Below are 144179 nucleotides of genomic sequence, written 5' to 3'. Positions count from 1 at the left end.
GTTTTCATCCATGGCTGAGGTGGATGTTGCCATGGCTGCCAGACCTCATTCCATTGATGGGAAAACGGTTGCGCCCAAACGTGCAGTCCCGAGAGGATTCTGGACAGCGGGGCGCTTTCTTGACTGTGAAGAAGCTGTTTGTTGGTGGAATTGAAGAAGATCCTGAGGCGCATCACCTTAGAGGTTACTTTGAGAAATACGGAAAAATCGATGCCATTGAGATAATTACCGATAGGGAGTCTGGAAAGAAAAGAGGCTTTGGATTTGTTACTTTTAATGACCATGATCCCGTGGATAAGCTTGTGCTGCAGAAATACCATAGCATCAATGGTCATCATGCAGAAGTAAGAAAGGCCTTGTCTCGACCTAAAATGCAGGAAATCCACAGTTCTAGAGGTGGAAGAGGAGGCAACGTCGGTTTTGGAGACTCTCCTGGTGGTGGTGGAAATGTTGGAGCAGGACCAGGACGAGGAAGGAAATCTGGAGGACGATCTGACGGATTCAGGAGTGGTCGGTGGACTTGGTCATGGCTCTAATAGGTGTGGAGGAGGACCTGGAGGTGACAATTTTGGAGGTGGCCCTGGTTATGGAGGAGGAGGAAGATATGGTGGTGGAGGACCTGGATCTGGCAACCAGGGTGGAGGCTCCGGGGGTGGGTGTGGCATCTATGGAGGAGGAAAGTGCGAGTGGAAACGACAATGCTTTTCAGAAATCATAACCAGCAACCTTCTAACTGAGCTTAGTGAAGAGTGGAAACTTTGGCTGCAGGAACAAGGATTACACCGTGGAGGAAAGTATGGTCCAGGAGGCAGTGGAGGAAGTGGGCATTATGGAGGGACCATCCGATACTGAGCTTCTATTTGCTGTGGGCAAGCGGGAAAGCCCAGAGGCAGCAGAACATCTTCAGGTCGTGGAAACTCTTACCTCAGTCATGCAGAAATATGCAGTGATATGGCAGAAGACATCAGAGCAGATGAGGAGAGCCATTTGTGAATGGATTGGATTATTTAAGAACATTACCTGGACTGCTTTCTGCTCCTCCATCTTCGTGGGCTTCCTAGAATCATTGCAACGCCGCCGGCATGTCTCAGGCTGAGTTTGAGAAAGCTGCTGAGGAAGTTAAGCACCTCAAGTCCAAGCCAGCAGACGATGAGATGCTGTTCATCTACAGCCCCTACAAACAAGCAACCGTGGGTGACATAAATACAGAATGGCCTGGAATGTTGGACCTCAAAGGCAAGGCCAAGTGGGATGCCTGGAATGAGCTGAAAGGGACTTCCAGGGAAGATGCCATGAAAGCTTATGTCGACAAAGTAGAAGAACTAAAGAAAAAATATGGAATGTAAGGGACTGGGTTTGGCTGCCAGCCACACATTTCACCTAAACTGATCTAATACCTTGTTTTTCTAATACTGTGGATGAAGTTAATAAATAACTAGTTAACCCAGTTGCTCAAAATAGCCCAGGATATGACACTAACAGACTAGGGGCTGAAATGGTTACTGATCCTCGCTGAGTAGTTTTTATCAATAGATCAATTAAAAGTACGTTTGTTACTTAAAAAAAAAAAAAAAAAGAACATTACCTTACTATGGAGGAAAGATTGTGGAAAAAAATACTTTTGAGACAGTTTCTTAGCTTTCTAATTGTTTCTTTCTACTGGTCTTTGTAAGAGTGTAGAAGCATACCTCCTTTGATCATGTTGAAATTTGTAAGTGTTGGGTGACATATGAAACCATTTTCAAGAATTTTCTCACAGTTTTGAAAAGCTGTTATCCAGGACCATGGTGTAATGAGACATAATGTTACATGTATTCCTTTAAAAAACCGAAGTGTCTGAAAAGACTTAAGAAGCTATTGTACATTTATGATCTAATAAAGACTTCTAAAGGAAAAACAACTGTTGGTTGTCCTCTTTCATTGATCATTTTTTGCATTTTTATTTTTTATCTTTTAAATAAATATTTCTTAGTTTTATGAGACCACTGACATACAGCTCCGTATAATGTGCAGCTTAATGATATGACTTTCATATATTGTGAACTGATTACCACAAAACTTTAACATTCATCTCATACTTAAACAATTTTTTCTTATGATGAGAATTCTTAATTTTCACTATCATACAGCAGTGTTAAGTATGGTCCTCATGTACATTACATCTTTTGTATTTCTCTTATAACTGGAAGTTTGTACCTTTTGACAACCTTCATCCTCTTTCTCCTCGCGCCAATTCTCCACCTCTGGTAATCACAGATACATTTGTCTTGTTACTAATGTGTCCTAAAGCAGCAGTTCGCCTGAGTCCACCAAGCTGTAGCCCTGGGGATGGCTGTGTTCTTTTCTACTGCCTTCAGCTGTGCTTAATGAGGGGAGGGCCTGAAATTTTCCTGGTGGGGGTTTGAAAGATAAACCTTGAGAAGGGGGGGTTTTGAGAGGTCCAGAAGTAGATGTCACCAAACTGATGATGCATGGACATGCATGGGCACCGGCTTTACCAATTAAAATCCTGAAATGTTTCCAATCAGAGCAGTAAACAGTCGCTGAGCTGGGGTCACCGCAAGTACCCATGCCATGACCAGGAGCTAAAGGGTTTTTATCTGGCATTTTGAACTTCATCCCCTGGAAAGATAGATAACTTGACACTTCTGAGTTAAAAGCCTCCTTTTTTAAATTTTTTATTTATTTTTTATATTTATTTTATTATTTTTTAAAAAACTTTATTTATTATTTATTATTTTTTTATTTATGGCTGTGCAGACACGCAGGCTCAGTAGTTGTGGCTCACGGGCTTAGCTGCTCCGCGGCATGTAGGATCTTCCCAGACCAGGGCTCGAACCCGTGTCCCCTACATTGGCAGGCGGATTCTCAACCACTGCGCCACCAGGGAAGCCCTCACCCACTCTTTGAGTGAATCAATAGCTGGTTCCTTTGTGTCCCTGAATCGTAGTCCGTTTCACGGAATTCCACGGTTTTTCCATTCCCTCTTTGAAAATCATCTTGGTTGCTTCCAGTTGTTAACGATCATGAGCAAAGCAGAGAAGACTGCATGCAGGTTTTATGTGGATGTATGTTTTCAAGTCCTCTGGGTAAATCCGAAGGAGCATGATTGCTGAGCACGTGGTGAGGGTGTGTGCGGTTTTGTAAGGAACCGGCAAGCTGTCTCCCACGGTGGCTGCGACATATGCATCCCCACCGGTGCTGGACGAGAGTTCCTGTTGCTCCACATCCTCGCCAGCACTTTGGTTCTTATTCTGCGCCAGTCTTTCATTAGATATACGATTGGCAAATCTTTTCTCCCACTCTGTAGCTTTTTCATTCTCTTAACTGTGTCTTTTGCAGAATGACAGTTTTCCATTTACATACGGTTGTACTTGTCGCTGCTTTCCATCATGATTTTATTAAAGTTCCTTACTGATGGGCACTCATGTTTTTCTGATCTGGCAAATGCACAAGGGCCAACGGAGGGCTCCAAGCTCGTGCTCTTCCCACCTGTAGAGGATGCTGTCTGTCACCTCCGCGCTCTTAGCTTTAACAGTGTGTTCATGGTACCCGATGACCCCCAACCAGAACCTTCTGAGATACCTCGACCTTCCCTCATAGCTGTGACCTCGCTGCTGAGGTGAGACGGACACGGTGACATTGATTTGGTGTCAATGTGCACATCTCTTAGAAGCGAGGTGAGCAAGCATATTTTATCATTCCTTCCTTTTTTGTGTGAACTATCCCTTCTTATCATTGCTCATATTTTTGCCTTGTAAGAAACTGATTTGTAGAAAGTCCTCACCCATTAAGGGCATTAGAACTGTAAATATTTTCCCCCGGTTTCATAGTTTCTTTGAGTTTGATTAGGGATTTTTCCCCCATGCAGATACTTGATTTTCATGTGGTTGAATCAGCCACTTTTTACAGTGGAATCTAGGATTTTGTCTGACTTAGAAAGGCTTTTGGTAATTACGGTAGCATTAGTGTAACCTTTATCTATGTCTTGTAGCTGGTGTGCCTACTCCCTCATTCACACTTTTAAAGGGTTTTCCCAGCTGTTCTTGCTTAGTTACTCTGCATGTGAACTTTCGAGTCAGCTCCTCTAAGTCCTGAAACAGCTAACACGACATCTTCCTGGGGCTCCTCCATGTCGTCGACTCAGGTCGCGCACGTCCTCAGGGCGCGGCACCCAGTGTGGTCTCTGACTCCCCCACTGGCCGTGGGGAGGGGTCGGCAGGCTGGGCACGTGGTCAAGTTGCTGCAAGGAGGGCGTTCGGGGGTCTCTGTAACTTCTCAGAACTAAGACCCCACTAAAGCAGAGCAACGTGAATAAGGCCCTGCGTGGGCACCACACCAGCCTCCCTGTGCTGTCGGCCTGGTTCCACCACGTCACCTGGCGCAGATGTCCCCCTCCAGCTCTGGCTCCCGAGGAGGCCTGTGCATGCCTGTGGCGGGGGGGGGGGGGGGGCGTCCCGCTCTTCCTCTGCACCCAGAGGGGCTGGAGCAGATGGGTGCTCCCAGATTTGCCCCCCGACTCCGTCTAGGAGTGGCTGGGGGTACAGACTGAGGGGCGGGGGCACGGGCTCCAGGACTGCCCAGAAGGGCAGGAATCAGCAGACTTTCGCATCCCTCACCCCTGCCTTCCGTCCTCATGACAGGAAGGGCCGGAGCCCAAGCCGGAGGCACTGGGTGGACCCTCCGTGCCAGGCGCCCCTGACCAGTTCCTGACCAGGGGTCGAGGTGGCTGGGGACCCAGGACGTGAACTCACCGCTCGCTGTCAGCTTCTGCCCCGCAGTCAGGGTGTCACGTGGGGCCCCATAGGACAGGAAACAGCAGAGAACTGGAAATGACTGTGGCCTCGGCCAGTTCTGCGCCCACTGCCCTCCCCCTGCGCAGCCCCCGACCCTCGGAGACGGGTCAGGCAGCGACAGCCCAGGTCCTCACTCCCCAGGGGCAGGGACGAGGGGCGGCACCCCCAGGGCCCGGACCCTGCTCAGCCAGCGCCCTCCTGCCTCCTGCTCCCGCCCTTGAACCCTGGCCCCAGCACAGCAGCTACCCTGGCCTGGAGACCCCACAGGCCGCGCCCCATCCATCCTGTCCCACCCCTGGGCGTCTAAGCCTCCTCCCCAGAGGGAAGGATGGACAGCCCCGCCCACCTGCCCCGCCCCCACTCCCCTGCTCCAGTTTTCTCTTGAGCACTTAGCACAGTGAAGCACCTGAAAACATTTTACTGATTCCCACTGTTTCCTGAAGTTCACGTGGGCAGGGTGGCATCTGTTCTAGTCTCTGTGCCCTGCACAGCTCCTGGACACACAGCAGAAGCTCCAGAATGAAAATCAGTTTAAAAATGCGTGACAGGTAACTTTTAAAAATTGTGAATCACTATGCTGTACACCTGAAACGAACATAATAATGTGAATCAACTATACCTCAATAAAAAAGAAAGTTCAAACTAAAAATAAAGACATAAGTATGTATGACTGGAAAACATCCGTTCTAGAGGTGCCTGTGGTTACCAACACTGCACTGTGCACTTCAAATGTTCCGAGGGCAGAGTTCATGTGTTCATATTACAAAGAAAAGGAAAAGCAAGGTGAACACAACGCAATGATTGTAAGTGAAATGAAATAAGTTCTCTCTAAAAGCAGTTATGAGCAGCAACCCTAAGTGTGAGGACGGGAGTACGGTAGGGGTGGAGGAGGGTGTGCAGGTGGGGAATCTGGGGGCAGCCTTGGGGGCTGACAGCATCAGGGACACTCTGTCTGGAGACGCGGTTCCCAGGGAAGGGACGGGACCCAGACTGTGTTCCTCTCACAGCCTCAAAAGACAGACACGGGGCTTCCCTGGTGGCGCAGTGGTTGAGAGTCTGCCTGCCAATGCAGGGCACACGGGTTCGAGCCCTGGTCTGGGAAGATCCCACATGCCGCGGAGCAACTGGGCCCGTGAGCCACAACTACTGAGCCTGCGCGTCTGGAGCCTGTGCTCTGCAACAAGAGAGGCGGCGATAGTGAGAGGCCCGCACACCGCGATGAAGAGTGGCCCCCGCTCGCCGCAACTAGAGAAAGCCCTCGCACAGAAACGAAGACCCAACACAACCATAAATAAATTAATTAATTAATTAAAATAGCCATCTAAAAACAGTTATTTAAAAAAAAAAAAAAAGACAGACACGAAAACTGATGGGACCTGAGAGGGACAAGATGCCTGGATGACCTGCGTGTCGTAACCAACGAGTCTTATAGAGATGAGCAAATTCACAGAAGCCTCGATGAACAGCTGCTGGGCTTGATCAAGGGGACACACATGGAACTAGGGGCTGCCTGTGCTTCTGGAGCGTATGTGCAAAGGTTAGGAAGACTGATCATATACCAGGGAGAAAGCAAATCTCAACAAGTACCAAAGAAGCTGTATTGGGACTTCCCTGGTGGCGCAGTGGTTAAGAATCTGCCTGCCAATGCAGGGGACATGGGTTCAAGCCCTGGTCCAGGAAGATCCCACATGCCGTGGAGCAATGAATCTTGTGCGCCACAACTACTGAGCCTGCGTGCCACAACTAATGAAGCCCCCACCCCTAGAGCCCGTACTCCACACCAAGAGAAGCCACAGCAAGAAGCCAGCGCACCACAATGAAGTGTAGCCCCTGCTTGACACTAGAGAGAGCCTGTGCACAGCAACGAAGATGCAACACAGCCAAAAATAAAAAATCGAAAGAAAAAGAAAAAAGAAGCAGTATCATAAGGAACATTTTCTAAACACAATGCCATTGTCAGGAATCAACAATGAAAAGATCATTTTAAACCCAGGGATCTGTTCCCGTTCTCCCACTCTGGCCGCATCTAGGAATGGACCTAGAAGCCCACCATGGCCTGTCCCTGCAGGGGCCTCAGGGGGCCAGGTGTGGTGTTGATACCGACCAGGGTTCTTGGCCCCCTTAATCAATAGAAATTGATCAGCGGTCAGACAGGAAATTCAGGCAGGTCTTTATTGGGGCCCCTGTTGCAGCAGGGGGGAAGGAGAAGAAACAACAGGTACCCTTGCTTGCTAGCTCCCTGAAGGGGGAGGGGGCCGAGCTTGTTCCTTATATGGGGTGAGGGTAGGGGTGTGTCCAGGGGTCGGGCTGGAGGGGCGGCTGAGGTGGTTTGCCCACCCCTTTGGTGGTGTTGTGTGCAGGGCGCATGCGCAGTACCCTGCTTTTGCTCCCAACCCCCTGCTTTTGCTCCAGGCTCTTCAAAAGTAGGAACTGGGGGTTTTGGTCTCTTTGTATCTTTTGTCCAGAATTTGTCCCAACTGCTCATGCATGCAGTTATTTTTAGTCCCATACAGATACTTTGTATTTTGTTGCTCCAGGAGAGGTGTGTCTAGGTAGGTGCAAGCCTGCAGCCCTACAGCGAAGAGTCCCAGGTCCCAGCCTGTCTCAGCGTGAGGAGGGGGCACGGGCTTTGGGAGGCTAACGTCCTGGGAGAGCAGGGTCTGCCCTGGGGGCAGCAGGAGATGCGAGGTGGAGCAAGGAGCCCGGAGCCTGGAGCCCGGAGCACGAGCCTGCAATTCAGCCCCGTTCTGTGAATGCTGGTGCACCCGGGGCTGAGGGATAGCACCTGTCCCAGGTAGCACCTACACAGAGCTGTGCCCTGCATTGTTCTGCACGTTGGCACAGAGACTGGGCACTCAGACCTGCAGTGAAAACCCCTACTGGGCCCCAGGCTCAGCTCGAGGTTTCTGAAGCCCGGAGACACGTGCAGCCTGGTGGCCAGGCTGCCCAGGGACCAGGAGGAGCAGCTCCTCCTACGTGAACCCTGTGGAGTCCTGCAAGGGGTGGGAGCGAGGGGCTCAATGCAGGCACCCCGCTGTTATCCCGGGCAGGAGAGGATCAGGAGGTGGTTCTCCTAGGGTGTCTCAGCCGCCCTCCCTCCCATCCCAGGAAGTAGCTGGACGGGGTGGAGGAAGGCACTGTCTGTATGGACCCTTCCCTGCTAAGGGGGTAGGGCTGGGTGGTGCCCTCGTCCAGCCCCATGTATGGTCTGAAAAAACTCCGAGGGCTTCCTGGAGGAGGTGGCCTGTGGTGCTGGGCAACAGGGCTGTTGTAGCCATGAGGCACCCGCTTCATGGGCCTGTGATCTTAAGAAAGGGTTATGGAAATGTGTGTGTGTGTGTGTTCTGATATTTGAGAAAAAACATGCAGAATCAAAACTTTAGAGTGTTTCAAAAACACATGTGTAGCCAACAATACACATTTAATGGGGAGTGCTCTTTTGGGTACCTCCAGCACCCAGAACACAGTGATTGCTACGAGGGGCCATCAATAAATCCTTGTTGATGATTAAAAAAAAAAACAAAACCCATACATTTGAAAACATCTCTAAATAGTTCATGGGTCTAAGAAGAAATCATAATGGAAATTAGAAATACTTAGACCTGACAATACCGACAGGCACGGGAAGGCAGCTAAAGTGTATTTCAGGAGAAATGTGGAGTCTTAATGTGTTTTAACCGAGTCACAGGAGACACTGGAAATCAGTGAGCTGTTCAAGGATTCGGGAGGCTGGACGCAGAGCGGGACAGAGACTCAGGGCAGAGAGAAGAGGATGAAGGAACACACAGGAGGGCCCAGGAGCTGGTCCATCAAAGGCCTGGAGCCCGTGAGCACGTCCACCAGTGAGCACACAGCTTGGGGACCCGCACAGTGGGGACAGACCCTGAGAAGTAATGCCAAAATCTTGGCTCTCTGTGCACTGATGCTAAAAAGCAATACGGAGACAGAGTTTTGGAGGAACGAGAAAAATAGCTTAAACTTTCCTGGCAAAGGGGTAGCACAGCAGGCTAGTGCACGAGAACTGTGCCCCCACCTTCCCTGGGGAATAGGGAAAGGTTATATAGCCCAGGGCTCGTGGTCTGGGGTATGTGATAAGGCTCAAAGTAATAAAGGTCTTGCATTTCTTTTCTTGTGCAAATTTATGGCTGAAGCTGGGGTCAGGCGGCTCAGCAAATGGGTCTGTTGTCCCTGAGGTTATTAGCCCGTGACCTTCTTCCTGAAATGAAGAGTGCTGCAAGGGAGTATAGGGGGAGAAGAAATGCCAGGTGCAAAGGGTAATTCATATGGAGTCAGAGAGTAATCATCTTTGTGAAGGACAAGTCTAACGACAAGTGTTTGTTAGTAGTTAACAACTAAGAATGACAAAGATTGCTTAACTCTTTCAGGCCTGCTTATGTTAGTTGCCAGCCTGTTCATTGTTTCCTTATTTCCTTGTTTATCAGGAAAAAAAGTCTCATTTCTATTTTTGTTGCAACACAAGCACGGGATGCATGACGCCTGGTGGGCTGAGGTACGAGCTGTACCTGGGCGTCCAGGGACAAGGCCTGTCCAGAGCTCCTCGGCGCCTCTGGGCAGCCTGTCTTCACCGTTGGTTTCCGCTGAGCTCATCTGAACGCGGTCGGAACCTTGTCATTATGCCCACCGGGTGGCTGGACACTGGGATTCTGGAGAGGGCTGGGTGGGGAGTTGTGGGAGGCTTTGCAAAGGAGGTTATTTTTTTTTAAACACTGTGGCACTAAGATGGAGAAACACCCTTTCCATTTTATTATACTTATTTATTTATTTCTTTAAAGTAACTATTTCTTTTTTTTTTTTTAATTTTATTTATTTATTTATTTATGGCTGTGTTGGGTCTCCGTTTCTGTGCGAGGGCTTTCTCTAGTTGTGGCAAGCGGGGGCCACTCTTCATCGCGGTGCGCGGGCCTCTCACTATCGCGGCCTACCCTGTTGCGGAGCACAGGCTCCAGACGCGCAGGCTCAGTAATTGTGGCTCACGGGCCCAGCCGCTCCGCGGCATGTGGGATCTTCCCAGACCAGGGCTCGAACCCGTGTCCCCTGCATTGGCAGGCAGATTCTCAACCACTGTGCCACCAGGGAAGCCCTAACTTTACTATTTTTTACTTTATAATGAAGTGAAAGCGATTAGCATTCAGTAGAAACCGTACTATAAATTATGATTCTTGCTCTTTTCCCCGGCTCGTGACGTGTGGTAGATACTCTCTCATGATGCTGGACAGTGGCAGCCACGGCAGCTCCCAGTCAGCCAGGCAATCAGGAGAGTAAACAACCGATGCACTCACAACCATTCTGTACCCATACAACCATTCTGTTGTTCACTTCCAGTACAGTATTCCATAAATTGCATGAGTGAGTCAACATTTTATTATAAAACAGGCTTTGTGGGAACTATACTCAATATCTCGTAATATCCTCTAATGGAAAAGAATATATTCTTTACATTATATATATATAACTGAATCACTTTGCTGTACACTTGAAACTAACGCAACATTGTAAATTAACTATACTTCAATTTAAAAATGAGTTTTGTGTTAGATGATTTTGCCCAACTGTAGGCTAATGTAAGTGTTCTGAGCATGTTTAACGTAGGCTAGGCTGAGCTATGATGTTGGGTAGGCTAGGTGTATTAAATGCGTTTTCAGCTTAATGATATTTTCAATTTACAATGGGTTTATCAGGACATAACCCCTTTACAAGTCAAGGAAGATCTGTACTCTAACAGTAATGTTCTATAAACATTATACAAGGCCGACCCCTGAGATATTGCGAGTTTGGTTCCAGACCACCACAACAAAGCGAATAGCACAATAGTGAGTCACACGAATTTTTTTTGGTTTCCCAGTGCATATAAAAGTTGTTTACGCTAGACTGTAGTCTATTAAGTGTGCAATAGCATTATGACTAAAATAACAATGTGTATAACCTTAACTAAAAAATACTTTATTGCTAAAAAATGCTAACCGTCATCTGAGCCTTCAGTGAGTAATAGTAGTAACATCAAAGATCACTGATAATAAACAAGTATAATATAAGTAAAGTATAATATAATAAGTATAATAAAGAAAAAGTTTGAGACGTGAGAATTATCAAAATGTGACAGAGACATGAAGTGAGCAAATATTGTTGGTAATACGGCGTCAATAGACTTAGTTAACAATTTGTAAAAAATGCAGTATCTGTGAAGCACAATAAAGTGAAGCACAATAAAATGAGGTATGCCTGTACTGTAACAGCAATACTCCACAGTACATTCTAAAATACCATAATGGATTTCCCTGGTGGTCTAGTGGTTAAGACTCCACACTCCCAATGCAGGGGGCATGGGTTCAATTCCTGGTTGGGGAACTAAGATCCCACATGCCACACGGCATGGCCAAAAAGAAAATCATTCATTCATCCATTCTGTTCAATAAAATAAAATAAAAGTACCATAACATTAGAAGTAATGTTGCAACAGTCTCACACCTAAATCTTTTTTTTTTTTTTAAATAAATTTATTTATTTATTTATTTCTGGCTGCTTTGGGTCTTCGTTTCTGTGTGAGGGCTTTCTCTAGTTGCGGCAAGCGGGGCCCACTCTTCATCGCGGTGCGCGGGCCTCTCACTATCGCGGCCTCTCTTGTTGCGGAGCACAGGCTCCAAACGCGCAGGCTCAGTAGTTGTGGCTCACGGGCCTAGTTGCTCCCCGGCATGTGGGATCTTCCCAGACCAGGGCTCGAACCCGTGTCCCCTGCATTGGCAGGCAGACTCTCAGCCACTGCGCCACTAGGGAAGCCTCATACCTAAATCTTTTGGGACCAATCTGATAACCTATTTTCTTAGAATTAAAATAGAGGGCTCCCAGTGTATATATACATTTGGAGGGTTCCAAATACTTACTAACTTGATCTCTAGAATAGCTTAGCCGAAAGGCGTCTTTTCAAACACAGTCATGCCAATTTCACCGATTATGACCAACATTTGATAGTCTCATTAAATTTGGTACTGGTTTTGTTTTGTTTTGTTTGCTATTTCCTTAAATGGAAACATAGTCTTGCCATATTACCCAGAAGTTGTGTTCCTAGTATTGACCCAAGTGAGTTGTAAACTTATGTCCACACAAAAACTTCTACAAATTTTATGTAGCTTTATTCATAAGTGACCAAAATTGGAAGGAACCAAGATGTTCTTCAGTAAGCAAACTGTGGTTACATCCAGACAATTAAATATTATTTAGGAATAGTAGGGAGTGAGCTATCAAGCCATCAAAGGACATGGAAGAACTGTAAATGCATATGTAAGTAAAAGAAATCAGTCTTAAAAGGTTACACGATTCAAACCACATGCCGTTCTAGAAAAGGCAAAACTATAGAGACAGTAAGAAGATCAGTGGTTGCCGGCGGTTGGAGAGGGGAAAGATTACATGGAGCACAGGGGATTTTTAGCGTAGTCTGTATGATACTATAATGGTGGATAAATAATATTATGCATTTGACAAAACCCATAAAACAATACAACACCGAGTTAACTCTAAAGTAAACTATGGACTTTAGTTAATAATAATATATGAATAATGGTTCATTAATGATAACAAATGTATCACAGCAATGCAAAATGTTAATAATAGGTAAAACCAAGGACCAGCAGGGAGAGGGGTAATAAATGGGAACTCCACTTTCTGCTCAATTTTTCTGTAAACTAAAACTACTCTAAAAAATAAAGTCTACAAAAATAGCATCTAATTGTTCCTTTACTTTGGTTTTCATTGATATATTTATGGAACTTGAGCATTTTTTCATGTTTTTATCCACTTGTATTTAGCCTTTTATTTTTTTCTATTTTTTTCTTACTGTTTATACGAGCTTTCTAATATATTGTTATTGCACTTTTATATTTTCTTATAAATCCTCCCTACCTCATGTCACTTGGTATTATTGATAAACACATGATTTATTGAATGTATTTTATTTATTTATTTATTTATTTATTTATTTATTTATTTATTTGGCTGCATCAGGTCTTAGTTGCAGCACGTGCGATCTTCGTTGCAGCATTTGGGATCTTTCGTTGTGGCGCGCAGGCTTAGTTGCCCCATGGCATGTGGGATCTTAGTTCCCAGACCAGGGATCAAACCCGTGTCCCCTGCATTGGAAGGTGGATTCTTAACCTCTGGACCACCAGGGAAGTCCCTACTGAATGTTTTTTAAACTACTGATCTAATCCTTTGTGATTCCTTTCACTGCTCTTCTATTTAGGAAGCTTGCACACTTCATGAAGTCATATAAATACATTATTTGTATTCATTTCTAATTGTGTTCTGATTTCAGTTTTGCCAGTCACTCTCTTTTCTGTTAGGTATTTATTTTGAGGTATTTTTCAAATGTTTTCTAGTTTTCTAAACACCATTTATTACATCATTTATCTTTTATGGGTTAATTTGTGATATATCTATATTACAAACTAAATTCTCATATTGGCTAATATCTGTTTCATGACTGTCCAGTCTGTCCCATTGATATTTCTGTATTTATGTCCATTGCACTGTTTTAAAAGTTGCCTGTCCTCATTCATCTCCTTTTACAAACTTTCTTGAATTTTCAACTAAGTTAATATTCCTTAAGTATGACCAGTTAATACTCCTACTAATCACTTTCCTTGAGTGGATGGATCATAAGAGTCTTAATCAGAATAATTACCTCAGAGGAGTCAAAGGCAGCGACATTTCCATAACACTCAACGCTACAGGAAAGCAGAGCCCATGCCTCTTACCTTTCTATACTTAGTTCTAACCCACTGCCTGGCATACAGTAGGCACTCAAATAATTGTGGAATAAATAGAAGATGAGGAGATGCAGAGAACCATTTAGATGTCTACAAATATCTAAATATTATCATGACAAAGAGAAATGATCTTCCGAGAGAGGAACTAAAACCATGTAAGTTATAAAAAGACACATTTCAACTCAAAGGAAGGAACTTTTTCTTAAATGTATATGAAATTGAGGATAACTGTCTCTTAGTTTAGAAATTCCCTCCTGTGGTAGAGACGTAATATTCAAACAGAAATTAAGACTTTTTTTTTAATTTTAAGGAGGGACATAAAAGGTAGAAGGCTCTCATTCTCTTTATTTTCAGTTGAAAAGGCTTCATGATAAATGGTCTCTTTGTTCTTGGTTAAAAGATTTTATGATAGGGACTTCCCTGGTGGTGCAGTGGTTAAGAATCCGCCTGCCAATGCAGGGGACATGGTTCGATCCCTGGTCTGGGAAGATCCCACATGCCGCGGAGCAACTAAGCCCATGAGCCATAACTACTGAGCCCACGTGCCACAACTACTGAAGCCTGTGCGCCTAGAGCCTGTGCTCTGCAACAAGAGAAGCCACCACAATGAGAAGAACACGCACCACAACGAAGAGCAGCCCCCGCTCGCCGCAACTAGAGAAAGCCCGTGTGCAGAAACGAAGACCCAATGCAGCCAAAAATTAATTAATTAATTTTAAAAAAAGATTTTATGATAGGGAATTGCCTCTACACATCCTGACAATTTCTGTCATTCATTCAACAAATATTTACAGAGCACCTATTATATACCAAGTACTGTACTAAGTGCTCAGGTTACAAAATTAACATGAAACAGAAAAGGCATAGTCCTCTCAACCTAAAGAAATTTAAAGAACTGCAACACGAGCATGCAGGGCACAATTAGAATGTATGGTGGGAGTTCTGATTTGGTCTTTGGAATTGGGGTGTATTATGCTACATTGATCATTACGACAACGATAGAGGGACAAATTGGGAGAGTAATGGAGAAGTTACTGTATGATAATGGAGGAATTATCTATAAAATCTTCGCACAATATCCTTCTCCGAGTCAAACTTGAGACAGAGAATGGTGTGCTTCAAGATATTATTTCAAGGCAAATGGCATGAGGGTAATAAAACGTTATTAAATTCTGCAGCTCCCAATGATCACTTTCTCTCTACGTTTCCCTGGAACTTGAAGAGACCACAATGGCAAGGCAGAAAGGAGATGTTACCGAGGCTGGTAGTTTCGCAGGAATTATACAGCAAGGGAATAGTGAGTGAGGCAGGGAAGATGCAAGACACCCCTGCATGGTGTGGGACATTCATTTTTAAAGAGGTGTTCCTGGTAGTAGTGGTCGAAGCAGGGAAGGGAGGGTATTATTGAGGAGATCTTGGTCTAGAAAACGCTAGATAAAACATAAGACTTCATGAGTGAATGAGTTTCAAATGTATGGCACATTCCTGTATTGTCATTGTTTGAACATTACTCTTGCCTCTTTCCAGGCAATTTCCATAAGTTATATGGAAACGGAGAACCAAACAGCTATTTCAAAATTCATCCTTCTGAGCCTTTCGGAAGATATGGACCTGCAGCCCCTCCTCTTTGGGCTGTTCCTGTCCATGTACCTGGTCTGTGTTATAGGGAACCTGCTCATCATCCTGGCCGTCATCTCAGACTCCCACCTCTACTCCCCCATGTACTTCTTCCTCTCCAGCCTGTCCTTCACTGACATCTGTTTCAGCACCACCACAGTCCCCAAGATGTTAGTGAACATCCAGATGCAGAACAAAGGCATCACGTGTGAAGCCTGCCTTACCCAGTTGTATTTTTTCATGATCTTTGCTGGGCTAGATAATTTGCTACTGACAGTGATGGCCTATGACCGGTTCGTGGCCATCTGTCACTGCCTATACTACACGGTCATCATGAACCCTCGCCTTTGTGGTCTCCTGCTTTTGCTTTCTTGGTTGACCTGCCTGATATATTCTTTGTTGCAAAGCTTGGTTTTGAGGGTGTCCTTCTGCAAAGAGACAGAAATCCCCCACTTTTTCTCTGAACTTGCTCAGATTCTCAAGCTCACCTGCTCTGACGCCCTTGTTAGTGACATCCTGCTGTATTTTGTAACTGGCCTGCTGGGTGTTATTCCCCTGACTGGGATCCTTTTCTCTTATTCTTATCTCTTCCATAATGGGCATTTCATCTACTGGTGGGAAGTATAAAGTCTTTTCCACCTGTGGGTCTCACCTCTCAGTCATCTCCTTGTTCTATGGAGCAGGGCTTGGGGTCTCCCTCACTTCTGGAACAGCCCATCCCTCCAGAAAGGGTTCAGTAGCCTCGGTGATGTACACAGTAGTTACCCCCATGCTGAATCCCTTCATCTACAGTCTGAGGAACTGAAGGGGGCTCTGAGGAGACTTTTCACTAGAGGAACGTACTCTCAGTGAGATAATGGAAGTTAAGGGCAGGCAACAGAGATCCCAAGTGCTGATAACTGGTGTTTCTGAATATGTTACCTGAAGACATAGAAAAGTAGTACCATTTATGATATACTAGAAGAAAACATTCCTGAGCCAAAGACAAACTTGAAGCAGCACACCAGAATGTTCACCATCCACCAAGAAAGAATGGCCAACTCTATATAGGAAAAAAATCTAAAAAAGAGTGGATATATGGATAACTAATTCACTTTGCCGTACACCTGAAACCAACACAACATTGTAAATCAACTATACTCCAAGAAAAAGTTTTTTTAAAAAATGGCCAACCAATAACAAAACTTCTCATGAAAACAAACTATTTCAAGGATATAGATTCCTACAAGCATCATGGGAGGAGAAATCAAGTCAAGGAATGCAGATGGGGAGAAGAGAGGACAAGAGTGACAACAAAAGTTTACACACTGGCTCATCTTTTAACCCTCTCGGTTATTCTAGCACCATGCCTACTGGACCATGTTTTTCCCTGGTCTTGGTCTGAAAACCATTACTTGGACCATCTCATACCAACCTCCCTCACGCCATAAGATTTTACTTACTGATTCTTGCTTTGGTGTTGGCTGTTGACCTATACTGAGGATAATACGAAACTTAATAAGAAACTTCTTTAGGAAAATCGTTGTAGTGTCTACTTTAAGAGAAGGGAAATTCTGGTCTTTGTCAATCCATTTGATCTGGAATAAAGGTCCAAAGCAATCTACTCGCTGTCTTCCTTGGCTGGCCCATGCTTCCCCAAATCTTCACACACCTGTTTCCTTTTCACAAGTTGGGCTTCAAATCAAAACTGTCAGCTCTTCCGAGAGCCCCACCCTGACCACCATCCCCCTATTCATTCGTTTCCATAGCACTTATCATATTTTGAGGGGTGGCAGAACATAAAGGCTAAGAGGGCTCTGGGTTAATATCGCCATCATTCACTACGAGTGCAATCTCATGCAAGTTATTTAACTTCTCTGTGCCTCTATGCCCCATAATATATTTCCTGAAGAGTTCTGGTGGCGATTAAATGGTACACATAAGAGAGCCCAGAACAGTGTCTGGTATAAGCACTCAATAATTGTTAGCCATCAGAAGATCCATGAGAGCTGTCTGGGTCCATGTTCACCATGTGAAGGTACAAAGGGATCCATTATCAGCAGAACAGGTAGAAAAGCTGACTAGAGAGGGTTGATCAGGCTATGGATTTAGATGAGCCTGAATGAATCCCCAGAGCTCTGACTTAGGGCACTAAGGATATCATGTAGGAGGGGGCCCTGTGCAAGGCTCAGCCCTCTGAATCTCCCCGGGAGCACCATGTGCTGGAGACCAGATCTGTAGAGTCCAGGAGAGAACTTTCCTGGATCTAGAGACTAAGGATTGGACCAGGAAATGGCCCCAAACAAGGACTCCCTACAACAGGGAACTGGGAGGGCAGAGCATCCTTTATACTGGTTCAGCTCCATGGGGAGATTCTCTTGAAATGAGAGCAAAGAATTAAAACCTGTCTTGGGTTGACTTGAGGAACGATGAACCCTCTTGGTGAATACCAGATTTGGACGCAGGCAGATTCCAATGTTTGAATCCTAACTTTATCATTTACTCTCTGTCTCTAAGCAGCCTCAGATTCTTCATTTATAAATAATTGCTGGGGTGATTATAGAAAATCAGTGTTAAGTATCAAATGTACACATTTTGAAAAAGCAGTGAATACCATATTCATGAACACAATATTTATTTGCACCCCCATCTTGTGCCAAAAAGAGGTATATCTATTGGCAGGATCCTGCACCCCACAAAGCTCTGCCCAGCTGCATTCTTCTCCAGGAGAGGTCTGAGGGTGAGATAAAAACTGATTGCTACTGGAAAAAAAAAATCACTTTATTCAGTGCAATGTCTTAGCTTCCAACCATTCTATGGAACCTCTGGCCCTGGTGACCTGGGACACTGAACTAAGATGAAGCCAAGATAGGACCATCCTAATAAGCCTGAACAGTATCTGATTGTCCTCCATCTTTCACTTAGTTGCAGGTATAGAAATTATTATTCTACCACAGGGTTTTTCAACCTGGGTACTGTTAAAATTTGGGGCCAGGTAATTCTTGGAGTGGGGGATGGGTACTGCCCTATGCATTGTAGGATGTTTAGCAGCATCTGTGGCCTTATCCACTAGATGCCAGCAGTTTCCGCCACTCTCACATCCCATTCAAAAAAGTAAAAAGGGCTTCCCTGGTGGTGCAGTGGTTAAGAATCTGCCTGCCAATGCAGGGGACAAGGGTTCGAACCCTGGTCCGGGAAGATCCCACATGCCGCGGAGCAACTAAGCCGGTGTGCCACAACTACTGAGCCTGTACTCTAGAGCCCGCTAGCCACAGCTACTGAGCCTGCCCTCTAGAGCCCGCATGCCACAGCTACTGAAGCCCGCATGCCTAGAGCCCATGCTCTGCAACAAGAGAAGCCACTGCAATGAGAAGCCCGCACACCGCAACGAAGAGTAGCCCCTGCTCACCACAACTAGAGAAAGCCTGCGCGCAGCAAAGAAGACCCAACACAGCCAAAAATAAATAAATAAATTAAGAAAGAAAAAAAAAAGCAAAAAAATAGGGAATTCCCTGGCGGTCCAGTGGTTAGGACTCGACCCCTGGTCAAGGAACTAAGATCCTGAAAACTGCGCAGTGCAGCCAAGGAAAAAAAAAAAAAAAACTCCAGATATTGCCAAATATCCCTTAGGGACAAAATCACTCCTGAATGAGAACCACTGATTTACCACGACTCAGAACAATCAATGAAAGGAAAATGAAAAGAAAAAAAAAGTAAGGGTTAGACCCTAGTTTTCCTAAGGCCCCAAACAGAACGGACCTAAAATACTAGTCTCTAGACAGAAGAGTCCTTGCATGGAGAAGGAGGCCATAAGTCTGGAACAGAGCATCAACGGACATTTGTTGAATAAACAGATGAACAAATCGTAGTGACTGAAGTGCCAGAGAACAAGAACCTTATCTGTTCTTTGGTTGCCTGGGTAATGATGGGGAAGGATTACAAGGGGACATGAGGAAACTTTTGGGGGTTCACCACCTTGACTGTGACAATGGTTTCACAAGTGTAAACATAGGTCAAAACTTATCAAATTGTATATTTTAAGAATGTGCAGCTTCTTATATGTCAATTGTATCTATATAAAGCTATTCTCGGGGCTTCCCTGGTGGCGCAGTGGTTGAGAATCTGCCTGCCAATGCAGGGGACACGGGTTCGAGCCCTGGTCTGGGTAGATCCCACATGCCGCGGAGCAACTAGGCCCGTGAGCCACAACTACTAAGCCTGCGCGTCTGGAGCCTGTGCTCTGCAACAAGAGAGGCCGCGATAGTGAGAGGCCCGCGCACTGCGATGAAGAGTGGCCCCCGCTTGCCGCAACTGGAGAAAGCCCTCGCACAGAAACGAAGACCCAACACAGCCAAAAATAAATAAATAAATAAACTTAAAAAAAGCTATTCTCCCTCATTTGAAATTCTTGCAATATAAACACTGGCCTTGTGGCAACTGTAAAAATAGGTACCATTTCTTCCCTTTCCTGTACCCATGTCCCTTCTGTGTAATTCTGAGGACCCTTCCACACTGGGCTCACTCATGTGACTGCACTGGGCAATGGGGTGCAGGCAAACATGACACATGAAGGGGCTTGAAAAGCACCCTGCAGGGTGGAGCTTGCGCTCTTCTGGAACCCTCTGGCATCATGGGTACAGGCCCCATCTAGACTACTGGAGGATGAGACCGGAGTGAAGCACAAGTAACCAAACCAGCAGCCAACTGCAAGCACATGGTAAGCCCAGCTAAGAACAGCCCAAATTGTCAAGCAACAGAATTGTAAACGAAATAAGTGGTGGTTGTTTTAAACCACGGTGTTTGGATTAGTTTATTATGCAGCAAATATGAACAGGCCACCTTCATTCCATTCTACTAAGGAGCATGCACAGGCTACCTTTCTTCCTACACAGCAAATCTCATCAGATGCCAATGGATTTCCATCAACTTCAACTAACATTTTTTTTTTTTCAACTAACATTTAAACTGAGACTGATAAAGTCCTGATGTACATGTGTATGTGTTAAATAATGTCCCATGTTATCCCTTCAGCTTTCTCTCCTACTTCAAAGATTGTCCTTTTACTTGTCAAAGTTATATGTGTTTTTCTGTGCCTTTGCACTCAGGATTGACATGCTTATTCAAATCTGATCCTGAGCACTATAAATAAGCCTTCTAAACATAGCTTGCATCATCTCTTCAATATGGCTTTCCTTGAACTCCCAAAGTTCAACATCCTTCCTCGGGGCCTCGTTAATGGATTACCAGGCCATACTAACTATCTTATTTGTTGTTTATATCTGTCTCTCCTCCTAGACCTTTACTCCTTTAAGGACAGCACCATGTCTTTCTTCCCAAAGCCTAGTCCGGTGTAAGGCACTTAACTGATATTCACTGGTTCCCTAGAGAGGAAAAAATCCTGAGTGGAGTGGAATTACCCAAACATTACACAAGATAGAGCTGCTCCTGCTGGAGAGGCCCCAAGAACTGAAAGCCACAGTGAGACAAGAAGACCGGGTAGGAGTATAATTACAAGTCCTCTCCAGAGAGACTGTGTAAGGTATCACGTCTGTCCCAAGAACTGGCAGAACAGTGCAATGAGATGCAAGAGCTCTGAGCCACTTAGGTGGCGATGGGAATTCAGTTTCCTTCTGCCCTGTTAATTGACATGATGGAGGAACTGGGTTGAGGGAGTAGCTGTGCTGGATTACCAGGGCTCCTAATTAAAGAAATAGTCATATTTTACTCAATGCTGAGAGAAAGTACTCTTCTCCCCTTGGGCTTGGCCTCTAGGGTATATTTTTTTTCAAATGTAGGCAAGAGCCAGTCAATAATTGCTATTTCTTCACTAATGAGCTGAGGAAAACTTTTCATCTGCAGAACACTCACCACCTTCGCTCACAGATGTGCAACTGCCCCCCACCAAGCACCCAAAGACCTGCATGGAGCACTGCAAGTGGAAAGGGTGCAGGGACTTCAGGAAGACAAACGGAAGATGGAAGCCCTGTGACCCTGCCCTCCTGACATAATGCACTATAAGCCCAACTGATCTATCAGGTGGTGCCAGCATGAAAGGTACCGCAGTTGAGAGGACATGAAGTGAGGTTGAACAGACAGCACTCGATAAATGGTCCCAGTTTCCAGCTGATAAGTTGACTTATTTCACCTGTCTTCTCAGGTGAATGACTAACTTACAGTGGTGTGTAGAAGACGGCAGTTAATCTATGTTACAGTATTCAAATCTGCCTTCTTCTTGTGTAAGGTAGAGAAACTTTTTTTTTTTAGTTATCACAAATATTAAGTCAGAAGGATTGTCAAAGGCCTGAGGCTGGAACTTGTCTTTAGGAAGCAGATTTATTTATCTACTTAGATTCTCAAGGCATAACTGAGTACTTTTTTAAAAAATCAGCTTTTATTCTGAATTCATAAGAGTAGCAGTGGGCTAAAGACAAATATAAAGGAACGCATGTAGCTTAAACTGAAGGGAAAGGATTTTCCTGGGCTCATGTAGAACAAAGGACTACAGTTTAAAGAATTGCTAGTCTTAAGCGCCTATTTAAAGAGTCTCTAGGGAGTTCCCTGGTGGCCTAGTGGTTAGGATTCCAGGCTTTCACTGCTGCAGCCCGGGGTTCAATCCCTGGTCGGGGAACTGAGATCCCACAAGCCACACAGCATGGCCAAAAGATAAAAATAAAAATTAAGCAAACCCAAATAAATTTGAGAGGCTGCAAAAATAAGTAAATAAATAAAAATTTAAAAAAAGAGTCTCTAGAAGAACCCAAGAACAGGGAAGATAAAAATAAGGACACTGGAGGATACTTTAGCCTCTGACACAATAGCTACAGCAACCAGCAAACATAGGCTAACTTCTAGCTAGAAAAATATAAAGCACATTAAAGGACTATCTACTGCGGTTCACTTTACCCAACACATCATGTCAAGATTTCAACAAAAAAAACTGCAAGGCGTATTAAAAGGCAAGGAAAAAAGAAAAGAAACAGTCTAAAACAAGAAAGCAAGCATCAGAACCAGACTCAGTTATGGCAGAGATTTTGGAATTACCAGACTGGGAATTTTAATTAACTGTGGTTAATATGGTATGGGTTCTAATGGATAAAGGGAATACGTAAGAACAAATGGATAATGTAAGCAGAGAAATGGCAACTTTAAGAAAGAATCAAGGACTTCCCTGATGGCGCAGTGGTTAAGAATCCGCCTGCCAATGCAGGGGACACGGGTTCGAGCCCTGGTCCGGGAAGATCCCACATGCCGCGGAACAACTAAGCCCATGCACCACAACTACTGAGCCTGCGCTCTAGAGCCTGCGCAACTACTGAGCCTGTGTGCCACAACTACAGAAGCCCGCAGGCCTAGAGCCTGTGCTCCGCAGCAAGAGAAGCCACCGCAATGAGAAGCCCACGCACTGCAACGAAGAGTAGCCCCTGCTTGCCGCAACTAGAGAAAGCCCGCACACAGCAATGAAGACCCAACACAGCCAAAAATAAATAAATAAAAATTAAAACTAAAACTAAAAAAAAGAAAGAATCAATGGAAATGTTAAAAATAAAAAACACTATATCAGAAATGAAGGGTGCTATCAAAGGATGGGCTCAGTAAACTGGACGTGGCTGAAGAAAGAATCAATGATCAGTGAGCTTGAAGATACAGCAGTGAAACTTTCAAAACTGAAATGCAAAGAAAAATATGAAAAGAAAAACAGTATCCAAGAACTGTAGGACGATTTACAAAAGGTGTAAATGCATATAATGGGAATACCAGGAGAAGAATGAGAGAAAAGAACAGAATATTTGAAGTAATAACGGATGAGAATTTTCCAAAATTAATGAGACAGCAAACCACCACAGATACAGGAAACTAAGAGATCATCAATACAAAATGGGATCAATACAAAAAAGAAAAAAGGAAAAAAAAAAGCCTAGATCTAGGCATATTATATTCAAATTGCAGAATAATCAACATAAAATAAACCTAGACTTTACTAACAAAAACAAAAAGGGCTCTTGTACCTGGATATTTAAAAACCTTATTAACTCCTAAGTGAAAAGAAAAATACAAACTGAAATTACAGAACTGTAAAGAAATGATGATAATCAAAACTACATATTAGAATCTATGGGATGCATTCAAAGCAGTGAGCAGAGGAAAATTCACTGCACAAAACACTTGTGAATGAAATGAAAGATTAAGAATAAATTAATTACTAGTTAAGAAAAAAAAAACCTAGAAAAAGAAAAATAAACCAAAAGAAAGCATAAGGAAGTAGTGGAGATAAAAGCAGAAATTAATGAGGAAGGGACTTCCCTGGTGGTCCAGTGGGTAAGATTCCACGCTCCCAATGCAGGGAGCCCAGGTTTGATCCCTGGTCGGGGAACTAAGATCCCACCTGCAAGCCGCAACTAAGAAGTCCGCATGTCACAACTAAAGATCCTGCATGCTGCAACTAAGACCCGGTACAGCCTAAAGAAATAAATAAAAAGAAATTAATTCCATTTTTTTCAAAAAACAAATAAACCACTAGCTTATTTGATGCACGAAATGAGAAAGCAAATATACAAAAAATAAGAGGTGATGACCACTGAATCAAAAAATATTTTTAAAGTCACGTAACCACTTTGCTGACCTCTATGTTAGATGAAATGAACAATTTCCTAGTAAAATACAGATTACCAGTGCTGACTCCATTCAGGTTAGAAAGCTTAAAACAGACTAATTCCATTAAAGAAATAAAGTTCCTAAGAAAACAAACCACTAAAAAGCACTCCACCCAGATGGTTTCACAAAGAATTCTACCAAATCTTCTAAAAACCACTTAGTCTTAATGCTGTACAAATTATTCCAGAGCACTGAAAAGGAGGCAAAAATTCCTAATTCCTCTCATGAAGCAGCCATAATACTAATACCCAAACCAGACAGATGGTACTAAGAAACCACACATCAATTATTCATGAATACCAATGCAAAATTCTAAAAATACTAGCAAACAGAATCCAACAAAACATTACGAAAATAATATACCATGGCCAATAAAATTCATTCTAGGGACACAAAATCTGTTGAGTATTGAGAAATTTATTAATATCATATACTATATTGATAAATCAGAGGAAGAGAATCACAATCCTCCTCATAGATGTTCAGAAAAACTTGCACAAGATACAATACCCATTCATGGTAAAACATTCAAGAACACAGGATACCTTCTCAATATGATAAAATATACAGTTGACCCCTGAACAACATAGGTTTGAACTGCATGGGTCCACTTATACATGGATTTTTTTTTTTCAAACAATATGTACTACAATACTATACAATCTGCAACTGAATCCTTGGATGTGGAACCATGGGTATGGAGGGCAAACAGTAAAGTTATACATGGATTTTCTGTGTGGAGGGTCGGTGTCCCTAACCCCCACGTTGTTCAAGGGTCAACTGTACACCTTCGTTCTAAAGAACATTTATCTTAATGAATGGAAAAACAATAGGGGCATTACCTCTAGAACGAGGCAAGAATGCCCTCTATTATCATACTAGAGGTACAAGCCAATGCAATCAGACAATCAAAAACAATAAGAGGCATAAGAGTTGATAAACAAGCAAAGCTCACTCAGTTTGCAAATGATATGGTAGTATGCCTGGAAAATCCCAGAAAATAAATAATAAAATGAACTCAAAAAATGAAAGGATTCAGTGAAGTATCAAATTATAAAATCAAGATACAAAATTAGTAGCTCTCATATACAGAAACTGTGAAGAGAAGACGTAATGGTAGAGAAAATTTAATTTACAATGTAAGATTAAATACTTAGGAAAAACCTAACAAGAATGTAGAAAACTTTTACAAAGCAAATTCTTAAACATTCCTGACATACACTAAAGTAGACTTGAACTAATCAGAAGACATCCCCTGTTCTTGGATAAGATGACTTAACATTATAGAGACGTTAATTCACCCAAGTTAATTTATAAGTTATAAATTCAAGGCAATGCCAATAAAAATACCAACAAGCTACTTTTATGGAGTTGGACAAGATAACAGACAAGTACATATACCTCCCTCCCCGCACACACACACATACATACAAGAATACCTAGAAAAACACTTAAAAAGAAAAACCATGAGGGGGAACTAGTCCATCCAGACACTGAAACTTATTATAAAGCCTCTGATTTATAATTTAAACACTGTGGCATGGTGTGTGAACAAATAGACCAACAGAATAGAATAAAGTCCAAATTTAGACCCAACACATATGGAATTCAGTATATGATAAAGGTGAAAAATCCCTGGGGTAAAGATGTACTTTTAAAATAAATGATGCTGGGTTAATATGGAAAAAAATAAAACTTAATCCTACCTCACACAATAACACAAAAAATCAATTCCAAGGTGTAGATCTAAATGTGCATACTAAAACAATAAAACCTATAGAAAAAAATGTGAAGCATCTTCTTCCCTTCAGGGTAGGTAAATGCTTCTTACACAGGAACAGAAGAATGATGCCCATAAAGATTAGATGACATTCGATATGTCTGGTGTTGTGTTGTGCATTTGCTTTGTGTCTGTGTGGGAAATGGTGCGGTATTATTAACATTATGGTTCCCTACCTCCAAGATCCATTCCAAAAATAATTTTATTAATCCTAAGAATGTAACTGTGGAAATAAAATGGCTTTTCAGTCCTGTGTTGACAAAAAAAAAAAAAAAAAGATTATGTGACATTAAAATTAAGAACTCATTTCATCAGAAGACACCAATTAAAACACTGAAGAGACAAGCCAGAGTGGGAAAAATTACTTGCAAAACGTATCCAGCCATAGGGCCCACATCTGGAATATATAAATCAGTAAGAAAAAGGCAGGCAACTTTAGTATCATCTGATCCAACTCCATAAAATAGCCTGTTGAAAAACAAATTTGTACAACCACTTTGGAAAATTGGCATCATCTATGAAATATGCATCCCATGTGATCCAGTGATTTCAGTCCAGGGTATACACCCAAGAGAAATATATGCACTTATCCACTATCAGAAATACTAAAATATGCTCACAGCAGCATTATTTACAATAGCCCCAAGCTGAAAAGACAAATGTCCATCAACACGAACTGCTTAAATAAACGGAATAGTCAAACAATGGAACCCAATAAAACGTATTACTATCTAGAGGTCCTCACAAAAATACTGGGCAAATTAAGACAGACACTAAAGAATGTATACTGTGTGGCTCCATTTGCATAGGGTTCAAAAACAAAAAGCCAAGCCATGTTGTCAGAGTTCGAATATTAGTCACTTGTGAGGGGTAAGGAAAGGTTTGTTATGTGGACGAAGTGAGAAGGGGTTATCAGGAATGCGAGTAAAACATTTTTCTTGCCTGTTTACACGGATGTGTTCATGTGATAATTTAGCTGTACATATGTATGAGTTAAGCACTTTTCTGCATTTCAGTAAAACCTGTTTTAAATGTTACCACACAGGTATCATTACACAAACACTGCAGAAACAACTGTGGCATTAAGATAAAATGAACGTGCACAGACTTTACAACCCAGCAATTTCATACTCCTGGAATAACTCAGCAACGCTCCAGAAGGCATGTACACAATTTCTTAAAGCAGCATTGTTCCTAACTGGGAAAAGTGGAAATAGTCCAGCAACTAACTGTACATCAGCAGTAGTTAAACGAATTGTGGGATGAAAATACAAAAGAAACTACAGCCACATTCAACGTGACTCTCAAAACACCCCTGCTACTAATAATCTGGACCCTGTACATTTAACTTGAACTTTGCAATGACGTTCTAACAGGTTTCTGTTTGCATCTTGTCCCTCTATTTAGCCTATCAACCCATAAGCCACTATGTTCCTCTAAAAACAGAAATTGAATGGTTGTCACTTCTCTATCCAAAATCCTCCACTGACTTTCCACACTGAGAAAGAAAGGCAAAGTCCTTCCAGTTAACCCACAAGATGCTGCAGTGAACAGGACCTCAATCCAGCTCTGACCTCAACACCTTCTGCAACTCCCAAGCTTGCCTGACTCCAGTCACACTGGCCCCTCTGTCCCAAGCAAAATTCTTTTTCATGACCTTTGAACTGCCGAGGGTGCTCTTCCCCACATTACAACACGGTGCACACTGGCAGTGAATTTACATCTCTGCTCAAATGCCCCCTTAAACGAAAGGCTTTCCCTATCCATCCAACAGTTCCACTGAACCCCCGCATCCCTCTCATCATCACCATGCTTAAATTTCCCAGCACTGAACTGACCACCATCTGATATACAATATATTTACTCATTTGTTTATCACGTGCCTTAATCCCAAGTAGAATGTGATCACCATGAAGGCAAAAATCCTGACTCACTGCTATAGATTCAGGGCACCAAACAGGGCCTGACATAAGAGAGTATGGACTCAAAACACAAGCACTACTACTTGTTAATGAGCTGACCTCACACAAGCACCCTTAAACTTCCTTGCCTCAGACTGCCCATATGCAAAAGAGAGTTACTGGTGGTACCTACTTCTTAGAGCTTTGGTGAAAACTAATACACTTATTTCAGCACAAGTCAAGAAGTAATGTTTAAGTACATCAGGGATTTGAAATACAATTTAAAAACATGGTTTAAGGATTTTTAAAACCCATATCCAACAATTAAAAGTATAAGTAGATTATACCCACACATGTAGCAGCTCTCCAACCTAATGACCAGAGGTATGGGTTACAGATAGCATCCAGCTGGGTACAGCGGAACCCTCCTGCCACCAATAAAATAATTATTAAATAGATTAAACAATCAAATATCCAAAGTAGCTTAAACCAATAATCAGTTTTATTTTTTCTCATGTAATAGGAAGTCTGGAAACAATAAATCCAGGACTAGTGCAGACACTCAAAGAAGCCACGGGGGAAGCCAGGATCATTGTGATTTTTCTGCAGTTATCTCCCCCTTCAGCCTGTGGCTTGCATCCTCACGGTCATAAGATGCACCTTTAACACAAGATACTGAATCTCTTTTCAAGGTGAGAAGTAATGAGAAGAACAAGGGAAAAAAAAAAAAAACGTAGAGAAGAATCTAAGTAAGAATGACTCTTTTTCAAGAGCTTTTTTACAGCCCATACAGTGATATCTGCTTATTTGTCAATGGCCAGGCTGTGGACATGGACTGTACTAGCTGCAGGAAAACCTGTAAGAGATTTTTAAAAATAGCACACCTTACTAATCAGACAAAACTTGGACTTTCTTGATATAAAAGAATATGAGATACTGAAGGAGCAACTATATGTTACTCTTGGCTGGATGGGAGGCCAAAAATATTCCAAAGGATGAATCTGATGAAGACATCCTGCTCTGATCAAAACTGCATTTGAATTAGATACTTGTAACAAACAGGTACTAAAAATACCCACATGTTACACAGCATGTAACACTATTCTAAAAAATTCCATCGGTCAAGTTGTCCAAAAGGAAATGAACACATATCGAGAATGAAATTATAGTAAAAATACTATATACAAACCTTCTGTGATGAGGCATAAAGGTTATTTGGAAGAGCATAATCTTAAAATTAAAGACTTAAAAATTCATGAGCTGGGGTCCACTTTCATGATGAAAGACTGATAAGTGCAATTCCACATTTACTAAGAAATCCCACTGGGGAGTGAATTCTCATATGCACAAGTGACAGGGCTGTGGATGAAATTATCTCCACATAGGGATTGTCTGCAGTGTGGGTTCTCATGTGTTTCCTGAAAGAATTACACTGATTATAATTTTGAAGTTTTAAATAGAAATTTCTCCTAGTGTGAGTACCCACGTGTTTCATAAAAAATTGAGGGATTGTTGGCTAAGGTTTCTCAACCTCAGCAATATTGACATTTTGGGGCACATAATTTCTCTCTCTTGGGGGAAGCCCCTGTCCACTGCAGGATATTTAACAGCATCCCCGATGTTTCCCAAAACATGCCAGTGGCACCTCCCCAGTTCTGACAACCAAAAATGTCTCCAGACGTTGCCAAGTGTCTCCCGGGGAGCAAAGTTATCCCCAGTTGAGAACCACTGCTGTAGACCAAGGACTGGCAAGTTTTTTCTGTAAAGGGCCAGACAGTGAGTATTTTAGACTTTGTCGGCCACACATGGTCTCTGGCACATATTTTTCTTCTTAAAAATGCAACAACTATTCTCAGCTTGCCAGCTGTACAAAAACAGACAGCTGGCCATAGTTTGCCCACCCGTTACCGACTTTCCCATGTTCCTTTATTTCATAGGTTTTTCTCTTCAGTGTGATTTCTCTCATGAGGAATACAGTGAGACCAGGAAAGGTCTGTCCAGTCTTGGAATTTACAGAGATCCTCCCTGGTGGGCTTACTCTTGTGCCAAGAAGGTACAAGGTGATGCTGAAGTCATTTTGACATTAAATATCAGACTAGGGTTTCTCCCCCTAAGTTCTCGTTTGTTGAGAGCTAAACATACACTGATGGCTTCTTCACACCACAAACACGTTTTCTCACCTATCTTGAGTTCTCACGCTGTCTCCAAAGTGATGTGGAAAAACCCAAGTCTTTCCACAGTTATTACACAAATTGGATTTCTCCCAAGTTAACACATATCTTTTGTGCCCAGTGAGATGAGCTCATCAAGGCTTCCTGCCTTCCTTACACCTGCCAGGTTCCCTTCCAGTCTGCGCTCTCATGTTTCTCTTTAAAGAGATGTGTCACTGGAGCCTTTTCCACACTGATGACGTGAAGAGCTTCTCTCCCCGGTGCGTCTTCACGTGACTCCTGAGGGACGAGTGATCACTGAAGGCTTTCCCGCAGGCCAGGCACTCGTAGGGCTTCTCGCCGGTGTGTATCCTCCGGTGCACATTAAGGTTCGAGCCAATGCTAAAGGCTTTCCCACAGTGATCACACTCGTAAGGCTTCTCTCCTGTGTGACTCCTCATGTGTGTCTTAAGGGTCGACTGGTTTCTGAAGGCTTTCCCACACTGTCTGCATTCGACGCGCTTCTTTACGAGATGAATGCTCATGTGCCTCCTCCGCGATAAATAATCACCGAATACCTTACCGCAGGCGGCACACTCGTAGCGCCTCTCTTGAGTGTGTATTTTTCTGTGCGCAGTTAGGTTGGAGCTTGCACTGAAGGCTTTCCCACAGAGATCGCACCCATACGGTTTCTCTCCAGTGTGGGAATTCATGTGTGTCTTAAGGATGGACTGGTTTCTGAAGGCTTTTCCGCACTGTCTACATTCAACAGGTTTCTTTACAATGTGAATTCTCATGTGTTTTCTCCGTGACATGAGGTCCCCAAAGGATTTCCCACACTCTTTACACTCGTATGTTTTCTCTACCATGTGGTTCTTCTTGTGCAAGTTAAAGTTGGACTTCCATCGGAAGGCTTTTCCACACTGTGTGCATTCGTAGGGTTTCTCTCCAGTGTGGTTCCTGACGTGCTCTTTGAGATGTGAAGGATGCTGGAAAGCTTTCCCACAGTCGCGACATTCGTAGGGTCTCTCTCCAGTGTGTGTTCTTCTGTGTGCAATGAGATGGCAGCTCCTGCCGTATGCCTTCCCACATTCATCACACTTGTAAGGTCTCTCCCCAGTGTGAACTCTCATGTGTATCTTCAGTGAGGAGAGGGTTCGGAATGCATTTCCACACTGACTGCAGTCAAAGGGCTTCTCTGTGAGGTGAGTTCTTGCATGACTCCTAAGAGCTGAGGGGTCATTGAAAGCTTTACCACAGGCATTGCACTCATAGGGTTTCTCCCCAGTGTGTATTCTCCTGTGCCGTGTAAGGGAAGCACTCGTGGTGAAGGCTTTTTGGCACTGATGACATTCATGCATTTTCCTCCCATTGTAAATGTTCACATGTTGGGTTACATGGGATCTGTTCTTGAAAGTCATGCCACAGTCCCGGCGGTGATAAGGCCTCTTGCTAGTGTGCCTTCCCATTTGCTGAGTAAGGTGAGCATCCATGCTGAAGACGTCAAACAGGTTAGCATATTCACTGGATTTCTCTCCAAGCCGACTGCTTTCCTGTTGATGAAGAGGGAGTGTTGACTAAGGCATTTCCCATATTCATTACATTCCTAAGACTATCCCCACATAAACTGGCATAGAAGCACATCATTATGACTAATAATGTCATACTTTGCAATGCAAAAGTACTGCTCCTGCCTCATTTGGACTCCATCAAAGAAAACAAGTGAACACTATGCCCTGAGGCTCCATGTGTATAACTTTCATAAAGCTTTTTGCATATACTTTGTTAACTGTTTAAAACTAAATTAAGCTCCAACACTCAACATCTGAGACATAGTTATAGAAATATTTACTCACTGGAACTTTAAGTGAAGAGGTTTGGGGCCAGGTTTTAGGGTTTTCCCCAAATCAGTAATATTCAGTGTCTCTGACACTGTTTCCTCTTGGGGACCTGCCTGGCTTTGAGCTGCTTTTCTAACTCAGGCTGCCCCTGTCCTCTCCCAATATGGAAGATCCAGAATTATCCCAAGGAAATCTTACCATTGTCACACCATTAGATGTTTCCTTCCCAAAAATATCTTCCATAAGAATTGACCATTTGGTTTTAGATGGAGTCTCCCAATCTGAAACAAATTGGGAAAATATTAACTTGCTGGAGAAAGAAAATGGTGGGATGATGGTGACAAAAACAGAGGTGGCCTTCTTTGCAAATACTAACCTTAAAGAAGGAAAGGGAATATGAAAGGGGAGAACACACATGAGTAAAAATGACTGAAAAATCTGGCTATGTGAGATATTTGGCAACGACAAGGGTAGAAATTTAAGCTGACTCACTAAGAAGCACCTCTTCAAAGAATGACATTGATAATGACATTAAGAGTGTGATCAGGAATGTTGAGTAGGAAAGAATGGGACAAAGAACCCATTTGGACACATGTCGAATTTAAAGACGAAGGGACACGGAGACCAAAAGAATTGTGAGAGGATGGAGGGACAGTGAAAGAGAAAGAGCATTTTCAGATTTCCCTGGGTGACGTTTCCTAACGGATCTCTGTCATCCCAATCACTGGAGAGAGCAGATTCTCAGAAGCACTTGTGTCTGCCTGGTGCTTACCGGGACAAGGGCCTTGGTGAAGTTCCTGCTCCTCTGTCCTCAGCTCCTCTTCTTGCTCCAAGTGGGAGATGAGGCTGGGTTTGCTCACCTGACACCCTACTCACGGGGAAAGACACATGTTGAGGGAGGATCGTGCAGAGGACAACCCCTTCCATTAGTCTGGGGTCAGTGTTTTGGTCTTCAGTGCTCTGAAGATGGACAAGTCTGACTTAGGAGCAGCAAAATGATGGTGCCACATTTCTAAGGAACACAGTGAAAGGCTTCCATAAAACACAAAACCACAAATACCCACACATTTTGCCCTTCAAAAGAATGAGGATTTTTTTTTTTCTTTTTGGCCGCGGCACACGACTTGTAGGATCTTACTTCTCCAACCAGGGGTTGAACCCGTGCCCTTGGCAGTGAAAGCTCAGAGTTCTAACCACTGGACTGCTAGGGTTGAGGCCGTCTTAACTCAGAAAGCTATGCCCAAGCTCAGATACACGTGACAACCTCCAAGGGCAATGCAATGGACAGGTCTCAATATCCAAGGTACCATCAGGGCAGGCACCAGGTCGGCTTGTTCATAACTGTGTTCCGAATCCCCACACAGTTCCTAGGTCACAGCAAGTACTTACAACAAAGACATTTCATTCATGAACGAATAAATGAAGAAGTGCCACCAGCCTTACCCACTGAGGCAAGGTTGCTATAGTTCTCCAGCATCACATCTTTGTACAGTTTTCTCTGAGAAGAATCCAGCAAGGGCCACTCCTTCTCAGTGAAGTCCACGGCAACATCCTGGAAAGTCACTGATTTCTGAAACACCACACACATTTGGGGTCAGTGAGAACCCAGCCTATCTGTGTTCAAAGATGGCTGAAGCTAAAGATTACACAGGAGAGACTCTAAACACAGGATTTTCAATACGGGGATCTGGGGTCTAAACATTTACTCTAGAGGTCAGTCCTCAGATGTTTTCTCTTCCAATGAGAAATCTTATGAGATAATCTCATTGCTTCAAATGCAACTCTGACATGGGATCAAACCTGCTTAAACTCCAAACCTGGCCTGAGAGCTTTGAGCTATACTATGAGAGAAACACCTGTTATATAAGTCATTTCCCCTAACATCCCTGATACCAGGACAGCCTCACCAACTTCTCCAGCTCTTCCTCTTGCACCCTGATCATGCATCGATCAGCCTGGATAAAGATCTAAAAGAATCCTAACATGTGATGTTGGGGGCATTCTAGGGAAGTGCCTCCTCCACCCTCAGGGGCCTTGAGATCCTTGGTGTACCTGGGAACCAACACTGGTTGATGTATGAGGCTCCAGGCCATTGTATGCAAACAGCTCCACATCCTGGGGACAGGAATGGTCTTTTGAAGAAAGAGGAATTTCTGACTCATGGACATTGGCAGGCTCCTGGTTGGACATAGCTAGAGAAGAGAGGACCCATGAGGATTAAAGCCCACCTGACATTCGCAGATCAGGAAACGGTCTCACACTAACGATATGTGTGCAGTGCGCATGCCCCAATCTCACACTCCCTCACACACACTGTTGTACAACAAGCCTGAGAAGCCCTGCTCTACTCAAGGACAGGAAAAAGGGTGGTGGGCCTACATAGCCATAAAGATAATGATATATATTCTCAATTTATGGGTAAAGAAATAAAAGCTCTGCGATAGAGCTGTTACTTCATCCAGACTTATCAAAATAATAAATGGGATGCCGCAGGGTTACCAATTACCAGTATCCCTCCTTACACACCAACTACAAACACTCCCTGCCTCACCCAAACTCACAAAGACCCTGAATCAGACACAGTCACCTGGGGAGCTCTCAGAACTTCGCTCCCACCCTCGTTCAGTTCACGTATCCTCCTCCACTTCTAACCTGGCAGCCCTCCCACTAGCTGTGCACATCCTTGCCCTCAGTGAAGGGGCAGGGGCCACTGAAGCTTGATTTCTGAGGGCATTCATCACCCGAAGAACTTACCACATGTGGGAGACAGACCAAGAGCTGCCATCCTGCGAGAATGATAGTAAATTTGCCTGAACGAAAGCAGGGCACTGGCACCAGAAAGCTACTCTCTCGCTCTCATGGGACTCTTGGAGCAGGCATCTGTAGTAAATGAGAAAAAGACTACTAGGTGTAGCCAAAGGCTTTCTGTCTCTCCCACTAACAGGACAATTCTGACTTTTGATTTTCAGCGTTTCCTCTTTGGAGCAGCTTGTCTCAGCTTGGGCCTTAACCTTGTTTAGGTAAAACCTCCAGGCAATGTGGTGGAGGTCCCTGACCTACCTCGGGTAAGATTCAGATTCACTCTCTCAAGTAATTTGTCCCCAGTTACAATTCTGTTAAACTCTGTCACTCATTGAACACTTGGGTCCCAGACCTCTTCAACTTCAAGGCATAGTCCTCCTGGCTTAGGATGGCTCCAGCATCCATGAGGACTGGTCCATCTGGACCATGTGTTCTGATCGCCAATGCCTTTTGGCCCCCCACTCCACACCAACATACACACCTGTGGGCCACAGCCCAGGCCTTGTCATCACCAGAATCAGATTCACTTCACAAACAATGATTCAGAAATTTGCTCTCTGGACAAAACCTCCTACACAACATTCTTCTCACATAAACTCTACCACTTAGAGGGGATTCCAGGCCACCCAGGCTTCTACCACCTTGCTCCCTAACAGCAAATTCTTCTTCATTGCCCCACCTATTCAGCTGAGAGATCCATCATGATCCATCACTTCTACAAAGTTTTGTCCAAATTCCTTTAATCCTCTACCTAGTATACCCCCAATGAGCAGAAGACCAGTCTGGGATGATTCCAACCATCTGTTTCCTCCCTGAAGGTACTTGGAAAAACCAGTCTGCACACACCCAGTCACACCAGCAGCTTTCAAAACCCAGTCACTAACCTTGAAGGAGCATCTACACTAAAGAAAAGCATAAGTGGTAATCCAATCTTCCAATCTCCCCCAAACCATGTAAAAATCTCACCAGTTTTTCTAAACCCAAAACTGTCTTACATGACCCTTGCTTTCAGCAAATAATCTTGCATTTCATTTCACAGTAATCACAACTAAAAAAACATAACTCAGCAAAGAACTGGAAAATGAAACTTAAAAAATACTTTCATTTATAATAGCATAAAACATATAAAGCACATAGGAATAAACCAAATAAAAGCTGTGAAACCATGCTGGAAGAAATAAAAAACCTAAATAAGTGAGGAGCTATATCATTTTCAGGGGCTGCAAGAGTCAGTATTATTAAGGTATTCACTCTCCCCAAATTCATCTGCAGATACAACGCAGTCATCACCAAAATCTCAGCAGGTTATGTTCTAGACATTGACAAACCAAATCTAAAATGGGTACCAAAATGCAGAAGATCTCGAAGAGCCAGAACAATGTTAAGAAAGAAAAATAAACTTGGAAGATTCATATTACTAACTTTACTACAGTAATGAAAAGCTGCTGGAATAAATATAGACAAAAAGGTCAATGGAACAAAACAGAAATAGACCTACACGTGCATAGTCAAATGATTTTCAATAAGGGAATAAAGAAATTCATTAGGGAAAGTTGTCTTTTTAATAAATAGTGCTGAGACAGCACCCTTCTATAGTCAGTAGATGGGATGCTGCCCAATTCATAAATCGCCTAAGAAAGCCAATTAGATCTTCAAACTAGGAAAAAAACAAGGTGCTGCAAGAACTTAATGGACAAAAAGGAACTTTGACCTCCATTATCACTGCATACACAAAAATTTGAATTAAAAAAAACCTTTTTGAGATAACTCAGACACCAAAAAGTAAAATCCACAGAGAACACTTTAACAACATTGAGTTACACAACAATATTTTAGACTAGACACAAACATAACTAAACATTTTAAAAAATCAATAAATTAAACTTTACCAAAATTAAAAATTTCTATTCATCAAATAATATTATTAAGAAAATAGGGGCTTCTCTGGTGGCACAGTGGTTAAGAAGCCGCCTGCCAGGGTTTCCCCGGTGGTGCAGTGGTTGAGAATCTGCCTGCTAATGCAGGGGACACGGGTTCGAGCCCTGGTCTGGGAAGATCCCACATGCCGCAGAACAACTAGGCCCGTGAGCCACAATTACTGAGCCTGCGCGTCTGGAGCCTGTGCTCTGCAACAAGAGAGGCCGCGACAGTGAGAGGCCCGCGCACCGCGATGAAGAGTGGCCCCCGCTTGCCGCAACTGGAGAGGGCCCTCGCACAGAAACGAAGACCCAACACAGCCATAAAAAAGACAAAAATGTAGTTCCTAGAGGCTCTCATTAAAAAAAAAAAAAAAAAAAAAGAAGCTGCCTGCCACTGCAGGGAACATGGGTTCGAGCCCTAGTCCAGGAAGATCCCACATGCTGTGGAGCAACTAAGCCCATGTGCCACAACTACTGAGCCTGAGCTCTAGAGCCCGCAAGCCACACTACTGAGCCCACGTGCCATAACTACTGAAGCCTGTGTGCCTAGAGCCCGTGCTCCGCAACAAGAGAAGCCACGACAATGAGAAGCCCAGGCACCACCTGCCGCAACTAGAGAAAGCCCACGCACAGCAACAAAGACCCAAAACAGCCATAAATAAATAAATAAATAAATTTATTTTTAAAAAAAAAAGAAAGAAAATAAATAGGCAAGCCACAGATTGGGGAAAAAAGATATTTGCAGTACATACACCTGACAAAGAATTCACATTCAGACTACATAAAGAACTCCTACAAAACAATAATAATAAAAAATAAAAAATAACTCAGCAAGGGCTACACTTAGACACTTCACAAAATTTAATGAGTGAGCAACAATGAGCATGACAAGTTACTCAAAATCATTAGTCATCAGATGGATGCAAATTAAAACTAATGGAATAACATTTTAACCCACCAGAGCAGCCAAAATTAAAAGACTATCAACACTAAATGGTGGCAAGGATACAGCACACCCAAAACTCTCATATAATAAAGGTGGGGGTGTGAAATGGTTCAACCACTTTGGAAAACAATGCGCCAGTTTCTTAAAAAGTATACCTACCATTTGACTCAGCAATTCCACTCCTAGATATTTACCCAAGAGAAAAATTTTAAAACATGTCCACAAAGATTCATATAAAAATGGTCATAGCAATCTGATTCTTAATAGCCCCAAAGTGTAAACAATCTAAATATCCATCAACAAAAGAATGAATAAGCAAACTGTGGTATGTAGAGTGGAATACTACTCAGCAATGAAAAGAAACTACTGAGACACACAACATGGATGAACTTCTATAATGCTGACAAAGAAGCGAGACCAAAAAAAAAAAAAAAAGCTCTATAACTCCAATTCCACAAATAGGTAAAATTTATTAAGGTTGATAGCAAAATGTGTTTGTTTAAGTCAATAGAAGGAAAGAAGTTGGTTGCCTCCTTGCAGGAATATGATATGGTGGTAGAATGAGAAGCAAGAGGGAACTTTCTGGGGCAACTGAAATATTTTATTATTTTTTTCAGTTAGTGGCTATACAATGTACACCGTGTCAAAAAATTCATCAAACTGATCACCTGAGATATGTGCATTTTCTTGAACGTAAATTATACTCTACTTTAAAAAAGTTAAGTGGAGCCTTTCTTACTTTCCTGTCTCCAGTTACATAAAAATTCCTCCCACAACTGACCTATGACTCCTATTACCAGTAAGATGTCTGCCCTCCCTCCCTTCTAAAGCCAACCTCTTCAGATCTGCCTCGACTACACTTAGCCCTCCCTCCAGAGCAAAAGCTTATAAAGACAGTCCACACTATCTCCCTAATTCAGTGTACCTAATGGCAATTACCATCATCTCCATCTTCACAGAAAATACAATTCCTCAGCAAAATTTGGTGTATATTTTCGAGAATCATTCTCTTTCTAGGCTTCTATATAACTCTCTCCCTGGTTCTCTCTCTACTTCTCTTGATACTCTGTCAAGGTTTTTTCAGAAGGTCTCCTTCCACCATTAAAGGCTGAATTTGCTCAAGAATCAGCCCTTACCCTATTGCTCTTCATACTCTGTGCTTTGCCAAGGCTTCCCTTAATGTCCCTTAATTTTCATCTCTAACAGTCAAGGTCCAATATGAAGTCGAAATCATATTCTCACTGCCTACTAATAGCCACCAAAGAACATCTCATACAAAAGCCTGTTGAGCCTGTGTTTCTGGGCTCAACAAAGAGAATCAGTAGCCAGCTCTCTGGCTGCTCACAAGAGGGAGGGGGGTATGGGGATATATGTATACATATAGCTGATTCACTTTGTTATACAGCAGAAACCAACACAACATTGTAAAGCAATTATACTCCAATAAAGATGTTTAAAAAAAAAGCTGCAACTTAACTGCTCCAGTCCACAGCTCTAATCACTTAGAAACTAAAGAAAAATCCACACAACCTTCTTCACATTACAAATTTAAGTTATTATCTTCATATGAAAAAACTTGGCTTTCTCTGTTAGCTGACTCTCTTTCTCCTACAAAACCTGTCACAATGTATTTTTATGTTTTTACTTCCCTGTTTTTATTTCCTTGTTTTATACTCTGTTTCCTAAACTATATAGTAAACTAGAAGAGTGCACCACTGTACTCAGGTCCTAATCCACTGCCCGATATTAAGTAGAAAATGAAGGGGGGTGGGGGCAGAAAAGGTCAATGAATAGAGAACAGACTGGTGGTTGCCAAGGGGGAGGGGTTTGGGGGAGGGATAGAGTGGGAGTTTGGGGTTAGCAAATGTAAGCTTTTATATACAGAATGGATAAACAACAAGGTCCCACTGTATAGCATAGAGAACTATATTCAATATCCTATGATAAACCATAATGGAAAAGAATAATAAAAAAAGTATATACATGTATAACTGAATCACTTTGCTGTACAGCAGTAATAAACACAGCATGGTAAATCAATTATACTTCAATAATAAAATAAAGTAGACGATTTAAAACTCTTGTAAAAAAAGTCAATGAATTCTACCTCTTACACCACGTGTCTCCAAATCATTTAACTTTCTCCAATTCAACACCCAGCAATAGAGTCTGGATCATATATGCTGGACCATAAAAAAGTCTCAAACTTAAAAAGATAGCAAATGTACTAGATTAGAAATTAATAACAGTAAGATGTCTAGAAAATACTCAAATATTTGGAAGTTAAAGACACACAAATAATTTTATGTAGAAGATGAAACAAGGGAAACTTAATATTTTATACTACATGAAAATGAAAATACAACACATGAAAACTTGTGAAATGAGGTTAAAGTCATTCTCAGAAGGAAATGTATACAGTTAAATGTCTACATTAAAAAGTGGACAAGCGGGCTTCCCTGGTGGCGCAGTGGTTGAGAATCTGCCTGCCAATGCAGGGGACACGGGTTCAAGCCCTGGTCTGGGAAGATCCCACATGCCACGGAGCGACTAGGCCCGTGAGCCATAATTGCTGAGCCTGCGTGTCTGGAGCCTGTGCTCCACAACAAGAGAGGCCGCGATAGTGAGAGGCCCGCGCACTGTGATGAAGAGTGGCCCCCACTTGCCGCAACTAGAGAAAGCCCTTGCTCAGAAACAAAGACCCAACACAGCCATAAAATAAATAAATAAATAAATAAATAAATAAATAATTAAAAAAAAAAAAAAAGTGGACAAGCACACTGAAAATCAATGAACTACACTTACGAAAAAAAAGAAAATTAGGGTTTTCCAGGATAAACCATAAATTAGGCCAAACACAATTCTCAACCAATTTTAAGACAAATAATAGCAAAATATATTCTCCAACCACAATGGAATGAACCTAAAAAACAATGATAGAGGGAAAACTGGAAAATTTACAAATACATGGAAATGAAACAACACATTCTCACACAACCAACAGGACAAAGAAGGAATCACTGGGGAAATTAGAAAAAACTTTCAGACAAATGAAAACGGAAATATAACACAGCAAAATTGATGGGATGCAATGAAAGCGGCGCTCAGAGGGAAATTTATAGCAGTTAATACCTACATTAAAGAAGAAAGATCTCAAACAACCTAACTTTACACCTTAAGCAACAAGATAAGAGCAAACTAAACCTAAAGGCAGCAAAAGAATTAGAACAGAGATAAATGAAATGGAAAGCAGAAAAACTAGAATCAACAAAAGTTGGTTCTTTCAAAAGATCAACAAGATAACTAAAATCAGAAGTAAAAGTGGGGACATTACTACCAACCTTACAGAAATTAAAAAGACTCTAAAAGGGTGTTCCCTAGTGGCCTAGTGGTTAGGACGCCGGGCTTTCACTGCCAGGGCCGGGTTCAATCCCTGGTCAGCAAACATCCTGCAAGCCGTGAGGCATGGCCAAAAAAAAAAAAAAAAACCACAACATTATAGAAATAGAAAAAATATTTTAAAAAATAAAAATAAAGAGAATACCATAAACAACTGTACACCAACAAATTAGGTAATCTAGATAAAATGGACAAATTCCCAGAAACATACACTTTACCAAAATGGACTGGAGAAGAAATAGAAAATCAACAGACCCATAACAAATAAACAGGCGCAATCAGTCATCAAATTCTCCCAACAAGGAGAAGTCCAGGACCAGATGACTTCACTGGTGAATTCTACCGAACACTTAAAAGAAGAATTAACACCAATCCTATTCAAACTTTTCCAAAAATAGAAGAGGTAACATTTTTCTAACACAATCTTTACCGCCAGCATTACCCTGATACCAAAACCAAGATAGCACAATCTCAAACATCTTTGAACTCCTAAAGAGACCAAGCTACCTGGAGACCAAGCTACCTGTATACACGTTAAGCCTGGGGTGGTGTTTAGACTCTATGTCACTGATAGGTTGTCTGGTTCTCAGTCAATGCCACATTATTCTCTATGAGACTCAAAGAAGTGACCAAAGCAGGCAGCTTTTATACCTTTCAGACAAAGAAACAATAAATTTGTGAAGAATTGACAAGACAAAGTTTGGGCTTGAGGTAGTAAATTGGTAAAGAAGTAACAAATTTTGTTTATACAGCCTTCTCAGCTCTGAACTTCATATCTATCTCTGGAGATAAGGATGTCTCTTTGCCTTCTGGTACAGGGAAGCTACCTTTCACACGGGAGATTTATTTCCTACTTTCAGGGTAGCAAAAAAGGGTCAGAGTGTCCTTCTCATGCCAACTGTTTCTTATGTAACTTTAATTCAAAATAATCAATATGCCAAAGTGGCATATTTTGGGGCATCTTGCCCTGACCTCCATCACTGCTAATCCATATGTCATAGTTACCCCAGTCATTTATTGTTTGGCTGAATTAATCCTTTAGCAGTTTTAGGTTTTTTTTCATATAGGTGATTATCAAATCTCATCTGAATTTATGCTGATTTGTTATACATATCAGCAATTTCTGACATACAGCAAAGCGATTCAGTTATACATATGCCAAGCACAGTACCTCACACATAGAAATTACTTTTAAAATACTGAATGAAGAAAAGGATATATGAATAGTAAAATCAAGTTCAAATGATGAAAGTTAAAAAAAAATCACATTACTTTAGTATCTTCTGGTATCTAGGACAATGTGTCACTCATCAGTTTTTCTTTGTCAAAAATATTGGATATTCTCAAATATTTTCTTTTGCAGATGAAATTTAGAATCAGCTATACTATTTGTATAATGTATTTTCATTTTCATTAATGTCTTGATATTTTAATGTCTTCATTTTCTAAGTGTTTCTAGATAGGCACATCAATTTATTGAAATGATCTTACGTTAAAATGTTTAGAATATTTCCAATTTTTCACAAGTAGAAAAACAACACTTGGAAGAAATATTTGCAGCTAAATTTTTGCAGTTTTTTTCAAGTTTTTCCTTAGAACGAATTTCTAGATAGTGAAATGTTTAGTCAACATTTATGACTAAACATTTAGTAAGTGTTGCCAAAATGCTCTCCAAAACTGCTTTATCTGCAGTCTCTTTAGCTACACACATATTTATCATACGCTAGAAAAAAACACTTGTTTGCCAAGGTGATGAATTATGTTCTTTTCAAATTAAAAACTGAGTAGGGATGTAAAATACTGTAGAACACAATTTTATAGCTTGTTACCTAGAAAATAAGGGGCAAGCTGTTTAATTCCTTGAGCTGTAGTTAAATGTTACTGAGCACCAGTCTTACCTTTTTTCTAGAAATATGAACAAACCAGATGTAATAAAACACAATTGGAAAAATGTAATACTCTTGGGGACAACTTATGAAACTGGGTGAAGTAATAATAATAAAAGTAGTTGCATTTCTCTTTGAAAGGTTTACAAAGGGAGTGAACAGCACTGCCACTGGTGGGAACCCAGGTCCCACCTCATGTTAAGCACGATCCAGTGTTGGGTTTACCTGAACCCCACAGAAAACCAATCAGATGGGCCTTATAGCACCATCAGAGGTGCGCAAACAGGCTCAGAGAGTTTAAGTAACTGCCAGAAAATTGCATAGCAGGTGGCAGGGGTGAGACCTGGGCTCTAATTTCTTTAACTGCCAAGCCTGAGTTCATTCCTCCCTTTGGAGGTGGCAGTGGGGGCATAGTTTTATTTGATAAGTACCACCTGTGTGAGAACAGTGAGGATTCTGAGATTCAAGAATACTACATCAGCTGATGTAGTAGATTCTCAACAAATATTAGCTCCCTTCTCTTTCCCCTTTTGCAGTGAGGAAATACACAAATGTTAACCATCTTTTATTCATTTCTAGATACCAGGGTACTTGTCTCCAAATGAGATCAGGTGCTGCCACCTTCTGGGTATAAAGAGGTATTGCAAGCCTTCTGAGGTCGAACTTGGAACAAACATTTGCCTTTCTCAAGTAGAGGATTCTCACTTACAAAGCTCTTTCTGGATCACTGTGCCTTTGGGTTCCAACATCAGATTACTGAGGAGAGACTCGATAAGCTAAAAAAAGAGGTTCAGAGTCACTGAAGAACAAGGTCTCCACCCTCACCTCCCACTTATTCCTCTATTCTCAATTTACAAATTTCTGCTCAAGTTTCTGTTCCCCAACTTTTCTTGCCAACATCAATAGCAATGCTACAAATAACAACATAAGCATGCTTACTATGTACAAAGTATCTCCTGAGTCTTTCCAGGGACTCTCATTTAATTCTCACAACTTCCCCAGGAGGTAAGCAGTATCCTGAGAAAAGTGGGGCATGTACTGAAGGGTTAGGTCATGTGACCAAGGTCACAAAACAGGGGCTAATGAACCTGATTCCAGAGCCACACATGTCCCCTCTCAAGGTGACCTCTGCATGTGAACTCCCTGACACCAAATCAGGAAACAGCTTTTTCCTGATTCTTGTCTTGCTTGATCTCCTCAATACATGATCCTGCCCACTACCAACCTCTCCTCTCTCCCTCTTCCTGGGGAGCCTCTGCTCTTGGCCACTGTGCATCAATCCCAAGGCTGTCCCCCTCCATCTCTGGTTGCTCTTTTTGAGAATCCTGCTTGTGGTCCTTCCTCCTTTGCCAGGATCCCTAAGGGCCAGGGTTCTCCTGGGCCTTCTTCTACCCCATCCCACACATGTTCACACTCTGAAATCCCTCCTCCCTTCGGTACTGACATCCAGGTCCTGATTACACATCCATGAAGGTTGTTGTCTGTCTGTCCTTGAGACCTCAGGTGACCCCACCTTGCTGCAAGCCCAGCTTTCTTGCCCATGGGGGCTCCATTCAAGAATGGGTTCACGGACTTCCCTGGTGGCACAGTGGTTAAGAATCCGCCTGCCAATGCAGGGGACACGGGTTCGAGGCCTGGTCTGGGAAGATCCCACATGCCGCGGAGCAACTAAGCCTGTGCGCCACAACTACTGAGCCTGCGCTCTAGAGCCCGCAAACCACAACTACTGAGCCCGGGCGCCTAGAGCCCATGCTCCGCAACAAGAGAAGCCACGGCAATGAGAAGCACACGCACCGCAACGAGGAGTAGCCCCCGCTCGCCGCAACTAGAGAAGAAGCCAGAGTGCAGCAACAAAGACCCAACGCAGCCAAAAATAAATAAATAAATTAATTAATTAAAAAAAAAAAGAATGGGCTCACTAAACTTGTTTTCTCATCTGGAAACTGGAGGTTATAACACTGGATTATGGGACTGTATGTGGTCAATAAATGTTCACTCTAAAACACCATTATTTTTATCATAAAACAAAATGGCTGTTGGCGATTTAAACTGTAAACTGTTAATTTCCAGTGGATGCCACTCTCCATTCCTTGGTACTTGCCCCAGGCAGCATGAGCAGGAGAAATGGGCAGATGAGCAATACGTAAAACATTTCCCCTGCAATATCTAATAAGACCTGAAGGTAAACACCTAATGCTGAGCTCCTGCCAGCCTCCCCATCTCCATGGCAACTCCATGCTTCTAGGAGCTCCAGGCAAAAAGCCTTGAAGTCATCCTGGATTCTCCTTTTTCACACTTTAGATCCACATCACCAGCAAATCCTATGGGCTTTACCTTGAAAACTTACCCAAAATCTGGCCACTCCTCACCACCTACTCTAATACTGTCTTGGTGGAAGGCACCACCTCTCTCCTAGATCATTCCAATAGCTTCCTAAAGTCTCCCTGTTTCTGTCCTTTAGTTTATACGGCAAGTAGAACTTTGCCAGTAAAATGTAGGTCACATCACTCTGTTGCTCAAAACCTGCTGGCGTCCTATCTCACTCAGCCAAAGGCCTACATTCCTGCTGCCTCATCCACAACCCCTCCTGGCTCCCGGCCCCCGCTGGCCCTGCTCACACTATCCTCACTGGGCCTTATGCCTGTACTAGGCATGTTCCCGCCTTGGGATCTTTGCACTTGCTGTTCTCTACATGGAAATGTGCTTCTCCACATTCAAGTGTACCTGCTCCCTCTCTTGCTTCGGATCTTTAGTCAACTTTAAGTGTCTCGACATGGCATTGCCTGGCCACTCTAGTCAAAATGCAAACCTCTGCCTGTCTACCCCTAAACCCCACTCCTTCTTCTATTTTTCTTCAAAGCACTAACCTCCACTTAACATACCGTGTAAGTCAGGGTAGGCTCTATTTTACTGCAAAAACAGACTTCAAATCTCAATGACTTGATGAAACGGAAGTTTACGTCTGGCTCATGTTACTTGTTCAACCTGGGCTGGTGGTGAAACTTTACCAGTTACACGGGGGCATGCCTCTTGTAACTGAGCCAACTGAAACCTGTGGTCATTCTGGCCATGGATGATGAGAGAAGGGTGTGCCTAGAGAACTGTGCACCTTGACACATACGCTCTGACCCTGAAGTGCTCACAGCTCATTGCCCAGAACTAGTCACATGCCCCTGCTAGTTCCAGGGATCCTGGGAAGTGTAGGACAGCACACAGAACACCTAGTAAGCATTACTGTCTCTCCCACACATACTATGTATTTTACTTGTTTAGTTTTCTTCCCTTATGCCCAGCCTGACAATAAGCTCCAGGCAGATAGATTTTCCACTTCTTTGTTTTTTTCACTGTTGAGGTGTCTGGAACAGTACCTCAGACAACAAACAGGGTAACAGTGAGCAAAAAGAATGAATGGATGACAAATAAGCTGATCTACATTTCTCTCCATATTGAGAAGGCCCTCCCGGACCCGGGGGTCTTGGGAAGATCACAAAGGAGGGGGGTCTATGGATCTTGGTGTATGTGTGTGGGGGGCTCCCCTTCAGGTCCTATGAGATGTATGTTGACCCAGGTGCTAGGACACAGCCATAAAGCTTAGCCACACCTTGGCTCCCCATCATTCACTACTGCCCAAAACGTGGGGCAAGGTAAACAAACGGTTCAAGCCTGGATAGAGAGTGCACTCACATCAATTTCAAACCTGGGGGATATTTTCAAAGTCTCATGGTAATGCAAACTAGAGGCCAGAGCGAGGTTCTGGAGTGTTTCTCATCTGAGCATTATACCACTTGTTGAGCTACACTCAGTGACCCTGAATACAGATGCAACAGGACTACCTCAGCATCTAAGTGACTGGAAGTGGAGCAGGGGAGTCTGGAAACAGTTATGGGATCTATTAAAGAAGTTTTGACTCCCGTTTCTACACAATACATGAAACAAAACCACAATTATCAGACTGATATCAGCACAGATAAATGCGATGGAGAGAGAATTTTCAAAGGCTACTGAGATTGTTTAATTTCTCTTTTAATTTCCTTTATAACACAGTGAAAACAGTTCCCTTTTTCTATTGCAACACATCTTAGCCCATTCTCATTGGGATCTGTTTTTCTCTGTGCCAGGACCAGCACTAGGGTGAGGTAAGAGAGGTTGCTGGAGTACAAAATTCAAAGAGGTGCTTTCAGCATCATACAAGTGCACGGTTAATGCCTCCGCCCACATACCTCACCCTAATCTCACCCCTGCTCCCCACAATTACAGATCTGCCTCCTACATCAGTTTTTTGGTCCAAAACACATTTTACCCTTTAAATTGTTCTATTGTGACTTCTCCTTTTGTGGCCATAATTCTTCCAATATTTGATTTAAAATCCCCACATTCAATTTTGTAATACTGCCCCAAGATATTCAGAATTTGCAGATGTAAATACTAAAGATAGAATGATTCTTTTGTTACTTTTATGGAGTGATATTTCTGCCACTGCTAGAACTGTTTCTACCAGTGTTATTCTTGTACACAAAGACAAAGTAACAATAGTTGTGAGAACACTGCATGCCATTTTTCTCAGTCCAGAAATGTGTTACACTTGTAAATTAATATCTCTATGTACTTCACTATCTGTAAGCTTTCAACCAGATGAAATGTCCCACGGCTAAAAGGGCAGATTAAGACTTCTATTTCCAATAGGCAATCTAGATATACTGATTAAACCTCCCACTCAAAACTATTTTAAGTGCAACACAAGATACAGACAGAGGGCTTCCCTGGTGGCGCAGTGGTTAAGAATCCGCCTGCCAATGCAGCGGCCATGGGTTCGAGCCCCGGTCCGGGAAGATCCCACATGCCGCGGAGCAACTAAGTCTGTGCGCCACAACCACTGAGCCAGCACTCTAGAGCCCGCGAGCCACAACTACTGAGCCCACGTTCCACAACTACTGAAGCCCGTGCGCCTAGAGGCCGTGCTCCGCAACAAGAGAAGCCGCCTCAATGAGAAGCCTGTGCACCGCAACAAAGAGTAGCCTCTGCTCACCGCAACTAGAAAAAGCCCGGATGCAGCAATGAAGACCCAACGCAGCCAAAAAACAAATTTAATTAATTAATTAATTTTTTAAAAAAGACATATCTTTCAAAATCATTCACAAGCTGGCGATAAATACTCAGAAATTTAAAAATGTGTAATTTCTAAAAGGACAATTACAATTGCTGAAATAAAGGTAAAATGGGGGGGACTAGGTAAATAGCTTTATCAGATTACACACAGCCCCCAAAAAATTGTTTTCTAGAGTATCACACAAAGTGTGGTCCCCCAGCCAGCTGCATAAACATCATCTAGAGAGCTTTAATAATTCTGATGCCCAGTTCATATCCAAGTCCAACTGAATGAGACTCTTTGGAGTAGACTGATGAATCTGTTTTAACAAGCACTATAAGGTGACTTTTATGCAGGCTTACATTTAAAAACCAATTCTAGAGAATAAACATGAGGGCACACAGATAAAAAGATAAGTATAAAGAGCCATGGGGGACAGAGGGAAAAGGGCTGAACTGATTCTAAATAGAATTCCAAAGGGAGAGAGAAGGAGCACAGGCAGTTACTGCAAACTATAGTAGCTGTGGATTTCTCATTTCAGAAAAAGAGATTGAAGATAAAAACAGATCACAGTTAGATACAATAACACTGAACCAGAGAAACAGCAATGGCAAAAAGAATATTTTAACAGCAGCCAGGGGAAATAGCACAGGTTACCTTTAAAGCAATGATTCCCAAACTTCAAGTTGCATCTGAATCACCTGGAGGGCTTGTTAAAACACACTGAAAACATATTTTATAAAAACAAACCAAAAAACTCACATTGCTAGGCCACATCCCCAGTTTCTGATTCATCAGAAACTGGGGATGCAAGAATATGCATTTCTAATAAGTTCCCAGGTGATGCTGATGTTGTAGGTCTGAAGAGTACACTTTAAGAATCACTGCTTTAAAGAAATAAACATTAGCCTGATACCTAACTCCTCGCCAGCAACAATGGAAGCCAGAAGATAGTGGAACATCTTCATGGCTCTGGAATAAAATATACAGTCCTTTAGCAACCAAAATGTCTACTAAGATAGCAAAATAATGGTATATTTGGGCTTGCCACTCACAGAAAAGAGAAATTCTAAAATACGTACTTTAGAGAGAAAGAAAAAAATCAAGGAACCAAGGTAAAGAGTGTTAAGAACTTACATCAGAGTCCAAGAATCAAAGTAAGCATACAAAATGGAAAGTGTGTGAGTAAAATGAAACTAAAAATGACTGTATACAATGATAATCTCTTCTGAGGTTTAAAAAAAGATAGAATTAAAATGCATGATCAAAAAACCATGTAAATCAGGAGAGTGATAACATATCAAAAATCTAGGGACTTCCCTGGTGGCACAGTGGTTAAGAATCTGCCTGCCAATGCAGGGGACATGGGTTCGAGCCCTGGTCCGGGAAGATCCCACATGCCACGGAGCAACTAAGCCCGTGTGCCACAACTACAGAGCGTGTGCTCTAGAGCCCATGAGCCACAACTACTGAGCCCACGTGCCACAACTACTGAAACCCACGCACCTAGAGCCCGTGCTCCGCAACAAGAGAAGCCAATGCAATGAGAAGCCCACGCACTGCAATGAAGACCGAACGCAGCCATAAATAAATTAATTAATTAATTTAAAAAAAAATCTAAATTTCATGAACGAGCATGAATAAGAATACTCCAAAATAACCACTAAAATAATAGACATAAATAAATTCAATATGCATATAAACGTAGATAAATTCAAAATATGCAAAGAAAAATGTGGAATGAAAAAACTACTCAAATCAAAGGAAGCTAGAGAAAAGAAAAAAGGATGTTAAGGGACAAAATGCTTCAACTAAAATACAGATATTCTCAAAATGGAGTAAAAACAATCCAGTTATATGTTGTTTACAAGAGAAAGGATATAGCAAGAACAGAAATTTTAAAAAGATATACAAGGCAAATACTTTAAAAAAAAACCTGGTTTAAATATATTAATATCAGAATGAATTAAAGCAAAAAGGCTAATAGAGAAAACTGAGGAATTACAAAAAGAAGAGGTACAACCCAAGAAAAAGCTGTATATATGTCATATAATACAGCCTCAAAAATATATCAGTGGTAGGACTTCCCTGGTGGTGCAGTGGTTAAGAATCCGCCTGCTAATGCAGGAGACACGGGTTCGAGCCCCGGTCCGGGAAGATTCCACATGCCGTGGAGCAACTAAGCCTGTGCGCCACAACTACTGAGCCTGCACTCTAGATCCTGTGAGCCACAATTACTGAGCCCTTGCGCCACAACTACTGAAGCCCGCACGCCTAGAGCCCATGCTCCTCAACAAGAGAAACCACCTCAATGAGAAGCCTGCGCATCACAACAGAGTAGCCCCCGCTCACTGCAACTAGAGGAAGCCCATGTGCAGCAAGGAAGACCCAACGCAACCAAAGTTAAATAAATAAATTTATTTAAAAAAATATATATATCGGTGTGGGGGGAGGGGGGCAGAACTCTAAGGAGAATGGACAAAGCCACTACCAGAGCTCTCAATAATATGTTCAAGCAGACAATTCAATAACTATATGCATATTGCACAAGATGAAACAGTATTTCCTAACTATAAACTCCAACCACACATGGGGCACAATGTGTGTCTCAGAAAATGGCATCAATCTCTGACTATAGTGCAATCAAGTTAGCAAACAATAACCAAAAGATAACCCGAAAAACGTCACAGAAATGGAAATTAAAAGAAAAAGGCCTAAATAATTCACATGCCAAAGAAATCATAATATTTGATAATATTTAGAACTAAAGTATAATAAAATACTATCACTGTAATCCGTTCGATGTGCAGGTTCCAATGTAAGAAACTGTAAAGAAACATGCCAAAAAGGTAAAAGGAAGACAATTATAAAGAACAGAAAGTTATGAAATAAAAACATACACATTATAAAGTGGTTCTTCATGAAAAACAAAATTGACAAAATTTTGGCAGGATGCATTTTTAAAAAAAAAGAACATATAAATATAAGAATGAAAACCTAGAAAACACTACACATGGAGCAAGCATTAAAAATATAATAAAAGCACATTATTAACAACTTTGACTATACAATTTAGCCTTAGATGGAATGAATAAATTCCTAAAGAAATTTTACTTACCATAATGAAAGAGAACTTGGATGCCCTACGACTCTTAGAGAACTGAAACAACAGCTTTAAAATTTTCCGCAAAGAAAATTCAGACCCCAATGGTTTTTCCTGGTAAAACTCCCTTTTAAGGAACAAGTTATTCTACTCTTAGACAAAATATTCCAGAGTTTAGAAAAAAGAGGGAACACTCCCACCCCACTTTATGAGGCTGGAATAAACCTGAAACAGAAAAGGAAAATTACAAGCCAATTTCACTCAAACATAGATGCAAATCATCAAACAAAAATACTAGCAACCAGAAACCAAAAATGATAAAATAGTACATATCCTTTCCAATTTAGTTATTTTACCAAAGCAAATTTAATGTAACATTAGAAAATCAATTGGTTTAATTCACCACATTATCAGGTAAATGAGAAAGTCGTATTTTTCATTTATTCATTCAAAGCACAAACAGAACTAGAACCTATCACAGACCAGGCATAGTTTTCAAAAGGTGATTGAAATCCATCAACATATCAAAGTAGTTGCTGGGGGGGGGGGGTGGAAATCACTTGTTAAAAGCCTACAGCTGTTCATGACAAAAACTCTTAAATTAGGAAATAGGAGACTTCTTTTACCTAATAAACGCTTTCCAAAAAAAAAAGCCTCCAGCAAACATTCAAGTTAACTTCCCTTAAAGTCAGAAAGAAAACAGGACTGCTTCAAGTTTGCTATCCAAACTCCATTCAATGCTACTCAAAGTCCTCAGCCTCTCTAGCAGAGAAAGTAAATAATAAAAAATGTGTGTGGGCTTCCCTGGTGGCGCAGTGGTTGAGAGTCTGCCTGCTGATGCGGGGAACACGGGTTCGAGCCCTGGTCTGGGAGGATCCCACATGCCGCGGCGCAACTAGGCCCGTGAGCCACAACTACTGAGCCTGCGCGTCTGGAGCCTGTGCTCCGCAAGAAGTGAGAGGCCCGCGATAGTGAGAGGCCCGCGCACCGCAATGAAGAGTGGCCCCCGCTTGCCACAACTAGAGAAAGCCCTCGCACAGAAACGAAGACCCAACACAGCCATAAATAAATACATAAAAATAAATTTAAAAAATAAATGTGTGACTCTGTTCTGTTTAAAAAAAAAAAAGTGTGTGATGCAAAAGGAAAATACACACTTTCCTAGGAATAAATCTAACAACAAAAACAACAACAAACCAAACCCTTAAATCGTTTTTGCTGATCCTCATAAAACTTTACTGAAAGGCATTATACAAGATATAACTGGGACTTCCCTGGTGGCACAGTGGTCGAGAATCCACCTGTCAATGCAGGAGACACAGGTTCGAGCCCTGGTCCATGAAGATCCCACATGCCGTGGAGCAACTAAGCCCGCGAGCCACAACTACTGAGCCCGCGTGCCACAACTACTGAAGCCCGCTCGCCTAGAGCCCGAGCTCCGCAACAAGAGAAGACACCACAGTGAGAAGCTCGTGCACCACAACAAAGAGTAGCCCCCACTCGCAGCAACTAGAGAAAGCCCGCACGCAGCAACAAAGACCCAGCGCAGCCAAAAATAAATAAATTTATTTAAAAAAAAGGTATAACTAATTAATTGTAAAATTCAATGGCATAATGATGCCAATATTCTCAAAATCCATATATATATATATATTCAACTCAACTTGAAAACAAAACCTCGGTATGTGGAACTTTGTAAACTGACTAAAATTTAAGTCACAGAATACCTGAAAAAGAATGGGTAGGTAGGTGCGTGTAATCTTCTACAAGATATTTGAAAATCTCTAAATTAAAATGTGTACTTCCATCAATATGGAAAGAGGGTGTCTCTGAAAATACTTTAGTGTAAGTCCACCTACAAGTAATTACCAAAATTAGTAAATACATTTTTGAGAAAACATATAAGCAGTAAAATCCAGGAAGAAAATCATGGGGAAAGAGAAGGATGAAGTTTAGGAGAATACAGGTTTCTGAGGTTTCGAATTCTTATTTTTCTTGGCCTGGTTTGCAGATTCACTTTATTTTTCTTTTAATTTTCTGTGTTTTCATATTTTTGTGAGACATATATGTCCTATATTCTGATAAAATAATTATTTGAAGGGAAAAAAATAAACAGGAAGTACCAAATAAGATGGTAAAAATCAATGCAAAATATTAGTAATCACAATAAATATTAATGGACTAATTCTCAAATTAAACAACAATGTTGAAGTGCATTTTAAAATCTAGTTATAGGCTATATACACGAGAGTCAACTAAAGTAAATAAAGATAAATACCCGAAAAGTTTAAGTGTAAAAAGTATTCAAGACAAATGCTAACAGAAAGAAAACCAGTGTGCTCCTATTAATGTTAGACAAAGCTGACCACAAAGCAAAAGGTAGGTAGTTTATCCTTGCGGTCTCCAATTCCGGACACACACACACACACACACACACACACACACACACACACACCCCTCCCCCCCCAAATAATGTGCTGAACTCACTTCGGCCGGGCTTTTCTGTCCCCATCCCAAGATGTCAGTTTTTTTGGACCAGATCACCAGTGCCTCCCCCTCGTCGCTAAATACAGTGGTCCTAAACTTCATCACTAGCGTTTCATACCGCTTATCACAGGATCTAAAACACACTCCGACTGGCTGCCTGGCTTCCCGGTCCCAGGTCCCTGTCCCCCGTTACCCCTCCCTGACTTGTGGGCCTCTCTTGTCCTCAGGAAGGCGGGTAGTAAAGGGTTAAGTGAGGAAAGCGGGTCTTACATCACGGAGGGTAGAATCACGGGGAGCAGAGGTCACGGAAGCTGCCGCCGAAGAGACGAGAAGCTCATTGAAAGGTCCGGTATGCCGCGGGGACCAACAGCTCGGAAGTGGCCGCGGTGTACCACTCCTCTGCCCATGTGTACAGCAGCAATCGCCTCCGGAGAGTAATGGCTTCCGCTTCACTTCCGCCTTCTAAGTGTCGCGGGACTTCATAACCGGCCGCTAACCAGGAAGCACAGACGGAAAGGATTCTGGGAAATGTAGTTCTGGAGTTTAGAGGGGCATAGTGGGGGTACCTCGGTGGAAACTGCGGATGGCGCTCATTTCCCCCCAACTTCTAATTGTTCAAGTGCCACGGGACTCATTTCTCAGGCCTCTTTTCGTCTTATAATCCCTGTGGTAGCACTGAATCTTACCTCTTTAAGTACTGTGTATACACTCGAGCCAAAATTTCATCCACAGTCCCACACCTCTACCCTGAATGCCAGACAGAATGAGATATTCTCTCTCCACTTGGGTTTTTTTGAGACACATTTAAAGTCCACAAATCAAACACCTGACTCCACCTTATCAACTTCAAATAATAGCAACCCCATCTTTCCACATGTCCATTGTAAACCTTGGCAACATTGTGGACCCTTCTTTGTCCCATTGATCCAACAGGGAATGCTCAGCTCTACCTTGACCATCAACCCAGAATCTGATTGCTTTGCCAGAAATGTTTTTCTTGTTTCTGAGTCATGAAAGGTCACAGCAGGACTTGAAACTGGCCCTCCTGGGCAAAAAACCCTTTCTGGGTCCATTTGTTTTTTTTTTTTTTAATGTATTTTTATTTATTTATTTATTTATTGGCTGTGTTGGGTCTTCGTTTCTGTGCGAGGGCTTTCTCTAGTTGCGGCAAGCGGGGGTCACTCTTCATCGCGGTGAGCGGGCCTCTCACCATCGCGGCCTCTCTTGTTGCGGAGCACAGGCTCCAGACGCGCAGGCTCAGTAGTTGTGGCTCACAGGCCTAGTTGCTCCGTGGCACGTGGGATCCTCCCAGACCAGGGCTCGAACCCGTGTTCCCTGCATTGGCAGGCAGACTCTCAACCACTGCGCCACCAGGGAAGCCCCTGGGTCCCCCATTTCTTATTTGTAGGATGAAGGCTTCAGCCTCCTAGACTTTTTCTGAGTTCCAAAGGGCAGATTCAAACAGCTGCTAATCAGGGAAACAGGGAATGCAGAAAACAGTGGAGGAATAGTCAAGAAACTATAGTGCAGCGATTAAAGCAAGATCCTGGTCCTCCTCAAGGGATATACATAACAATATCTTTGAGTTCTTCTGAAAGAACTAAGGCCCCCAATAAGGCCCCACCCAAGTGGACGATGGTAACTTCTGGCTGAGCACAAGATTCCTGTAACACCGCCCTGTTACCTCACCACCAACCAATCAGAAGAAAGTCACAAACCCTGCAGCCCTCACCCCCAAATTTTGCCTATAAAAACTTCTCCCAGGAAACCACCAGAGAGTTCAGATTTTCAAGCATAAACCACCCATTCTCCTTGCTTGGCCCTGCAATAAACCTGCCTCTGCTCCAAACTCCAATGTTTTGGTTTGTTTGGCCTCACCGTGCTTCAGGCACAAGAACCTGTGTTCGGCAACAATAGCCTTTCAGTAGCTCTGAAGGGACTGCTTCAAAGAGGTAGGGGGAGAAGCCAGTATATATATGATTTTTGGCTAGGGAATACATGCAGTTAAGCACATATCTCGGTAAAAGATTATTACTACTCACAAGGAACAGATATCTCAGTTAATGATTTTAGTGTTTTTCTATGTATGGGAAGATCCAAGAATCTGGGTTCATTAAATTTCTTCTTGAAATATACTGTCTAAAGGGCCTGTTTTCGGACTTCCCTGGTGGCGCAGTGGTTAAGAATCCGCCTGCCAATGCAGGGGACACAGGTTTGAGCCCTGGTCCAGGAAGATCCCACATGCCACGGAGCAACTAAGCCCGTGCGCCACAGCTACTGGAGCCTGCGCTCTAGAGCCCACGAGCCACAACTACTGAAGCCTGTGTGCCTAGAGCCCATGCTCCAAAACAAGAGAAGCCACCGCAATGAGAAGTCTGCGCACCGCAACAGAGAGTAGCCCCCGATCTCTGCAACTAGAGAAAACCTGAACGCAGCAACAAAGACCCAACGCAGCCAAAAATAAAATAAATAAATAAATAAATTTAAATAAATAAAATAAAGGGCCTGTTTTCCTAAAACACAGAGTGCCTCATCTTGTTTTTCATCCTGAATTCCTCTCAGGAGGCACTACTGTCCATCAGCAACTGCAGTGGCTAATGACTTAATCCTTGTAACACTTGGATGGAGAGAAACATTCTTTGTTTTACAACAAACATACAGAAAGTCTACAAATAAATTTTTAAAGAGAACATACCTATGCGCAAATTATAAAAAATGTCCACAAAATGCACATGCCTATGCAATTACTACCCAGGTTTTTCAAAAAGAAAATTACCAATAACACAGAAGCTCCCTTCATGGCCCTCCTGGTCAGTACAATTCCTCATCCTCCAAAGGAAACCCTATTATTGAGGCAGGAGATAGATGGCCTCCAGGCTGAGCAGCTGGAGTTTGTCCCCTGTGGACAGATACTCCAAGACAGAGATAATAGCAGGGCCAGAGAGGATCTGAGTCCTGCCCAGATAAAAGATAAAGAAACCATATATTTCTCATTCTCGAGGTCAAGGAGACCTTCCCAACTACACATGCACAGAAAGGCCCCTTGGGGGTCAAAAAGGGAGGGGGCGCCACCGCATAGTAGGTGATGTCAACCTACCCATAGGCCTCTTTGCTAGAATTCATCTTGGCTAAGAGATGCACACACACACAGTGGAGGACCCTGAGATAAACCAAATATGGACTCAGAACCAGGCTAAGCCAGATGACTTGCCAAAGGAAACCTGGGAAAAATGCCCTATAAAAGTGATTCAAACTACCAGCAGGACGTGACTCTCTCTCTGAGTTCGCCCATGTGAGTCTATTCACACATACTCTTTTTCCTCCTAATAAACACTTAACTTGTTTCACTACTTTCCATCTCTTAGTGGAAATTCATTTCTACAAAGCCGACAGGCCAGGACCTTGTCACTGTCCCTCATGGTCTAGTAGTTAGGATTCAGGGCTCTCGCTGTCACAACCTGACTTCAATCTCTTGCTAGGGAACCAAAATCCTGCTTCAAGCCACTGCAAGCCAAGGCCACTGAGATCATTTTAACTTATTATAATATCTGTGGCCAAAAAATAAAATAAAAAATTTTTTTAAATAAAAGGGAATTCCCTGGCAGTCCAGTGGTTACGACTCTGCACTTCCAATGCAGGAGGCATGGGTTTGATCCCTGGTTGTGGAACTAAGATCCTGCATGCTGCGTGGTGCAGCCAAAAAATTAAAAACAAAAAAAAATCTGACATGGTTCAGGACACAACTACCCTAAAATATGGCACCTTAGCATATTGAATATTTTAAGCTGAGGGAATCAGAGAAATGACTCAGGGAGGATTCTTTGACCTTCCCCTGAAGCAGGTCATAAGACCCTCCTGTGATAGCTGTCCTCCCTACACCAGAGGAAAGGAGCGTCCTTATCTCTGAAGATGGAGGGACACATAAAGGAATCCAACTGTACAAGATTGCTAAATTTCCCTCAGTTTACTACCCTTAGCTCATATCCTTTTTTTCAATCACATTTTTCTATGGCTTTCCAGTCTTCATCAAACCTAGCATAAAAAAGTGCTCAGATTTAACCACTTTTTTGGGAGTCTTCATTTCCTTATGAAGGTTTTAGGGTCATGTAAAACAGATTTGTATGCTTTTCTCTCGTTACTTTTGCTACAGAGCCCCAGCCAAGAACCTATAAATGTAGAAGAAAAGTTTTGGGTTGTTTTCCGCCCTTACACGTCATAGAAGAGTTTTGCCTGTTTCTTGAACTTTATGTAAGTAGAATCAAGCCTCTCTCCTTTGGGATTGGTGCAAGAGTAGAAAACTTGGGACTTCCCTGGTGGTGCAGTGGTTAAGAATCTGCCCGCCAATGCAGGGAACACGGGTTCGAGCCCTGGTCCGGGAAGATCCCACATGCCGCGGAGCAACTAAGCCCGTGAGCCACAACTACTGAAGCCCGCATGCCTGGAGCCCATGCACCACAACAAGAGAAACCACTGCAATGAGAGGCCCAAGCACCACAACGAAGAGTAGCCCCCGCTCACCGCAACTAGAGAAAACCCGCGCCCAGCAACAAAGACCCAATGCAGCCAAAAATAAATAAATAAATTTATTTTTAAAAAAAGAGTAGAAAACTGACCAGTGCAAGAGGACAGAACCACACACACAGGGCCACCTAGTATGACAGCAATGACTACAGTGGGACAAGGACAGTCTTTCCAATAAAGCTGGGTCCATTGGATAATCACATGGAAAAAAATGAAAATTGCTCCCCATGATTCCAAAATGATGGCAGAACTAAATGTGAAAGGTAAAACAAAAATTATAGAGAAAAACATGATTTTATGGCTTGGAGTAGGCAGAAATTTCTTAAATAGGAGACAAAAGGGGAAAAAAAAGGTTTGATAAGCTGGAATACATTAAAATTAAGAACTGCTTGGGAATTCCCTGGCAGTCCAGTGGTTAGCACTCAGTGCTTTCACTGTGGCCCCAGGTTCAATCCCTGGTTGGGGAACTAAGATCCTGCAAGCCACATAGCATGACTGAATTAAGAACTGCTCATCAAAAAACACCACTGATGGTGAAAAAGTAACCCACAAAGCAGAAGAAAAACATGTACATCTATATGTATATGTGTATATATCTACTATATATAAGATAGATAGATAACCAACAAGGACCTACTGTATAGCACAGGGAAATCCACTCAATATTCTGAGATAACCTATATGAGAAAAGAATCTGAAAAGGAATAAATATACATATACATGTATATGTATAACTGAACTACTTTGCTGTATACCTGAAACTAACACACATTGTAAATCAACTATACTCCAATAAAATTTTAAAAAATAATAATAATTCACGTGCAGAATATGTAAAGAAATTTTACCACTCAATAAGAAATAGACAACTCAATTTAAAAATAGGCCAAAAATAAATCTGGTCATATCACAAAACAGGATATTCAAATGGCCAATAAATATATGAAAAAGTGCTCAACTTTATTAAGGAAAAGCTAATTAAGTGCCAATTAATTTAAACCACAATGAGTTACCACTACGTCAGTAACAGAATGGCTATGAAAAAGGCCCGGTTCAATCCTTGGTCAGGGAAATAAGATCCCACAAGCTTCATGGCACAGCCAAAAAAAAAAAAAATTGGGAAATTAAGTGGTGTGACACCTACTTCACTGCTGTGACAATAATGATTATAAAGTTTGTAGAGTTCCCTGCTTCTTAAGGATATCCCTCGAGAGAGGCACAGGCAAAGAGAGAAATGAAAATCTGTGAATATACAGTTGAGACCACGCATGGAAAGTCACCTCCAATGAAAGAAGAACTGCTTGAAACTTCTGAGTAGAGTAGCAGAATTCAACAAAAATGTTTTATAAACTGTTACATTAGAAATTGAAGGGAGTTCCCTGGTGGCCTAGTGGTTAGGATTCATGGCTTTCTCTGCTGTGGTCCGGGTTCAATCCCTGGTCAGGGAACTGAGATCCCACAAGCCACGTGGCAAGGCAAAAAAACCCCAAAAAAACATTGAAGCCTTGGTTGCCTTCTGAGATGGCCCACACTGTCTCTGGAGTGTGTACCTCTCTCAATAAATCTACTTATTACCTATCACTTTGCCTCTTGCTGAATTCCTTCTGCACTGAGAAAAAAATAAAAGAAAAAAGAAAAAGAAATCGAAGCCTCTAAAAATTGTCAATGGAGCATTTATTTATTTTATAAATTCCTACTAACTGTATATAAAAGGGTCTGAACTATGCTCTGTGGTGCTACAGCTTCCTCATCCCCCCCAGTCTGTGACTGTAGAAATTCTCTCCTTTTTCTCTAGAAATATAGCTCAATCTCCAGAGTCCACACCTTTGCATCTTGCACAAGTGCCATTCATGTACAACTTCAGATCCTGCTTGCTCTATATAGAGAGACCTGAGGAGAACATATTGACTTCAAATATTACTTTATTTTTTTTTAACATCTTTATTGGAGTATAACTGCTTTACAATGGTGTGTTAGTTTCTGCTTTATAACAAAGTGGATCAGCTATACACATACATATATCCCCATATCTCCTCCTTCTTGCATCTCCCTCCCACCCTCCCTATCCCACCCCTTCAAATATTACTTTAAATAAATTGATACTAGTGACACAGTTAAAGTTTAGGACTACATTCCCCAGCCAGCTCTGTTTATCTAAAACTCTGGTGTGCCAGGCTGGATTTCTGTTAGTCTTTCTAAAATAACTGGCTTCAGGAAAATAAAGCTTTCTTATGGTTTTCGTGTGTTTGGCACTTTACTGACAAGAATGATTCTTTTTTTTTTTTTTTTTAAATTTATTTATTTATTATTTATGGGTGTGTTGGGTCTTCGTTTCTGTGCGAGGGCTTTCCCTAGCTGCGGCAAGCGGGGGACACTCTTCATCGCGGTGCGCGGGCATCTCACCATCGCGGCCTCTCTTGTTGCGGAGCACAGGCTCCAGACGCGCAGGCTCAGCAACTGTGGCTCACGGGCCCAGCCGCTCCGCGGCATATGGGATCTTCCCAGACCGGGGCTCGAACCCGTGTCCCCTGCATCGGCAGGCGGACTCTCAACCACTGCGCCACCAGGGAAGCCGAAGAATGATTCTTTTAAAAATATTTTTTTTAATTTATTTTTTATTAAAGTGTAGTTGATTTACAATATTGTGTTAGTTTCATGTGTACAGCAAAGCGATTCAGTTATACATACATATATATGTTTTTTTTTCCAAATTATTTTCCTTTATAGGTTATTACAAAATATTAGGTATAGTTCCCAGTGCTGTACAGTAGGTCCTTGATGGTTATCTATTTTATACATAGTAATGTGTATATGTTAATCCCAAACTCCTAATTTATCCCCCCCCTTTCCCCTTTGGTAACCATAAGTTTGTTTTCTATGTCTGTGGGTCTATTTCTGTTTTGTATACAGGTTCATTTGTATCTTTTTTTTTTTTTAAGATTCCATATAAGCAATAATAAGCAATATCTTATATTTGTCTTTCTCTGTCTGGCTTACTTCACTTAGTATAATATGCTCTCAGTCCATCCATGTTGCTGCAAATGGATAAGAATGATTCTTTTAAATGAATTATCAATGCCATAGTTTTTCTACATGGGATCATCAGTTAGAATGATGCTGGGAGTGGGCTGAGGCAACAATAACCTCTTGGTTCCCAGCTTTTTTTTTTTTTTTTTTTCCTTTGTCATGTTTTGCTTCCACCTTTGTACCTCTTAAAGAGTGCAGAGTTATCTGAAAGTCCCCTGGTCAATATCGGGAGGGTGAGCTTTTCATTAGTGCTCTGCTGAGGTTCCCAAATCTTTTCTTTTCTTTTGCTCTCCTTTTTCCAACTTTATTGAGCTATAATTGACGAATAACATTGTGTAAGTTTCAGGTGTACAATGTGTTGCTTTGATACATTTGTAAATTGCAAAACGGTTACAACCAGAGTATTAGCTACCACCTCCATCCCATCACATAGTGGCCATTTCTTTTTTTGCTGCGAGAACATATGAGATCTACTCTCTTAGCAACATCCGAGTATAGGATACAGCATTATTAGCTATAATCACCTGTGCTCCACCTCGGATCCCCAACCTTGTTAATCGTATAACTGGAAGTTTGTGTGCTTTTCTAATCAAGTTCACTCACTCTTCCACCTCATTTTTTAATTTTTTTTGCTATTTTTTGTCAAAGGCAAAAAATAAAAAGTGAGCTAGTAGGGAGATTGGTTTTATTCAGGCTAACGCAATAAGGAAAACACCCCCAATCCAAACATCAGAGTGTCTCTGCAGAGTGGTTTTGCCTTAGACTTTCATAGGGAGGAATAAGCAAATCATAGGTGGAGGGATTTTACATTTGGGATTGTTATTGTAACCAGGGGACTCTGTTAGCTGAGCAAGAAATGCTTAATCTCTGTGTCTAGCTAGTTTGTCAGGGAGGGGGACAAACAGTTCACCTACTCATTTATGAGACAGAAGAATGGGAATTGGAAAGTGTGTGTCTGGCCCTGTCATAGGAAACAAGGAGGTCACTAGAGAGTCCTATTCTCCTCCTATGGGGAAGAGAGGTTCTTTGCAGTACTGGTTTCTAGAACACAAAACGGCGGGAGGTGGGGGGATTAACTGTCTGGGTTTTCCAGCAGCACAGGTAAAGTTCAATATTGTCGCTCGCCTTTATATATTAGTAATTGAACCATGCATATAAATGCCTACTTTACGCTAAGAGAACTTACCTGTCTTCAGTTAAACTATTCCCCCCCCACCCCAGCGATGGTTCTCAATGGGGAATGATTTGGCAATGCTTGGAGATTAGTGTTGGGTAGCACAGCTTGGTTTGGGTAGGGTGCTACTGGCATCTAGCGGTGGAAGCAGGGGATGCAGCTAAACATCTCAAAATGCACAGGATGGCCTCCCAAAACAGACTTATTTGGCTCTAAGGAAGAATAGTGCTGAGGTTGGAGGCGGGCTGGGAGGGTTGGGGGGAGTTAGGGGAGTATTGGTAAAATTGCTCAATACCTTCCTTTGGGAACCAGGGCTTTAGAGACTGGGAAAAAACGTCTGAAAAACTAAATTCCTCCTGAGATGCAGAAAACAAGCAGGCTCAAAGGATTTTCAAATGCATCTTGAATTTCCCTTGGAGTTCTTGATCATTATTCATCTGTCTGTTACCTTTTATTTGAAACACTGCAGCTCAATTTGTATAATTTTTATATGAAGTTTGTAGAACTTTACTTAGAAAAATTCACGGAGGGGGCTTCCCTGGTGGCGCAGTGGTTGAGAATCTGCCTGCCAATGCAAGGGACACGGGTTCGAGCCCTGGTCTGGGAAGATCCCACGTGCCGCGGAGCAACTGGGCCCGTGAGCCACAATTACTGAGCCTGCGCGTCTGGAGCCTGTGCTCCGCAACAAGAGAGGCCGGGATAGTGAGAGGCCCGCGCACCGCGATGAAGAGTGGCCCCAGCTTGCCACAACTAGAGAAAGCCCTCGCACAGAAACGAAGACTCAACACAGCCATAAATAAATAAATAAATAAATTTTAGAAGTATTCATTCTAAAGTCTACTTAAAAAAAAAAAAATGATAGGGGCTTCCCTGGTGGTCCAGTGGTTAAGACTCTGTGCTTCCATTGCAGGGGGCACAGGTTCAATCCCTGGTCAGGGAACTAAGATCCCACATGCTGCGTAGCGCAGCCAAAAAAAAAAAAAAATGATAGTCAGCTTTAAAAAAAAAAATTCACGGAAAAGTCTCAGATTTTAGCTAAGAGCAAGGATAGGGTAGGGAGCAAACTTTTTCTTTTCTTTTCTTTTCTTTTTTTTTTGGCTGTGTCACGCGGGCTTGCAGGATCTTAGTTCCCCAACCAAGGATCAAACCCGCGCCCTTGGCAGTGAAAGCAAGGACTCTTAACCACTGGAGTGCCAGGGAATTCCCTATAGATGCGCTCTTGCTCACCAACCTGGAAGCTCTCTGAACTCTGTCATTTTAGGTTTTCATGTTGGCTTCAATACATAGACAAGGTGGATTAAATCATTGGTCATTGGTGATTGGTTCAACCTTCAATACCTCCACAGGTGGGGGTTTGAGGCTGAAACTTCCAGCCCTCTAATCAAAGTTCAGTCTTTCTGGCAACAAGCCCTGAAGCTCTCTAGAAGCCGCTTAGCCAAGAGTTATCTCATTAACATACCAAAGACACTCTTATCACTCAGGAGATTCCAAGGGTTTTAGAAGTCTGTGCCAGAAACTGGGAACAAAGACCAAATATTTTTTATTACATCATAGGGACAAAAACCAGCCCTCCATTCATACAAGCATCCCCCACCCCCCACCTCACTCTCAGAAAGTACACAGAACTCACCTCAGAAAATAGGTACTTCTGGGGAATTCCCTGGTGGTCCAGTGGTTAGGACTCCGTGCTTCCACCGTAGGGGTCACGGGTTCAATCCTGGTCCGGGAACTAAGATCCCAAGTGCTGGCAGGCGCAGGCCAAAAAAAAAAAAAAAGGTACTTCTGCTTTAAAAGACTGTATCCTCCATAAGTCTGATTTAGCTGGTACAGAAATTTAGCTTCAAACCTAAGATAGTATTGATTTAATAATCTATATACAGGACTTCTGCTGCTGGTAATTGAAGGCTGGGAAATTTAGATCAACTCTCCAACTGAAGACAATGAAAAGTATGCATGTAGTGTACATTAAAAAAAAAAATCTTAAAAGCAACAAAGATCTAAATACTAGTAAGAAATCACTGCAGTGGAATCTCAAAAAGCCAAACCTATTAAAATAGAGAATAGAATGGTGCTTGCCAGCGGCTCTGGGAGGAGGGGGTGGGAACTGGGAGATGCTGGTTAAAGGGTACAAACTTCCAGTTATAAGATGAATAAGTTCTGGGGATCTAATGCACAGCATGGTGACTCTAGTTAACGATACTGTATTGTATACTTGAAAGTTGCTAAGAAAATAAATCAAATGTTCTTACTACAAAAAAGAAATGGTAATTATGTGGTGGAGGTGGTAGCTAACACCATGGTGGTAAGCATTTTTCAAAATATAAGCATTTTACAAATCAGTACATTGTACACCTTAAACTTATACAGAAAAGAAATCACTGCATGGAGACTAGGAGAGGACAGGGTTCCAGAGAGGTGAGCCAGACACTGGGGCTGGTTTTACCCTTGAAGTGGTCTACGAGAGGCAGCTAAGGGACCAAGTGAGCTTTAGGTCTCTACAAGACCAGGGATAAAGAGTGAGAGTAAGGGTCTCCCCTCTTTGGGCCGGCTTCCCAAAGGAATGTCTCTGGGGAATAGAGGGGAACTGGAAGCAAACCAGTATGGACTGCAGCCAGGTTTCCCATCACCTGGTAGATGCGAGAAAAAGCTTGTGTAACTACAGTGCATTACTATCAGACAAAGTAGATTTTAATGCAAAAACCTTTGTTACACCCAGAGATAACAAAGGTAACTTCATAAGGATAGAAGATTGGGTCCACCATGAAAACATAATAATTCTGAATTTGTATTCAATAGTCTATTGATTTTTTATATATATATAATTTTATTTATTTTATTTTTGGCTGCGTTGGGTCTTCGTTGCTGCACGTGGGCTTTCTCTAGTTGCGGTGAGCGGGGGATACTCTTTGTTGTGGTACGCGGGTTTCTCGTTGCAATGGCTTCTCTTGTTGCGGAGCACAGGCTCTAGGCGCATGGGCTTCAGTAGTTGTGGCACATGGGCTCAGTAGTTGTGGCTCATGGGTTCTAGAGCGCAGGCTCAGTAGTTGTGGCTCGTGGGCTTCGTTGTTCCGCGGCATGTGGGATCTTCCCAGACCAGGGCTCGAACCCGTGTCCCCAGCATTGGCAGGTGGATTCTTAACCACTGCACCACCAGGGAAGCCCCTCAATAGTCTATTAATTGAACTACAAGCAGAGATAGTCAAATTCTATATCACACTGGGTGATTTTAGCATATATCACTCCATGATTGATACAAGGAGATAAAAAAAAAATCAGTAAAAATAAGATTTCAACGTGATTAACCAACTTGACCTATTGGGCATATATAGAAAATGCACTCAATCGTTGTAGAATCCACATTGATCTTTCAGCGCAAACAGATCACCTACTAAGTTTGACCACAAGTGCATGAGAGCAAATCTCAATAAATTTCAAAGAATTAAAATTATACAGAGTATGTTCTTTAGCCACAATGCAATGATACTAAAAACCAATAACAAAAGAAGGAAAAGAGGTCCTCCATATATTTGGACACTAAAAAATGCACTTCTATATAACTCATGGATTAAATAAAAACTCTCAATTGACTTTATTCAAATCAATTTCTCTGCATAGATTGCAGCAGAAATGAGGAAAATGAGGATGACTCAAAAGGGAGAGATGAAACGAGAATTGGTTTATCTAAGTATAATGTGAAAGCAAATGAGTGTTCACTACAAGTTTACAAACACATGGACTGCACATCTGATAATAATTTTTTCCTCCAACTTTATTGAGATTAATTGACTTCAGTTAACACCTGATAATTACACATTTGATTTTACTAGTGCTTAATATAGACAAATTTCTGTACACATATATTAAACTATCTCATATACTCATATATTCCCATATATGAGATATATTCCCTATATCACTATTAAATATGTAATATTTTGCCTATTTTATAGATGTCGACTGAACTCAGAGAGTTAAGTTAGCTGATAAATGACAGGTAGCAAAACACAGGATAGAAGGATTTTTTTTTTTTTTTTTGCTGCTGCTGCATTGCAGCCTGCAGGATCTTAGTTCCCCGACCAGGGATCGAACCCGTGTTCCCTGCAGTGGAAGCTCAGAGTCCTAACCACTGGACCTCCAGGGAATTCCCAGGATAGAAGGATTTAATACAAAGATATCTGATTTGAAAACCCATGATTAATCACTTTGCTAGGAGAATTGAATTTTGGAAGAGTCAGGAATTCTGGCATACCCAGTATTTCATTCCCTTTGACTCTTTCTAGAAGCCCACACCCAAGGCAGATGGCAGAATCATGAAAAAGAAAATGTTCCAGAGATCAGCGTCCTCAAGTCTCCCTTTATGGCTCTGTTCCTCAGGCTGTAGACGGAGGGGTTCACCATAGGAGTGACCACAGTGTTCATCACTGAGGCCACTGCTCTCCTCCTGGGGGAGAGAGTAGCTGCAGAACTAAGGTAAACTCCAACACAGGTCCCATAGAATAAGAAAACGACAGACAGGTGAGACCCAAAGGTGGAAAAGCTTTATACTTTCCGCCAATTGATGGGATTCTCAGGCTGGACGAGACAATGTGAGTGTAAGAGAAAATTATCCCTGAAAGGGGACCAACACCTAACAGGCTAGTCACTAGATACATCAGGATGTCATTGATAAGAGTATCAGAACAGGCGAGTCTGAGGATCTGAGCAAGTTCACAGAAGAAGTGGGGGATTTTCAAGTCTGTGCAGAAGGATAGATGCAACACCATCAGACTGTGGAGCAAGGCGTTCATAACGCTAATGAACAAGGAGCAAAGAATCATCAGACCACAGAGACGGGGGTTCATGATGATTGCATAATACAGAGGGTGGCAGATGGCCACGTAGCGGTCATAAGCCATGATGGTCAGGAGCAAATGGTCCATACATATGAAAACCATGAAAAAATACACCTGAGTGAGGCAGCCTGCATCGGTGATGACTTTGTTCCCTGTCTGGATGTTCACCAGTATCTTGGGGACTATAATGGAGGTGAAACAGATGTCAACAAAGGACAGGTGGGAGAGGAGGAAGTGCATGGGGGTGTGGAGATGGGAGTCTGAGCTGACGGCCAGGATGATGAGCAGATTCCCCAGCACAGTGACCAGGTACCTGGACAGGAACAGCCCAAAGAGAAGGGGCTGCAGGTCTGGATCCTCTGAGAGGCCCAGGAGGAGGAATTCTGAGACACCAGTCTGGTTTTCTGATTCCATGTTGTTGATGAGTCTACTGGAAAATAGAGACATGAATTACCATGAAACAGACACACAGACATCACTTGTTTGAGAGAAGTCATTTAAACAATTCTTCCCTTCTGGTTGCTCTACTCATTTCTTCCTTCACCAAGTAATTTCTGAATGACTTCTGAGTACCATACATTTTGTTCTAATGCTAAAATTTAAAAATTAAAACATTTTATTAAAAATTAAAAATTTTTTTTTTTTTAGGAACTATCATGCCTGCATGGCATTTTAAAATCGATGATTAGGGCTTCCCTGGTGGTGCGGTGGTTAGGAATCGCTTGCCAACGCAGGGGACACAGGTTCGAGCCCTGGTCCGGGAAGATCCCACGTGCTGCGGAGCAACTAAGCCTGTGTGCCACAACTACTGAGCCTGTGCTCTAGAGCCCGTGAGCCACAACTAATGGGCCTGCGAGCCACAACTACTGAAGCCCGTGCACCTAGAGCCCGTGTTCTGCAACAAGAGAAGCCACCACAATGAGAAGCCTGCACACCGCAAGAAAGAGTAGCCCCCACTCGCCGCAACTAGAGAAATCCCATGCACGGCAATGAAGACCCAACACAGCCAAAAATAAATAAATAAAATAAATTTATTAAATAAATAAATAAATAAATAAAATCTGTGATTAAATTCTCATCGTTTCTTCACATAGGGTCAAACTTGGTTGGATGACTTCACTTTCTCAGAGAATTTTAACTCTGTAGTTAACTTTATACTGAGTCTGCTCAGGATGGCAAATCTCAGGTATTGCTGGAAATTATAAGCTCAGATTCTCTACTGTCTCAATGTGAGAAATAATATCATTAATCCATTCCTTTAAATATTCTACTTTTTACAAATTGGATCAAACCACTCTATTGGAACCTGTCTATATAGAAAGAATTGTTTTGCTGCAATCTGTCTTTGCCATCAGCCTACAGTGAGGGACATTTATAAGAAAAGGTTAAATGAATCTATATCTTGTCTATTGTGGAAGTGTCATACCCGTAGGGGAAATTCCTGTCCCCTAAAACAAGAATAGCTAATGCTTTTTCTGAAAAACTGATTTAGGGAGTTCCCTGGCAGTCCAGTAGTTAGGACTCGGCGCTTTCACTGCCGTGGCCCCAGGTTCACTCCCTGGTCAGGGAACTGAGATCCCGCAAGTCTAGAAACACAGAAAGAGTCATTTTATAGCATACCTCTTTCAACTAGTTGTTCCTTGGAGGCTACCTTTTTGGACATGTCTATGTGGCAATGGCTTTGTAATTATCCCCTACCCTCCAAGTACTCTTTCTTTTAAAAATTAATTAATTAATTAATTTTTGACTGCGTTGGGTCTTCGTCTCTGCTTGCAGGCTTTCTCTAGCTGCGGCAAGTGGCGGCTACTCTTCGTCGCGGTGCGCGAGCTTCTCATTGCAGTGGCTTCTCTTGTTGTGGAGCAAGGGCTCTAGGTGCACGGGCTTCAGTAGTTGTGGCTCGTGGGCTCTAGAGCGCAGGCTCAGTGGTTGTGGTGCATGGGCTTAGTTGCTCCGCGGCGTGTGGGATCTTCGCGGACCAGGGCTCGAACCCGTGTTACCTGCATTGGCAGGCGGATTCTTAACCACTGCGCCACCAGGGAAGCCCCTCCAAGTACTCTTGAATGCATTTAACCCTGTGCATTTTTGCAGAGCAATCTTCTTCCCAAGCGTGCCAGGGAAGGTCCAGCACATCCTTCTGGAACACTTCAATGGCATTCTACCCAATAAACCCACAAGTCTTCACTTCGGCATTCAAGTTCTTCCAACATCTGGGCCCTGTAATAATTACATATGGGGCAAGGCACTCTCAGCAATGAATTTACCTTGTAAATTTTGTTTACAAGGTACTCTCAGCAATGAATTTACCTTGTAAAACTGACACTCCACGTGGTTTCATTGAGAAAGCTTCAAGAGTGAATAATTCTAGGAGCTGGTGTGCAAATACCAGCAGGACACATAATTGATGAAGATGTGTCATTTCCTGCTCTAATCAAAAGCAAATTATTCATCTCAGAATATGAGCTTTGGAAGGACACATATTTGTAACAGAAGTGAAGGGAGGATGGAATGCATAGAGTCTTGAGAGAGCAAAGGAAACAAGTGAGCATTTTTAAGCTCTGCCTTCACACTGGCTGGCATGTGGGAGGGAACTCATGAACTAGCCAATGCTAACATCCAGGCCCCTTGACAGGATCAGAACCCAGGCAATGGTTTATGAAGCAAGGGAGGAAGGACAGGTGTCTAGTCACAAAGGAAAAGAAGTTGAGCAAAGTTCAAAGGACATTTGTGTCCTTCACATTAATAAGACATATGCATTAGATAGGAAACGTTCTGAGTACTAGGGACACAGGGAATACTCCAGAAATATTGGCTCTCATTATTGCCATTATTGTTTTTTATTAATAACAGAATAGTTATTGGTATATTAGTCTTTATGGAAGAGAAAATATTGAACTTACTTAAGGATGTTCCTCTTCCCCTTAATTTTTTGACACACAGTCTGATCTGTTTAACTGTCACAATTCCAGAAACATGAATGAAATTTCAACATTTGGAAAGTTTAAAAATGCGAGAAAGAGATTTTGTAATTTTTCTGTTTTTCTTTTTCGTTCTTTTTTTTTTTAGCCTATAAACAATAGGAATTTATTTCTCATAATTCTGGAGGCTGGAATGAAAGTCTGAGATCAGGGTGCCAGCATGTTGGGTGATGGAGGGAGGGTCGGCCTGGAGGCTAGAGACTTCTTATATCCTTACCTGGCAGAAGGGGTGAGGGATCTCTTTTATAAGACACTAATCCCATTCATGAGGGCTCTACCTTCATGACTTAAGCACCTCCCAAAGGCCCCACTTCATAATACCATCATATTTGGGGGTTAGGATTTCAGCATATATATTTTGGGGGTACACAAACTTTTAGACCATAACACATATACTGGCATAATCCTTTTCATATTTTTTCAGTGTATTTAGGTTTCCTTTCTGTTATTGATTATTTATGTTTTTTAATTTAATTTAATTTTTTATTGAAGTATAGTTGATTTACAATGTTGTGCCAATGTCTGGTGAACAGCAAAGTCACCATTATATATAATATATATGTTATATATTATATATATAATATATATATACTCTTTTTCATATTCTTTTCCATTATGGTTTATCATAGGATATTGAATATAGTTCCCTGTGCTATACAGTAGGACCTTGTTGTTTTCTGTTTTTCTTAAAGAAAATGTTGAAGAGCTTCTCAAAAAATTAAAAATAGAATTACCATATGATCCAGCAATTCCACCTCTGGGTCTGTAACCGAAAGATCTGACAGTAGGATCTCCAAGAGCTATTTATACTCCCATGTTCTTAGCAGCATTATTTACAATAACCGAAAGGTGGAAGCAGCCCATCTCTCCAGTGACAGATGAATGAATAAGCAAAATGTGGAATATACATACAGTGGAATATTAAATATTATTCAGCCTTAAAAAGGAAGGGCATTCTGACACATGCTACAACATGGATGAACCTTGAGGACATAATGCTAAGTGAAATAAACCAGTCACAAAAGGACAAATGCAGTAAGATTCCACTTATATGAAGTACCTAGAGTAGTCAAATTCATACAGAGAGTAGAAGGCAGAAGGGTAGTTGCCAGGGGCTGGGGGGATGGAAGAATGGGGAGGGGTAGTGTTTCATGAGGACAGAGTTTCAGTTTTGCAACATGAAAACTGTTCTGGAGATGGATGGTGGTGATGGTTGCCCAACAATGGGATTGAACTTAATGCTACTGAACTGTATACTTAAAATAGCTTAAAGGGTACATTTTATTTGATATATTTTGTCATGATTAAAAAAATAAATGAATTAATAAAAAATCCCGAAGGAACTCTTTCTGGTTTGCTTTACTCATGCTCCTGCCCACTGTGCTTTGAGAAATCAGTTGCCCCTCATTTCTCGAACTTCATGGATGTTCTTAGGGAACAAAACCCCACCCTCGCTTCTGTTTCATGCTTCTCCCTCAGCCAGAGAATCCTGCAGATCAGGGAATATTTAACACCATTCATGGAGACTCAGATCTTACCTCCTCCTGTTCTTGGTAGGATCACAACCAAGTCCAGCTTAGAAATAACTGGGTGAGTGCTGTCTCCTGGAAGAATCCACGGCAGGAGACAGACTTAGATCCTTACCAACTCTGTCCCCTCAGTCTACTTCAGGATCCTTGGACCTTGCCAAAGAGGCAAGGAAGGACTGACTAGGCGGTTCTCCAAGTGTCTACCAATCGTTCTTAGGAATGAGGGGGAAGGAGCCATCCATAATGAGTCCCCAGGGATCAGAGGCTAAAAGGATAATGAGAATTACAGAGCTCTCAACACCCAGCCTCCATGTTCCACAAACCAGGGGACAAAATAAGGACACTGATAAGTTGGTTATTCTCAAGGAAGATAGTAATTACGATGGCACTATGGTTTTTAAACTTTAATGTGCATCAGAATCACCCAAAGTGTTTGTTAAACAGATCTCTGGGTCCCACCCTAGAGTTTCTGATTGACTAGGTCTGGGGTGGAGTCCAAGAATTTGCATTTCTAACAAGTCCCCAGGTGATGCTGATGCTGGTCAGGGGGTCACACTTCGAGAATTACTGCTGTAGAAATTCCTAAAGCGTGGCGTGGAATCAGCCACATCTGGATTCAAATTCTGTATAAATCCAAAGAGGAAAATCCTTGAACATGTTTGAGCTTTTGTTTCCCATCTGGATAATGGGAGTGAGAATGTAGGAGTACCCTACATTCCAGGAGTACACATGAAAAGGAAAAAAATAAAGCCCATAGCAGAGTATGCACTTACTGGGGCTCAGAGCAGGTCACCCCCAAATATGCCAAAGTGTCATAATGATTATTTTGAATTACAGTTACTTTAGGGACTTCCCTGGTGGTCCAGTGGTTAAGACTCCACGCTCCCAATGCAGGGGGCCTGGGTTCAATCCCAGGTCAGGGAACTAAGATCCTGCAAGCCACACAGCGCACCCCCCCAAAAAAAAAACTTCACAAAAATGTCCAGTGCGAGAGGGACACTTTGACTCTCCCCTCTGTCTCCTTGAAAGCAGAAAATAAATCTCCCATGTGAAAAGGTACCCTCCCTGTACCAGGAGGATGGAAAAATCCTTATCACCAGAGATAGGGAGCCCAGGGCCAAGAAGGCTATATAAACAGATCTTGTTACTTCTTCATTAATTAGGCATCCAAGCCTATTTTTCTTTGTATGGTCAACTCCTCACAAATTTATTGTTCTTTTTTGTCTAAAAAGTATAAAAGCTGCCTGCCTTGGTCACTTCTTAGGTCCTATTTCTATGAGACTTTTGTATGTATGACTTAATTTTTTTTCTCCTTTTAATCTGTCTTGTGTCAATTTAATTATTAGGTCGTCCAGAAGAACTCAAGAAGGGGGAGGGGATTTTTCCCCTCCCCAACACGTTCATTATTCATACTCTTATTATTTTTAAATTTTATTGGAGTATAGTTGATTTACAATGCTGTGTTAGTTTCAGGTGCACAGCAAAATGATTCAATTATACATATACATATATTCATTCTTTTTCAGATTCTTTACCCATATAGGTTATTACATAGTAATATGTACTATGTACATAGTAGAGTCCCCTGTGCTATACAGTAGGTCCTTGTTGGTTACCTATTTTATATCTAGTACTGTGTGTATGTTATTCCCAAGCTCCTAATTTATCCCTCCCCACCACGTTTCCCCTTTGGTAACCATAAGTTTGTTTTTGAAATCTGTGAGTCTGTTTCTGTTTTGTAAATAAGTTCATTTATATCATTTTAAAAAAATTAGATTCCACATATGAGTAATATCATATGGTATTTATCTTTCTCTGTCTGACTTACTTGACTTATTATGATAAGCTCTAGGTCCATCCATGTTGCTGCAATTATTCATATTATTTATATTACGATTACCAGGACTTGAGAAGGTCCTGACCTGATTGCTCCCTTTGAGTGGCGTGCGTTGGAGGGTTTAGGGCGGAAAGGACAGGAATGTAAAGGAGGAGGCAGAAGAGAGAGAACATCCAGGGACAACACCTATGAGTTGTGAAGAAATAGGACCATCTTGAAAATTCCATGAGGATCCTTGATCACATCAAGGAGCAAGTTGTCTGGGGAGACTGACCCCCTTTCCTTGAATCTCAGTGTCTTCCTTAAAGGGGTGGATCCAAAACCAGCAATGTGAGCATTCAACAGCATAGGTCAGGTCTCCTCCTTCCCTTCCTGGGACATAAAGGGATGCATTGGAGCAGCCTGGAATTCCCAGAAAATTTTGAGAAGTATTGATTCCTTTGAGTAGCGAATTGGTCCATGCAATTTTAAGGTGAGAGAAAGGGGTCAGCAGAGCCACAAGCAATTGCAAATCTAGTGCCAAGGGACTTGCAAATAGGCCAGAAAAATCGGGAGGGCAGTTAGACAGCGATTCTCACTCTTGACCATGCATCAGAGTCACCTAAAGGGTTTCTTAAAACACAGGTTGCTGGGCACCACCCCAGAGTTTCAGCATGTCTAGGTGGAGTCTGAGAAACTGCATTTCAAAGAACTCCCCAGGTAATGCTGATATGACTGGTAGAACCTGCTGCATAATTTTCGGGTCCCAGTGCAAAATGAAAATGTGGGACCCCATGTTGGCAAAATGTCAAGACAGTGATAGCAGAGCATTCAACCAAGAGTGGGGTCCTCTGTGGCTCTTCTGGTTGCACACCCATGAACCCAGCCCTGGCTGCTGGTCTAGGGACGCATTTTGAGAACCATTGGTTTAGACTTCCTACTTAATTAACCTAGGACTACCTCCAAATAGGAATAATAATGATAATGCTAACAGTAACAACAATGTTGCCCCCTTTCCTCTAGAACTTACAAGGATTTCTGTATCTCCAGGATGGCCCCACAGGAGACCACAGGGGCTGAGTTTCTCCCCAGGATGTAGATGTTGAAGAGAAATTGATGCTTGTGAATTTCAAGGAGACAATCATGTGTGCAGTTTCTGGACAATACACATTCTCTAAGAAGCAACAAGGTAGCAAAGCTTTCTGGTTGGTAGGTGTGAGATTGTGTTGATAGGGGACACTTAGTATATTTACAGTTTTTCTCTGGCCCTAGGGGCCTTGTCTCCAAAGCTCCTCATTAGCCAAATTGTTCTCTCTTCACTCCAATCCTGCAGCAGAAGGAAGGAAACTACTGGCTTGCTAATTCCCTGAGCCAGGATAAGCATGTGGCCTTTCCTCTCTCCTGCCTCTGGTACCAAAGCTCACAGTCTGGGATGATCAACAGCAAGATGCCCAACAGCAGATAGTCACCCTTCACCAAGTACCACTCGCTTTCCCAGGAGGCAGTCTCCCAAACATCAGCCATTCCTGATTGTCTTCATGGTTGTTGTTAATACCCTCATCGACTTGAAAGTGACACTTAATTGGCTCTTCTTTTAAACTCAGCAAAGTTTGTTTTTTGGTGCTGGTGATATTTTCTAATACATATTAAAATACACAGTTTTTAAAATACTGTCTGCATCCCATTTTGGAAACACTAATGAGTGCATCTCTACAGCTTCTAGATTTTTTTGCATCAGGAGCACCTGCTCAGGTAGCCTCCTCTGACTCTCCCCCTCGGCCAGGGTTCTTAATTTGGGGCTCTAGTCATTGATGGCACTCAACTATGACTGTACTGAGATCCAAGACTCTGGCAATTATTTGATGAAAGGCCACTTTGCCCTGTAAAATGCAACTACAAGGGAACAGTTTTTGCTCACCGTGGCTTAACACAGTGCCAGACCCAAATAGGAGCTGATAAAATATTACTGTGTGAGCCAGGAAATTGTTGCAACCCATGAGTTAGGTGCCATTATTATACGCATAATAGGAACCAATGATTGGAGGCAATGGTTTGCTGGGAAGTCAGGAAAAAGATCTGATTTGTAGCACTGATCGATTTCTGAGGTGTAAATTCTCCCCCCACAAATTCGAGCTCCCAGTCATTGAAGGCAGAGCTGGGCAGAGCTGTACGATCAGCTCTGCAGTGTGGACTTTCAGCTCATCACTGAGAGGGATTCTCTATTCTTCAAACTCCCCAAGCTTATTCATGCCTCAAGGCTTTTGTATCAGCATTTCTGGCATTTCTCTCTTTTGAAATGCCTTCTCCCAGATCTTCCCACAGTTGGCCTTTGTAATTCAGATTGTCAAATTAAAAAAAAAAAAAAAAAGAAAAATGCCACTTCGAATGCCAGTAAGGAATGACTTTATTAAGAGGGACTATTGCAGCAGGCTGAAACGCCTATTGTTAGCCAGAATCGTTTCAGGGAGGGAATGGAGGAACAAAGCTTTAATATGCGGAGGCCAGTGGCTGGAGAGGGAAGGAGGGACTTGTTAAAAACTGCTTTGTGGGCAGGGCTGGGGTGATAGTGGGGGTGAGGGTGAGCGGGGGCTGAGGGTAAAGTGCAGGATGGTGGAGGAGTGGGGAAGTGTCTTGAAACTTAACAAACTGCTTTAAAGAATTGCAATAACAGGAAAAGAGGAGGCAGGAAATGTTTGTTGCCAGGCACGTGGAGGAGGGGTGGGGATCTGGGACTGACGCAGAGCTAACAAGTTATAGTGCTGGAAGTTCTCACAAATAAACGGTCTCGCTGTCCTCGAGGCAGCTGGATTGTCTCGAGTCAATCCAGCCTCGGTTATGTCAAGCAACGTTTTAATCAGCCTTGTCAAGGTCTCCGCTGGAACATCAGCCCCCCAAAGAGTGCCTGTGTTCAACTACTACCAGTCATTCAGGTACCCCATTACCATTTACTTTTCTTCTAGCATTTGCGATTTGCTTTTTCTTTTTTTCTTTCTTTCTTTTTTGTTTTTAATATTTATTTATCTGGCTGCGCCGGATCTTCGTTGCCACGTGCGGGATCTTCCTCGCGGCATGCGGGATCTTTTAGTTGCGGCATGTGGGATCTAGTTCCCTGACCAGGGATGCAACCTGGGCTCCCTGCATTGGGAGCGCGGAGTCTTAGCCACTGGACCACCAGGGAAGTCCCGCCATTTGCTTTCTTCCTTATTTGATTTTTCTGTGTATATGTTGTGTTGTTTATTTTACATTCCTCGTATTGAGAATAGTGCATGGTATACAGTAAGCACTCAATAACATCAATTCAATGAATGAATAATTACCCTGTAAAAATACGCAACAATTTAGACTTCCGTAGGCAGCGAACCACTCTATTGATATCGCTGAATACAGTCGACCCTGGGGGTCGGTAGATCCGCGATTGGCTGAATCCGCAGACTCGGGACCCGCTGAATGGGCGGGCAGAATGTAACACTATACCATGTTACATAAGGGACTTGAAAGTCCCTGGCTTTTGGTATGCGTGGGGCGGTGGTCCTGGAACCAATACTCCGCAGATACTGAGGGACGACTGAACTTGGTATCTTTACTTGTACAATTAAAAGGAACTAGTGTAAACAGGGTGTGTATTCTTTGGTTTAACAATAATCCTATATAAATCAGTAACACTGAGCCTGTTACTATTTGCTCTAGATGACTGTGTAAATCTAGTCAGGGAGAATCGGGTGTGTCTTTTAAGCCTTTAGTCCTTTCAGTTGTATGATAGATAAAAGTCAGTGACCTTGTGCATTTCTCCTGACAGAAAGCTTGCTGCAGCTGAGATGTAAGTGGACATTAGCCTGGCCCAAGCTCTTACCTCGCTGACTGTGGATTTCTGTGTCTTTCGGTGAGTAACGAATAAGAGCTCGTGGCAGGGGCTCCCCACTGCCCTTCACTTTGTAAGATAATTTTTACCCTGCAGAACCTTTTCTCTTGACTGTGGGCATCCGGGTGCATCTGAGATTGAGGTATCTTGTGAAATGAAATTTTTCAGTTAATTTATGTTGGGTAAGCGTCGACTGAAAAAAGTGCACAATGTGCGAGTTGTGAGTTAAGTTTTATTTGGGGTAAAATAAGGACTATAACCTAGGAGACAGCCTCTCAGATAGCTCTGAGGAACTGATCCCAAAAAGGTAGGGGGGAGGTCAGTATACATGTGATTTGGGTGAAGGGGGACACGTGCAATGAAGCACACTTGTTGGCAGAGGGTTGCTACTAGTCATGAGGAACAGATGTCTCTGTCAATGATTTTAGTCCTTTTCTAGATAGAAGAAGATGCAAGAAATTGGTCTCATAAAATCTTCTCCTGAAGAATATCTAACTATCTGAAGACCTGTTCTGCCAGTTTTTCCCAGAGCACAGAGCGCCTCATTCCTCAGCTCTGCCCCGAACTCCTTTCAGGGTGTATTGAAGGTCAGCCACTGCAGTGGCTAGTGACTTCATCCTTGTAGAGGCAGACGGCAGGTTTTCATCCACAAAGGCTTTGTTCACAGGGTGTCAGGATGGGCAATTTATTTACCTTTTAATTATGAGTTCTACTGTTAAGGTCGGCTTTGTTCTTTTCAAGCGAGCTCAGCTAACCTGACAACCCCCAACACTTGAAAGTCAAGACATTCTTTAAAAAGTGATGCAAATTTCATTAAGGTACTACCTGAAATGAGAGTTCAATTGACTTTATATGGAATGAGTTTTACCTAGTGCTGTGTTAATTAAATATTTGTTTTCCCCCAAACCATATAAAACATAATAAAAGCAAATTAGGCATCAACTTTTAAATGCAAGTAATTTGGTTATAAACGAGTATTCTCTTACAGAATTTGATGCTTCCTTTACTTAAATTGAATTCACATTATTTTAAAAACTCACTAACAAGCTTCTTGTTTTTATCATGTATTACATATGTTTTAGTGATTCTTATAATTTATTTTTTATTTATTTATTTATTTTAAAATTTTATTATTTATTTATTATTATTTTATTTTTGGCTGCGTTGGGTCTTCTGGCAGTGTGCAGGCTTCTCATTGTGGTGGCTTCTCTTGTTGCAGAGCCGGGCTCTAGGTGCACAGGCTTCAGTAGTTGTGGCTCATGGGCTCTAGAGCACAGGCTCAGTAGTTGTGGCGCATGGGCTTAGTTGCTCTGCTGCATGTGGGATCTTCCTGGACCAGGGCTTGAACCCGTGTCCCCTGCATTGGCAGGCGGATTCTTAACCACTGTGCCACCAGGGAAGCCCCCTATTCTTATCATTTAGTGTGTTCACACTGAAAAATTCCCCGGGTGAGTTTTTGTCTCCTGTCAGTGGTCCACAAATATTTATTACATGCCCACACCGAGCCTGTTACTCTTTGCTCAGGCCCACGGGTACAATGGCAAACAAAATTTATAAGGGTTAGGTCCTCTGGAGTTTACAGTCCAACCATCAAGCCTGCTTGTAAATGATAGCTGGTTTTGAGTTATTTTATTTTTTAAATTATTTTTTGGCCCTGCCCACGGCATGTGGGATCTTAGTTCCCTGACCAGGGGTGGAATCCATGCCCCCTGCATTGGGAGCAGAGAGTGTTAACCATTGGACCACCAGGGAAGTCCCTGAGTTATTTTAAATGAGAGCACGTCAATGGAGGACTCAGTCTAAGGGCTCATAAAGCCTCTCGGAAAAAAAAAAAAGTTATTGAAGCCAAAATCCACAGTCTTAGAAATGACTAGGATACAGACAGGCAGTGGGCTAGGCTGTGATGGGGCCAGGAATGGGGAGAGCATTTTAGCAGGAGGACTCTGCACATGTAAAAATCCCTGAAGCAGCTAAAATCCCTGGATTGTACCAGGATGTGAGCAAGACAGGACATGGCTGAAAAAAGAAGCAAGAGAGGAGGAAAGTGAACTAGATTGCAGGAGTCTCAGCCACATGACTTGTAATCTGGAAAGCAAGTTCAGGGTATAATTTAATTTAATGCTGGTGGGAAGCCATTGTGAACAGGGGCATCAACAATTAGATCTGTGTTTAGCAGAGCTCGCTGCACCATGAGGATGCATGGTGAGGATGGAGTGCAGAGGACAAGCTTGACTGGTGAAGAAAAGATTAAGGGTTAGTAGTAGGATTTAGGAATGAGTGATGGTAATCTAGACTCTTGATGTTTACAAAGTAGAAAAAATGATGATTTGGGGGACAGATTGAAGGTGGAATCCATACTCATTCATTTCTGAGCCCAGAATGCTGTACGCTTTACAGTGTGGCTAGTGATGTGCTAGTGACTGGGTATAGGGTTTTAATAAGAAAAGGCGGGCTTCCCTGGTGGCGCAGTGGTTGAGAGTCTGCCTGCCAATGCAGGGGACACGGGTTCGAGCCCTGGTCTGGGAAGATCCCACATGCCGTGGAGCGGCTAGGCCCGTGAGCCACAACTACTGAGCCTACGCGTCTGGAGCCTGTGCTCCGCAACAAGAGAGGCTGCGATAGTGAGAGGCCCGCTTGCCACAACTGGTGAGGGCGCTCACACAGAAACGAAGACCCAACACAGCCAAAAGTAAATAAATAAATAAATTAAAAAAAAACCCTAATGAATTATGTATATGTGCCTTGAATCATATGGTTTCTTATTAAAAGAAAAAAAAGAAAAGGCCATTCTCTTGGACATTACAATCTAGTGGAAGAGAAAATATAAGTAAGCAAAAAACTAAATATATAATTACAAATTCTGAGGGCTACATAGGAAGAATAGAGAGAGCTCAGACAATAAAATAAGATAGGCTTTATATTAAATATGGGGCTCACAATAAAGGTGATTCTGAGGAAATGACATTTAAATGGACAGAAAAATGACAAAGGAAAAATTATCCATGTGTGGCAGGAAACGGGGAAGAATTTAGTAGTTGGGATTTTCTCTGGAGAGAGCACCATTGAAGAAATGATTGGAGTTGGGTGGAGAGAGGGTGTGGCTTGGATTAGTCTTTGTCAGTTTCTGCTGTGTGGTAGGGTGGAGAAGTCTACAAAGGAATAGTTTTAGGTTTCAGGTGATGGCTGCCTTTGGGGGATGCGGGAAAAAGTGTGCCCATATTTTAAAATTTCAATGGTTGTTGTGGGCTGATGGAGAGGAGTCAAGGATTCTGTGAGTTTTAATTGAGTTGAGCCCACAGGAGGGGAGAAACGCTTATCAAATAATTAATCTTCAGTTTTAATTAATTATAGCTGTGGGGTGGGGTAAAGGGTGTGATACCAGTGATGCCTTCTGCCTGCTCTGAATACCTAGAGCATTAGTACTCCTTACTGAGAGTGCAGATGTTTGAAGTGAAAACAGTTTTGGGGAAGAGATAAGTTCAGTCTGGTAAGTTTCTTCAAAGGTGCCTACAAAACGTTTAGATGGCCGTAGTTGAAAAGGCAGCAGGAATACATGAGTCTTAAGCTCAGATTTGAGTTCTCAAACTGGAGATTTGGGTGTTATGAGCATAGAGATGGAATTTATTTATTTATTTATTTATAATATTTATTTATTTGGTTGCACCGGGTCTTAGTTGCGGCACGTGGGCTCCTTAGTTGTGGCAGACGAACTCTTAGTTGTGGCATGTATGTGGGATCTAGTTCCCTGACCAGGGAATCTAACCCAGGCCCTCTGCATTGGGAACGCGGAGTCTTCCGCTGCGCCACCAGGGAAGTCCCGAGATAGAATTTAATTTCAAGGGAATGCATATCTGTGGAATACACAGAATAAGGTGAGAGATAAGGGCCAGTACTGAGCCTTGAGGACAGTCAACAGTGGGAGAGGAGCTGGCCAATGAGCCTGAAAGAGAGTGGCCAGAGAAATAAGATGCCAACCAGAAGATTATGGTCACAAAAGCCCAGAACAGAGGCTGATTTATAGAAGAAAGTAGTGATAGAATTTTTCTGATGAACGAACTAAGTCTAAGACAGAATGGCATTCACTGGATTAATCCTCTTAAATCCTTGGCAGTTTTGGCAGAGCAGTGTCAGTGAGGTGGTGGTGAGACAGAAACCAGTTTGGAGTGTAATTAAGGGAGGTGAGGAAATGGGGAGAATGAGAGGGTAGACCAGTCTTTCCAGAAGCTGGATGGAGAAAAGGAAGAGGCACTGAGCAGTAACTGTAGGGCCAAGTGGGACCCAAGGCATGAATTTGTTTCAAGATGGGAGATTTTAAATTTTTTTCAGATGAACAAGAACGTTTATTTAGAAAGAAGAGATGCAAGGCAATATGTATTAGAAAATACAAGGCAATGTTGAGAAGATGTAAAAATATGCAATCACTTATCTTAAGATAACTCTCAAACTTTAGAAAAATTACAAAGGAAAAAGGAAAAAAAATTAGCAAGGAAAATACCTGTCTCCAAGCCCATGCACTTTCTCTTCATTTTTTTTTTAACATTCCTTTTTTTTTTTTTTTAATATTCTTTTCCATTATGGTTTATCATAGGATACTGAATACAGTTCTCTGTGCTATACAGTAGGACTTTGTTGTAAGATGGGACATCTTTGATTATGTTTCAATGTTAGAAGTATGAGTACAGTGGAGTAGAAGTTGATGGTGATGGAAAAGAGCAAAGGAATAATTAATAAAGCAAGCTTTCTGAGAAGGTAGGAAGGGATTAGACCAGTGGTTCTTAAAGGGGAAATTTTGCCCTCTACGGGACATTTGGCAATACCCCTTTCACAACTAGAGGGGATACTACTGACATCTAGTGGATACAGTCCAGGGATTCTACTAAGCATCCTACAATGACAGGATGGTACCCCCATAACAAAGAAGTACCCAGCTCAAAATGTGCCAAAGGTGGGAAACATGACATAGCAAAGTAGCAGATACTGACTTTAGATAAGAAGGCAGACATCTTGTTTGCAAAGTGAAAGAAACCATGATGCTGTGGAACTACTTCTGTACTAGTGGCAAGAAAATGAGGAATCCTTCCTTCATTGTTAGAGTTTCTCTGCAAAGTAAGATGTAAGATCATTTGTTATTGAAGAGATAAGGTTGAGACCATATGAGATTCAAAATCTTGCAGGAATTGTGAAAAGGTCTTTGGATAACTAGGAGGTTAAATTGCCTGTTGGGCTTTTCCTTTAGTGTTGAAGCCCCATTTAGAGTACGTGGACTCAAATTTTTAGTGCTTCCCGTATAACTTATTGGATAGGAATTGCCCAGGCAGGATAGACAGATGGTTGGCATTATCTAAGGCAGGTGTTATGATTCCTCAGAGAAGAATTTGAGGTTTTAGAAAATATATTAATTGAAGTGATGGGCCATGGCATTTCATATTTAGTGCCAAGGAAATGAGGATTATAAATAGCAATATGGTGGAATTATGGATGGCTTGGAAGCTTCTATGAGGTAGGAAAGCAGATGCAATACAGGCAAAAAAGTGAACAAGATGGAAGTATACCTACTGTGTTCAGAAAGTGGGATGTCTGACTTTTTGCCTTCGTAGAGAGCAAGAGTCTCAGGTGATGATAAATTTAAGGTGTTCGGTTGAGATGTGGAAGCCATGGACGTTTGCTAGTTTATGCCCAAGAACATGGAATCATCTTGAATCAGAGCAGGGATGGGAGTTAAAATGAAGAATGGGAGTCAGGTGACAGTGACTTTAATGGGTCAGGTCTATATGTTGGTGCTAATTCAGGGGAGAAGCCAGTGAAGTGCCTCAGTGGAGATGGAATTTTTGATAAGTGGTGGGTAATGTGGTTTCATAATGTGGAGGATGTACATTAGGAATGGGGAAGGTCAAGAATACCCACTATATTGCTTTGAGGTTGTACGTGGCATGCAAAACAATGACCCAGGATCAAAGACAGCTTGAATCTGAAAGGAACACATACTGGATGCATGATGATGTAATTGTCCTAAGTGCAAAGGAGAAACAGAAAGCTTGTGAATCCTCTTGTTAATATTTCTTTATTTCAGAGCCCTGCCTGGGGTGGATCTTAGAAGCAATAAGAGGAGCATCCTTGTGCTCCTGGTTGCTGTCTGATCATATTTACTACTTACAGGCTTGCAAAATGGCAGCCCCACATCTGTCCACTATATGTGGTAAGTTCCTAGGGTAGATTCACTTTACCACGAATAAGTGGGCACAAAATAAGGGAGTTGAGTAGCCACAGGGGACTGGGAAGAAGGGGCTGAAATGAAAGGAGGTGGGTATGGAGCTCTACGAACACTTGGTGCCCCAGAATTTGCTCATGTCGGATTCAATGCCCTTTGGGATTTTAGAGGAAGGGCATATGTGCATGGTGGGGAGAGGGAAGAAAGAAAATTTAGGGGTGGCACCTCCTTATCCCATCCATTCGTTTTATAAAGCTGGGAAAGGTAACAACTCTCAACCTTTCTGACTTTCAACTTCCTTGCTAGGAAAGTTGAGACTATGTATGTGCCTAGAAACTCATGTCACCCTCTCCTCTAGCTCTGCCTGTCCTAGACCCTTCCTGTGCCCATGAGAGGATCACAGAGATGGAAAACTTCCACTCTGGGTTACAAGTGAGTCATAAATTTTTTTTCTTCCTCCTAAAATACATGCCTGTCCCCTGGGGTGAATGCATCTCCTTCCACTACTCTGGAGCCTCATAACCCAACCTGCATTTTGAAACTTCTGATGGTGGTTAAGGGACTTCCAAAAAATAATTCTTCTACTACCTTACTACTTACAGTTTTTTTTAGGCATCTCTTCTGCTTAGTGCTGTTAGTAGAAGAAGTAAAAAGTAAAAGAAGGATATAAGACTGTCTTAGCCTCAAAAAATGTATGGCCACCCTGTGGGAAATAATTTTTTCATTTAGGAAGTATTTCTCTCATTCTTGCAATGTGTTCAGGTCTCTGATTAACCCTGCAGATAGAAGAGAGGACAATTATGAACACATGTTCATCATGTGTTAGAGAGGCCTTAAATTCTTGAGGCTGGATGCAATTCCTTAAGGAGTGAGCATGAATAAAGAAGGAAAGATTCTGAGAACTGAGTCCTGGGTTAAATGAAGAGCCCTCAGAATCTTGAATTTACTGTGAAACAGGTCTTTCATTTCCAGTGCCATTGCGCATTATCCTCTCCCCAGGAACAGTGGTGGGGTTGGTGGCTGGTTGAGACAGAATGTGTTGTTATTTTAGAACTCAATAACCTTTGAGGATGTGGCCATGGACTTCACCCAGGAGGAGTGGGCATTGCTGAATTCATCTCAGAGAAAACTGTACAGAGATGTGATGCTAGAGAACTATAGAAACTTGGCTTCACTGGGTAAGACTAACAGAATCCCTTGATTTATTTACTGAATTTGAGCATGGATTTCTTGGGTGAGTAAGACCCAATCAACTTGTGATACACCTATAGGAGTTTTTTTTGTAGGGTTTTACTTTTAAGAAAAATTGCCATATTGAGGCATAATTCACATACCATAATTTACTCATTTGAAGTGTACAAAACAACGGGTTTTTTTGTCTAGTATATTCATATAGCTGTGCAACCGTCACCACTGTCTAATTCCATAACATTTTTGTTGCTCCGCCTACAGGGTGTTTCATTCCTCCCTGCCTGCAGCCCCTGGAGACAACTAATCTACTTCCCTTTTCTACAGGTTTCCCTATTCAGCATTTCATATTAATGGAATCATACCAAATGTGGTCTTTTGTGACTTACATTTTCACTTAGCATAATGTTTTCAAGGTTCATCCTTGTTGTAGCATATGTCAGTACTTATATCCTATTCACTGCTGAATAATATTCTCTTGCATAGATATACAACATTTTGTTTATCCATTCATCAGTTGATGGACATTTGGATTTTTGACACTTGCTGTTATGAATAATGCTGCTACAAACATTCACATACAAGTTTTTGTGTGGACATATGTTGTCCTTTGTCTTGGGTATATGCCTAAGAGTGAAATTGCTGGGTCATTTGGTAACTTTATACTTAACATTTTGAGGAACTGCCAAATTGTTTTCCAAACTGGTTGTATCATTTTACATTCCCTTCAGCAATGTATGCAGGTTCCAAATTCTCCACATTCTTACCAATACTTATTTCCTGTCTTTTTGATTATAGCCATCCTAATAGCTGTGAAATGGAATCTCATTGTGCTTTAGATTTGCATTTCCCTAATGACTAATGATGTTGAGCATCTTTTCATGTGTTTATTGACCATTTGTGTATCTTCTTTGGAGAAACCTCTATTTAAATCCTTTGTTCATTTGAAAATTGGACTGTCTTTTTTTCCTACTGAGCTGTGAATGTTCTTTTTATTTTTGAGATACAAATCCCTTGTCAGATACATGATTTGTAGATATATTTCATTCTGTGTGTTGCCTTTTCACTTTCTTGATAGTATCATTTGCAGCATAAAAGGTTTTAATTTTGAGAAAGTCAAATTTATGTACAAATTGGTATATTTTTTCTGGAATCAATTTTATTCCAATAGTTTATATGTCTATCATTATGCCAGTACAGTGCTGTTGATTGCTGAGCCTTGTAGTAAGTTTGAAATTGGAAAATGTGAGTTCTCCAACTTTATTTCTCTTTTTCAAGATTGTTTTGACTATTCTGGATCCCTTGCATTTTCATATGAATTTTAGGGTGGTTGGTCAATTTCTGCAAATAATCCAGGTGGGATTTTGCTAAAGGTCACATTAAATCTGTAGACCAATCTGGGAGTATTGCCAAATTAACAATATTATGTTTACCAAGCCATGAACATGGAATGTCTTTACATCTTATTGAGGTCTTCTTTAAATTCTGTCAACAATGTTTTGTACTTTTCAACATCTAAGTCAGACTTCTTTAGTTAAAATTATTGCTAAAGTATTTTCTTTATGATGCTGTTGTCAATGGAATTGTTTTCCTTTTTAGTTTTTAAATTATTTATTTCTCCTCTAGTTTTATTGAGATATAATTGACATACAAGACTGTATAAGTTTAAGATGTATAACATAATGAATTTGACTTACATACATCAGGAAATTACTAAGTTTAGTGAACATCCATCATCTGGTAGGTGCAAAAGAAAAAAAAATTTTTTTTTTTAATTTAATTTTTTAATTTTTGGCTGCATTGGGTCTTCATTGCTGTGTGCGGGCTTTCTCTGGTTGCGTCGAGTGGGGGCTACTCTTCGTTGTGGTGCGCGGGCTTCTCATTGCAGTGGCTTCTCTTGTTGTGGAGTACGGGCTCTTAGGTGCATGGGCTTCAGTAGTTGTGGCACACGGGCTCAGTAGTTGTGGCTTGCGGGCTCTAGAGCGCAGGCTCAGTAGTTGTGGCACACGGGCTTAGTTGCTCCACGGCATGTGGGATCTTCCCGGACCAGGGCTCGAACCCTTGTCCTCTGCATTGGCAGGCGGATTCTTAACGACTGCACCACCAGGGAAGCCCTGAAAAAAATTTTTTTTTCCTTGTGGTAAGAACTCAGGATTTACTCTCAACAACTTTCATGTGTAATGTATACCAGTGTTAATTATATTAATTATGCTGTACATTACATCCCTAGTACTTACTTATCTTATAATTGGAAGTTTGTGCTTTTTGACCATTTTCATCTAATTCTCCCTCCCCCAACTTCCCCACCTGGTAACCACAGTTCTGATCTCTTTTTCTCTGAGTTTTCTGTTTGTTTGTTTTTGAAGTACAGTTGACCTACAACACTGTTAGTTTCTGGTGCACAACATAATGATTCGATATTTCTATACATTGCAAAATGATCACCATGGAATTGTTTTCTTGATTTCATTTTCAGTATGTTCATTTCTAGTCTATGGAGATACAGTTGATTTTTGTATATGACCGTGTACCTTGCTATGTATTGAACTTCCTTATTCTAATAGTTTTTTTTTTTGTAGACTCCTTCAGATTTTCTATTTATAAGCTCATGACTTCTGGGAATAGAGAGAGTTTTTCTTCTTTCTAAATTGGATGCCGTTTATTTCTTTTTTCCTGGCCTAATTCCCCTGGCTAGAAATCCCAGTATAATGTTGAAAAGAAGTGGTGAGAGTGGACATCCCTTTCTTATTCCTAATCTTAGGGGAAAGTTTTCAGTCTTTGTCCATTAAGTATATTTATAATAGGTGATTTTAAATCTTTGTCTACTGAATCCTAACTCTGGGCCCCTTAAAGGGACATTTTCTGTTGGCTGCTTTTCTTCCTCCTGTATATGTGGGATACTTTCCTGTTTCTTTGCTTAATCTACTGACACTGGGTTATGGTGAAGGAAAGTACAGCGTTTATTGCAGGGCACCAAGCAAGGGAGTGGGAGGAAAGCCTCAGATCCACCCCAACTTGGCCTTTGAGTTAGGAGGTTTTTTAAAGGAAGAAAAAAGAGGCTGGGATTAATCATTGTCTTGTCACATTTCTGTGACATTTCTTAGTCATGGTTTTGGGAGTCAGGATGTCTCTGGTTTAAGATTCTCTGGCCTGGTGGTCCATGGCTTAGGGGTCTGCTAGCTCATCTTGCCCTGGAGAAAAAACTTGAGTTGGTACATTAATGATAATATCTATAATAGCAATTTTAGTACATTAATGATGTTATCAACAACAGCAATTTTAGTCATCTGACTGGTTGATTAGTGTTTAGTTAGCACAGGATTGAGGTCAGAGGGGATAAGAAAGAAAGGGAATAAAGTTTTGGATAGAAAGATTAATAATCATAAACTTGGTAAGGGAACTCAATTTTAGGGGGATTTGGTTTCATTGCTGTCTTTTGTTGTTTTCTTGTTGGTACTTATTTGTTTAGTGACTTTTCTTTTCTTTTTTGTTTAGTGACTTTTCTAGATGAATTCTACAGATTCTGTATTCCTTGCACTGTGCAGCCATAGAGCTTTCTCCTATGGTTTTTTTTTAAAAAAAAAATACATAATTTTAAAAGCCTGGCTTCCTGGGTGTCACTAGCTGGTCATTATAATTTAGTAGTCCACCAATGATTGGTAAAAAGATTTTCTTAAATGCCTTGCCTGTATCTCTTCTACCCTTTGCCAGGGGGATCTATGGGAGAAGTCACAGCTTTAAGCTTCAGGCAAGGCACAGCTTACAAGACAGGCTTAGCTTTCACTTCCTGCTTGGGCTTGGACAGGGTCTTAAAGTCCACCAAAGGTAAGTGACTTGGGACTTATTCTTTCCTAGATATTTCCTGGGCATGTGCGTAGCCTCACTCATGCACACAGCCTTTTAGATCCCCAGGAACTTGTTGGGAGCTTCTCAAAGTTCCCTGTGGTTTGTCTAGTTCTTGTTTTCCTTTCAAATTCCCAGCCAGCCTTCTGTTTTCCCCAAGTGAAATCAGAGCCTTAAGCATATGGGGATGTTACTAGCTGGTTGCCATTGTTTGGGTAATGCCTTGGGGTTAAGGGCTTTTTTTATCTGCTAAGCTGAGCTCTGAGTAAAAACAAATAGCCACACCACCCTGAGTGTAGAGATTTTCTAGGGAGCTGCAAGTTTAGAAAAAAAAAATATTGTCTGTGTTCTGGGGATGGTTCTTTGAACAGAGCTCCCAAAGAGGTCAGACCTCTCTGTTGACTGCAGCACTACTGGTTTTGGCCATTTTTTCTTCTTTTTTTTGGCTGCGCCATGTGGCTTATGGGATATTAGTTCCCTGACCAGGGATCAAACCCAGGCCTTTGGCAGTGAGAGCACAGAGTCCTAACCACTGGACCACCAGGGAATTCCCAAGGGATGGGAATATTCTTAAATTAAAATGTCACAGATTTTGTTCTTTTACCAAGGTTCAGTAATTTCTCTTGGAAAGACAATTTTCCATTTATGGAAAGTTGATCTCTGAAATGCTTTACTTTTGCTTTCTCTGTTAGAATTTTGTCATTTTGCTGCTTATAAAGTCATAACTGCCTATCTTCAGAACCTCAAAGACCAAGTTGTTGTCACAGTTTGATGGTAGTTTTTGTTGTACACTGCATGGTCCTCTCATATGTATCATTCCCCATAATAGGACATCAACTCAGCAAGCCTCCTCTCATCACCCAGATGGAGCAGGAAGATGAAATGGAGATAGTAGAGAGAAGAATTCACCAAGACACCTGTTCAGGTGAGCACCAGGCATATATGAATGTCTTACCTACAAGATCTGTTCCCTGTGCTATACATCCCACTATTTTATACTCTAGGAACTTGAGGTTATGTTTCCCATTTGTTTCAGATTGGGTTGGGGCATTACCTGCTTTTTGTCAGCATATTGTCACCATGTCTTTTACAAAACTTTTTCCCACTTTGTTCAGATGAGCTGATTCTCCTTAAAACCAAACAACCACAGCAAAAACAACGTATTTTGGCGAAATATACGCTCAATGGCAAGAAGGTAAGAGTCACATGGGATAATTTCTTGTCCTCACATTAGAAGTCCAGAATTCTATAAGATAGAAAAGGACTAGAGGGTAATATGAGTGATATCACACTCATTTCACCAATAGAAAGCAGAAGATTCTCTAAGTATTCATTTGAAGGAAACTCATAACTTAGTTCCAAAAATGGTTACAGAGAATCCCCAAAGTAAATATTTGCATAATGGAATTAGTTGTTAAATGTTTAAGATACTCACTCTAAGGCAATTTTATCTTAAATCTGTTGAAGAGACTCCAGTGAAGCCATCTGGTAGAGCAATCAGCTTATTCAAGCTGATAAACTCAGTCTGAAACTGCATATTCACTAAGAAAATGTGGAACTCTCATGCTAATAAAGTGCTCATTAGATGTATCAGAATTTATGTCGGGGGAGATTCTCAGTCATGAACATGGTAAATCCTGTGATCGTAACTCATATTTTAATCAATAGGAACAAGCTCTTGGAGGCAATCCCATTCAATGCAGTGAAATTGTTGAAGCCTTCAGTGTGAAATCTAGCATTACTCAGAATAAAATTTACCCTAGCAAGAAACCCCATCGATACCTTGACTCTGCAAAAGGCCTTAGAGATTCTTCACATCTTAAGCCACCTGAGGGAATTCTTCCTCGGGAAAAATCTTATGAATGTAAAAAAGATGAGAATGCCTTCCTCAGGAGTTCTAACTTAGCTGGGCACAAGAGACAACATACAGAAGAGGCATCCTATGAGTGCAGTGACTTGGGGAAAGTCGTAAATTCAATCTCATACCTTAAGAAGGATGAAAGAACTCACATTAGAGAGAAACCTGTTGAGTGTAATCAGTGTGGTAAAGTATTACAGAGCCATTCATCCATTAAGTTGCACATGAGAACCCACACTGGAGAAAAACCGTTTAAGTGTGATCAGTGTGGGAAAGCCTACAGCTCAAGCTCTTACCTTACGCGTCACAAGAGAATTCATACCGGGGAGAAGCCGTATGAGTGCCGTGACTGTGGAAAAACCTTCCGCGATAGCTCACTTCTCAGACAACATTCAGGGACGCATTCAGGAGAAAAACCTTACAAATGTGATCAATGCACCAAAACCTTCAGTAGAAGCTATAGGCTTACCATACACCAGACGACACATACTGGAGAGAAACCCTATACGTGCAATGATTGTGGGAAAACCTTCAGTATTCTCCCATATTTTAAAAGACATAAGAGAATCCACACTGGAGAGAAGTCCATTGAATGTAGCCATTGTGGTAAAGCCCTGAGTAGTAAGTCATCTCTTAAGATACACCTACGGATACATACTGGAGAGAAACCTTTCAAGTGTGATAAATGTGGGAAAGCTTTTAGCCTGAGCTCCAACCTTATCACGCACAAGAAAATTCATACTGGAGAGAAACCCTGTAAGTGCAATGACTGTGGGAAAGCTTTCAGGGATCGTTCATGTCTTAAGGAACATGTGAGAATTCACACTGGAGAAAAACCCTTTACATGTAATCAATGTGGAAAAGACTTCAGAGTGAAATCTTTCCTTGTTTTACACAAGAAAATTCACATGAAATTGACACATGAATGTAAGGAATGTGGGAAAACCTTCCGTGGTCTCTTATCTCATAGGAGGCATATGAAAATCCATACCAGGGACAAGAAACCTTTTAAGTGCAGTCAGTGTGGAAAAGCTTTTACCAGGCATGTGTCCCTTAAAGTACACATGAGAACTCACACTGGAGAGAAACCCTATGAGTGTAATCAATGTGGAAAATCCTTCAATGTTAAGTGTAATCTCATTGTGCACAAAAGAATACATACTAAAGAAAAACCCTATAAATGCAATGTCTGCGGGCAAGGTTTCAGTAAATCCTTACCCCTTCGGCGTCATGAGAGAACTCATGCTCAATAAACCCCCTTTTAATGATATCCATGTAAAGTAGCTTTCAGTGAACTCTCAATCTTTAAGACATACAACCAAATGCTAGGTGAAAAGAACTGGTTGTGAAGAATGTGAGAAAGCCTCTAAGTAATGCATATATGGAAGAAACCTAAGTTACGCAATGACTGTGAGAAATCCTTTATTCATTCATTATCCCTTAGAAGATATAACGCTGAAGGGAAAATGTTTTAATATCTTCAAGACTTGTTACTTGAGAAAAATAAACGCCTAATGTTTTAAGCCACCATGTTTTCCATGTGTTTGTTCCTTTGTTTTGTGTGTGTGGTGGTGGTAGGGAGGTTTTTCGTTTTTCTTTTTTCACTCCTAATTGACTAGTCACTAACCAATAGAGTCCACAGATGGTCAGTTTTTAAAAATAAATTTTTATATATGGTAACAAAAGTGAAAAATTATTTGGTACAGGGATGTATGTTTAATAGATGTTTACCTATTGGATAAAGCTCTTAAGTTGTGCTTACAAATCATCTGTGTACCTGTATATTTCATGTGTCCTAACCTACCATTGCCTGCACAAGGTCTGTAATGAACCTTCCCATGAAGATTGCAGATGGTGAAATTCTCCTTGGAATTCTGAACTTTTTCCAACACATTTTGTTTACATTTAACATGTACAAGAATGTACAATTGCATGAATTTTTACAAGGTAGAACACTTCTGTATTAACTACTGTACACTCTGGTTAAGATATAGGGTATAATAGGCACCTGAGAATCATTCTTTAATGCTCTTTCCATTACTAATCACTCTGATTCCTACCACCAGAATGTAGGTACTCTATGAATCATGTCTTTTTAATTTTTTAAGTTAAACTATAGTTGATTTACAATGTTGTCTTCGTTTCTGGTGTACAGTAAAGTGATTCAGTTATAGATATATATACATATTCTTTTTCATATTCTTTTCCATTATGGTTTATTATAGGATATTGAATATAGTTCCCTGTGCTATACAGTAGAATGTAGGACTTTGTTGTTTATCTATTTTATATATAGTAGTTTGTATCTGCTAATCCTAAACTCCTAATTTATCCCTTCCTCACCCCTTTTCCCTTTGGTAACCATGAGTTTGTTTTCTATGTCTGTGAGTCCGTTTATGTTACCTAAATAAGTTCATTTGTGTCTTTTTTTTTTTGGCCACGCTGCGAGGCTTGCGGAATCTTAGTTCCCCGACCAGGGACCGAACCTGGGCCCAGGCAGTGAACGCTGAGTCCTAACCACTGGACTGCCAGGGAATTCCCTGGAGTCATGTATTTTAAAAACAACTTTACTGAGATATAATTCACATACCACAAAAGTTCGCCCATTTGAAGTGTAAAATTCAATGATTTTTAGTGTATTTAAGGTTATGTGCACTCTGTGCCTGATACCGTATGTTATCATTTGTGCCTGGCTTCTTCTACTCAACATTACATTTTTGAGATTCATTTTTGCTGTTGCATTTAGCAGGAGTTTATTTTCATTGTTGCATAGTTTTCTATAGAATGAATATGCACACTTTATCATTCAACTGTTTTGAATATTTTATCTGTTTATAGCTGGGATTTTTTTTTTTTAATTAATAGCTACTCTATTTATTATTTTTAGCTGTGTTGGGTCTTCGTTTTGTGTGAGGGCTTTCTCTAGTTGCGGCAAGCGGGGGCCACTCTTCATCGTGGTGCACGGGCCTCTCACTATCGCGGCCCCTCCCGTTGTGGGGCACAGGCTCCAGACGCGCAGGCTCAGCAGTTGTGACTCACGGGCCCAGTTGCTCCGCGGCATGTGGGATCTTCCCAGACCAGGGCTCGAACCCGTGTCCCCTGCATTAGCAGGCAGATTCTCAACCACTGCGCCACCAGGGAAGCCCTATAGCTGGGATATTTTACAAATGGCTCTGACACAAACATTGTTGTACATGTTTTTTGATTCACAATTGTACATATTTTTGTTGGGTATGTATTTAGGAGTGCAATATCTATGGTCATATTTATTCAAAACTACCAAAGAATATTCCAAAGTAGTTGCACCAATTTACATTCCCAGTCTCTTGCCAATATTTCACATTGTCTTTTCAGTTTGGCCATTTTGATGAGTATGGAGTGCCATATTTTGATTTTTAAAATTTTATATTGAACTACTTTTACACTTCGACAAAAGTTGCAATAATAGGGAGTTGCTGTATATCCCTCAGGGTTTCTCAGTATTAATGCAATCAGTTTATCAGTCACTTCCTTTATGATTAGTGCTTTTTTGTGATTTCTTTAAGATTGTTGGTTTATGTCTATTTTTCAGGCAACCTCGAAAAGCCTGCCCAAGTAACTAGTAAATTGGTTTCCTTGCTACCTCTTTCCTACAATAGTACTAACTTCATTCATGTAGGGACTTTAGTTAAGAAAGGAGAAAATTTTCTTAAGTGACTGTGTGGCAATGATCCCATGATACATTCCCTGCATCCCTGGGTCTCTGTCCCTATGGGGACTTAAACCACTCTGGTTCCCTTGTCCTTTAGTAATAATCTCTGGCTCAGAGAAGGCTGGGAGTTGGTCTTAGGAGGAGGCCATCAGGTCCCTTAAGGTTAGACCTGAGAATCCAAGAATGCGATACCCTGGATGTGAGAGGAAACGTGGGAAGAAAATGACATATACCTGTCTGTCCTCTCAGGGTCAGGAAGTCAGCCATGAAGGAGCTCTCCCTTCTAGCATCTGTGCTCCTTAAGGATATGAGCTGCCTGGGAGAAGTAATGACAGTACACATTTGGCTAATGAGCTTTGGAAACTGAGCCCTCAGGGCCATAGAGACTGAATATAGTCTATCTGTGACCACTCTACTCAACAGCCCTACTCAGGTCAGGAAAGAGCATACTGGAGTCTCCTTCTGAGATGATCCCTCTTGCCCAGCATCCAGTTGCCTTACTTGGTCCATCTGCCCTTCCTGGGGACAGATTTTCCATCCCCATCCTTCAATATCCAGAGGAAAGGTGAATGAGTACATTGATGGCTCCAAGGTAATCTGAAGTGCCCAATAAATGCAGTGAGAAATTGAACAGTTTATTTTTTTAACCAGCCTATCTGGAGGACATCCAAGAGGTAAGATAAAGTTCAGTGGAATTACAAGTGAGATGACAAGTTTTTGACATTCTTGATATATTTACTTTTCCACTTTCATCCAATTTGCAATCAGCTTTCATCATTTCTGGCTCCTATTCTGTCTTTAAATCCAAGGGACTCCTTCCCCACCTGAGTATGAATTAGCCCCTTCAGAAATCTGGCAGATGTTTTTACAATTCTCTGGTTTCCCTCATTTATTTGGTAGTGAGTGGGGCTGGAGTGACGTGAGTTTGGCTTCTCAATTTTCCCAGTCCTCATTCCAGATTTCATCCTTAGAGAAGTCAATCAAGTCTTGTCCTTATTTCTTACTTGTGAGGACTCTGGGAGAGGACGTTGAGCCTACTGTTTAGTCTTTCTTTGAAAACCCCCAGACAAAACATTACAAAATATTTTAAACCATGAGAACTGCACAGCGAGCAGTAAAATAAACAGCCATGCAATCACCTTCCAGAATTAATGCCAAGCTTTTGCCATATTAGCTTCAGCCACCTTTAAAAAATTGTGACGAAGGCAGACATCATTACAGAGCATGCTAGGTGCTCAGAAGAAAAGCACCAGGACAGAAGTCCAGACCCACGAGATTACAGAGTAAGCAGGGTCTCAGTGCAGTCACAGGAAAACTTACATGTGTGTTGGAGCACATGGGCATGTGAACCTGCCTTTTCAACTATAAGTTGTATGAAATGTAGGTATAGGTCAAGTATTTCTTTTTCTTTTTTTCTTTTTTTTGGCTGCGTTGGGTCTCTTTGGCTGCGCGCGGGCTTTCTCTAGTTGCAGCACGTGGGGGATACTCTTTGTTGCAGTGCGCAGGCTTCTCATTGTGGTGGCTTCTCTTGCTGCAGAGCACGGCCTCTAGGCATGCGGGCTTCAGTAGCTGCGGCGTGCGGGCTCACTAGTTGTGGCGCACGGGCTTAGTTGCTCCCGCGGCATGTGGGATCTTCCCGGACCAAGGCTCGAACCCCTGTCCCCTGCATTGGCAGGCAGATTCTTAACCACTGCACCACCAGGGAAGTCCCTGTAGCTTACTCTTGACATTTTCTTTCTTTTTTAAAAATTGAGATATAATTGACATAGAACATTGTATTAGTTTTAGGTGTACAATATAATGATTTGATATATGTATCTATTGCATGATGATGGGCAAAGAACAGCTTTCATGTCAAAGTTAAGGGAGATATGAGGCTGCTGGGTTCATTTCAGAAGGACTGCAGAGGCAAGCTGAGGAGACTTTCACTGGCCAAAGATACGACAATTTGAGAATTAATATAAATAATAACTGCAGTGTATTGAAATATATCTAATGCATTTAAAATCCAGGGAGTTCATGATGACATAATGTTCATCATTGGATAATGCTGAAAACCAATTATTTAAAAAAGTTATGAACACAGGGATCAAGAAGTATTCTGTCTTTCTTATAAGAACTCAATTTCTTATAAGAAATCAACCTATTTTTTACAAAATATTTATTTAGTTATTTGGCTACGCCAGGTCTTAGTTGCAGCACGAGGGATCTTCATTGCCGGTGTGGGATCTTCAGCTGCGGCATGTGGGATCTAGTTTCCTGACCAGGGATTGAACCCGGGCATCCTGCGTTGGGAGAGTGGAGTCTTAGCCACTAGACCACCAGGGAACTCCCAGAAATCCACCTATCTGATTCGGGAAATTTCGTCTTTATGGAAGTATTTCAGCCAATAACTGAATAAAGAATTAAAATGTCAGCATTTTGTAACTCCTGATGAATTAATAGATCTAGGCAATAATTATTACAAGAAGACAAATAGGCAATGTGTTCTTCCTCATGAATATATTTAAGGATGTTTGCCAAAAATTGAACCTAAATTTAGTCAAGATTCTAGACTAGAAGTAGGCACATCTTTTTCAGTAGAGAGCTAAATAGTAAATGTGTTAGGTTGTGTGGGCTATACGGTCTCTGTCACAAGTATTCTCAACTCAGACGTTGTAGCGGGGAAGCTGCCGTGGACCATAAATAAACAAATGGCTGTGTTCCAGTAAACCTTTATTTACTGAAATAAGCAGCAGGCAGAATTTTGTCCACAGACTGCATTTTCCCAAACTGTATTCTAGAATACAGTCTTAATAATTTTATTCTGGAGTTATTTGCTCGGAGGCATCTTAAGGGAGAAGACAACATTCCATGACTATTTTCCTGTGAGTACATACCCCTACTTGACAAAGAATAGATGGACTGTAAAAGCTTGGGACGGGGTGGTGTGGCGCGAAGTTTTGTGGGAATGTAAAGCAAGAAAAGGAGAGGAAAGAAGAGGGGAGAGAAGGAAGCAGGAGAAAAGACCTGTAACTGATTGGTTTCAAAATATGGACAAGATTAAGGAAGTTTCTCTGAAGTTTTGTTTTCTTGTCACCATCTTTCTAACAGACCCGTTGACAACATGAAACCAGGAAACCTCTCTGATACTGCAGAATTCCTCCTTCTGGGATTGTCAGGGGATCCAGAACTGCAGCCCCTCCTATTCTGCCTGTTCCTGTCCATATACGTGGTCACTGTGCTTGGTAACTTGCTCATCATCCTGGCCAGTATCTATAACTCCCACCTCCACACTCCCATGTACTTCTTCCTCTCTAATCTGTCTTTCATTGACATCTGTTTCAGCACCACCACAATCCCAAAGATGCTAGTGAACATCCAGACACAGAGCGAATCCACCAGTTACACAGGATTCCTCACCCAAATCTGCTTTGTCCTGACTTTTGCTGGACTGAAAAATGGAATTCTGGTCATGATGGCCTATGATCGATTTGTGACCATCTGTCACCCACTGAGGTACAACCTCATCATGAACCCCAAGCTCTGCAGGCTGGTTCTGATCTCCTTTTTTAGTGTTCTGGATGCCCTGCTCCACACTTTGATGGCACTGCGGCTGTCCTTTTGCACAGAACTAAAAATTCCCCACTTTTTCTGTGAACTAGCTCATATTCTCCAACTCGCCTGTTCTGATATCCTCATCAATAATATCCTCGTGTGTTTAGTGACTAGCCTGTTGGGCGTCATTCCTCTCTCTGGGATAATTTTCTCTTATACTCGAATTGTCTCCTCTGTCCTGAAAATCCCATCAGCTGGTGGAAAGGATAAGGCATTTTCCATCTGTGGGTCACACTTAATAGTTGTTTCCTTGTTTTACAGGACAGGTTTTGGGGTGTACTTTAGTTCTGCAGCCACTCACTCCTCCAGGAAGAGTGCAGTAGTATCAGTGATGTATACTGTGGTCACCCCTATGATGAACCCCTTTATCTGTAGTCTGAGGAACAAGGCTATGATGGGGGCTTTGAGGAAACTCATTTCTAGAATATCATCTTTCCATTGATTTCCAGTTGCTTTGGGCTTACACTGCTGGAATATAACACAGATAAATAAATTAAGGAGAGGTCCAGCAAGTCTGACCACCTTCTTGAAATACTTAAGACCAGATATCAGATGGTTAAGGGTGAGAATTTGTTTTTTTGTTTTTTTTTTTGAAGATTTTTTTGATGTGGACCATTTTTAAAAAAAATTTATTTATTTATGGCTGTGTTGGGTCCTCGTTTCTGCGCGAGGGCTTTCTCTAGTTGTGGCAAGCGGGGGCCACTCTTCATCGCGGTGCGCGGACCTCTCACTATCGCGGCCTCTCTTGTTGCGGAGCACAGGCTCCAGACGCGCAGGCTCAGTAATTGTGGTTCACGGGCCCAGCTGCTCCGCGGCATGTGGGATCCTCCCAGACCAGGGCTCGAACCCGTGTCCCCCTGCATTGGCAGGCAGACTCCCAACCGCTGCTCCACCAGGGAAACCCCGAGGATTTGTTTTTAATTAAAGAAAATTTTTTGGTGTTTCTTTTTTATTTTATTTTTATATTTCTGGGGGGTGAGAGTTTTGGAATCAGACCACCTGGATTTGAATCCTACCTCTGCTAAACAGTAGCTATGTGACCTTTGACAGTTTACTTGAACCCTCTAAGCTCAGTTTCCTCATCTACAAAATTGGCATAATTATATTTACAATTTTGGAAGATCTGAGACACTTCGATTCTCTCAGTGAGAATACATGCATGCCTTCAGCAATAATAAGGCAAAAGTCTCGACTCTCATAGGGAAATGATAAATGATCACTTTATCATCTTTTCTAACAATGACTTTAGAGGTCAGATAGGTCTAGGCACAAAAACACAGGGCTGCATTTCATTCTGCCTAAGCCTTCTTCCTAAGGCTGTTCCCCTGATGGTCATCAATGCCTATAGCTGTGCAGGGACATTTCAGACACAATAACCAGAAACAGAAAACTGGCTGCCTCTCCTTAGGTCTCTTTGCAATGCAGAAAGAATCTTTCCAAGGAGACACCCAAAAGACATTGTTTTTATTATCACCCTGATTTGGGACATATGTCCTGTATTAGTTTCCTATTGTCATTGTGACACATTACCACAAGCTTAGTAACCTAAAACAACACAAATGTATTCTCTTGCAGTCCTGGAAATCAGAAGCCTGAAATCAGCTACATTGCGCTAAAGTCAAAGTGTTGGGCTCCTTTTGAAAGCTCTAAGAAAAGAATGAAATGCGGAGTTATTGTTTTTTGTTTGTTTATTTTTGGCCGTGCACATCATGGCTTGTGGGATTTTAGTTCTCTGACCAGGGATTGAACCCAGGCCAAGCGCTGAGTCCTAATCACTGGACTGACAGGGTATTCCCCGGAGTTATTGTTGAATGCGTAAAGAATTTCTGTTCAGGGTGATGAAAAAGTTCAGGAAATGGGTAATGGTGGTGGTCCCACAACATTGTGAATGTTCTTAGTGCCATGGAATTGAACACTTTAAATGGCTGAAATGATAAATTTTATATCTATTTCACCACAATTTAAAAAACTCAAAAAAAAAGGGAATTGAAACTGATAACATCTTTCTCTCTAGACAAAAACAAACAAAAATCATTCCAATGTTAAGCAAAAGTCAAAGTGATTAAATATTTTGGAAGACAATATACAAAGATATTTTTATGACCTCAGAGGAGTTGAGCATCTGAGAGACTAATACAATCCAAAAGGTAAAGACAGGAATTTAAGCACTTTAAAAATAAGCCACTAATAAAAAAGTTAATACAGAAAAAAAAAAAGGCCACTAAAACAATTTTCAAGAATGAACATTCAGAATTGTTCTTTCAATATAGTGAAGAAGAAAGCAGGGCAAATAAACTTCCAATGAAATATCTCCACATGTGACCTTATTCACTCCATCAATATCAACGTGCTTTGATTACTCAGTATAGAAATAAACAACTTTTAATATATTCCAGTACTCTCAAAAATCAATCCTTCTCACCCTCTCCCCTGTAGCCACCAGTCTACTTTCTGCCTTTATGAAGTTGCCTATTCTATGTACGTTATAACTGAAATCATACAATATTTGTCCTTTTTTGTCTGGCTTATTTCGCAGAGCATAATGTTTTTAGGGTTTATCCATGTTGTAATGTGTCAGAATTTCATTCCTTCTTATATGGCTGAAATGAATGAATGAATGAATGAATGAATGAATAAATAAATAACTTCATAACCTACAATTATAACCAGGCTTCCTGATATCATTGATTGCATAGATATGCCATTGGTTGTATCTACAAAAAGAATACTAGAGTCCAGTTAGAGAAGAATGGTGTGTCCACATTTGCACTGTATGTGAAATACATGTGAACAGAAAGAGGTGGAGCAGTGAATGATGAACACCTGGCTTCATAGCATCAGGGAATCAACCACCCTGAATTTTTCCATTATATCTTCTTGGCCTTTAAGGATTTGCACTGCACTGGCATCAGAATGATGATGAAATTGTTTGGCTAATGAGGAGCTTTGGATATTGGTCCTCCAGAGGTACAGAGACTACAAATTGTGAAAACCGCACTCAACAGCACTTCCCTGGTAAAGAAACAGCACACCTGTACCTCCTCCTGGAGATAAGCCCTCTTGCCCAGGAGCCTGGAGCTTCACTCAGTCCCTCTCCTCTTATAGAACTTTAGTCTCCATCACTGAACACCTAGCAGAGATGCATCATTGCACAGTGAAGTCATCCAGGTAGCAAAATGTCCCTTTGTTAATGTTTAGAAATCAGGGCAGGTGTTTTACTACAAGTTTATCCATGGGAAACTGTGAGGAAAGGACATGCAAAAAATGATTAGAACCAAGGCATCCATTTGCCTCTTGCCTGTCTCCCATCTTGACATGTTCCCTTGTACCTTTCCTGCAATCCTCAAAGAGCTCTCATTCTGTCAGTCTTCTACTCTCTCTCCACAATGGCAAAGACTCTTTTCTTTCTCAGCAGGAATATGCTCATTTACAAACATGGTGATTGTTTTCAACTTTGCGGGCATTTAACTTCATTTTTGTAGTGGTTTCAGGGAGGAGGCTTGGGCAGTTTTACTGTATCTTCCAGTTCTGTGTTTTTAACACAGCTCTGTATTATCTCTGTTGCCAGGCTGTGAGGTCTCTGAGAAAGGAGGTGCCAATCCAGTTAGCTTCATCAGCGTGACTACATGTTTCTCCTAATAAGGTTACCAAATGTTATAAATAATCAGAACAGCATAGTGTAATTTTTTAAATGACCATTCCTAGATCCTTTCCAGAATTAACAAATGTTGACACACTGCTTTATTAACTTCAGGTCTTTTTTCAAAATAACAAAATAACAAGCATATGGAAAGCATCCCTCCATTCCATTACTTCCCTTCCCAAATTGGTGTTCACCTCTGGTGATACTCCTGCTGCTGGACTAGGGACCACATCTTTTCCATCAGATTTATCAACAATATGGAACCCAGAATTGTGGCACATGGGCTTAGTTGCTCTGCTGCATGTGGGATCTTCCTGGACCAGGGCTTGAACCCGTATCCCCTGCATTGGCAGGCAGATTCTTAACCACTGCACCACCAGGGAAGTCCCTATTGCTTTGTTTCTTACACATCTCTAGTGGAGTCCACATAGAGAAACATCCTTGAATAAAATTAATTGTATCATTGATGTCTTAGCAGATTGGGTGCAGACTTAGGGCCTTCATGGAAAATTATTAAATGTGTCTTATTCTATGGAGAACTACTTTCCTTTGACAAGGAGATGTTGAGAATAAGACAAGAGGAGAAAGGGAAGCTGGCAAGATAAGCAGGATCACTTTCCCCAGAAGCACAGAAACAAGAGGCCATCAGTCAGAACCATCTCTGTGGATGAGGTGAAAACAGTGGAGCTGTCAAGGGAGAGTCAAGAGAGTGGGTGAAGAACCTTCTGTTCACTGGTGGTTGAGGGGTGGTTTTATTTTCAGCACCAGCCTGGGAAACAGCTCCCCGCCTGGCACTCCTGTTCACTCTAGTGCAGAGCTTCCTCCATTGATGTCCACAGAACAGCTGCAGAGATGAATCACCTGAGACCTTTGTTCATACTGAGGTTTCCCTGACCTCCAGCAAGAACCACTGACTTTGAACCTCTGGGGAGACATGTAAGGGATTATAGAACTGTTAATAAGTACTTTTGGAGATTCTGATGACCTCTAAAGTCTAAGCTGCATGACCCATATTAGAAGAACTGGGAAATATATTTAGAATTAAGAATATGGAAGGGCCTTTCCTCAATTTTACTTGTTAAAATATCATATACAAAGGAGAGCTTAAAACCTATGTGTAAAAAAAAAAAAACAAAAACCTATGTGTAGTTCTGCAGGAATAGTAACATAATAACCATGCACATACCTATCCTGAAGTTAAAGCAATGCCATCATTATAGAATGCAACTGTTCTCCCACTTGCATCACCCCCTCCCCTCCAGTGACAAACAGAATCCTGAATTTTTTTACTGATCCTTTTCTTTGATGTTCTTCTATTAGTTTAACTCCTATGAATTTGTCATTATTTGGTCATATTTGCACTGTAAAACTGGTAATAGGATTAAATGTCATTGTCTTACCACTCCTGTATTTAGGTTTCTGCAATTAATAGATTTTCCTCTTTCCAAAATGTTTTAATTGAAACGTTTAAATTTTTTATCCTGATCGTTTTTCTAATTATTGCATTTTTGTGTTTTGGTGTGTATTAGTAACTAATTAATTTACAATATTCTGTATTTTTACATTATGTATGGTGACTTTTCAAAATAGATATGCTTTATAATGCTGATGGAAAGGTAGTCTGCTTGCAGCTGGTTTTTCTGCTGTTATGAATGATTCCGTGTGAGTATTCTTTTACACATCTCATGGTAGCAGTGAGAGAGTGTTTTATACTTGTCATGGAATTATTGTGTAAAGGAAATACATATTCTCCTTTGGGTATTTAAGAGTTTTCTTAAGTGGTTGAACCAATTTATACACACATTAAAAGTTTCTGGGGGCTTCCCTGGTGGCGCAGTGGTTGGGAGTCTGCCTGCCGGTGCAGGGGACACGGGTTCGGGCCCTGGTCTGGGAGGGTCCCACATGCCGCGGAGCAGCTAGGCCCGTGGGCCACAGCTGCTGAGCCTGCGCGTCTGGAGCCTGTGCTCCACAGCAGGAGAGGCCGCGATGGTGAGAGGCCCGCGCACCGCGATGAAGAGTGGCCCCCACTTGCCGCAACTAGAGAAAGCCCTAGCACAGAAACGAAGACCCAACATAACAATCAATCAATCAATCAATAAATAAATCTTTAAAAAAAAAAAAAGTTTCTGGTAATTCATATTATCACCAACATCTTTTCATTTATTGTGACAGTTTGCTTGTTGTAAAAATTAGTTCATCAGTTGTCATATCACACATTTATTTTCCTTTCTGTTAAATATCTATTTGTGATATTTCTACTGAGTTGTTTAACTTTTTCTTATTGATTCATATTAATTCTTTACATAATAGGGATATTAGTATTTGTTATATGCATTGCAAATTTCTCCTTTAAGTGTATGACTTCTTTTTAGATATCCTATACAGCTTTTTTTTTTTTTTTTGGTGTGAACATTTTAATTATGTAGTTAAAGTTTGTTAATACTTTCCATAATGGCTTGTACTCAGTAGGTCTTTTTTTATGAAACCCATAGTACTTCAGACTGAAGAATTCTCAGTATTGGCTTTTTAAAAAATTTTTTTAAAAATTTATTTTATTTATTATTATTTATTTTTGGCTGCATTGGGTCCTCGTTGCCAGGCGTGGGCTTTCTCTAGTTGCAGCGATTCGGGGCTACTCTTCGTTGCGGTGCGCGGGCTTCTCATTGCAGTGGCTTCTCTTACTGCAGAGCACAGGCTCTGAGCACGTGGGCTTCACTAGCTGTGGCACATGGGCTCAGTAGTTGTGGCTCACGGGCTTAGTTGCTCCGCAGCATGTGGGATCTTCCCGGACCAGGGCTCAAACCCGTGTGCCCTGCATTGGCAGGTGGATTCTTAACCACTGCACCACCAGGGAAGCCCTCAGTATTGGCTTTTACATTAGAAATATGAACCCTCCTGAAATTTACTTTTCCCTTTGATGTGAAGCAGGATCCAAACTTATTTTTATGTCCCTGCATAAACTGTCCATTTAGGTATTGGTTTCTTTCTAGGCTCTATTTTCTGATCAATAGGTCTTTTCTTTATCCCTGAGCCAGTATAATATGTCTTAATTACTGTAGCACAGCAGTCAACTAAAAATAAGTTTAGGTACTTCCCTGGCGGTCCAGTGGTTAAGACTCCCCACTTCCAATGCAGGAGGCATGTGTTTGATCCCTGGTTGGGGCACTAATCCCACATGCTTCGGGCTGTGGCCAAAAAGTAAAAAAAAAAAAAAAAAAAAAAAAAATCTATTATGGCAACAAAGAAGCCCCTAACTCTGTTGATTACAATCACAAGGTACATTGTACAATAATTTGACTGTTTCTCTGATAATTCACAATGTACTGTAACAGCATTGATAACCATGGACCGGAATTTCAATGAATGGTCCATAATAATGTGGAAAGAATATTGAATCTACTACTTTGAAACTGGGAAAAGCTAGTATTGAAATTCTAAAAACTAAAATGCCTATTACATGCTCAGTCTATTTTTAAATTTTTGGTAAATATGTAACATAAAATTTGCAATTTAAATGATTTTTAGGTGTGGAATTTTGTGCCATGGTTACATTCACAATGTTGTGCAGCCATCACCATGATCTGTTTCCACATGTTTTTCATCACCTCAAACTCTTCCCCCTCCCTCAACCTTTGGCAACCTCTAGTCTACTTTGTGTCTCTATAAATGTTCCTACTCTAGATATTTCATGTAAATGTAATTATACAATAAATACTTTTTTTCTTTTTCAATTTCTTATTGTGAAATTTTCAATCATACAGAAAAGTTGAAAGAATGATAAAATGAGCACACATTCATCTAGTATCTACATTCAATAATTAACATTTAGCAATATTTGTTTCATTGATCATTGTTACTATTTTTCTTTTTTATTGTGTTAAAATACACATAACATAAAATTTACTATCTTAACCATTTTTAAGGTCACAGTTTAGTAGTGTTAAGTAAAGAACTTTTCCATCCTGCAAATCTGAAACTCTATTCCCTTTAAACAACAACTCTCCTTTTCTGCCTCTTCTCAGCCCCTATTCTATTTTCCATTTCTATGAATTTCAGTACATTAGATAATTCATATAAATGAAATTTGTCTTTTTGTCACTGACTTGTTCCATTTAGCCTAATGTTCTCAAGTTTCATCCATGTTGTAGCATGTGTCAGGATTGCCTTCCTTTCTAAGGCTGTATAATATTCCATTGTTTGTATATAACACATTCTGTTTATCCATTCATCCACTGATAGATGCTTAGGTTGCTCCCACCTCCTGGTTATTGTAAATTGTGCTACTATGAATAAAGTTGTGGAAATATCTCTTAGAATCTTTATTTAAAATATTTAAGAATTATTATTTTTTAAAATTCACTCTTTCCTCTCCATCTTCAAGAGTGCTATCACCTCACACCAGTCAGAATGGCCATCATCAAAAAAATCTACAAAAAATAAATGCTGGAGAGGGTGTGGAGAAAAGGGAACCCCCTTGCACTGTTGGTGGGAATGTAAATTGATACAGCCACTATGGAGAACAGTATGGAGGTTCCTTAAAAAACTATAAATAGAACTACCATACGACCCAGCAATCCCACTACTGGGCATATACCCTGAGAAAACCATAATTCAAAAAGAGTCATGTACCACAATGTTCATTGCAGCTCTGTTTACAATAGCCAGGACATGGAAGTAACATAAGTGTCCATCGACAGATGAATGGATAAAGAAGATGTGGTACATATATACAATGGAATATTACACAGCCATAAAAAGAAACGAAATTGAGTTATTTGTAGTGAGGTGGATGGACCTAGAGTCTGTCATACAGAGTGAAGTAAGTCAGAAAGAGAAAAACAAATACCGTATGCTTACACATATATATGGAATCTTAAAAAAAAAAAAAAGGTTCTGAAGAACCTAGGGGCCGGACAGGAATAAAGACGCAGACGTAGAGAATGGACTTGAGTACATGGGGAGGGGGAAGGGTAAGCTGGGACGAAGTGAGAGATTGGCATGGACATATATACACTACCAAATGTAAAATAGATAGCTAGTGGGAAGCAGCCAAATAGCACAGGGAGATCAGCTCGGGGCTTTGTGACCACCTAGAGGGGTGGGATAGGGAGGGTGGGAGGGAGACGCAAAAAGGAGGGGATATGGGGATATATATATACGTACAGCTGAGGCACTGTTATACAGCAGAGACTAACACAACATTGTAAAGCAATTATACTCCAATAAAGATGTTAAAAATATATATATGAAAGCTATACTATAAAATAGATACAGTGATAATATATCTGAGAGGTGGAATTATGGCTGCTTTTAAATCTATTTTTGGATTATTTGATTACATGATTTCTCCATAAAGAATATGAATCCCTTGTGTAATAAAAGTTACTCAAAACCCAAAAAAAAAAAAAATTCTGTTTAGGAAAAGAGGATAGAATGAAGGTTTGAGCATAGAAATCATCTAGAAATCACTGAAGATACTGGGCCTGTAGTGCAGTTTCATTTGTAGTGGGTTTGGCTTACATTCTTGTATTTAGTTTTATTTCTATACAACTATCAAAGAAGGAGAAAGAAGTTGGGTAATATTTGCATTTGCAACTAATTAAAGCAGAATTGCTTTTAGCTTTAAAAAAAAGATCATTTTGTGATCTCAGATTAATATCTTTATTCTTAAATGGAGCATAAATAACATTTATTGGCTAAGATTATTTGCAATAAACAAGACTGTTTACTGTTTACCACCTAGCAGATGACTATTTGTAAGTCTCACTGAGTATCCTAAAAGCTTATACTGAGCTCTCATTTTACCAGAGTGAATTTAAATTAACTTCAGCAGCCAGAATTAATGAAACCGGGTAAATGATGCAAAGATATTCCACAGGGTATTCTGTTTTAATTAGAGATAGAAAATGTGAGTCATTAGAGGTTTTTAAAAATGTTGCATTCTATTACTTTCTCATATTTTAAATCTAGGAATATAGATGAAAACTAAAAAATGTTAGCCACCTTAGTTCAATTTTTAATGTATATCAGCTCTGAATTTATATTGAGTGAAGAGTAAAGAGTCTGAATGAAGAACATAATCTGGAGGCATTCAGGTACAAGTAATAAACTTTATTAGAAGTTGAGTATCTGTTAATTAGCAGGCAGCTATATAACTTAACTATAAAGCCACTACAACTCAAACATTGTAGCATTACTACATGAATGAACACATATACAAATTAAACAGAAAAGAATATCCACAAATAGTTCTAAGTATGTCTGGGAAGTTTGATTGTGATAAAGTCAAGTTATAATCTTTAAAATTGATGCCTAGAAAACTACACACCCATTGAAAACTAAAGTCTGTACCTCACACTACATACCAAAATAAATTACACCAGTTGCACATGTAAGAAGCTTGCAAGTTGCCACTTTACCCTAACAAGATGCGTCTTTTACAAATGTTTTCTCCCACTCTGTGGCTTGTCTTTTCATTATCTTGATAGTGATTTTCACAGAGCAGAAATTTTCTATTTTAATGAAGTCTAGCTTATCAATTCTTTCTTTCATGGATTGTGCCTTTGGTGTTATATTTTAAAATTCATTGCCATACCCAAGGTCATCTAGGTTTTCTCCTATGTTATCTTCTGGGAGTTTTACAGTTTTGTGTTTTACATTTAGCTCTGTGGTTCATTTTGAGTTAATTTTTATGAAGGATATAAAGTCTGTGTCTAGATTTTTTTTTTTTTTTTTTTTACTATGGACATCCAGTTGTTTCAGCACTATTTGATGAAAAGACTATCTTTGCTCCATTGTATTGCCTTTGTTCTTTTGCCAAAGATCAGTTGACTGTATTTATGTGGGTCTATTTTGGGGCTCTTTATTCTGTTCCATTGATCTATTTGTTCTTTCACCAATACCACCCTGTCTTGATTACTGCACCTTCATAATAAGTCCTCAAGCTGGGTAGTGTCATCCCTTCAACTTTGTCCTTCTTCAATGAGGTGATAGCTATTCTGGGTCTCTTGCCTCTTCATATGGACTTTAGAATCAGTTTGCCAATATCCATAAAATAACTTGCTGACATTTTGATTGGGATCGCACTGAATTTCTATAGATTAAGTCGGAAAGAACTGACATTTTGATAATACCGAGTCTTCCTATTCATGAACATGCTGCAATATCTCTCCATTTATTTAGTTATTCTTTGACTTCATTCATCATGGTTTTGTAGTTTTCCTCCTATAGAGGTTGTACTTATTTTATTAGATTTATACTGAAGTATACATTTTTGGCAGTGCTATTGTAAATAGTGTGGGGTTTTTTTAAACCTATTCCACTTGCTCATTATTGGTATATAGGAAAGCAATTGCCTTTTGTATATTAACCTTGGATCCTGCAACCTTGCTATAATCACTTATTAGTTACAGGAGTTTTGGGTCAACTCTTTAAGATTTTCTACATAGATGATCATGTCACCTGTGAACAAAGACAGCTTTATGTCTTCCTTCTCAATCTGTACACCGTTTATTTCCTTTTCTTGCCTTATTGCATTAGCAAGGACTTGCAGCACAATACTGAAAAGTTATAATAAAGGAGGACATCCTTGCCTTGTGCTTAATCTTAGTGGGAAAGCATTGAGTTTCTCTCCAGTAAGTATGATGTTAGCTATTGGTTTTTTTGTAGATCGTATTTATCAAGTTAAGAAAGTCCCTCTCTATTCCTAGTTTACTGAGAGTTTTTCTCATGAGTACACACTGGATTTTGTCAAATGCTTCTTCTGCATGTATTTACACGTTTTTTTTTTCCTTTTTTTGTCTTGGATGGATTATATTAATTAATTTTCAAATGTTGAACCAGCCTTACATACCTGACACAAATCCCGTTTGGTCATGGTATATAATTGTTTTTATACTTTTGTGGCTTCAGTTTGCTAACATTTTGTTGAGAATCTCTGACACAATTTTTATCACATTTCTACTATAAAAGGTTTGGGAGTCTAACGAATTTAAGCTATTAATTAGTCTTATCAAATTGTGCTTTTTATTCAAAGATACACCATAGCAGAACCCTGAGGGAATGGATGGTGAATGGTAAGGCCTGAATTTACACTTCTTTTATTCTTTATACCCTGAACGCGTCTCTCAACAAGTGTTTACGGCTGATGTTTATTTTTTTGGAAATTAGACATAGCTCACTCCATTCATTCATTCAACAGATTCTACAGCAGAAGGGAGGCTTCTAAGGAGGTAGTGTGTATTAGTGGGGCTGCAGGTTATTACAGGGAATCCAAGCAAGGCCTCATAATGGAGATGGTGATATTTGAGAAAAGACCCAAAAAAGTGAGTGGATGAGTACTGTAGATAGTAAAGAGAACAGCAATTCAGGTAAAGGGAATAGCAAGTGAAAATGTCTGCCTACTATACTTGTTGAACATCAAGGACTAAAGAGTATAAGGTGTTTGGAAAAGAGTGAGCAAGGAGTAGAGGTGGAGGAGATGAGATCAAATATATAATGTGGAGGGTAATCATGTAGCAACTTTCCAGCATTTTAAGAACTTCAGCTTCAACTATGATGAAGGGGAAGACACTGAAGTCACATAATTCTTCTGACTTAGATTCTCAAAGGGTTCTCCGGCCACTGTGTTAAGGACACATTTCAGAGGGATAATAATTAAGATGACAGACAACGAAATCTTAATCCTGAGTGGTAATAGTGGAAAAATCGAGAAACTGTCAAATTCTGGTTCTATCTCAAAGATAGGGCCGACACATTTTGCTTCTGTATTGGATGTGACAGGAGAGAGAAAGGAAAAAGTCAAAGATGAATCACATTTTGTAACTGAGCACCAGGAAGAATGGAGCTGCCCTTTTCTGTTTTGGAAAGTCTACAGGAAAAGCAAGAGTGACTATGTGTGTATTTGATTGCAAGGTATATTAAGTTTGGGATGTCTATTAAATGACAAAACAGAGATATTCTGTTAGTAAGCAGTCTTGTTAGGTGGACCCAGTCCGTAAAGGACAACCTACCTAATCTGCTCCATTTGAAGACCCATAAAGGACTTCGGGGCATTAGTGTGAAGAGGGCTTCCTTTTGCGTTTGTGTGTATGTGTGTTATTTGCTTTGACACTGTGGTTAGGCTAAAGTAGCACTATTCTGGGCTTTCATCTTTGGCAACTTTTTTCTCACCAAGAAGCTTTTTTATTGGGTTGACGCCAAATGAGTATTTGCCTGATTCTTCATGTCCTGATTCTTTAACTATTTTCCTAGTTTGGACAGCCACAAATTTGGTTAGTATTTGTTCATTTCACCCTTCAACGTGGACACACTTGAAGCCAAGTGAATTCCCACCACACTGATGGTAGACTCCATCTGATCATGCTCAAAAGAGCACAGACGTTTGTCCACGGGGAGGGTACTATCAGAGGCTGATTGACAGTATCTGTGTTGTAGACCAACTTAAGGGCAAACACATACGGTTCTTACGCTTTCCTGCCCCTGATAATAGGCAATGGCAGGCTCTGGATCACAATGTTTGAACCCAGCAGGAATAGTTTTGCACTCTATGTGGCATGACTATGATAAGGGGTCTATATCTTATCTAGCATGTATCTTCTTTTTTATGCTACACAAATACAAGGCTGTCACTTTCTGAGACAATAAACTTTCTCTGGCTGTGACAGATTCAAAGCAGATGCCAAGTTAGAAACATTTCTGAATTAGGTGATTTGGGTTCCTTGACCAGGTGAAAAAAACAAAACAAAACTGTTTTTCTTCTTGGTTTCACATTTAAACAATATGAGTTAGTCTAAACTATATGACCAAAAAATAGAACTACTAAAATAACAGGCCCTTATCATTATTATTTTGATATAATAAATAATAGAGGGATATTGTTTTACTAATAATTACCAGCATTTAGTAATGACAAGCCAAACATTAAGCCTTTAGGAAATTTGTGAACTCCTTCATTTCTTACAATAACTCTGTCAGATTGGTACCAGATTTATCACCATTGATGAAGAAACTCAGTTTCAGAGGAAGAAACTGAGGCACAGAGAGGTTAAATGTAACTTGTCCATAATTGCCCTAGCTGCTATGCTAGTCTGCTTCATCAACCACTATCACCACTATCACATTTCTTTAATTGGACTTTAGATTCAGATAAAAAATTTTTCCTGGTTGCAAGGAAATCATTTAACAAGCTCAGTTTGCAATGCTTGAAATGCAACTCTGAGCCCAAATCTGAGGACCCTAAACCATGTGATCACTAAAAATACTGAGTATCAATTCTGAGCCTTCTAATATGAGTTTGCATTTAAAATAACAGGTCCTATTAGGAATAAGTGTACAAATGGCATTCTAGGAGGGAATATATCCAACAGGTGTTTTAAATTCCTTTAGTGGCAATGAAAAAGTATGAAGGCATTTCCTGCAATACTAAATGAGCTGATTTGCTTTTGGTGGGTAAACACTGAACTTTGTATACAAAACTTAACCTGAAAGTATTTTCTAAGTATCTTGCTATTACTCTACTCAAAGTTAGCCTTGTTATCTCCTTTAACAAACAAGAATGGTAAGACACAGTTTCAGTCAGTATAGTACGGATAAATCATTTGCAGTCTTGGGGAAACTTGTACCTTAACGAGTGTCTTCAATTTGGGGAAGACAGGAATTCACAATTGCCATTCTCTATGCATATTATTGCCATATAAACTAACTCCAGCAAAAGAAAGCTATAGTTAGGTAGATCCTTTCATAAAGTGATGCAGTCACTCAGGAATACTTTATAACCTAAAACGACTGGACAGTCGGTAACCAATGAATTATCCTAATGCTGATTCATCTGAGAGATCCTTTATTCCAATGACTTTCGCTGCTATCCTTCTCTTTTCCTTTTGGGATTAAGAACTATGCATAAAGTCTTACTTACTCTAAGGTTCACCTTGTACCTCTCCTGTCATACAACTCGTCACTTTCCCCATCATATGCCACCAAATGCCAAAAAGAAATCTGAGTACTCTGCGGTCATGGCACAGGTATTTCTAAAGAGATGAACACCTGTTCAAAAATCACTAATCTGAGAATAAATATATGGGGAAATGAACTGGGGACATGACTGGAATCAGCTGAAACTGTGAGAGGCCAGCAGGGCAGATATGTGTGTCTGTATGTGCCTTAAAGAATAATGTTCTCGATGAGAAAAAATGCTTTATTGCCCCAAACTTTAATCCAATTAATATCTAGGAATATATTTCAAGACCACTTGTATATATGTGTATGTACATAATATTAGCATTGTATATTATTTGTGTTATGTTCTCCCTTCTATTCATGGGAATATGTTGCCTTTAAAGTTGAACCTTTCTTGTTGATTTTGCACATGGATGAAGGTTCACACAGTAAGATAAGTTCAAGGATTTCTTTCTCCAATATCATTGATATGAATTCCTATTACTTAATTTCTTTTTGATAGATTTTCAGATGACAGTCCAAGATAGTTCTGCCAATGGAAATCACAGGACTACCAAATATGGAAAAGACTTTGGAACACTTACAGTGTGTTTTCATGGTCTGCATCAGAATTCTACAGAAGGCTTTTGGCTGAATTGGCAGTGAAATGAGAATGGAAAGTTAGTGTATCAGTTACTTTTCAGTGTGGTATGTTTTCTTTTCTACTATTCTACTATGTATTAGAAATTACATAAAAATCAGGAGAAGAGAAATGGTTAAGAAAAAATATAATCTGTCATGTTAAAGACATTCGGCACTTGCCTAGACTCACAGGTAACATGAGAGAACATGAGAGCTGGCTTGTGAGAGCTAACCTTGTTCCAATTCCCTCACTGTCTTGATGAAAAGCTTTGAGGCTCAAAGAAGGAAGTGACCCTGCCAGAAGCATACCATGAATCCGTGATGAAAGGGAGACTCCTTGGCTTCTGTAGAGCCATGCCTCTGTGCACAAGGTATTAAAGAAGCATTCATTAAATGCCCCTTTACCTAACAACGTGGAGCTTAATCATAAGGTTTGGGCTTCTTGTCTCTTCTTTTCTTTTGCTTTCTCTTTTACATCCTTGGGGGCCTTAGTTTTTAGTTGCTCTCTTGAACTGGATTTACAAGACATTTATTTTCACTAGCCCTTATTGTTTTGGATTGTAGGCTGAATTTTTAAGAAGTTGGGGAAGGAGACTGAACTGCCAAAAGTTAACAGATTAGTGGCAAAGAGATAAAAATAATTATAATGCCAATTTCCCTGGGTATTCCCTGTGTACTTTAGGGGTAAAAATAGTATTTGTAAAGTGATTTCAAAATGTGCAAATATTACCTGTGGGACATAACCTACTGGTTAAGAGCACTAACTCTGAAATTAATTTGCCTGGATCTTTTTTCCCCAGCTCCACCACTTATTAGTGGTGGGACTTCAGGAGTGTTACTTCTTTGTGTTTCACTTCCTCTTTGAAAAACAACCTCCTCTTAATAACCTCACCCATTTTACAGAGCTGTGGTGTGGAGTTAATACAGGTAGAGTGCTTAGTCCATGCCACTCTTAAGTCTTTTAAAATCAATCTTACTATTGTTGTTACTACTATTATTATTTTGTTAGCTGTCCTTGAAAAACTTTGCCAGCAGTACTCACTTGCTTTTCTTTTTGTTGTATATTCTCTACATCCCACTTAAGCATTCTACCAAACCCTAAGAGGCTCTTTTCAGATATTTTACACCTCTTTACTTGTTTGTCACAGCAAAAGTAAAAGGAGTGTGGCTCCCCTTGATCGAACAAACCAGAACTTTGGTTTTCTCCCATTCATACACATTGGTGAACAGATGTGAAAAAACAACTCCATGGGGCTTTCAGTCTGGAGCCAAACATCCAGGCTCGGTGTAACTCGACACTATTATGCACACATGTTGTTCCCTTAGGACCCAAAATAATCTCAACTAAGCCCATCATTATTTCAGGAATATGAAGAATGCTTTTTGTGAAGTAGCTGAACATAACAGAAATACAAGAAAAGGCAGAGGTGTTTCGTATCACAACTTTTTGAGAAATGCGCAGAGCTCTAAGATGTAGCTGACAATTCCCCCATCAGCTAATGCTTTCAAAGTTACCATAAATTTCACCATAAATACATTTTTTCAGCAATGGCAATAACGCGGTGACTATAATGCTCAATTCCTCACAGTGTCAGCATTAAATACATTAAAAGGGTAAGTTAAAATATCTGTCTGGGGGCTTCCCTGGTGGCGCAGTGGTTGAGAGTCTGCCTGCCAATGCAGGGGACACGGGTTCGAGCCCTGGTCTCGGAGGATCCCACATGCCACGGAGCAACTGGGCCCGTGAGCCACAATTACTGAGCCTGCGCGTCTGGAGCCTGTGCTCCGCAACAAGAGAGGCCGCGATAGTGAGAAGCCCGCGCACAGCGATGAAGAGTGGTCCCCGCTTGCCGCAACTGGAGAGGGCCCTCGCGCAGGGGCGAAGACCCAACACAGCCATGAATAAATAAATAAATTAATTAAAAAAAAAAAGAATTACATATCTAAAAATATTAAAAAAAAATCCGTCTGATTGCTTCTGACATAACCCCGAGATCTCTTTTATTTCTGTACTCCATCAATTATAATGTGGAACATTAACACAAATTATTTCTAAACACTAACAAGCAATGTAGCAACAAGTGGCAGACAATCAAGGGGAATTTTGCCATAGCACGGTGCTTATTTTGTTACAAGCAGGAATGCAAACCCAAAGGATGTAATTTAGAGGAAACTCTGTCCTGTCTATTCTCTAGGAACTAGAACAAGGAGACTGAGAGAAGATGATTCTGGGTAAATCAAACCGTTTTCTCCTAATTACAGCTGAATAATAGGGAGCAAACTCCCATGGAAGGTTGTGACCTGCTGGCAAGAAAGCTAGGAGGTTGCCCTGGCTAGGGTCTTTCATATACAGTTATTCAAGCTCAGACTTGATCATCTGTCAGGGATGCTACAGTAGGGAGAGTTTTGCCGTAGCTGTGAGACTCAGCAAGATCACTTCCAACTCTAAAACCTACAGTTTTAATTTAATCACCAACACCAGCCATCATTAAGAGCAACCTCAAATAACTCCAAATCTGTTCATCTACTCACATATTCTTTGCACAGTCAACAGGCCTCGAGTGATTACTACATGCCAGACACAGTTCGAAGACACAGAATAAGGGATAAGAAAGGTAACAACCTCTGTCACTGTGGGGCTTGAGTTCTTTGGGAAGAAGTTCATTTAAATACAAAGAGACACCAAAGATAATATTTGTTTTGATTATTATTCTGTGAAAGAAGTAAGGTAATCTGATAAATTGGGACTGAGTTAGGCTAGTAGGACAATCAAGGAAAAAATATCTTTAAGAGATGAGTGCCAAAGAATAGAAAGGAATCATTTATGGACAATTTTTCTGGAAATAATATTTCCAAAATATGGGAACAGCAAATACAAAGGCCCCGAGGCAAGATGAAGCTTAACTACACTCAAGGAACAAAAAGAGGCTAAAAGGTTAGGTCAGGAGATAACCACACAAATTTACACCAGCTGGTCGCTGAGTTCAAGTCTACGTGGATATATTCTTGAGGTGAGTTAGACACATACATCATCGAAAAAACAAAAAAAAGTTGACTCCAAAATTACCCTGGAAATTCTGAGTGAGACTCTTTACAAAGGCAAAACCATATTAAAGATCACAGCCATCATTCTCCAAACTCCACTCTGGCCATCACTTGCAGGCATTTAACGGGGGTGTTTAATATCCTCTCCAAGATATTGGGCAGGAAGAACAAACACCCTAGCATGTCTGCACCGTGCACCTAGTGTCTCACAATTGAAAAGTAGCTGGAGCGCACCCTGCTGATGGCTTTGCCGGTTTTTTTTACCTTTTACTAGAGTCCCATCTCTTTTAAGAACTGGGATATATTTTTTGAGGGAAATCAACTATAGGAAAATTCAACTGACAGAGATCATACTGTACTTGACTTTTCTGTTCTTTGCTACATTTATTTGTTGAGACAAACGTCTGTTCTTAGCCTTTTTGTAATGGCTCTGTTAAACAGAACAGACACACAGTACACTGCACATACTTAAAGAACACAATTTAAGTTCTGAAATATGCATATACCCATGGAACTGCGAACACAATCAAGAAAAGGAACATATCCATCACTTGCAAGTGTTTTTATGCCTCATTCATAAAGCCCCTTTTTTTCCCTCACATTCCACCCCTCCACATCCCCAAGTGACCACTGATATGCTTTCTATCGTTAGAGATGTGTTTGCAGTTTTCTAGAAATTTATATAAATGGATTCACACAGTGAGGACTCTTTTATTTGGCTTCTTTCGCTCAATGTAATTATTTTGAGAGTAACTCATATTTTTGTGGGTATCAATAGTTGATCACTTTGTTTTGCTGAGTAGTGTTTCACTGTATGAGTATACCACAGTATGTTTATTCATTCGCCTGTTGATGGGTGCTCGAGGTTGTTACAATTCTGTCTATTAAAAATAAACATGCTATGATGATCCACGTACAAGTCTTTGTATGAAAACATGCTTTCATTTTTCTTGCAAAAATATCTAGGTGCAGAAAGCCTGGATCATACGGTAGGTGTATGTTCAACTTATAAAGAAACAGCCAAACTGTTGACTGAAGTGACTGTACCATTTTCCTTCCCACTAGCAGTGTAAAAGACTTCCAGTTCCTACACTGCCTCACCAATACGTGGTGTGCTTGGACTTTTCTAATTTTAGCCATTCAATAGGTGTGTAGTGGTATCTCCTGGGGCTTTCATTTTCATTTAGATAATAATTCATTACATTGAGCAACTTCATGTGCTTATTTGCATCCGTACACCTCCTTGGCAGGATCTCTTTTTAAATATTTTTACCCATATTGTTAATTTTTAAAATTTTTTCTAATTACTGACTTTTGAGAGTTCTATACGTGTTAGAGACACAAGTCTTTTCAGGCATATAATTTGTAAATATTTCTTCCAACCTGTGGCTTTTCTTTTATTAATAATGGCTTCCAAAGATGAAACCCAATTTATCACTTTTTTTCGTTTATGGGTCTTGTTTTTGGTGTCATCTCTAGGAAATCTTTGCTTAACCCAAGGTCAAAAAGATTTTGTCCAAGTTTTAGAGATTTATGTTTTGATCTACATTTAGCTAATTCTTTATATGGTGTGAAGTAGGGATCAAAGGTCATACTTTTGCATATGGCTATCTATGCACAATATCCGTGTGCTGTATGCTTCCAGCACCATTTGTCAAGAAGACTATCCTTTCTCCTCAAAATTGGCTTTGCAGCTCTGTTGAAAAATCAGTTGTCCTTATATGTGTGGCTATGTTTCTGGGATCTACATTCTATTTGACTGACGTATTATATCTGACTCTTGGTTATAATATATTCTTTCACTGATGTCTTTTCACTTGCTCATGTAAATAGTCTCCCAGTAATATAGCCTTACCATTTGACTGGACATACCTAGGTATACCTGAAATGCATTTGATAAATCGATGGATCTTGCACTCAAACTAGGGTTACTTTCCAAAAGCACTTAAAATGTTGAGGTGTAAAAACGATGTATTCTACAGCCTTCCTGCCTCAACCAAGTGTATGTTAACACATCCCCACGAGCTATTTTGCATGTGTATGGGGCTGTAGAGTCTGGGGAGTATGAGAGTGGTATGTGCTGTCTATCCCAAAAGATCATCATACGAGGCAAAGGAAACATTAAGGAAATAGATAGGAATAGTCAAATGCCAAATGTTAAAATATTTCTCATGCGTTTTTAATATTTACATTGAGATAAATAAGCAAATTATTATAAAATATAAAACTTTAGAGAATATTACAAAATGCTCTTTTTTGCCAGATGCAACAAGACACTAGGAATAAATAGAGGAATTTTCTGGAACCAGCTTGTCTTTCCTTTTTTTATCACCATCGAGTGATGGGGTTGTATTTTATTCAGTCTATTGTACATGTGGGTGTGAATAAGATGGAACTTGTCTCAAAAAGAGAAATGAGCAAAGAATATATGTTGTCAACTTGTGTAAAACATTTTTTCATGTTCTGACTCATTTTTCTTTGTATTGGCATTTCAAGGGATTTCGTTTTTTAATTTGACTATTAAAAAACCTTGATAACTTCAGTGAAATCCCAAGAAGATAATATAAACAACTGGAATGGAAAATGAAAAGATGATAATAGCAACCAGCACTGTGATATTTCTTGTCAGTGTTCTTTACTATTTAGAATAGTAACAAATCCCATATTCATTTGACTTTTTGAACTTTGGCCTTTACTTTGGTGGAAGAAGTTCCTTTCACTTTGCTTATTATCTGTTTGCAATGAAAAACAATTAATGACCATACTTTGATATGATCCTCTTAGAGTTGTATAGAGGGAGGATAGTTATGCAACTATTTATATATCTATGGGTTCAAGGAAGTTTAAAGGCTTGATATTTGAATCCTGTGGAATGTAGCCTCCTTTCCCACAGGGAAATGAACATATACATGTACTTAATGGAGTTTAAAATAAAGCAACACCTGTTCGTAGAGGCACCTTCTATTCCAGGCATGTTTAGGTAGAGGGAAGGGGAACAAGAGCTATAAAACATAATTCTTGTCTATAAGGAGTTTACAGTTTAGGGGGGTTGAGGGCACTCAATGACTCAACGGGGATGAGCCTGATGCAGGTGGCTACAAGGTCACCCTTGGATAAACTCTGCTTTAGGAAAGACCAGCTTACTCTTATTCTGTTAAACTCTTTAATGCGGTGTCCAATAAACCTGAATATCAAGCTCAAATGTCACTTTAGAAATGTTTCCAGGGGTGCTAACAGCCAACAAGTTAATATGATGCCTACACACTTGACACAACTCACCAGAGGTCTTGAATTTGTTGAGCATATTGACCTCCTTTAAGAAAGATCACCATTGAAACTTCGAATGCTAAGTTCTAAGAGAATGAAGTAAGTAATAAGTGATATTCAGGTTCAGAGGTGGAAGAGAAAAGAGGTCTCACCTTGAGTAGACCATTTTGTTGGATTCTCCAAAGTGGCAAACAATAAGGAGAACACTAACCAACTAAGACTCTGAATAAGTTGAGAATTAACATGAAAGCCTAAGATGGAGGTCAAAATGTCCCCTAGATTGAAGGATACACTTAGGCTGAAAGGGAAACGATTGAAAAAGATGTAGAAAATGCTAAATATTTCACAAAAAATTTATTAGAACTAATAAAACAACTTAGCAAAGTTTGTTTGCAGAATATGAAATCAACATATACACATCACTTGCATTTCTGCACATTAACAATGAACAATCTGAAAAAGAAATTAGGAGAACAATTCCATTTACAATAGCATCAAAAAGAATAAAATACTTAGGAATAAGCTTAACCAAAGACATGAAAGACTTGTACACTGAAAACTGCAGTGTTACTGAAAGAAATTAAGGAAGACATAAATAAATGGAAAGACATCTCATGTTCATGAACTATTGTTAAAATGTCCATATTACACAAAGCTATCTACAGAATTAATGCAATGCCTATCAAAATCCCCTATTTTTGCAGAAATAGAAGAAACGACTCCAAAATTGATATGGAACCACAAAGGACCCTCAATAACCAAAGCAAACTTGAAGACCTCACACTTTCTTTTGAAATGAAGTTTTCTTGTGATTGTGGGTTAAAAATCCAAAGTCCTAAATGTCCATAAATTATCCTCCTAAATTTACATTTTGGTTCATTCTCAGTGACAGGGCTTTCAGTGCCTGAGTGGCATTGAGGGCTCCTTCAATATCTCTAGCTTGGACTTCTGTCACTGACATGGTGTGGGTATCTCAGAGCCTTGGCTCTTTTACCAGTTGATCAAGTCCTGCATGAACCATGCTCAGAAGGGCCCCACGCCTTGCTTGCTTTCATGCTCTGCTATTGCTGTCTTGAAATTCTTAATGATTTTATCTTTGAACTTACGTTTTGTAAGTAAAATTTATGGGACAATAAAATATACGCATGAGCAGAGAAGACATGTGCAATATGTGTGTCTGCCACCACTCCTGCTGCCCCATTCCCATCTAGTTTTCACCCTGCTTATGGTGTGCTTTCCATGACATGCTTATTTGGTACCCATTTGGAGTCTTACTGAGTTCCACCAGAATTCTGTGCTACTGGTCACATCCAAGACTAAGTGAAGGTGTTAACAGCTCCGGGAGGCCATGCCTTCCATCTGAATCTGAACTTACTTCTAACACAGAAAGAAAGCAGTTGTTTTTTAAGAAACAAGAATGTCCAAGGAATCTTATCATATCCTTTCTTACTCGTGTCACTTCCCAGTATTAGCCAAACACTTCTGCTGAAAAAGATGACATACATGAAAAAGAGAAGAGAGAACAACCCATCGAACCCATTTAGGGCTCACCCTAATCTAGTATGATGTCATCTTATCTCGATTCTATCTGAAAAAAGAATTTACTTGGGCACATTCACAGGTTCCAGGTGAACATGAATTTGGGGAGGACACTATGCACCCCAGTGCAAATACTTTCAACAACACTTTTTCTTTGCAGTTTGAACAAGAGGCACTATAGTTTCATTTTGCACTGGAGCCCACACATTATGTCACTTTTTACTGTTAGAGCCCATGTGGGAAAAAGGGGCTTCATGAGACAGCCAAGTGAGTCTGTCAACTGAATTCTAGAATTATCCAGACTTACACACTTTGTTGCAGCAAGTTGGTTCCAGGCAAACCCATGTGAAAGGGGCATGTCCACAGTGGAGCAGAGAACTTTTGTCTCTCTATCACCAGACTCACTCCCAAGATGAAGGAAAGAAGAGCTTAGCAAAGCATGGCCAGTTATTCTTCCTAACTTTGCCAGTCAAGTTGGTCACCTCACCCAGCCAGTGTCAGTGAATATAAGAGCAGGAAAGTTAAAAGTTATACTAATCAAATTCCCTTCACATGGAGGTACCATTCGGAACGAGAAGGGAAATTGTCACTAACGCTTCCCTGTTTTTTTCAATCTCTTAACCCACTCAACTATGCCTTTAAGCCTGTAATTAATGGAATATCGCTCTCCCTTCAGGAAAAAGAATAGACCTTTATCAGGACAGTCCTGCTCACACTTTTATGGGGCTACTCATTTGAGTGGCCTCCGGGAACTGCTGGTGGACGACTTAGAGTTTCATCCCAGAAGCCTCTGATATGGGTGAGAAATTGCATTAATTTAAATTAACTCCAGGGCTACTCATATCCAATGATCAGAAACAACTTTTTGTTCGACCAGCCATCCACAGCACAGCCTACCACAGAAAGTTAATGAGGTTAAATGACACACTAAGGTTAAATACATAAAAGCATCCAGTAATACAATGCAGAAATCATAGAAATGTTGCAAATTTGAAAGTACACCTTTGCCAGTATCAAATTCTTCACAGAGAAATTAAAAGGGCACACATTAAACGCTCTTATGAATTAAGGTCCCAAAGTATTAAAGCCCAATTTTGAAATCAAGTTTCCTTGTTACTGTAGGTTAAAAATCCAAAGTCCTAAATGCCCATAAACAACCCTCCCAAATGTACATTTGGTTCATTCTCAGTAGGGCTTTAATTGCCTGAATGGGACTGAGGGCTCCTTCAGTATCTGTAGCTTGGACTTCTGTCACTGACACGGGTGTGGGTCTCTTAGGGCCTTGGCTTTTTTATCAGTTTATCAAGTCTCTCATGAACTATGCTTTTAAAGAGTCTAAAGAGTTCCTAAGATACAATTTGATTTTACAGCACTATCCCCAAAATTTAAAAACAATCTCAAAAGCAAGCCAATCCCCAACTCCTAGAAGAATGAAACTAGGCACATTTTTGTTCCCAGAATCCAGTACAGAATTTGACCAAAGAACATAGCAGAAACTCAATGGCATTTGAGAGAAAGATAAAGTCTCTTTCGTTTTAGCCTCACTAGGATGTCCATTAGTCTATGCCATTTATTTGAAATTTCTGACCTGCCAACTTCGAACCAGGAGGAATCTTTTAGCCTGACGTTGATTTGTCACTATGAATTTGCCATGTGCAGTGCACAGCCCTGAGCATCTGTCACACGTGGACTCTTGCGTTATCCCTCCTCCTTGATGACCTTGTGGTTCACACTGCAGTACTGAACTGATTATGGCTTCTGTCGAGTGACATTACACCTCCAGTTCTGATGCGTAGATTTGACAGTCCTATGCCGCCATGGCCATTTTCACTGCCTCCTGCTATGGAACTGCATAGACCAAAGGCGGCTGCCTTTAAGAGAACGTTTCTTTCTCCAACATAACTGACACATGCAGTGTCAGCTTGGGTCCACATGTAAAGGGAGTCACTTGAGCCTACGGTAGACCATATGTGTCAATGACGACAAGTTCTACAAAACATGTTTTCCTTACAATTGAGTCTTTGTCTCGGTCAAGCCTGCTTGAGAAAAACTCTACCTGAAGAGTAAGGCAAGGTGGACGGCTGCCTGGGACTTTCCTGCCCTGTAAACTCCTGCACACTCTCAAGTCAAGTGCCAGGTAAAGGTCTCTGTATACTAAAGACCCTCCAGGTGCCTTATTCATTCCGCTCCAGGTATTGCTCAGTCACCTGCAACTCCCTAACACCCCTTTTCTTTATGTCAGACTTTTACTTAAGTGGCTCTAAAGAAACAGCCACTCTCCCATGCCATAAGCTGCAGCCATCAGCCAAAATCAAAGTACCTTATGGCTGGTATAGTGGGTTGGATGGTGGCCCCCAAAAGGATATATCCATGTCCTAATCCTTGACTGTTACATCGTTTGAAAAAAAGGTTTTGCAAATGTCATTAAGGATCTTGAGATGGGATTTCCATCCTATATTATCTGGATGGGTCCTAAATAGAATGACAATTGTCCTTATTATACAAGAAGGGCAGAGGGACATTTGAGACAGACAAAAGAGAAGATACAGACACAGAAAGGGGGTGATGTGAAGACAGAGACAAAAACTGAGTGATGTGGCCTCAAGCCAAGGAAGCTGGCAACCACCAGAAGCTGAAAGAGGCAGGGATAGAATCTCCCCTAGAGCATCTGTAGGGAGAGCAGCCTTGCTGACACCTTGATATCACACTTCCGGCCTCTACAACTGTGAGATAGTAAATTTCTATTGCGTTAAGCCTCCAAGTTTATTAGTCTCCCTGCAAGCACGGAGGACACTTATACAGCATGCATTAAACCTTTTCTAGGCTTCAGCACTTTACTGCACAAACCTAAATATTTTCAAACAGTCAAAGGTCTCAACTTCCCACCATACATTAAAGACCAAGGCACTAGACTACCTTCCTTGGCAGTACCAAAATATTTTCCACATGGACATTTTCCTCTCCAAAATGTCTGCTCCTTTCTTTTTATTTCTCAGTGTTCCCAGGTAATGCACCAAATGTTAGGGTCTTTTCATTACCTTCCAGCAAGTACAATGCCTTAATTCCATTTGGTTTGGAATAAATTAGGAAATAAGAGAAAAGAGAAGAGATGGAGGGCCAAATATTCCTGTTACTGTTGATAACCCTGGCTTGAGAATCCAGTTTGAACACAATGATCACATAACGGAACCCCAGAATTGGGCAGATTTACTAACTCCTAATACACAGAATGAGAGAAACAGAAGACACTCACTCACACTCTCAAGGGAGAGAACAGAATTAGTCAAGGCAAGCATGCTTGCTTAATTCTTTTCAAGCTTTCTATATAAGTCACTTGATCACCCTGGGGCAGAGTCAGTAAAGAAGCAGGGCTGAAATGACCCTAAGAGCTCTCTTGACGGGACTGAAACATCAGGAGCAGAAAAGGAACATTCCCTCACTCCCCACCACCACCACCCCCAGCAGTAAAAAATGATCATCCACATTGACAATGTAAAAGAAATCAGAAACTACGCTAACTCTGATTCACTCTTAGTATACCAACAGCTAATCAGGAGCCTTGTGCAAAAGCATCTTGATTAGTTGCTAATAAAACTCTTTAGAAGCAGACCCCTCCACATGCCTCAAAGGGAAGATGCAGACCTGTATGCTTCAGGATTTTCTCACCAAAACCCCACACAATTTCTTTACTATTCCAGCCAAGTATGGCCTAGCCCTACCCTGATACCAGTTTTTCTTGGTTTAGCAATAAAGAAACATAGATGGAAATAAAGAAGAGCTATCAGGTAGAAAGATATAAAATAGTGGGAAAAATATTATAAGTAGAGTCAAGTAGCACCACCATTTACTAGACGTGAACTTTCAGCACCAACATTAATATTTTTTCCTGTTATATCTGTAAAGTGATAATAAGTAATATGTACATAACAACTTTTAATTTATTCAAATCTCATTTTTATAACTAACTACTTCACAACAAGTAACATGCTAAGGCAGCATCAATAGATGAAAAAAGGTAGTCCCTGGCCCCAAGGAATGTGGCCCAGGAAAACACAGAGATACGTAAAAAATACAATCACAATACAGTGTAGCGAGTGCAACAATCAGGCATGCAGAAGTGCAAGGGTAGCAAAAAGGAGCGTGTGATCACAACACTAAAAAGAAGAGTGCACAAAAGACATAATATGTAAATTGAGTTTTGAAAAATGAAGTGGGTTTCCCAGGTGCCCCATAGGGAGAAAGGAATTCTTGAGGAGGGAAAAGCATAAATGAAGACAGTGAATTGTTCATATAATCCAGAAGTGAAGTAGGCAATGGCAGGAGAAATGATTGGACACAGGCATCATGAATACTTACATGTCTGCGTTTTTGCAAGTCCATTCTAAAGGAAACTTTGAGGATCAACTCGGGGGTGGGGGGCCGCGGGGGGACAGAACTAGTCATTCCTGCAAGAAACACTGTACAGTTGTGCAAAACCCTGAACCAGTTTCTACCAACCAACCAAACAAAACGACTTCAAAGGCAACGTGGTTATCACAGGAAGGGCTTGTTTTTGTGTTTGTTTTTAGTTCATTAGGCCTCACTTAAAATTCTGATTCCACAATGCACTTGTGTTGGGATCTTGAACAACACTCATAACCTCTGCAAGTTTCAGTATAGTAAGTTTATGTGATTACCTTCATCTGTAATATCGCTGTGTTGCAATCTTAATTAATTAAGATTAATTCATCTTAATCTTAATCTCAAGTTCAGGTCAAAGACTAGTTCCTCTGTGACTTCTCCTCTGAACTGATTCAAAAGCCTTCTCTCTTGTCCTCATTTGGCTTCTCTTCTCTTACGGAATCTCATAAGAACTTCTACGACCTCTTTGGTTTTTTGTTGTTGTTGTTGTCTGTTTGTTTGTTTTTTAATTGAAGTATAGTTGATTTACAATGTCGTGTCAGTTTCAGGTGTACAGCACAGTGATTCCGTTTTCAGATTCTTTTCCCTTAGAAGTTATTACAAAATACTGAGTAGAGTTCCCTGTGCCATAGAGGAGATCCTCGTTGTATCTATTCTATGCCTTCTTGACCGTAGCACTTGTTGTCTGTATCATTTTTATGTCTGTTGTGGCTTTGTGACTGAACAGGAAAATTTTCTATTTGTTCATGTCCTGGCCCTTCCTTTAAAATGTGTTCATTTATCTATTTCATATTTATTGACTATATCTTAGATACCGTGTTAGCTGCTTGTTCTAGATGTTAGTAAAATATAGACCTTCCTGCTCAAAGGGTCACAGTATTTGTGGGAAAACAAAAAAATGAACAACCTATGTCTCAAATAGCTTTGTACTTCCCGAAGAGAACACACCTCGTAGGTACAATAAATATATGTATTATACATAAATGTATAAATAGTTAATGGCATTAAAAATTTGAGATAACTGCTTTTCTATTCTGAGGAAATGATCATTACATTTCACCAGGAGCTCAATACCACTCTGAGAATGAGGGCTTAACCCCCATCCTGACTCACTGCATCGCTTTCTTACATGAAAATAGACAAGTCTGTACATACTCTCTACAAAAAGGCTTATCTGGCATGAATTTCAGATAGCAAGAAGAAAAATTCAAGAGGTTCAGAGAAGCATCCAGAAGCTCAGATGATTGTCTGGCACTAATACAACTTGCTTGACAGGAAAATAGAGCCGTAAATCTCACAAAATTAGATGATCTTTTAAGGATTTCAAAACCTCCTGCTATTAATTGGAAATCCTAGAAGAACAGCTTCTTTTTTTTTTTTTTTTTTTTAAACATCTTTATTGAAGTATAATTGCCTTACAATGGTGTGTTAGCTTCTGCTTTATAACAAAGTGAATCAGTTATACATATACAATATGTTCCCATTTCTCTTCCCTCTTGCATCTCCCTCCCTCCCACCCTCCCCATCCCACCCCTCTAGGTGGTCAAAAAGCACCGAGCTGATCTCCCTGTGCTATGCGGCTGCTTCCCACTAGTTATCTATTTTACATTTGGTAGTGTATATATGTCCATGACACTCTCTTACCCTGTCACATCTCACCCCACCCCCTCCCCATATCCTCAAGTCCATTCTCTAGTAGGTCTGTGTCTTTATTCCCGTCTTGCCACTAGGTTCTTCATGGCCTTTTATTTTATTTTATTTTTTTCCTTAGATTCCGTATATATGTGTTAGCATACTGTATTTGTTTTTCTCTTTCTGACTTACTTCACTCTGTATGACAGACTCTAACTCCATCCACCTCATTACAAATACCTCCATTTCATTTCTTTTTATGGCTGAGTAATATTCCATTGTATATATGTGCCACATCTTCTTTATCCATTCATCTGTCGATGGACATTTACGTTGCTTCCATGTCCTGGCTATTGTAAATAGAGCAGAACAGCTTCTTTTAAACTATGCTGATAATATGCTTTACAGCTTAATATTCAGAAGCCTATGTTGTGGCTAAGTGAGCGTCAGGAAAGAAGGAAACTTGTGGTTTAGCTCCATTTACTCCGGAACCTCTGGTCCAAACATCTGCTTCTGTGCTCAGCCATCTTATCATCTGTACAATGGAGGCAACTCTAAGAAAACATAGTTACAGAGATGTTGCACAGCTTCGTGTGTCATTGTCTTCATTTGTTTCAGAAAACCAATCACATCTAAGCTACGACTGAAAGAGTGCAATGTTATTTGGGGTCATCTAGTGCAGCTCTGTCAAAGTAAAGAAAAGGAAAGGGTCTTAGAATAACTATAATTTTCCCAAGAGGACACAATTATTTTATGGTAAATCTGGGTCAAGAACCCTGATCTCTTTGATGCCATTCCATTGTTCTTTCGTTGGGTTCTGAACAACCCAGAGAAAGAAAGAGAAATAAAATTCCTATGTGCTGTGTCACTGCTACAGGACGTGGCAAGATTGGAATTGGAGAACTACATATTAACAGGTATCTGGGAAATTCTTCAAACTAATTGAGATATATACCAGGTACATAAAAAACAGTATGTGTTCTTAAGATGATTCTGTGGAATGAACAGAACAGAACATAAACAATCAAATAATAACACAAAACATTTTTATAGATTTTTAAACCTTACAAAGCATTTTCATGTTCATTATCTAATTTAATCCTCAAATCAACTCCATGAGACAGTTATTATTTTCCCATTAGAAATGACCACATATTAAATCCTTAGTGATTGCTCAAGAAAAGCTGAAATCTTGAGTGTTACATCTATTAATGCCAGGGTTGGGTTTTTTCCCATGGGAACACTGGATGCTAAAATCAACAGGGATTTTCAGCTCAAGATGGCAGACTAGGAAACATTTACTTTCTGTTCCTCCTGAAACCATGTTTAAATAAAACTGTAGAAATACCAAAATTAAGCAACCAATAAAAGCCAAGACATTGTGGAAGTCATCAACCACAGAAAGATTTCAACACATTTTGAGAAGGCAAACAATGAAATGGAGGAGCCATGAATAAAATAATTAAGAAAAGACTACCCTAAGTAGGGTCTGCACAAAGCCAGTCAGCTTTTGCTGAGCTCTGGTTATAGTAAAGGGCAGAGGAAAGAAGAGGGGCTGAAAACAAGGAGACAAACATCATTTTAGGAACAAAAGTTCATTTAATGAGCTCCAGGGAACACTCAGCCTGCTGCCATACTAACTCATGAATTACAATGGATTGTTGGTAAGCAAGACAAGAAAACAGGGAACAAACAAAACAAACAAAAATCAAGACATTGTTTCTTACTGAACTCTTCTCAAATGAGATCAAGGAATTATGGTTCAATGCCACAGCTGTAAATCATTTCCGCTCCGGGAGAGGTTAGAAAGGGCTTATAATATTTGCCCCTTTTTTTTCAGACAGAATTTAGGTCCGAGCAAAACCTTTTGTGTCCTCAAACCTCAAAGTTTATTGGGGATGGAAGTCCAAATTAGCTGTCACATATCATAAAAAGAATCTCATGGGCAGAGGGTCAAACTAATTTTGGAATATATGAATTATGCCCAGTGTTATTTTCAATAGATTTTAAACTAAAATATATAAATAAATTTTTACTGATCTATATGACTCTGGGTTCTGAAACTTCTACATGTCACATGCGTGATACATAACACACAATGTCAGCCCCAGGAGAGAGAAAACACTCCAATGAAGCAAGTGAAAGAAACAAGTTTCAAACAAGGTAAAGTCATGTGTAGACCAGGATTTTTCAATTCTTTCCTGTCATGCTGAAGCTTCCAGCTCCTGAATAACAACACATGTTTCCCTTGCCCTAGACACCCAAGAGTATGTCTCCTCTCTTGGGCATAAGAATCGCTAGAGTTACATATGTGTAGTAAACAGTGGACCCAGCTGGCATACTCACAATGACCAAATTGTGTTGATCGTACTTTAAACCAATACCTCACTCCACGATGAAGTTGCAATAAATGATATATTTGCTTTCCAGACACGAATGAGATGCCTTACTGGATATACTCCAGGAAGGCCAGAGAAACTGGAATAATTTACTGGTGAATTTCTTTCCGGATAGCCCATGATTTGTCTAGAACATAATCTTTACATATCTGGATCCTTCACACTAGACCAAAGGGAAAATCTGGGCTGCAAGCCTCAGTTAGAAATGTGGGACGCTGCTATGCTGACAGCTGGTGCTCCCTGACCTGTATCTTCTGAGACTAGAACCCCGTGTGGTGGATGAACAATTCATGAGCTGAACAAAAGAAGACCTCCTACAGGGCAGTGTATGTGTTCATCACACGTATGGCACTTAGGGCTAAGTACCATAAGGACGAAAAAAAAAAAAAAAAGTAACACATGAAGCGTATATGATAAGGAGGCGCCACAGTCCAGAGCACGAGCTCTGGAATCACACAGGCTTGCTTCGAATCCCGGCTAAGCCACTACCATCTGTATACCCTGAAGAACAGTCGAAGGTTTAAATGTTGTTTTACCAAGTTTCGAAAAAGAAGTGAAGAAAGAACCTATCTGCCAGGAAGGGACATCGTGGGGTGCAGCACCCAGTCGGGTCAGGGCTCTGCATCCCCTGCTCAGAAACCTTCGCCACCTGGCTCATGGTGATGCTGGCAGCTGAGCAGCCCTGGAGAAGGTGCTCCCGTCATCAGGCCTCGCAGAGAAGCTGGGGAGGTCCCTGGAGGAGGCGGGCCACAGCCTGGCAAGCTCTGGGTGCCTCCTGCACTCAGCTCTGAACAGGCTCTGGCCCCTGGGCCCCTTGGGGGGGAAGGGCTGGCCGATACATACGCAGGGCTGAGGGGCCTGCAGAGCCGGTGCCCAGGCAGGGTGAGCTCTGCAGGAGAAGGCTTCCAGAGTCCCCAACAGTCTCCGCATGGTGGCCCATCCGGTGCCAAACACCTGCCACCCACAGCGAGAAGTCCCAGCCACTAGAAAGTCCAGAAGGGGTCGGGCTCTGGGGCCCCACCCTTTGCCCTTGGGCGGGGGTTTCTCCACGGGCTGGGCTTGCATGCGACCCCCGCCCCACACCCTGCCCCGCCCACCCTTTCTCTGTGACGAGTACAATGGACATGTCACAAGCGCCAGGCTGAGCCATCCAGTGTCCAGTGCGTGCTAGACCTTGAGAGGAGGTGAAGCGAAGGAGAAGCTCTCCCAGTTTCACACTCTGTTCTCGGATCGCTTGGCGCACAACCGGTCCTACATGGGCAATTTACTGTGTAAATTTCGTACCTGGCTCTGCCACCGCCGCCGGCCCCACCGGCCCCGCCGCCCGCCCCGCCGTGGGGCCCCGGTGGGCTGTCACCCGCTGCTTTTGCCCTCCTGGGAGGCTGCCACTTCTGACCGGGACCACCCTGCTGCTCCAGCGCCTGCCTTCTGCCCTGAGCAGGGAGTCAACGTCAGGAAGCCGGTACCATCCAGTCACCTCCCACTGAGGAGACGGGGGCTGGGGAAAACAGGGGCAGAATGGAAAATGACAGCCCCGGAAGGAGGTGAGAAAAGGGAGGTGAAGGCCCCATCCCATGCCGTGCTGTCCTCTGCCCCAACCGCCTGCTGCTCCCTGCTGCTGCAGAGGCCAACAAAAAAAGTGCTGGGGGAAGACCACCGGCCCAAATCACCAGGCTCACTCACGTCTGGGAAGGAGCTGCAGCGTGAAGAGTCTTCACGCATCCCAACAAGAAGCTCCTCTTCCCTGCTATCTACCAGCAGTAGGCCCTGGAAGCGGAAGATTCCCCTGCCGCTTTTTCTGCCACTGCCAGGGCTGAGGTCGCCCCCGTCGGGGAACGAGGCACTGACGTGGGATCGAGGTGAGCTGCCCCCTCCTCCTAAGCTTCCGTGCTTAGCTGCTGCCAAACACCCAGGCACCTTGGAGAAGAACATTCAGTGTCGCTGGAAAAAGATCCCCAAGAATGTAAGGAAGGTCCAGACACCGTCCCATGAAAAAGAACCGCCAACACCCATCTGTGTAGATCCTACCCCTCCTTTATACTCCCCTACCCCTCTTCCAGCCCCTACCATCGATCCCCCTATTGTAACTGGGCAGCCCAGGACTTCTGTGGCAATCCCTTCCACCAGCATGGTCACGGCATCTGGAAGTGGGACCTTGCAGCCTAGTGTCTACATGGACACTGCTGCCCCTTCCCAAGCTGTCATTTTTAGGTCTCCCCCAGGTTTCAGGGTGGAGCAGAGGCACCTTACAGGGGTACCAGTGTCCATCACCCAACCTTTGCCGATGGTCCCCTGGGCCACCCCAATTGTTAACCATCACTTTGGCCCCCAAACCAACCCTCAGCCCATATTTGGGACCTCTGATGGGCAGCAGAGGGCCTCTCTCCCTGGTGCTCCTGTTTTCTCCAGCCGCCCATTTAGGGCTTCAGCTCCTGTTTTCCCCAGTCCCCCATTTACGGCTTTGGCTCCTGTTTTCCCCAGACCCCCATTTAGGGCTTCAGCTCCTGTTTTCCCCAGACCCCCATTTACGGCTTCAGCTCCTGTTTTCCCCAGACCCCCATTTATGGCTTCAGGTCCTGTTTTCCCCAGCCCCCCATTTACGACTTCGGCCGGCATCGGTGCTTCAGCAAGCAGCACCTCTGACACTGTACCTATGGACACCACACCTCCTTCCCAGGCTGTCATTTTCCATTCGGCTCCTGCTTTCCCCAACCCCCCATTTACAGCTTCGGCCGTCACCAATGCTTCAGCAGGCAGCAGCTCTGACACTGTACCTATGGACACCACACCTCCTTCCCAGGCTGTCATTTTCCATTCGGCTCCTGTTTTCCCCAGCCCCCCATTTACGGCTTCGGCCGTCACCAATGCTTCAGCAGGCAGCAGCTCTGACACTGTACCTATGGACACCACACCTCCTTCCCAGGCTGTCATTTTCCATTCGGCTCCTGTTTTCCCCAGGCCCCATTTACGGCTTCGGCCGTCACCAATGCTTCAGCAAGCAGCACCTCTGACACTGTACCTATGCACACCACACCTCCTTCCCAGGCTGTCATTTTCCATTCGGCTCCTGTTTTCCCCAGCCCCCCAGTTACAGCTTCGGCCGTCACCAATGCTTCAGCAGGCAGCAGCTCTGGCACTGTACCTATGGACACCACACCACCTTCCCAGGCTGTGATTTTCCAGTCTGCCCCTGTCTCCAGGGCAAACCAATAGACATTTCACAGGGCTGTTCCTATTTCTGGGTACACACCACCCAGTGGTAGCAATGCCTCAGCCCATGAGTCGACTCATTTACCTGAAACGCCGGCCAACAGATAGAGCAACACTTCAAGCTTCCTTGGACCCAGGTCTCCCGTCTCAGGCCACATTGGGGGCCAACGATGGGCAGAGGCCTAACGATAGTTTTCTGTTGGGAAACCCAGCAGCTTCAGCGCAAGATAAAGTCCTAGTCGCCCCTGCAGCCTAGCCACCGCGAGTCAGCAGCATGCCGGCAGCTTCGCCAGCTTCCCTATTCGCCACCAGCAGCAACAAGCAGCCGGCCTTTGGCGACAACCCAGGCATTCTCCCCGGGGCTGTGTCCATTGCTACTGGCTTTGGACTTGCCACCAGGATGCCCAGTACTGGGGACAGTGGCTCGCTCTTTGCCGACACCACACCGGGCCCACTGTTCATGGGACCTGCAGCCCCTACGGCCGGTGGGAGCCTTGGGGTCGGCGTGTCAGCCCCAGGCCTCACTCACTCACAGGCATCCAGACCACTTAACTTCGGGGCAGGACTAAGTGGGGCACCCAGCACCGCTTCTGTTCCTACTTCGGGCCAGACAACCTGCCATCTACCTGACCACGGCAAGGCTGCTGCAGTAGGAGGGGCAGGCACCATCCCAGCATTTGGGAACATACCTGATTCCACCTTAAATCCAAATACCTGGGGCCCACCTGGGCTGAATACAGGTGGTACGCTGATGGCAGGGGACAACACCATCCCCACGATGGGAGGCCCTAGAGTTTCCACTTTCCGTCACTGCACACAGGGCCCATCTGGACGTAGAAAATCTACATTTAAAAGTTCCATCACCAAGGAGAAGAAATCTGTGTCAAGGGACATGTCAGTTTCCACCTTCTAACAGAGCACACCACATCTGTTGCAGTTGCAAGTGTGGTTATCACCCGTGGGTTTCAACACACTTCTAGTTCTACCTTATTTCCAAGCACAAGGGGCCCACCTGCCCACAATCTAGGTGGTGGTCGTCTAGGAGGGAACAACATCATGCCCATGATTGGAGGACCTGCTATTCCCGCTTACAACTGGGACCCACCTGGCCAACACACAGGTGGTGCAGATGGAGGGCACAACATCTCACCGGTGCTGAGAGGCCCTGTGTCAATAACTGCCATCAGACTTGGAACCCATCTGTGCAGAGAACCGAGGTGGGGGGGCATGGGGGACAGCACCATACCTGCTGTGACTGGATACACTTCTGGTGCCACATTCATACAAAGCACCGGAGGCCCCTCCTGGTCAAAACCCAGGTGGTGCCATGGGGGATAGCAGCATCCATATTTAGAGAGGAACCTCCACTCTCAGGAAGAATACTGGGGTCCCCGAGTCAGGACACCCCTCTGACTTAGACGAGCCAGCATTGTGTTTGCAGGCCCCTGGTCAGGGCAGCTGTGCCTGTGCTCATAGGAGTCTGGCAGCCTCATAACCTGCCCAGGGCTTCATAGGAGCCACCAGCGAATTCCTTTCTTCTATGAAGAAACTCAACAAATGAAGAGCAGATCTTATTCTGCAAACTGTGTGTCACCATGAATGGACCTTGCCTCACTGGAAAGTGGCTCAGCCTCTTGAAGTGAAACTTAACCTCCTCTCTTCCTACAGCAAGCCGGAGGACCACACCTCAGGGGTGTGCAAGTGTGTGTGTGTGTGTGTGTGTGTGTGTGCTGGAGGGTGAGGAGCATAGGAGCCCACTTCAGAACTACACCAGACTCGAGAAGCTCCAGTTAGGAGAATGGAAGAGAGCTGGCTGTATCATCCACCGTGCCATCCCTGGCTTGACTGTTAACTTGGCGGACCCAAGTTTTCCCTAGACTTGGAACTGGCAGGATGCCCACTGCTGTTTTCAGATGCTTCCTCTCCCCCTATGCATTTGCCTCAATGGGCCTTTCTCTTTCCCAGCTTTATGTACATATATATATGTCAATAAAACCTTGTTCATATTAATCTACTTCTGTTTATGTGTCTTTACTCACTGACTCAGCTGTAGAGGAAGAACTGACATATGTGAGTGGTGATGTGGGAGCCAGACTTAAGACACCAAAATTTTGTGTCCCAGTGACTGGGATGTGGAATTAGGCACACATTATGATGGCTGCACGTGCTGACTCCTGAAATCTGTTTTCAGTGTAACGAGTGACAATCAGGAGGAACTAAGGTCCAGAGGAGGGAGACTTGGGGTGACTCACCCTGCCTCATTAAGTGTGCTGATGTGTCCAATCCCTGCCGACCCCTGGAGCAGTGCATTGAGTGGGCCGCACGTATCTCAGACGAATGTTTTTCTCAGACTGATGAAGAGAAGCGACAGGACTTGCCTGTGGTGATGGCAGTTTTTGACAGAAATACCTGCAGCATCCCCAAATCCCAAATCTCTTTCATTGGCTATTTCATCACAGACATGTTTGCTGCTTGGGACGCCTTTGTAGACCTGCCTGAGTTAACCCAGCATCCTGACAACAATTTTAGATACTGGAAGGGACGGGACGAAATGAGGCTGCGGAGCCTCCGCCCGCCTCCGGAACAGTGGGCGACACTGCCTGGGGCCCTGACGCGGTGTCCCTCCAGTCACTTGGGATTCCCGAGGGCGGTCAGAGTTCCTTGGTCCTTTCGTCCCCCGGTCTGCAGAGCCTGTCAGAGCACACAGGGACGTCGGCAACCTTCTGTAGCCACCATCTGATGCCATTGCCATAAAGTGAGACTTAGTCCACTCAAGGTACCTGGGCCTGCTGCGGGGGCTCTTCAGAAAGTCACGTGAGAACCACGGTTTGCATTCGCGTCCGTTAAAACATGAGCTCGGGACTGCCCCCGCAAAGGACGGAGATGGATTTCCTGCCAGTGACAGAGAGTGTCTTGTTACAATTTCTCTCAGTTATGTTCAGCACTTAAGAACAGCTAATGGCAATCGGATCTTTTTTCACATCATAGGAGGTGCAATCACTCACTTTGGAACACTACTGAAAGTGACTTCTCTTTTACAATTGAACAGAAAATGCAGACAAAGACATTTTGAAGTTGATTATTAATATCAATTATTAAAATGTTTTATTTATTTTATTAGAAGTTCAATATTTTCTATGAATTTAAAAACACTTCAAAGCCAAAGCCAACTTTAAATACCATGACCAAATTTACATGGTTCATATTCATTAAATATGTATTACTTCGTGTACAGACTTATTTTCATAATGCAAATTTAAAATATAAAATGACACATTTTTACTGCAAAAAACAAAAACCACACTGGAGGCTAGATAATCCCTGATGTGTGATAAGGAACCACACTTTATGATTGAACTTTTCGAAAATGTTGAAATGTCTTTGGGGGCATCTTTTTATTCAATTGAGACTTAGGCCAGTCATCTTCATACATTCCCACTACACCCAGAGAGGATGGATTTGGCATCCAGGTTCATGTGTCTGGAGAAACAAAGGAAGAGTTCATACCTGCTCTGCAATTATTGAAAATGTAAGTTGACCTCAAACGTACCATGCTGCTTAAAATAGCAGAAAAGATCCTCTTTAATAACTGGCTTGGCTCTGAGCTAACCCACTAAAATATCAAATCACGAGAGTTATAATTGTGCCCAGTTCTGGCTGACCCTAGAGCTCTGCTGGGCCTCCACTAGGTTTAATAATGGCAAGATTCCTGAGTCTGTGCAGCCTATCTTCCAGTTGCAGGGGAGAACAGAAACCCATGTACATTATCTGGTAGGTTCGCCAGGAATAAATGTTATGGAGATTAAGCAGTATATGGTGAGGTGAGATTGTGGGCAGAGAGGAGCAAGGCTTTCAACTTAAACGGTAGACAGGATAAGTCTTACTGGGAAGGTGGAATTTGAACAGTCTAGAGGGAGGCAGATGAGTCAGACATCTGAGGGAAAAGCATTCCAGATCATGGGAATAACCTCTGCAAGGCCCAGAGGAAGGAGGCCAGTGTCCTCAGGGAAGAATTAGTAAATAATGTGGCTGGAATAGAGTCAGCAAGTAGGAGGGAGGGAAGGAGGAAGGGAGGACAGAGAAGATGTGTGTGGAATTCCCTGCATCACCATTTACTGATTGAGTGATCACAAACAGTTAATTCAACCTTCAAGTGTTTCAGTGAACTCAGTGCTTTTCCTATGGCCTATTGACCTCTCAAGAGTTTTGGAAGGATAAAATAATGTAGGGAAGTGACTTATAAGCCATTGTTACTGTTCTATACATAAGGATAGATGGGTAGACAGGTAGATATAGATAGATACACAGATAGATAGATACATAGAGAGAGAGATGATAGATAGATAGATGATAGATAGAGTGATAGAGATAGATACATAGATAGACAGACAGACAGATAGATACATAGATAGAGGTAGATAAACAGAGGGATAGATAGATAGGTAGAGATAGACAGATAGGGAGATAGACAGAGAGACAGAGAGAGAGAGATAGATAGGCAGATAGATAGAGAAGAGAGAGAGAGAGATAGAGAGATAGATAGATAGATATAGACAGAGAGATAGAGAGAGAGATAGATACACAGATACAGATAGACAGACAGACAGATAGATAGATAGACAGACGGAGAGATAGATAAACAGATAGATAGATGGATAGATAGATAGATGGATGGATAGATAGATAGATAGATAAATAGATGATAGATAGATAGACAGACAGATAGATAGATAGATAATAGAGTTAAGGACTGAATTTCTGTAAAATCATAATTTTAAATAATAGTTTCATTGAGATATAATTTACTTCCATATTATTTAAAGTGTACAATTTAATGTGTTATGCATCTACCACCACAATCAATTGTAAAACTTTCATCCACCCCCCCCCAAAAATAATCTACTATAAGTCACTCACTCCCCCACTTCTCCAAACCCTAGGCAGCCACTAATATACTTTGTCTCTACAGATTTGCCTAGTCTGGACATTGCATACAAGTGGAATCATACAATTACTTAGCATGTTTTCAAGGTTCATCTATGTTGTAGTATGTATCAGTACTTGATTTCTTTTTATGGCTGAATAATATTCCATGGTGTGGATATTACTGTGTTTCATTGATCATTCACAGTAAATGGCCATTTGGGTTATTTCCACTTTGGGGCTCTTATGAATAATGCTGCTGTGGCTGGATTTACGTGCAAGTTTTGTATGCAGGTCTAGATTTGTTTTTTAAATTAATAGACTATTTTGGAGCTGTTTCTGGTTTACAGAAAAATTAGGCAGAAAGGACAGAGTTCTCATACTTCCTTACCTCTCAACCCAGTTTCCCCTATTATTAACGTCTTACATTAGCATAATATATTTGTTATAGTTAATGAACCAATATTGACACATTATTACTAACTAATGTCCATGCTTTACTTTACACTTCACTCTTTGTTTTGTACATTGTATGACTTTTGACAAATGTGCAATAACCTGTATCCACCATTACAGAACCATACACAGGAGTTTCTCTGCCTTTAAAATTCGGGGCTTCACCCATCCTTTTCTCCCTCCCCACAACCTCTGGCAACCACTGATCTTTTGATTGTCTCCACACTTTTGCCTTTTCCTAAATTTCATATAGCTGCAATCATATAATATGCATGTAGCCTTTGCAGATTGGCTTTTTTTCACTTAGCAATATGCATTTAAGCTTCTTCCATGTCTTTTCATGGCTTCATAGCCTTTTCTTTTTATTGCTGAATGCTATTCCTTTGTACGGAGATACAATAGTTTGTTTATGCATTCACCTATTGAAAAACATCTTGGTTGATTTCAAGTTTTGGCAATTATGAAAGAAACTGTTATAAACATCCATGTGCAGGTTTTTATGTGGACATAACTTTTCTGTTCCTATGGGTAAATACCAAAGAGCATGATTACTAGATCACTGTATGGTAAAAGTATGTTTAGTTTTGTAGGAAACTGCCAAGTATCCTGCTAGCAACAAATGAGAATTCCAGTTGTTCTGCATCCCCAACAACTTTGGTATTTCAGTATTTGGATTTTAGCCATTTGAATAGGTGTGTAGTGGTATCTCATTATTGTTCTAATTTAAAATTCCCTGATGGCATGGAATGTGTAGCATCTTTTCATACGCTTATTTGCCATGTGTCTATTTTCTTTGTTTGATCATAGTTGTTTTGTTATTTTTTAACCAACGCCTGGTAACTCTTGTCCTCCTGTGTCTATTTATATTGTCTTCTTTCTTTCTTTCTTGTTCTGTTTTTTTTTTTTTTTTTTTTTTTGAGCTTTTGATCATTTAGTCTTTTTCCTGGTATGTCCAATTATTTTTTTTTTTTAAGTAGAAGCCTAGTGCTTTTTTTTTTTTTTTAAGTTGTTTTTTTTTTTTAATTTAATTAATTAATTAATTTATTTTTGGCTGTGTTGGGTCTTCGTTTCTGTGAGGGCTTTCTCTAGTTGCGGCAAGCGGGGGCCACTCTTCATCGCGGTGCGCGGGCCTCTCACTATCGTGGCCTCTCTTGTTGCAGAGCACAGGCTCCAGACGCGCAGGCTCAGTAGTTGTGGCTCACGGGCCTAGTTGCTCCGCGGCATGTGGGATCTTCCCAGACCAGGGCTCGAACCCGTGTCCCCTGCATTAGCAGGCAGATTCTCAACCACTGCGCCACCTGGGAAGCCCCGCCCAATTATTTTTTATATTAAAATTGGGCTTAACTTCTTTTAGGAAACTATAAAGATACCTCCACATTCTGGATGTTGTTATCGTTCTCTTGAAAAGATTTCCTTTTGCCCATGGCAGACAGTTACTCTAGGGACTGGAAACCTTAGTCCATTCTCAGTTTGAGCTCATTCAAAGCTGTTTTTCACTCTGTGTGAAGGTTGCTCTATTTCTGTCTTGTCCTTCCTCTATGGGTGTTGCCCTTTGCGATTACCATATAAGCGTTTGGATTCTCCCTGTTCCCAACTACCCATGTATTTTTTAGGCTTTAAATGTAATGGTTTCCGCAGCCCTGTGAGACTAAAGATACACTTAGCTTGTCATTCCATTAGTTGTTGCCTTTAGCTTGAGCTCTTGCCGTTTGGCTTCTGTGGTTAGAGTCTTTTGAACTCCTTGGCTTTTCAGCTCCTAGGCTGTAAGATTTGAATCAGCAAATGCCCCAAGGAGAAAAGCTGCACCAAATGTGGTGGATGAGCAATTCATGCGTTGAACAAAAGAAGACCTCCTACAGGGCAGTGTATGTGTTCCTCACACGTATGGCACTTAGGGCTAAGTACCATAAGGGCCACAAAAAAAAAAAGTAACACATGAAGCATATATGATAAGGAGGCGCCACAGTCCAGAGCACGAGCTCTGGAATCACACAGGCTTGCTTCGAATCCCGGCTAAGCCACTACCATCTGTATACCCTGAAGAACAGTCGAAGGCTTAAATGTTGTTTTACCAAGTTTCGAAAAAGAAGTGAAGAAAGAACCTATCTGCCAGGAAGGGACATCGTGGGGTGCAGCACCCAGTCGGGTCAGGGCTCTGCATCCCCTGCTCAGAAACCTTCGCCACCTGGCTCATGGTGATGCTGGCAGCTGAGCAGCCCTGGAGAAGGAGCTCCCGTCATCAGGCCTCGCAGAGAAGCTGGGGAGGTCCCTGGGGGAGGCGGGCCACAGCCTGGCAAGCTCTGGGTGCCTCCTGCACTCAGCTCTGAACAGGCTCTGGCCCCTGGGCCCCTTGGGGGGGAAGGGCTGGCCGATACATACGCAGGGCTGAGGGGCCTGCAGAGCCGGTGCCCAGGCAGGGTGAGCTCTGCAGGAGAAGGCTTCCAGAGTCCCCAACAGTCTCCGCATGGTGGCCCATCCGGTGCCAAACACCTGCCACCCACAGCGAGAAGTCCCAGCCACTAGAAAGCCCAGAAGGGGTCGGGCTCTGGGGCCCCGCCCTTTGCCCTTGGGCGGGGGTTTCTCCACGGGCTGGGCTTGCATGCGACCCCCGCCCCACACCCTGCCCCGCCCACCCTTTCTCTGTGACGAGTACAATGGACATGTCACAAGCGCCAGGCTGAGCCATCCAGTGTCCAGTGCGTGCTAGACCTTGAGAGGAGGTGAAGCGAAGGAGAAGCTCTCCCAGTTTCACACTCTGTTCTCGGATCGCTTGGCGCACAACCGGTCCTACATGGGCAATTTACTGTGTAAATTTCGTACCTGGCTCCGCCACCGCCGCCGGCCCCACCGGCCCCGCCGCCCGCCCCGCCGTGGGGCCCCGGTGGGCTGTCACCCGCTGCTTTTGCCCTCCTGGGAGGTTGCCACATCTGACCGGGACCACCCTGCTGCTCCAGCGCCTGCCTTCTGCCCTGAGCAGGGAGTCAACGTCAGGAAGCCGGTACCATCCAGTCACCTCCCACTGAGGAGACGGGGGCTGGGGAAAACAGGGGCAGAATGGAAAATGACAGCCCCGGAAGGAGGTGAGAAAAGGGAGGTGAAGGCCCCATCCCATGCCGTGCTGTCCTCTGCCCCAACCGCATGCTGCTCCCTGCTGCTGCAGAGGCCAACAAAAAAAGTGCTGGGGGAAGACCACCGGCCCAAATCACCAGGCTCACTCACGTCTGGGAAGGAGCTGCAGCGTGAAGAGTCTTCACGCATCCCAACAAGAAGCTCCTCTTCCCTGCTATCTACCAGCAGTAGGCCCTGGAAGCGGAAGATTCCCCTGCCGCTTTTTCTGCCACTGCCAGGGCTGAGGTCGCCCCCGTCGGGGAACGAGGCACTGACGTGGGATCGAGGTGAGCTGCCCCCTCCTCCTAAGCTTCCGTGCTTAGCTGCTGCCAAACACCCAGGCACCTTGGAGAAGAACATTCAGTGTCGCTGGAAAAAGATCCCCAAGAATGTAAGGAAGGTCCAGACACCGACCCATGAAAAAGAACCCCCAACACCCATCTGTGTAGATCCTACCCCTCCTTTATACTCACCTACCCCTCTTCCAGCCCCTACCATCGATCCCCCTATTGTAACTGGGCAGCCCAGGACTTCTGTGGCAATCCCTTCCACCAGCATGGTCACGGCATCTGGAAGTGGGACCTTGCAGCCTAGTGTCTACATGGACACTGCTGCCCCTTCCCAAGCTGTCATTTTTAGGTCTCCCCCAGGTTTCAGGGTGGAGCAGAGGCACCTTACAGGGGTACCAGTGTCCATCACCCAACCTGTGCCGATGGTCCCCTGCGCCACCCCAATTGTTAACCATCCCTTTGGCCCCCAAACCAAACCTCAGCCCATATTTCGGACCTCCGATGGGCAGCAGAGGGCCTCTCTCCCTGGTGCCCCTGTTTTCTCCAGCCACCCATTTAGGGCTGCAGCTCCTGTTTTCCCCAGACACCCATGTACGGCTTCAGCTCCTGTTTTCCCCAGAACCCCATTTATGGCTTCAGGTCCTGTTTTCCCCAGCCCCCCATTTACGACTTCGGCCGGCATCGGTGCTTCAGCAAGCAGCACCTCTGACACTGTACCTATGGACACCACACCTCCTTCCCAGGCTGTCATTTTCCATTCGGCTCCTGTTTTCCCCAGCCCCCCAGTTACGGCTTCGGCCGTCACCAATGCTTCAGCAGGCAGCAGCTCTGACACTGTACCTATGGACACCACACCTCCTTCCCAGGCGGTCATTTTCCATTCGGCTCCTGCTTTCCCCAGCCCTCCAGTTACGGCTTCGGCCGTCACCAATGCTTCAGCAGGCAGCAGCTCTGACACTGTACCTATGGACACCACACCTCCTTCCCAGGCTGTCATTTTCCATTCGGCTCCTGTTTTCCCCAGCCCCCCAGTTACGGCTTCGGACGACACCAATGCTTCAGCAGGCAGCAGCTCTGACACTGTACCTATGGACACCACACCTCCTTCCCAGGCGGTCATTTTCCATTCGGCTCCTGTTTTCCCCAGCCCCCCAGTTACGGCTTCGGCCGTCACCAATGCTTCAGCAGGCAGCAGCTCTGACACTGTACCTATGGACACCACACATCCTTCCCAGGCGGTCATTTTCCATTCGGCTCCTGTTTTCCCCAGCCCCCCAGTTACGGCTTCGGCCGTCACCAATGCTTCAGCAGGCAGCAGCTCTGACACTGTACCTATGGACACCACACCTCCTTCCCAGGCTGTCATTTTCCATTCGGCTCCTGTTTTCCCCAGCCCCCCAGTTACGGCTTCGGCCGTCACCAATGCTTCAGCAGGCAGCAACTCTGACACTGTACCTATGGACACCACACCTCCTTCCCAGGCGGTCATTTTCCATTCGGCTCCTGTTTTCCCCAGCCCCCCAGTTACGGCTTCGGCCGTCACCAATGCTTCAGCAGGCAGCAGCTCTGACACTGTACCTATGGACACCACACCTCCTTCCCAGGCTGTCATTTTCCAGTCTGCCCCTGTCTCCAGGCCGAACCAATAGACATTTCACAGGGCTGTTCCTAGCTCTGGGAACACACCACCCAGTGGTAGCAATGCCTCAGCCCATGACTCGACTCATTTACCTGCAACGCCGGCCAACAGATAGACCAACACTTCAAGCTTCCTTGGACCCAGGTCTCCCGTCTCAGGCCACATTGGGGGCCAACGATGGGCAGAGGCCTAACGATAATTTTCTATTGGGAAACCCAGCAGCCTCAGCACAAGATAAAGTCCTAGTCGCCCCTGCAGCCTAGCCACCGCGAGTCAGCATCATGCCGGCAGCTTCGCCGGCTTCCCTATTCGCCACCACCAGCAACACGCAGCCGGCCTTTGGCGACAACCCAGGCATTCTCCCCAGGGCTGTGTCCATTGCTACTGGCTTTGGACTTGCCACCAGGATGCCCAGTACTGGGGACAGTGGCTCGCTCTTTGCCGACACCACACCGGGCCCACTGTTCATGGGACCTGCAGCCCCTACGGCCGGTGGGAGCCTTGGGGTCGGTGTGTCAGCCCCAGGCCTCACTCACTCACAGGCATCCAGACCACTTAACTTCGGGGCAGGACTAAGTGGGGCACCCAGCACCGCTTCTGTTCCTACTTCGGGCCAGACAACCTGCCATCTACCTGACCACGGCAAGGCTGCTGCAGTAGGAGGGGCAGGCACCATCCCAGCATTTGGGAACATACCTGATTCCACCTTAAATCCAAATACCTGGGGCCCACCTGGGCTGAATACAGGTGGTACGCTGATGGCAGGGGACAACACCATCCCCACGATGGGAGGCCCTAGAGTTTCCACTTTCCGTCACTGCACACAGGGCCCATCTGGACGTAGAAAATCTACATTTAAAAGTTCCATCACCAAGGAGAAGAAATCTGTGTCAAGGGACATGTCAGTTTCCACCTTCTAACAGAGCACACCACATCTGTTGCAGTTGCAAGTGTGGTTATCACCCGTGGGTTTCAACACACTTCTAGTTCTACCTTATTTCCAAGCACAAGGGGCCCACCTGCCCACAATCTAGGTGGTGGTCGTCTGGGAGGGAACAACATCATGCCCATGATTGGAGGACCTGCTATTCCCGCTTACAACTGGGACCCACCTGGCCAACACACAGGTGGTGCGGACGGAGGGCACAACATCTCACCGGTGCTGGGAGGCCCTGTGTCAATAACTGCCATCAGACTTGGAACCCATCTGTGCAGAGAACGGGGAGGGGGGTCATGGGGGACAGCACCACACCTGTTGTGACTGGATACACTTCTGGTGCCACATTCATACAAAGCACCTGAGGCCCCCCCTGGTCAAAACCCAGGTGGTGCCATGGGGGATAGCAGCATCCGTATTTAGAGAGGAACCTCCACTCTCAGGAAGAACACTGGGGTCCCCGAGTCAGGACACCCCTCTGACTTAGACGAGCCAGCATTGTGTTTGCAGGCCCCTGGTCAGGGCAGCTGTGCCTGTGCTCACAGGAGTCTGGCAGCCGCATAACCTGCCCAGGGCTTCATAGGAGCCACCAGCGAATTCCTTTCTTCTATGAAGAAACTCAACAAATGAAGAGCAGATCTTATTCTGCAAACTGTGTGTCACCATGAATGGACCTTGCCTCACTGGAAAGTGGCTCAGCCCCTTGAAGTGAAACTTAACCTCCTCTCTTCTTACAGCAAGCCGGAGGACCACACCTCAGGGGTGTGCAAATGTGTGTGTGTGTGTGTCTGTGTGTGTGTCTGTGTGTGTCTGTGTGTGTGCTGGAGGGTGAGGAGCATATGAGCCCACTTCAGAACTACACCAGACTTGA

The 144179-nt window shown here is 42.1% G+C and overlaps 4 protein-coding genes and 3 pseudogenes across 8 annotated transcripts; 5 read left to right on the top strand and 2 right to left on the bottom strand.

Moving 5' to 3' along the window:
- The window catches only part of LOC137758714 (heterogeneous nuclear ribonucleoproteins A2/B1 pseudogene), a 1055-nt pseudogene extending 203 nt beyond the window's left edge, over positions 1–852 (top strand).
- Positions 853–1046: 194 nt separating this feature from the next.
- On the top strand, positions 1047–1460 carry LOC137758715 (acyl-CoA-binding protein pseudogene; annotated as a pseudogene).
- A 13661-nt stretch (positions 1461–15121) lies between these two features.
- On the top strand, positions 15122–15998 carry LOC137758713 (olfactory receptor 7D4-like; annotated as a pseudogene).
- A 9042-nt stretch (positions 15999–25040) lies between these two features.
- LOC137759890 (zinc finger protein 317) lies at positions 25041–53564 on the bottom strand. 4 transcript variants are annotated; one of them, XM_068536630.1, is made up of 7 exons: positions 53395–53564; positions 34251–34376; positions 33549–33688; positions 32940–33066; positions 32269–32364; positions 31695–31777; positions 25041–31208 (listed from the first exon to the last, which is right to left on the bottom strand). In XM_068536630.1, the coding sequence occupies exons 2-7, from the start codon at positions 34279–34281 to the stop codon at positions 29889–29891; spliced, it is 1797 nt and encodes a 598-aa protein (XP_068392731.1). In that variant the 5' UTR covers positions 34282–34376; positions 53395–53564; the 3' UTR covers positions 25041–29888. The 4 variants fall into 4 exon arrangements, with proteins under 4 accessions (XP_068392731.1, XP_068392732.1, XP_068392734.1 ...); XM_068536631.1 differs by lacking the exon at positions 34251–34376; XM_068536633.1 differs by lacking the exons at positions 33549–33688; positions 53395–53564 and having other exon boundaries at positions 34251–34344.
- A 12590-nt stretch (positions 53565–66154) lies between these two features.
- On the bottom strand, positions 66155–67095 carry LOC137758712 (olfactory receptor 7A10-like). Its single transcript, XM_068534710.1, is given in 2 exon segments — positions 66155–66384; positions 66387–67095. Coding segments are annotated over 2 exon segments (936 nt in total). The 5' UTR covers positions 67093–67095.
- Positions 67096–83022: 15927 nt separating this feature from the next.
- LOC137758711 (zinc finger protein 431-like) lies at positions 83023–91207 on the top strand. Its single transcript, XM_068534708.1, has 6 exons — positions 83023–83053; positions 83424–83497; positions 84117–84243; positions 88926–89021; positions 89212–89291; positions 89765–91207. The coding sequence occupies exons 1-6, from the start codon at positions 83023–83025 to the stop codon at positions 91205–91207; spliced, it is 1851 nt and encodes a 616-aa protein (XP_068390809.1).
- Positions 91208–96751: 5544 nt separating this feature from the next.
- LOC137758710 (olfactory receptor 7G3-like) lies at positions 96752–105434 on the top strand. 2 transcript variants are annotated; one of them, XM_068534707.1, is made up of 2 exons: positions 96752–97630; positions 105393–105434. In XM_068534707.1, exons 1-2 carry the CDS (start codon positions 96752–96754, stop codon positions 105432–105434), a joined length of 921 nt encoding a protein of 306 aa, XP_068390808.1. The 2 variants fall into 2 exon arrangements, with proteins under 2 accessions (XP_068390808.1, XP_068390807.1); XM_068534706.1 differs by lacking the exon at positions 105393–105434 and having other exon boundaries at positions 96752–97684.
- Positions 105435–144179: the final 38745 nt, after the last annotated feature.

The sequence above is a fragment of the Eschrichtius robustus genome, chromosome 2, assembly GCF_028021215.1.
Source record: "Eschrichtius robustus isolate mEscRob2 chromosome 2, mEscRob2.pri, whole genome shotgun sequence".
Lineage (NCBI taxonomy): Eukaryota > Metazoa > Chordata > Mammalia > Artiodactyla > Eschrichtiidae > Eschrichtius > Eschrichtius robustus.
The sequence above is the reverse complement of the archived record's forward strand: the minus strand, read 5'-3'. Positions and strand labels throughout refer to the sequence as shown.

Excerpts from the sequence above, each read along its gene's own strand:
- LOC137758710 (XM_068534706.1), top strand. The coding sequence starts at position 96,752 with ATGAAACCAGGAAACCTCTCTGATACTGCAGAATTCCTCCTTCTGGGA.
- LOC137758711 (XM_068534708.1), top strand. The coding sequence starts at position 83,023 with ATGGCAGCCCCACATCTGTCCACTATATGTG. Across the intron at positions 84,244-88,925 it reads TAGAAACTTGGCTTCACTGG|GACATCAACTCAGCAAGCCT; the intron begins GTAAGACTAACA and ends TCCCCATAATAG. Across the intron at positions 89,292-89,764 it reads ATACGCTCAATGGCAAGAAG|GAACAAGCTCTTGGAGGCAA; the intron begins GTAAGAGTCACA and ends TTTAATCAATAG.
- LOC137759890 (XM_068536630.1), bottom strand. The coding sequence starts at position 34,281 with ATGGCAGCTCTTGGTCTGTCTCCCACATGTG. Across the intron at positions 33,067-33,548 it reads CAACCAGTGTTGGTTCCCAG|AAATCAGTGACTTTCCAGGA; the intron begins GTACACCAAGGA and ends GTGGTGTTTCAG. Across the intron at positions 31,778-32,268 it reads TCACCAAGGCCCTTGTCCCG|ATTGGGAGACTCCATCTAAA; the intron begins GTAAGCACCAGG and ends AATTTGTTTCAG.